The sequence below is a fragment of the Excalfactoria chinensis genome, chromosome 14 (assembly GCF_039878825.1).
Source record: "Excalfactoria chinensis isolate bCotChi1 chromosome 14, bCotChi1.hap2, whole genome shotgun sequence".
NCBI lineage: Eukaryota > Metazoa > Chordata > Aves > Galliformes > Phasianidae > Excalfactoria > Excalfactoria chinensis.
Window position 1 is genome coordinate 4,807,988 of NC_092838.1, and position 109,327 is coordinate 4,917,314.

The 109,327-nt window shown below is 40.3% G+C and overlaps 3 protein-coding genes across 7 annotated transcripts; 1 reads left to right on the top strand and 2 right to left on the bottom strand.

Moving 5' to 3' along the window:
- Positions 1 to 823: 823 nt before the first annotated feature.
- MYH11 (myosin heavy chain 11) lies at positions 824 to 54,031 on the bottom strand. Of its 3 annotated transcripts, XM_072349100.1 has the most exons (43): positions 53,953 to 54,020; positions 47,514 to 47,872; positions 42,980 to 43,136; positions 35,653 to 35,680; positions 31,166 to 31,268; positions 29,426 to 29,446; positions 27,289 to 27,381; positions 26,487 to 26,550; positions 24,480 to 24,578; positions 23,722 to 23,865; positions 22,588 to 22,683; positions 22,107 to 22,225; positions 21,787 to 21,939; positions 21,188 to 21,361; positions 20,927 to 21,100; positions 20,324 to 20,438; positions 19,330 to 19,523; positions 19,045 to 19,166; positions 18,860 to 18,929; positions 18,567 to 18,727; positions 17,610 to 17,718; positions 16,729 to 16,860; positions 16,239 to 16,445; positions 15,727 to 15,864; positions 15,006 to 15,129; positions 14,380 to 14,551; positions 13,619 to 13,831; positions 13,047 to 13,191; positions 12,756 to 12,962; positions 11,551 to 11,655; positions 11,297 to 11,449; positions 10,674 to 10,922; positions 10,210 to 10,422; positions 9,317 to 9,529; positions 8,587 to 8,748; positions 8,304 to 8,432; positions 7,804 to 7,892; positions 7,437 to 7,560; positions 7,068 to 7,276; positions 6,267 to 6,375; positions 5,519 to 5,691; positions 4,411 to 4,442; positions 824 to 1,508 (listed from the first exon to the last, which is right to left on the bottom strand). In XM_072349100.1, the coding sequence occupies exons 2-42, from the start codon at positions 47,853 to 47,855 to the stop codon at positions 4,415 to 4,417; spliced, it is 5,832 nt and encodes a 1,943-aa protein (XP_072205201.1). In that variant the 5' UTR covers positions 47,856 to 47,872; positions 53,953 to 54,020; the 3' UTR covers positions 824 to 1,508; positions 4,411 to 4,414. The 3 variants fall into 3 exon arrangements, with proteins under 3 accessions (XP_072205201.1, XP_072205199.1, XP_072205200.1); XM_072349098.1 differs by lacking the exon at positions 4,411 to 4,442 and having other exon boundaries at positions 53,953 to 54,025; XM_072349099.1 differs by lacking the exons at positions 4,411 to 4,442; positions 29,426 to 29,446 and having other exon boundaries at positions 53,953 to 54,031.
- A 3,518-nt stretch (positions 54,032 to 57,549) lies between these two features.
- On the bottom strand, positions 57,550 to 63,399 carry CEP20 (centrosomal protein 20). Of its 2 annotated transcripts, XM_072349283.1 has the most exons (5): positions 63,289 to 63,399; positions 62,728 to 62,925; positions 62,225 to 62,309; positions 61,246 to 61,385; positions 57,550 to 59,443 (listed from the first exon to the last, which is right to left on the bottom strand). In XM_072349283.1, the coding sequence occupies exons 1-5, from the start codon at positions 63,314 to 63,316 to the stop codon at positions 59,367 to 59,369; spliced, it is 528 nt and encodes a 175-aa protein (XP_072205384.1). In that variant the 5' UTR covers positions 63,317 to 63,399; the 3' UTR covers positions 57,550 to 59,366. The 2 variants fall into 2 exon arrangements, with proteins under 2 accessions (XP_072205384.1, XP_072205385.1); XM_072349284.1 differs by lacking the exons at positions 57,550 to 59,443; positions 61,246 to 61,385 and having other exon boundaries at positions 62,221 to 62,309.
- Positions 63,400 to 65,675: 2,276 nt separating this feature from the next.
- On the top strand, positions 65,676 to 108,034 carry ABCC1 (ATP binding cassette subfamily C member 1 (ABCC1 blood group)). 2 transcript variants are annotated; one of them, XM_072349158.1, is made up of 32 exons: positions 65,676 to 66,002; positions 76,554 to 76,730; positions 77,271 to 77,390; positions 78,031 to 78,168; positions 79,100 to 79,225; positions 79,700 to 79,761; positions 81,608 to 81,739; positions 83,143 to 83,370; positions 84,042 to 84,219; positions 84,591 to 84,752; positions 84,893 to 84,985; positions 85,679 to 85,882; positions 88,268 to 88,414; positions 88,785 to 88,872; positions 89,622 to 89,691; positions 90,458 to 90,584; positions 91,644 to 91,820; positions 92,866 to 93,033; positions 93,407 to 93,584; positions 95,522 to 95,566; positions 97,332 to 97,416; positions 97,939 to 98,077; positions 98,932 to 99,139; positions 99,691 to 100,001; positions 100,863 to 101,062; positions 101,553 to 101,679; positions 101,821 to 101,922; positions 102,509 to 102,655; positions 103,587 to 103,745; positions 104,557 to 104,723; positions 105,331 to 105,525; positions 106,475 to 108,034. In XM_072349158.1, exons 1-32 carry the CDS (start codon positions 65,955 to 65,957, stop codon positions 106,581 to 106,583), a joined length of 4,617 nt encoding a protein of 1,538 aa, XP_072205259.1. In that variant the 5' UTR covers positions 65,676 to 65,954; the 3' UTR covers positions 106,584 to 108,034. The 2 variants fall into 2 exon arrangements, with proteins under 2 accessions (XP_072205259.1, XP_072205258.1); XM_072349157.1 differs by lacking the exon at positions 95,522 to 95,566 and having other exon boundaries at positions 65,835 to 66,002.
- The last annotated feature ends 1,293 nt before the right edge of the window (positions 108,035 to 109,327 follow it).

Here is a 109,327-nt window from a genome sequence, read left to right on the forward strand (position 1 = left end):
TCTTTGTGCCTTGCGGAATAATTATTGGTTTTAGAAGGTGATCATCATGGGTCAGAATAGACGCTTTTGCATGATTTACTTTTCTTGTAGTCACACTGCTTTAAGGTTAATCTGCAGTACAATGTAAGATATCAGGGAAGCTCTCTGTACTCAGTTCAGAGTAAATCTTCCTGACTTTACAGTGTGTGGTTCTCTACTGCCCCAGTGTGACCATAAAGCTGGCTGCTGTCTGTGAGTATTAGAGCTGCATGGATTGGTGGTAGGTCCTGGCATTTACCAGGAGTGGACTGCAGACCTGTTGGAGTGATCTAAAAATAAAATTAACTGCATGCTGATCCCTTAATACCAAACAGCTTGGCTTACATCAGTGCATCTAGTGTGGCCTGCTGTTTCTATTTGTTTCCAGGCCTGCTTTCAGAGGCTTTAGTTAGAACTACCCTATGCATGCAGACTAAACATGTGAGTTCAGGTACCTAAACACAGGCATTTAGAGTCCTATCTGCTTCCTGGATGCTGTATTAGGAGACTACAAGTCTGTTGTAGGTGTTGCCCATCCTTGGGTACATCCTAGAGTTTCTCAGCACCATGTCTTCATGTCATAGCTAAACCTGCCTCACACACTTTGTGGGTTTGTTTTTTTTTCAGCTGAATGTACATCTCTTCTTTTAAAAGCAATCACTTAGAAGATACCAATTTTTCATTCTAGCAGTTACAGTAGATGTTCTCAGAAAGGTATTTGAGTTGTAAAGAAGTTGTATTGCATCTCCCATTCCCTTGTGGTATGCTGTATTGCATCCAAGTGACACCTTCACACAAGAATATTGGAGTGGTTTTTATAGACTTTTATTAGTGTGTAAGCACATCCATGGTGCATATAAAACTGTAACAGTTGGTTTAATTTGAACAAATGATATTTTATTTTTCAGTATGTGATTAAAAAGGCACTTCCACCTTGTGAATGGTGCATCAGGGGTGTAGTAACCAGGAAAAAAAAAAATACTATATTGAATACTTAAGACAAAATGAAAGTTTAAGAAAAGATTAACTGACCAATGCCTTTTTTTTCCCTTGCAACAGTCTTACAAATCCTTTGTAAACTTCAGTTCACTGAGATTTAAATTGTCTGAACTACTGGAACTCGCTCTCTGGAAATTCTTTATGAATTACTCTGAATTTATAACAAAACTTTTCAAGAACGTTTCAAGCTAAGAGTTCTGGAGTATTTTTAACATGAATCTATACATTGGAGACAAGGCAGTTGTGCTTTCATCATCAGAGGAGTGGGTGTGTGTGACCTTGACACTAAGAGTAGACTTAAACAGTGCTAAATATCATCCTCCCTTTCCTTGCTGCAGTGCAATTTTAAGCGTGTTTATTCACTGGCTTTTCCATTGAAATCTCCATCTCTTCCATCAATTTCTTCTTCACCTCCATCTGTTGCATTCTCAATTACTCTTCTGCCTCCAGATCTACGTGGTGGGGCAAAAGATACTGGTTCATTTCCCCTCCTGCAGTAAGAGAATAAAAAATAAAATCAGATGTTCGGTCATTTACAGCCCTTGCAAATAAGCATAGAGTTTTGTAATAGTACCTGTGGGCCTGAGGTTTATAAAACTGAAACAGCCAAGAGCTCTGGGCACCTAACACAGTTGACTTCTCTGTAGCATCTGAAGCTGACATGTGGACAGGCAGAGATTTTCACTTGCTTGGAACTGTGATGGGATTCCTGTTCCTGTCCTCGAAGTCTATTCTAAATTGTTTCATATGCTCCAAATGCCCTATTCTTCCTTCCATTTTTTTAATTTTTTTTTTCTTATGGGGCTACAACTGAGTGTGCTTAGAAGGGACTGGGAAAAGGGAATTGCTTATCCCCATATCATCAGTGGGGTACTGATCCTGCCTTTCTCAATGATCAAGAAATGAGCAAGACACAGAAAGCTCATGCTGAATCTTTGACCTACATTCTGAATAAGTTCACCAGTTACTGAAGACTAGCAAGGCTCCAGAGATTGGAGCGGTGCTGTGGGTGCTTCCTGATCCCACAGTCAGGCTGTGTTGCTCAGAGTACCACAGGTGCTGTGATTTGTGGCATTCTTGGCTGTGAGTAGCTCCAGCCTTTTCCATGATGGGGAGAGGAAGCCATCACTGTGTTTTGGAACTGTTGTAATTCGTATGCTGACACTCAGCAATGTCTTATATCTCAGACAATGTCTTATAGAAAAACTTGCAGAAAATGTGTTGTGTTTTTTTTTTTTTCCCATGTTACCCCCTTTTCCCTCCCATCCCCATAGATTTCATAGCTACAGCCCAAGCCAGGGACACTTTGGTCCTCAAGGTTAATATTTTTGGGAGGTGTGAGCAAGTGAGGCAGAAGATGAGTATATCTCATCTTGGCCTTCATTGCTTGCGTGCTACAAAACATTGGAGTTTTGTAACATGGCCTCTCACTTGCTCCTAATTAAGCAAACCTTTGTAAAGGCTTGAGACCACAGACATAAGCAAGAAAATAAATTCATGATCACTGAATGTTATGCCAAAATTACTAATTTGGTATTAAAATATATCCAACTCTGCACTTTTGGGTACAGCAATCATGTGTAAATATTTAAAGGCTTGTCTTGTCCTTGCAAAAGACTAAGCCAGGTTTGTCCTTTCTGCAGCAGCTATTCAAGTTCAAAGTTCAATCTTCCATAGTAGGAATTAGATAAGAATGTTGTCTGGACTAATTTATTTTAGAGTACAAACCTGTGTTTCCAAGGTAGAACACACTGTGCACATGTGTAGCTTATGTTTTGTTTTTCCAACCCTTTATGGTAACTTAATTTTGGTGTGAGCAAGCAACTAGCTGGATAATAACACTTAAGATCTACTTCTTCTGTGATTTGTATTAGAAGACTCTAAGATAAGGGTATGTTTCTACTCTGTTGCATTTGACAGAGTAAACCAGCAGCATCTGCTAGTTTATGATGGCAGATATTTGTTACTAAGTTCTAGTTAGATCAATAAATTTGATAGATCTTGTCAATGAAGGTCTCAGTCTTCACCAGGAAGAGCTCTTTAGCTCCATCCCCTCCTTGGGCTCTGCTATCTAAACTTATATACAAGGCATTTATCAGATGACTTTTTACACTCTTGTAGTTTGCAGAAGAACTATAAAAGGACATGTTACTGGTGGAGAGTAACAGAAAGAGTGTAACCAAGTCTTGCTGTACAGTTTTGGCTATAAAAAAGTGAACTTTCATCAAATTGATATTGGTATTCATAAATATCAATTGATATTCATAAAGAGTTTTTAAGTCTGTTAGTCTAAAACAGGTTTATGGCTTCGATAATTTTCTTGTGATCATCTGCATCAGTACCTTTAGAGTAATGCGTACAGCTGAGGCAAGCCCTAAGCATTAGTGTTTTGCTTAGCATCTATTTAGTCTACCTTTGAACAAGTGCTACTGGAGTGATGCTTGAATCACGCTCTGGGAAAATTAGGCTGACTAAAAGGCACATGCAAGGACAAGACAGCTTCTTTAAATATTTGTGTATTCACAGTGAAATTCAGCATATGTAAAATAGAAGATATACAAATATTACAAGGCAGTAGCTCTTTAATTTTTGCAACAGCAGGTGTTACTTCTACTTCTAGAGGATGTGATGAAGTGTAATGTAATGCTGTGCTGTATTACAGTGTTCATGTTAATTTCTGTGTCTGTGCTTTATGTTTCAGTAGCAGTAGACAAGCAATGCGCTGTAAACAAGCAAGGTAATGTCTGCAAAATAGTTTAAAAAGCCTTAGTAATAGCTGTTTGTAAGCAACCACAGGCACAGAGTGCTATGTAACAAAAGGCACAGTTTCCTTTTATTCACGATTGGATGGCTTAAATGTGTAATAAACCACATGCAAACAAGGTATTGTAAAATCTCGTGAATTAGGTAGGGTCTTACCTTAGAGTCAACATTACAATATGCTTAAGAAATAACGTGAAACACTTAACATGCTGTGACACTTCATGTTCATTAGTGCTTTTAATCAATTTTACTAATTAATGGTGTATTTGATTTGCAAATTTTTCATCTTTGGCTGTAAACAGGTGCAAAAAAAAAAAAAAAAAGACAATTGACATGCAGAAAACGTCAGAGTACTTTACTGGGTACTCTGTTGGTAGAGCTCATAAAAAGTGAGAACACAACACTGGTAAGTCTACGTCAGTACATAGCCTACTTTGTAAGAAAGTTGTATCACTGATGAACAGCTGATGGTAGCTAGATTATTGTAATATTTGTCTCTCTTTAAAAAAAATTTAATGCCAAGATATCCAAGCCTTCACAGTTTGCAGAAACCTCACATAATTTTTACTTGGGCCAAAGAAAATGGAATTTGTACAACACAAGCTAGCTGCAAAGTTGAAGGCATGGTACCTGCTTAGTCATGCGAAGGTTCCTGTGTCCCTCTGAAACAGAGATAAAGAATCCCGGGCAGTTATACTAAGCACATTGTCATGATCAGAGGTAGGTATATTACTTTTAAATAATTAAACAAAGTACATTACTGCCAATTACAGTACATTCAGGTCAAACAAAAGTAATCTGCTATTCTATGTAAATAGGGCTGGATGCAGCAGCTATTTTGTAACGCAGCCAGCAGTGAGTACCAGCCAAGGTGGTGCTAATAGAAAAGGCTATCACATCCCTAACTCTTTGCTTTGAAGTAAGTACCCACATCTGAAGGTGCATGCATGTCAATGGCAAAACTCAACTACAGCAGCAAGAACACAACTAGGCAGGTGCTTTAGTTTCATTTGAATTGCTTTTTGTTTTTAGGTAGAAAGTAGAATTCTACAGTTTGATGAAGCAGATACAGAAATTTCCTATAAATCGTCAGCCTGTGTTTCAGTGGCTTAGTGTTTTCAGACCCAACAAGTGCAGGAAAACTCGGGTATGTATCTGACTGATCACGGCTTTATCTTTTTCCCAGTCAGTTTTAATAAGGAAATGCAAAAGAATATTTTGGTCTTTCCTTGGTCTGATGACCCTATATAAGGAAAGGTGAGGTCCAGAACCTTTTGAATGAGAGTTGTATAATGTTCTTTGCCCTTTGCTGCCTGTGAAGATGTGCAAGACTGATCACAGTCATTACATATGAGTTGTGCATGTGTGTTAAGTATGAAAAGCATGACCATTTCTACCCATTTGTAACTGTAGAAATAAATAAATACAGCCATAGAAGTATTTTCAAAAGCAACCAAGCCTAATTTTGTTCCTATTTATGCCAATAGGAGTTTCAGATAGAAAAATAGTAAGGCCTATGCAATGTTGTCACAGTTGTTGATCTCACAGCTAAAATCTCAAGACTATTGCAGTCCACGATATGCACTTCACCTTCTAACTTTGGCCTATTGTTGCATTTGCCAAGCTAATACTGCAAAGTTACACCTTATCTACGTCTGTTACTTGACTAGATTATTTTATTTTTCACTTCTTTAGTTTAATACTAAATTTCAATTTTTCTCAAACAGAGGCACTCTACCTTAGCTTGCTCTTCAGTGCTGCAACCTCCCGGCCCAGGGCCTCGTTGCTCTCAGTAGCTTCATCCAGCTCTCTCTGCAGCTTCCTGCGGTTTGCGTTGATACGCTGAGACTCTTCCTCAGCCTCCTCCAGCTGCCTTTTCAGTTGCTTGAGTCGTAGGTTGCCCTTTTCGGCCTGCAAGAAAAAATTAAAGTAATTCTTCAAGTTGAAATACATTTGATAGCTTTAGATTTTCATTTGAATTTCATATTTCTATTGAGGGTTTTCTCCTCTATCAAAGGCAAAACCTAAAATCTAAAAAGATAAATATAACTACTTTGTGGGAGTTCAGTTTCCTGATGCAAACTTGTTTATTTTGCTACACAGTCCTGACTCTGCATTTCTGTTTTGCAGGTTGATAAATGTTATGTAAAATTAAATCCCTCAATAGGGTACAAAATGTGATCATGGTCTCCATTTGTGTACCAAAAGGGATGTTGTGCAGAGTCCTATATATCACGTGTACAGTCATACTGTTGCAGCAGGTTTATTGACAAGGACTAGTACTTTGGCACTTGTCTCAGCATGAAAGAAAAATCAAATTGTCACATCTTTTAGCAAAAGGCTTTATGGCTGTCCTAGCATGGACCCTTCTTTGAGGCATAACATGAAATCTTGCTTTCCTAGGAAAGGTAGAAACCTGAAAATTTTCAGTAAAACTCGAAAATGTCTGTGCCCCTGACTAAGACCCTTATGATGCAGACTCATACCTGATCTTTGTATTGCTCTGCTTGTTTTCTCTCGTCCTCCACCTGCAGCAATGCATCCTTCAGTTTCTTGTCCTTCTGGCGTAATGTCTTGGCTGCAGCCTGCTTGTCTCTGCAAACAACAATGCAACATTTGGTAATGTGGCACCAAGGAATCACATGGTAAAGACCTATCTGAAAGTAATAGATGAATTCTAAACAAAATGTAAAGGACTTCTGTATAAAAAAACAAACAAAAAGCAATGAGAAAAAACAATATGCTTTTGCTGCATGATAAGGTCCTGAGCAGATAAGGAGATCTACTAATGGATGTGGTACTCAGGGATATGATTTAGAAGAGGTTTGTTGTTGTGGTATTGTTTTGTGGTTGTTTTTTTTTTTTTTTAAGAGATAGGCTACTGGTTAGGCTGCGGTTGGACTTGATGATCTTCAAGGTCTTTTCCAACCTGAGTAATTCTATGATTCTATGATTCTATGATTAAATCACAAATTGACTTCTTTTGGGAATAGTCCTACAAACAGCACAGTGTATAACAGAGGATCTGCAAGGGTCATGTGGCAAAGCAGGGGGGTGGATTTTTGCTGTACTAGTAGAACTTTTCAACAATAAAATGGTTTTTACTCAGAATCTGTAACAACTCCAATTAGTGGCTGTGTCTCTAAGGAAAGTTTTGTGGGGAGAGCATTTACCAAATATTAATGGTACTGAGAACTTGATGACACAAATCATATATGCATTTGTTTACTTAGTCTTATTAACTAGAACAGTAAATGGGTGTCTATGCCCTCTGCAAACCTAAGTACCTGGCCTCCTGTTCCAATTGCTCCTCAAGAGAAGCAATTTTGGCCTCCAGAGCAGCAATTGTGCTTTTGAATTTAGACTTCACAGCTCCCTCCATCTCTTGCAGTTTACTCCTCAGCTCTTTGTTCTGCCTCTCCAGTTGCTGCCTGGCATTTTCATTCTTCTGTGCAGTTGCTCGTTCTGTCGCCAGCTCATTGTTGAGTTGCTCTGCCTGCAAGGGCAAGAATGGATGCTGTCAAAAACGCTGTGTACTTTCAGGGTAATGACAGGTGGTGGTTCATGGTGGCAGTTCTCCAAATATATTTTCAAAGCCATAAATAACTTTCACTGGAATGCAAACAAAGAGACACATGTGCTGAAATGAACTCTACCTGCTGCACTGCTTTCCTCATGCGATCACCCATTGCCTCTATGTTGCCATGCTCCTCATCTAGCTCTTCCTCCAGCTGGGCAATTCTTGCCTCTAGGCGCCGTTTCTCGTCCTGTAGGCTCGTTCTGTAAGTTTAAATTTGAGAAGTGTATAGTTATGGCTCCAACCAATTGAACATGTCTAAAGCTATTAGGAACTACCTATTACTCATAAAGAAAAGAAAATCAGATAATGAAACCAGTCAGATGTGTACATGTTGTATTGTCAAGACTGGATATCTGTTGGGACAGGAATATACCTTCTCTTGGCATACATGCAATTTTCAGCAGTATGCTTACAGCTCTGTGAATAATCCAGTTTATTCTTACCTTCCAGAAGTAGCACTTGCAAGTTCTTCTGCCATCTCTTCTTTCTCCAGATCTGCTTGTTTGCGAGCTCTCTCTGCAGCAGCCAGATCCTACGAGTGAAGGAAAAGGCAGCATAGTAAAGGAAGGAGCAAGTGTTCTGACAAAGTTACACAACTGTGAACTCTAAAACTGGTTTAAGCTGGGTTGTCTGGTTAATGGAATAAACTCTTAAATCATAAATGCCAGGGAATAATTTATAGCTACTTAAAACAACTTGTATTGGATGGTAGAGTTCATTTCCCTTTAAACCTGAATTATGCTTTCCTCCAAGGTGTTTTTTTTCCCAGCTATACCTGGCTGTGCTCAGATGTATATCCAGCAACTGCACTGCAGTGCATGAATCTTATTACAAATTTTAATTTTCCATCTCTGGCTATTATATCATGTTAATGCAGTTTTGTCTAGCTACTGAGGATCATGTATATTCTGTGTAATGCTGCCTTAGAAGTTTTCTGTTTTACCTCTTGAAGCTGGATGAGGTCAGCTTCCAGGTTCTTGGCTTTCTTCTCATTTTCTCTGGCTGTAGCAAATATTTCTTCTCTGGCGGCCCGTGCATCATCCAGGTCTCGTTGGTAGTCCTTCATCTGAGCCTTGTTGAAAAGAATAACAGAAGTTTATTTTTGTCTAGTTTTACTACAGTTTCAGTGTAAAGTTCAGTGTAAAGTATGCACGTCACCAAACTTTCATGGTATGTCTGTACGAAAGGCAGCAATAGAAAAATCTGAATCTGTGGGTCTTACATACCTGTAGTTTGCGAAGTTGTTTGATGGCTTCTTCCCGAGCTTTGTTAGCAGAATCAACTTGGCTTTCTAGGTCTTTGACATCAACCTCCAGCTTCTTTTTGGCTGCAGCTGCCAGGGCACGTTGCTTCCGCTCATCTTCCAGTTCCGTTTCATGTTCATGGAGCTGATCATTAGAGAAGATATGTTTAGAAAGCATCCTTGAATACTCTTATACACTCTGTGTATCTATTTTGGTATTACTAGCAGTTAAAATGCATTCCCGTTTTGTTCAAAAATTGAAGATTCTCCAAAGGAGCCAGCAATGTGGGTCTGTACTTGTGGAAAGAAGATGACTATGGGATTCCTCCTTGCTGTAACAACACTACTGTGCAAATAAGCTCTGTCCTGTCTGTTTCCCTTTCCAATGCTTTGGTATCTGTTTCATGTGCTTTAGGAAGGCAGATGTATCAGAAGCTGTCTTATTTCACTTGCTCTGAGAACACAGGAAAAGTAGTATTTACTGTGCTAGGGAAAATAATTCACATGTGTTACACTGTATTAACAGTAGCGTTGACTTGCTACATCTCTTAGCAACTGTGCTACTGAAATGCTAAATATAACACTGTTATGCTATCTTTACTATAATAAGAAGAAAACATTATCTATATAAAATTCTTTAGTAATAGCATGAGGCTGGGGACATCCAGGTTTTTCTTTCTTTTGTTACTGTGTCTGTAATAGTTAAATGATACCTGTTTAAGGAGTTGTCTCTTCTTCTCCTCATTCTGTTCATCTCTGGCTTGTAAATCTCTTTCAAACTGGCTTTTCATGGCTTGCATATTAACTTCCAACCTGAGTTTGGCATCTTCAGCAGCCTGTAACTCATCCTCTAACTCTTCTAATTGTGTCTTCATCTCTTCCACTTGCTGTTCAAGTGTCCGTTTAGACTTCTCCAATTCATGGACCTTTTGAGCAGTGAGAAATTTATAGATTTGTTATACAAAAATAAATCTGGTTAAACCCAGCTTATTTTCTATGTAGGCACATTTGAAAATATCAGCTGTGGACAGCAAGTGAGCTAATTTGAGCTAATTGCATTTTTGTATAATTAGTCTCTCTTGAAACAACCTGAGATTCCTTACATTTTATTACATACTGATTTTAATCAGTCAAGTATCATCACTGATTTTAGTTAGTATTAGAAGTGATATTATCACTGTAATAAAAGAAGTGATTGGAAATGTAACAGTGGGAATTTGCTGCAGCTATATTAATGTTAATATAATTAACATGTTAAGCTAGTAGTGAAGTCAAATATAATCATTAAGATGAAATTTGCAGAATTTACCATTTGAAAGTTATTTATTAAATTACTAAATGAATTAGAAAGTCATTAATAATTTTCATTCTTAGAAATCAATCTTCAGCTTGAAGCCATGTTAAGAATAAAAATAATGTACAGTTACTTTGCCAAATCTCTTGAAGGTTTGGACGCAAATGGAATAAACCTGGAGTTCTGCAGAAAAACCTGATCTTGCTGAAAGGACTTGTGTGCTACAGAAAACTTCCCACACTGAAAACAATTATCTGTTTGTGAGCTGCTGTTTTAAGTTATTGTGGAAATCATTCTGAGCCCCAAACTTACATTCTTGCCAACATCATCTTTGGAGCTAACAAGATCTTCCATTTCAGCCTTCAACATTTTGTTTGTTCTCTCCAGTTCTTCTTTGGCTTCCAATGCCTCTTCAAGTGCACGGGCCAAGGACAGAGCCTTTGTTTCCTTTTCTCTAGCTTCAGCTTCTGCTCTGTCCCTTTCATCTGCGTATTTCGAAGAGATGTTTTTCTCTTCAGCCAGCATCTATAAAAAGGTAGTATGCATATAGTAATATTAGTATAAGGTTTTTTTCCCTGTTAGTTGATAATGACAGAGAAATCTGCATTTTGATTAACGCATATAAATAGAAATTAACTGCTATATTGTATTTTTCATTCAAGTTTAGCTTTTTTTTTGATCCTGCTTTATCTTTTACTATCATCTTTCAGGTGATTCCCTGTGAGTCACAGAGAAATCAGGTGATAACACAGCAAAGGCAAATCTTAAATCCACACCTGATCAAACTTCTTCTGCTTCTTCTCCAGGTTGGAGACCAGTTGACGCTGGTTATCCAAGTCCACCACCAGGTCATCCAGCTCCTGCTGGAGTCTGTTCTTGGTTTTTTCCAGTTTGTCATAAGAAGCAGCTTTTTCCTCAAACTGTTGTGTGAGACTTTCAATTTCCCTCTGTAGTTTCTTTTTACCTTCTTCCATAGTTTCTACTGTAGCAGTAAATTCTTGTAGCTTCTTCTTAGAGTCGGAGAGCTGAAATTTGAATTCAGAGAAGAAATCTTTATGTCAGTGACTACAAAGCTTGGCATAAAAGGGGACTAGGAGAAAACTGAGACCACAGAACCTCTAATTTGACTCAGGCAAACTACCTCTAATTTGACTTGGCAGACTACCTACCTAGTATGCACATACAGGCCTAGTGTGAAAAACTGCCTTGGGACGTCTTTAATTTATACTTATGCTAAAGATACTAGAAGTCCTCTGTCTCCATTGATGCCATCTGGGCTAACAACATGAGTTCCTGAATATCTGTATATTGTGCTAGGATAGTTCTACCTGTCTGAAGCCTCTGGAATTACTGACAAAACTTGATGATAGAGTTAATGATTTAGGTATGGCACTGATACCTGTATTGTCAGCGTAGAAATATGTCTCTCCAGATTTTGTTTTGCTTCTACTTCTTCATCCAACTGCTCCTGCAAGCTGTTCTTATCATCCTCTAACTGACGAAGCTTTGTAGACACATTCAACTTCTGCCGTGTTTCTTCCTGAAGCAGCTCCTACAGCAATCACATCAACCAGCAAGACAGTCATTAGCTGAAGTCTTCTTATAGCATATTTCTTAAAATAGTAAGTGAGCTGTTACTAGATACAAGTTTACCTGTGTGTCTTGTAGCTGAGATCCTAAGGTTGCCACATCTTTAGTTAATTTGATGTTCTTGCTTTCTGCTTCATTGAGCAAACTGGTAACATTTTCAACCTCAATCTGTGAGAGATCAAAGTGAAAACACTCAGTTATTTTGTACAACTTTAACAACTTCCCCCACTTATAGTTTGCTCTGGATTGAAGTCTTAATGTTTGAACAGGTTCTGAATATGCTGCTATGCTTTTTGAGACATCTTGAGCACTGAAAGTGTTTCTTGCTCATCTATAGTTTATAGGAGAATCATAAACATTGCAGCAATTCTTCTGGACAATATGTGGGTTTTAAGTTCTGCAGAATTAAATCCTACACAGAAAATCCCCCTACACAGGGACTGTTTCTGTCTGGAGTTTACCTTGGCATTTTATTACCATATATCATAGCCTGTTTCTGTTCATAAGACAGTACTAACATGTTCTATATACCACAGCTACAGACAGTATTTCTAGAAATTCAGTTGTTGGGGTGAATAACAGAAAATTCCAATGAATTACAAAAGGGCACAAGGATTTCCCTGTATTTTCCTTTTGCTTCTCAGGTTTGAGAGAAGCTGATATGTTTTGGTTATATTTTCTTATTTATCCATTAACTTAAAATTAGTGAGAGAAGCATACTGCTGCTATGAACAAACTTGTTACTGTGGTTGAGCAGTATTGCTGGGCACTGCAAATCTACCAAAGAGCTACTTAAAAATATTTTTAGTTATTCCCTGTTTGGGAACTAATTCACAAATAAGTGAGCATTCCAATCCTGCTTTCATTTTTCTGGATGCATCCTATGACTTTAATACTGTTTAATCAATTTCCATAATCCTTATTTCTATTGACATTCACCACCACACAGCAATAAACTAACAGGATCTTTGTAAAATATGCAGCACTGTTATTGAAACAGTGGTGGCATTACACAACATAGGGAATCCTAAGACTAATAGCTCTCAATTCCATGAGTGGTTATAATTGTTTAACAGTGTGGGAACTGAAATAGGATCCTTAAAATCGAACCCTTCCCCACTCCCCCCAAAAGAAAAGAAAGAAAAAGGAGCATTACAACTGAAGTCAATAGGGCAAGGATTCCTCCAGATGTACTTCCTGATGAACTTAGTCTAACTGGTCTACTCAAGTCCAAGGTGTCATAGTAAAAGCTCAGACCCCACTCTTACCTGTAGTTTGTGAACTTTTTCATTGAGTTCTGTCCGAACACGCTCTCCATCACTGTATTTAGACTGTAAATCTTGCAGCTGTACTTCCAGCTTCTTCTTTTTGTGCTCTATGTCTTGTTTGACATTATTCAGGCTCCTGACTTCATTAGCCAGATCAGCATTCTCTTTTTCCAGTGTCTGTTTGGTCTTATCTAAGTTTGCTTTAGCCTACAAACATGAAGAAAGAGTTTCCTGTAAAAGGAATTCATATTACTTAGTGGGTGGTTATCAATAGGGTGAGTTGCTATTTACCCGCTTAAATTGCTCAAGCTGCTCTGTTAGTTCTTCCACAGCTTGAGTGTGCTTTTGTCTCATCTCCTGGACTTGGGCTTCATGAGTTCGAGTCTCCTCCTCCAAAGCTCTCTTCAGCACAGTGACCTCTTGTTCACGCTTTGCTCTGCAAGAAGACGCACATAAATGGAGAGGAGCACATGAGAATGTTCCAGTCACTGGGAAAATGGCACTCCAACATAGCTGTAAAGTTAGTCTAGTTATAATTCATGTTGAGAGACAAAGCAAAAATGAATTTACAGGAATTCTGTGAGGTAGTTCTCACAGGACATATGACAGACAAGATCAGAAGAAGTTGTACTGAGATCAGTTAACAAAACTGTGGTCCCTGAAGTGTGAAACATCGGGGGAAAAGAATTTAGACTATTAAGTATAAGACTGAATTATTAAGGTGCCTAAGATAGAAAGCTAGATACCTAACTCCAGGAAAAAAAAAATAAAAATCTAGGTAACCTGAATTAGATTGTCTATATGTTGGAGACCATCACTATGAGTGTTTAGAATTGTTCCAACTGTGGGCGAAGTCTTCATACCTGAGCTCTTGCTGGGTGGCTGTTGTATCCAAAGTATCTTCAAGCTCTGTCTTAAGAGCCTCCAGCTCTTCACCTAGGTCTCTCTTCTGTTTTTCTGCTTTGTTTCTTGCAGCTTTCTCAGATTCCAAGTCTTCCTGGAGATCAGAGATGTGAGCTTCCAATTCTCGGATCTTCTTGAGGGCGTTGTTCTTCTGACTAGTTTCATCTTCAAGCCTAAAAAGAAAGTATTAATTTTCTATATTAAAAAGTATCATTTCACTTCCAGGATGTCGCCATACAGAGATTAAAGGTTTACGTTCAAGGTGCAATTTTAATCTTAATAAACTGGAAATGTTTAGTTTTACATGATCACTTCAGTAGGAACTGCGATTTATCTATGTATTGTGATATCTCTCTCTATCTATTAAGACAGTATGTGAAACACTGTACATTATTTGTGAATACTATATGTTTATACTGTGTTATATCTAATGTTACACAATGACTGGAATGCATTAAAGTCAGACACATAAGTAATTTCTGCTATTTGCCTATCAACAATGTTGCTACTTTTTATTCTTTACTTGGTAGTGCTACCCAGGCTACTGGGAAGAAGTGTTTTCATTGCTGTCTGGGCATAAGGTTAAGTTGTTTATGAAAAAACAATAGTATAAATATCTTCAGCAGAAAGGCAGGCAGGATGTACTCGGTGTCTGGAAAGGAATGAGATATATGTTTCAGCCTGGGATTTTTAACTTATGCATAGATGCAGGAGCAAATACCTGGCTAGAGCAGCCTGCAGCTCTTCCTCCTTTTTGGCTAGCTGCGCCTTCAGCTCAGCAATTTGTGCCTGGAGCTCAGCAATCTGCTCATGCAGATCACTTGATTCTCCTTCCAACTTCCTCTTTGTTTTCTCCAGTTCTTGTCTGCTCTTCTCTTCCTTTTTCAGTCTCACTGAAAAAGTAAAGATTTGGGTCATGAGAGTGGGTTAATGCAAGCACCTCTCATCTGATCTTGAACTTGGATGCAAAAATGTTCTGGTCTCCAGTGAGGCTGTACATTTAAGTGCAAGTTACTGTCTTTCTGAAGCAACGTGCAATACCTTGCTGTCATCTCTTATTTCCAGCCACTAAAAAAACCCCATATATTTCTCTTTCTCCAGAAATGTTTTTTTTTTTCCACCCCAGCTTCCACTTCTCTACTCTTTATATATATAAAGAAAAGCTATCTATGGCTTATCCATCTTGGGGTTTCTGTGATTGTTGTTCACAAAATGGTTTCAGCATATGAAAGTGGATAACACAGATTTTAGAAGTTCGCTCCACATGCCCTTTAGGGGTTTATTGTTTTTTATTTTTTACATGTACCAAAGCAAATATCTGACATAAAACATTTTTATTCATATTACCTTCCAGTTCTGAAATCATAGATTCATGTTTGTTTTTCAGCTTTGTAAGATTTTTGGCTTTTTCTTCCTCTTCTGCAAGATTTGTTGTTAGGTCACTTACTCTTTCCTCAAGGAGTTTTCTTTCCTGAAGAAGAATAAAATAGTTTTGTTAACAGAATTGTCTGTCACTGGTCATCATGAAGCACCTCTATACCAAATAGAAAATGTCCAGTATGCTGCCTTTGGATGCACTGAGATTGTAGCAGTGTGTTTCAATCTGTTGAGTACAGAGGGGCTGGAAAGCGGTATTGAAATTTCCCATATTCTCTAATCTGCTGTTATTAGAACCGTATGCTCATTTTGGCTGGTAAGTGAAGAGTGTAGTTCAGAGGAGTATCTCCTTCAAGAAGTACTTGAATACAATACGCGCTTACTCCCAATTTTAATCATGAAGTTTGGTTGAAAAGCTGAGACATGTTCCACTGATTGTGCTTGACTACTGTGGGGATTTTCTTTAAGATACAGTTACCACAAGGGACCTCAATAATAGTATTTTCACAATTCTGAACTGTTCAAGAAAGCATGAAACTTGTTCAATACAGGCTGGCCTGATCGTTTGGTGAATACTTACACATGAAACGCAATAATCAGCCAAGTATACCTTTTTCTCTTCTGGCTAAAGAGATTTTCTCTCATCCTGCGCTATTTTCACAACGCAAGAAAATGGACCCACAGTGCTTACCTTTGTTAGCTTGTTATTCTGATCTTCCATTATAAGAATATCATCTTCCATTTTCTTTATCTTGCCATCTGCTGTAACTTTTTCAAGTTGCAGTTTCTGTCTTGCGGCTTCTTCTTCTTCCAGCTGTTCCTCCAGGTCCTTTGAAAGGAAAAAGAGATCGTGAATTCTGGAAATAAAACACAATTTAAATCACAGGAAATGCATAATGTTTGTCAGTCTATGTGGGGTATGTTATAGACTTGGTTATTTTTACTAAGAAGTAGACCATCTGTAATACTTTTTGACTTAGATTTACTGAAACAGGTTTTTTTTACAGAAAATAATTTAAAATTGGGGTAGGGGAAGATGATGTATAAAGAATTCTGAGGTGTAAATCTGTTTGTTACTACTTCAGTGGTATGAATACATTCTAGTAAGAGCTGCATAGCAAGGTCTTTCACTGGCAAACCTCAGGTCCTATTTCCTGCTGTTTCTGAGATGCAAGTGACTGTTTGTTGCTTATGCTTCCTTACCAGCATTTGTTGTTGCATCTTTTTCTTTTCTGCCTGCAACTGTTGGCTGCGTTCCTCCTCTTCCTCAATTCTGGCCTCCATCTCATGAAGAATCTCTTCCAGCTCTTGTTTTTTTGCAGCTAAACGGACTCTCATCTCTTCAGCTTCAGCATACAGTTCAGTTTCTGCCTGCAGTTTCTCCTGAAGGAGGTTCTTCTCTTCACAAAGCTATGGAGATAAAATATATAGGCTGTTAAAATTTATACTTAAAGTTGTCCCCACAGTGTCTTTCTACTAGTCATAATATACACGTAGGTAGCTGTACCACAGGTCTTTCTGCAGATACTAGGCTTCTGCTGAAGTTATGGGAGTTTGCCCTGAACTTTCATTCTGGACCATTGCTATGAATGCAATCGTAAGTACAAGGAAAACAGATCTCTTTGTCCTAATAGTTTCTGGAAATGGTGAGAGATCAGCTAATAATGTGGAGAGGCTTAGATCTGTCAGTCACCTGGGTGTGTTTCTGTTCCAGTTCCTTCAGTTCAGCCTCGGCTTTCTGTTGTCTTTCCTTAGTTCTTTGCAATTCTTCATCCTTGGCCTGCATTTCTTCCTCTTGGCGGGTGACCTGTAGCAGTGGTTTCACCTGAAAACAAAAAGAAAATTAAGAATCATACCAGTGCTTATTCTACTGAATACAGCACTTAATGGTGTCAGAATGACTACTGCTGTTGGTAGTGCTACCTGCTGCTGCTCAGGTGGTGGGCAAATAATGTTTAACCATACTTGGTGTAAACATCTTTAAGCGAGCAACTCCTGGCAGTATTCATAACCATTTCTGCATTAATTCTTGCAGTCTTGTGAGCACCTCTACCTCCAATAGTATCACTTGCTGAAGGACTAGAAGACTGGTTTTGTGCATTGAGAATGTACAGAGGCTATAACTGCTGCATAGAAAGCCATTCTTGAAGAAGGAAATCAAACAAACAAAAAAAACCAACCAAGCCTGTCCACTGGGAAAACAATTTGTCTGAGCAGCCAGTGGGAAGTCAGGGAACACCTGAGCCCACATAGGTACATTACTGCACATTTCTCAAAATTCTGGCTTTTGTTCTCACTATCAACCTGAGTGAAATTATTTCATTTTGGGCAACTAAAATAGTCATGGTAAATCTTACATAGGCCTCTGCTTAATTAGTTTTTCATCCCAAGATAAAACTAACTGTAATAGTGTTATAAGAATATCCAGTGTATCTTTTAATCCAAACTTCTGTGAAGCTAATGAATGCTGTCATCTGTGATGCACTGGAGCAGGGAGGGTGCCTGACATGAATTGTTATCTTGTGCAGTCCATTACTTTTCCAAAGCTGAGATTCACAGACAACAGTTACTCACTTTGGTGAACAGTCTCCACCATTGCCAGTTCCTCAGCTTCAGGTAAGCAGCACAGTTTCTTTGGATAACCTTCATTGCAGTCAGCTGTTGCTGTCTCTTGGCAAAGGCCCTGTGATAAGAAACACAAAGAGAATTTGTTTAGTCTGAGAATACAAACTGTAAGACAAACATATTAAGCAAAGTAGCTATGGCATGAGACTGCTGATTTGAGGGGTTTGCACAAGTTCTTTTGTCACTTAAACAGTGCCTTTGCTTTCTTGAGAAAAAATGGCAGCTCTGTTTAGATTTCCAGTATTTTATTTAGTCTTTGGCTTTTTTGTTTTTGTTTGTTTCTGTCTGTGCTCAGTAGATAGGCACAAACCAGAAAGTATACATATAGTTCTGAATATGAAGTATATGGGCAATAAGAGCACACATTGGTTATCATTGTTGAAATGTGCTATGTTTAAATTTCTTTGATCATCAATTTTGAAAGCCTTGGTAGCGTGCAGAAAAAGGCTATTGCTGTTAATAGTTCTGTGATGTGTATTAACTAAGATTATGCCAAGTGACTCCAGTGCTTTGTGCTCTGTGTCAGAAATTATGTTTTGTTTTACAAATGCCAGTGGTGCTGCTATTTGTACCACAATGGTGCAAAAGATACACGCTATAATGCACCTTGTCCCACTAGTACAAATGTGTTTAAAAGACAGGTTGCTGCCTTGAATGCATAATGTATGAAGAGTTTAAGTAGTCTCACAATGTAATTGTGTCTCTATAACTGTACTAGTAAGCTACTTCTGGGCAAGAAGCAAGTTCTTTTAGGTAAACATTGAACACAAGTTGAATTCTAAAACAATACTAGTAAAAAAAAGCTAATAATAAAATGACTGAATATCTCCAGTTTGTTATACAGAGAACTAAAGGCTACTTTACCCCACTGCCAAAGAGATTTTTTTTGTTAGTACATATTCTTACTTTCTGGCTAGGTAGCCTCGGCACTGAGCCTGGAAAGCAATAATGACGTCTGTGATCTTCAGGTCTCTCTCTTCTTCCAGGTGCGCCAGAACACCAGTTCTGAAGAAGATTTTACTCTGTCCAATTCTGTACAAGTTGGGATCAAGTTCCAGTGCTTTGATCTGGAGGAAAACAGGGGTATTTGTTAATTCCAGTGCTGAAGTTTAGAGTATTAAAAATTATTATTTTTTCATTCCCAACAGTTTTATATAAAAGTTGTAGATAATCCATAGGATCAAAGGTGCTTTCCTTACCATCAGTATGCAAGCCTGCTTCCCATCCATGAATCCTTTAGGAATAGCATTTGCAGCAAGAATTTCATATCTGCCAGAAGACACAGGTGTTAGAGAGGTAAAAAAATGTCAGATTATTCTGTACAGGCAAACACGTATACAAGCCCTTCTAAACCCTAAGTTAAGACTGAGCAAGGGATTCCTACCGCTGACGGAATTCCTGGAAGACAATCCTGTTGGGGAACCCTTGTCGGCAGATACGAATACCTTCCAAGACACCATTGCAGCGCAACTGCTCCAGCACTAAATGGGCATCAAGCTTGCCAGCCTGAAAAGGAAACAAAAAGTATTTTTAGCACAGTAGAAATTTGCAAAGATGTTACCAGCACATATCTATGTTTGAAGACATCTTTTAGTTCTGCAGTGTGCTGACAGAGTAAAGAGCATGAATAGTGTGCCAGGAGTCTGAAAATTGATCATTTGATATTTACCCTTTTTTCATGATTTGGAATGATGCAGCGGACAAAGTTGGGATTGGTGTTCCTTAAGGTGGTCATCAGTTTGGTCAGCTGCTCCTTGTAGAGTTGGCCCACAGTACGGAACATGCCTTTTTTGGTTTTTGAAGCACTAGGCAGTGAACTTTCAGTCATCTTGGCCATCTGATCTAGACCAACAATCCGATCCACTGCAATATAAAAGAACATGTGAACAGGACTGCTTATATAAATTGTATTCACTTCACATTACACTTTTCACTGCCAGTGCTGAAGTGCAGCTTCCAAAGGAGGACCAAAATATTTTTGATGCAGTTGAAGCATGCTAATGAAAGAATTAGAAGATATTTCTCTGTCTAACTCGAAAATAAGGATTTTTGTTAAGTGGTGAAAGAATGGAACAATTGAATACACAGAACATGTTTTATGGCTGCTCTACAAAGGACAGTCCTGCAAAGTATCCCTACTGGTAGGTTGTGTCACAATGTGAGACAACCATTAAATACGTATAGTGTAGCATATATCTACAGATCCATGGAAAATCTTTAAACAAATGCAGTGTTTCCTATACATACAGATATTCTTCTGGTGGAGTTTATTTGAGATGAAGCTTTGATGAAGAGAATTGTAGTAAAATTTTTGGGAGAGGAGCATGTAAGTTAAGGATTGCACACAGTCTTTCATAACAGCAGTGACAGTGTATTAAATGAGCTGTCTGGTATTCATTATGCTACTATAATGTTATGGGATATATTTTTTACTATGTTGCTGAGTAATAATAATGTAAGGAAATTATTTTGGTAGTGCTTAACTACCTAATATGCTTTCCATAACTTATTTAGAAAAGAGCATTCTTGTTTCTTATGTCAATCTCTTCCACTCTTATCATTTTCACATTTGTTTCCCACTCATAAGGGAGAGTTGATAGAACGGTTCTGGTACAAGTTTCTCCCTTTAAACCACATTAATGGTTTAGAGTTGTGATTCATACCATCTTTCCAAAGGTCTGCCACAAATTTGTCTGATGACTGGTTTAGCAGAGAAGTCACATTGTCGTTTAGTGGATCCATGTTCTTTGTCAGCCAGGCACCTGCATTGTAGGTAACCTACAGAAAACAATACTGGGTCAATAATCTGTTTTGCCAGAAATATGGCACAGCCAAGAACACAGGGCACTGTACTAACAGAAAATAACTAAAAACATAGTAAGATTTGAAAAGCTTTCTATAGTTGAGAGCTGAGTCTAACACTTGTTCTTACATGTACTTCCATCTAAAGTGATTTTTTTTGCAGACATACCCATGGCAGCGGAACCACTATGCCTTTAAAAATCTGTTTGCTAGAGAAGAACCCAGATTACTTGGATAATTCAAAACCACAGTGCTGATTATTTTTGTTTTCATGTGAGCTTAGCACAACCATGAATGTTGTGCGAATCTTATTTCCCATCTTTTGTAGTCAAAGCTCTTAATATATAAGTTATATAACTAAAGCCATTCCTATCAATGGGAGAATTAGATTGATTCATTGTTGGCCAAACAGTAAAAAAAGAAACAAAGTTTTGTACATCAAAGTAGCTCAGTCTCTCTTGTACCTTTCCTGCGTAGTGCACTATGCAGAACTCAGTTTTATCCTTGAGTTGTTTGGACTTCTGGAATTTGGGATGGTTGCCTTGTTCTTGGATTAGTTTCTCCACAAAGGAAGTGTCAGTAGCTTTGGGGAACCAGCACTCTTCATCCAGCAGAGCTAGGACACCTGGAGGGTTGGTCTGCAATGTGAACAATACCAGATCAGTATCATCAAATGATCCTGATGAAACCTGCATAGTATCCCATCTATACAGATATAGACTTACGGGTCTTTCAATTAACTCAATGCAAGGTTGCAGATCAAGACCGAAGTCAATGAAATTCCATTCAATGCCCTCACGCTGATATTCCTCTTGCTCCAATATAAACATTGTGTGGTTGAAAAGCTGCTGAAGTTTCTCATTTGTGTAATTGATGCACAGCTGCTCAAAGGAATTGATCTGTGAAAAGGACAAAAGAATTCCTGATGTTAGAAAGACACCTAATAGAGGCAACAAGATAAAGATTTGTATATGTATATATACACACATTTAAAATTACTGCAATTCAGAGGATCTATATTTTCCTAATTTAAAGCCTTGAAAATTTCCAGTTAGATCACACATGGTAAATCTCAATACTGGGACCTGTCCATAAACCATAAAGACCAGACCTTGGTTCTAAACACAAGCCCAGCAATGATGCTGCCAGTTTCCAGCCCTTCCAAGCAGAACAGTCTTGTGGGTTTTCTTGGCCATGTGCTTCTATCCAACTTGAGAGAATCAAATTGTTTATGTGACTCTGAATCTAGATATTCATTATCTTGCATTCCAAACTACAGCATGACAACAAGGAGTTTAGCCAGTTTGTGTCCCATCGTACGTACCTCAAAGATCTCAAATCCAGCAATATCAAGGATCCCCAAGAATGAAGCGCCTTGTCGTTTAGTTTTATCAAGAGCTTTGTTTACACGAGTTAGAATCCAACGGAAGAGACGTTCAAATTTTGCTTTGGCCAAAGCCTCTATGGCAAAGTCAGCCTGAAAGAAAGGAAATTGTAAGTGAAAGAAGAAACCCAATTAACTGCTAATTTAAGTAAGGATAACTCAAAGAGAGAAAGAAAACATTCCCTTTAGATGTGATGTAAGAAAGAAAAGAAGAAAGAAAAAATAACACCAGGAGAACAGAGCAGACTGCAAGTAGGTACCTGTTCTTTGGTCTGAGCTTTCTGAACAACATCTCGTCCTACTTTGATCCTTGGGGTTAGAATAGATCTTGTGAAATCAGTCACATTAATCCCCATCAGGTGACAGACTTTTTGAGCAGCTAGAATAAAAAAGTCATGTTATATTTCACATTGAATGTTCTCTTAGTGTGAATACGCAAATCAACAATTATGTAATGTAGTTTATCTTTTTAAAAGCTCCTCTGTTGTACACACAAGAGATGCCACTTGCTGTAAAAGTGTTATCCATGATACAACCAAGGAATTCGCTCATCATCAATTTATGGATTCAAGATTACAAAAAAAGGTAATGAATATTGTACTGATTCTAATTATGGCATATCTTTTAAGACCTGTGAAGCATGTACACATTAACAGTTTAAAATCCTGATAAAGAGTGCTTTCGGCTGCTATTTTATTACCTTCTTAGTGTTAACTAATCTTTTAAAGTGACAAATCATACCAGTATTGTCAGGCATAGAAGCTTGATCAGTGTTTCTCTCCTTCTTGAAGACAATATTGCCCAGCTGTAGGACAGATGAAACAACCTTCAGTATAGCTGTAAGAAAAGCAGATAGTATAAATGAGGAATGGAATAGGCATGTTTTGAAAATATCATTCTCTGTATCAATGAAAGTTCATTGCATGTCCTTTGGTAGTCTTCCATGGAAAGATGTAGATTTGCTATGAACTGTAGTAGTTTGAGAGCTTGTAAAAGAGCAGCTCAAATAATCTATACAATGGAGTAAATGGGCTACTAAGGAAACATCAGCATCTGCAAAATGTGCTGCATCCCCAGGCAGACCTCCAAATCTTGGGAATTCATCTCCTACTCAGAGTGGCCTATGCTTGGTTATTTGAGAATCTGTATCTCTGTCTTTAAAATCAAACATATCTATGAATTACCAACAGCTTCAAGAACAAGTGGCACTTCCAGAGCTCTGGCTGTGCAGGAATATGTGGCTGTTCACTCATGCAAATAAGTAGTGTACAAGTATTCACAGGAGTGAACACAGAACAGCAATTCATCAACACTACTATTAAAATGTAGATAAATTTCGTGCTTTTTTACCTCAGGTAGTAAAATCTGCTGCTGTGTTACAGATGAGATCACATGAATCTAAGGGGGTCATTTTGTTCGTTCGGTAGACTCATACAGGAGAATAATGATGTCCTAATGGGCTTGTATTTTGAATCGTGAAATGAAAGGGGTTCAGACAGCAATACAACGCCTTTTGATGTCATAGATAGTGCTGATATCAACACTAATGCATGTGTCCTGGCTGTAGAACTAAGCAGTCTTTGTCAGTACCATCATGTAACTTCACCAAGGCACAGACTTGTACTACTGTCCTGCAAGGCAAAGCATTTTATTTTTTCTCAGCACTCTCAGGCACTGAGGCAGACAGGAAAGGCAACGGAAATCAGCTCTGGCTGACAAAGCTGCTCGAAGGCTCGAGTGATGTTGTGACACTGTTTCTGCCACCAGGTGTCACTTTATTTTGCAAAGTTGTCATTCTGGACAGAATTAACTGCAGTGCATTTGGATCTGTATATATTTTTACTTGCATAATACAATCTTGCTAACAGTTCTCACCTGTCTGTTCCTCCTCAGTAAAGCCCATAATTTTCATGGCTTCCAAGGTCTCCAGGAACATCTCATCATCTTGTTGAGAAGGAATAGGAACGTGACCATTTGATAGAAAGGTGTAGTTGTTGAAGCCTTCCAGCAGCAAATCATCTAAAAGACAAAGAAGAAAAGTGTAAGTTGGCCAGCAACAGATTCTTAGCATAAATATCAGGGAAAATGTAGAGTTATCCTTTGCTTTATAAATTCTTGGGCAATCAGTAATGTAGGGAAAGATGTTGTATTTAAGCCATGATGTTCCAATTGATGTTATATTGAATTCCCATTTTTTTCATCCACTTACACTTTTCACCATGACATTCTGAAACTATGAGTTTCCCGCAGTAAACATAAGCTGTGAGAAAGATATTCTCTTGACTGTGAATATTCTAGCCAATAATTATATTCAGAACCCCCATTTTTTGCATGGGTGTAAAAAAAACTAATAGTACACAACTCCTCCTTGTTCATCTTAATATCATTCAAGATGAATGAGTTTATATTGCCTGTCAATTGAAAAATCCTATAAATGGTAAACCACCTGACTTAAAGAGACACACAAGTTGACACACAGTTCAATTAAGGTAATTATTTTCTATGGCTAAAGAGCTGTTTATTTATCAAAAGTTTTGTATAACATTCTCTGTAGGATATTAAGATAAACCACATAGGTAAACTATTCTTCACACTGTTAAATGAGATGTAAGAATCGTTAGCATGTAACTTACTTCTCATTTGTTCAGAAGCTCCAGCAATCAAATAGTAAAAGATATGAAATGTTCGCTCATCTTTAGCCTGACGAATAGCACGGGATTTTTCAAGCAAATCTGTTTGTCAAGTATGTTAAAAAAACAAACAAACAAACATGTTCCAGTCCTTCCGTAATTGTGTCTACAGACTCAGAACCATCACCAGCATTGCTTAAATTTTTGCCATGACCTTATCTAACATGAATTTGGTTCTAATTTTGTGTTGGGATCACTAGTGCTGATTTAACTGAGGAGTAGATCAATTTCCTACCTCTTACTGTATGATAAAAGCTGGTAATGATGATAGTAAGCACTGCAATAGTCATAAATGCTTCTAAAGTTAAACATATAACAATGGTATTCATAACAACATTCACTTCACTTTTAAAATTAGGTACAAATATGATTCTTTCATCATAGAGTGGGGCTGCTAAAAGAATTTTTTCGAAGCCAGTATTGTAGCTATATATAGAAGCAGTAAAAGCAAAATTTATTTATTGTCTATTTTTATGACTAAAATACTAAAAATGTAGTTGATAGGAGTGTTAAGTGTTTTGCAATCAGTTGCCAATTTATACTTTAAATGATATAATGCCATAGATAAAAATTCAGATAAGACCTGAAAAAATAAAGCCCATTTTTTCTCTATGGGTCATTTCTCAAAATAAGTGCAGAAAGCTAAACTGTTTGTTGTTTGATGTTACCTTCAACAGATAAGGTCCTTCTTTTAACTGTATGTTTATTTCTCCTCATTTATTGGAGCAAGCAGCTCCTCTTTGTGAAGACAAGCAATGCAGCACTGAGGAATTTAGCTACATGTCCATTTGTACAGTATCTCATAAACATAACCCAGGGAAGAGGCATCAGTACTTGCCAAGTAAAGTCAGTCTTAAGTTGAATTCCTCTGAAATACTTGTACTTTATTCCTGGAAAAAACTCACATCAGAGCTAACGATACATGGCTCTACATATGTCACTTGAATGACCAGGCTGGTATTTAGTTCCCAGAGCAGACAAGTTCTCTGAAAATATCTACTGCTTGATGCCATCTGTGACATCAGCACCAGCAAAATATTTGTTTCACTTCAGTTACGCAAGTTCCCAGATAAGTAATTTCTGACCACAGTGATTTAACAAAACATGCGAAGATGAAAGCAAGTTCACGGTAAACTGTTCTTCAGCTTCACAGAAGGAGAGGAACTACAGAGCATCCAAAGACAGCTCTTCTGGCTGCACCACATTGTTTAGCTCTTCCTGTCTCTTTTATTTTTACTACTATCAAGTTCTTAGAGGGGTAGGGAAAAGTATATTACTTTTATTAAAATGGCCTTTTATGCTGCAGACATAAACTATTAAGCTGTATTCTCATATGAAATTCTCACTCAGCAGGTTATTCTCCATGCTATTTATTGAAACTCATCTATCCCAGTGCAGCATAAATAATTTTTGCAGGAATGCCAAACCTGGTCTTGAGAAAAAGGAAACATTCCCTGAGCTCCTGGATAAACTGTAGTGATAATGCCCCATTCTCAGACCTTTTTCTTTTTTCTTTTTTTCCCCTCAAAGATTCTGTAACAGCACTGATGAGAAACAGGAGAGTTTCAAATCTTTTTATATTTGGAAACCTAGATGACAGGGAACTGGATTGACCCATGCATGGTTCACACCAATGTGAACCAAAACAACTGCATAGCTCTCAAGATCACATGCAACCTCAACCACAAATCCATCTTCTCCACATTCTGAAGCTGTATGTGGAGAACAGCAGACTTTCCTATAGATGAGAAAAGAGATCTGAAAACGTAAGCATAAGAGTAAGACAAACTGAGAATCTGGTACCGGCATAAATGGAACCACTTCCCTCCATCTTTGTTTATACCAGCCTCAGTGTTATTTGCCTTTCTTAGACATGCAGTGGAGCTTGTTTATCTTTCTTCCTTCTGCTAACCCTAGTTAGCTTCCAGTGCTGTTCACAGAAAAGGATACAAGTCTCTATGTTTGCTCCGACAATGTAGCCTGTCACATCAAAGTTGATGCGGATAAATTTGCCCTGCGAAGGAAAAGAAGACCTAGGTTGTGCTATTCTTTTAGGTTATGTTGGGTTTTACAACATTAGTGTGTAGGCTGTTCAGTGGGACAGGCACATCATCCTCTTAAGAGTAACATGCTCAATTCCCTCCTGCCAGGACAACCAGGCTGAAATTAACTCAGACAGTTGTCAGTGTGGGAGTAGCATTAGATCTGAGGGATCCCCCTGCACAGAGTTAGCAGAGGTAGGAGTGAAGGGCCTGCAGGGAAAAAGAACATTTGCCAGCACTCCCAACAAAAAGTAGCATCAAATAGTTACAGCTCCCATTTACTGTTGCTCTAACGTGAATCCATGTGAGATGCTTTTTCTCTTCTTTCATTTAAGTCATTAACAACTCTTACTAAATAACAGGAATGCCTTCCAACAAGATGCATGCTCAACAATGGTGCAAGAAAAAGGAAGTGCAGATTTTCTTTTCAAATTTCTAGAGGATGATATGTCCTGGAGCAGTAGTTGACTTTGCAAGGCCACACATAGTGTGAGAGTACAATGGTACTGTCCAGTCTGAGATTGATTTTTAGTCCTGTAAAAGGCCAAGTTCCTGTTTCAGAGAGAAATTATAAACAATATTTTAAAGGGATTGGTTTAGAGAAGCTTTTTAGGCAGAAGTACTGAAGGTAAAAGGGCCACTCTGTACACTGATTTAAAGAATGGTGTACCTCCCCACAACGTAGACCCAAAGGGATTTCTCCTACTTACGAATCTGGAGGAGTTGTCATTCTTCACAGTTTTGGCATTTCCAAAAGCTTCAAGAATAGGATTTGCCTGTAGAAGCTGTTTTTCCAGCTCACCCTAAAATTCATTCAGACTCAGTTAACCCTGAACTTCATAATCAGTTATTTAAAAACAGCACATGTACAATGGAGAAAAATGTGGAGAAAGATAATTTAAGCCTCTAACTTTTTTTTTTTTTTTTTTTTTTTTTTTTTTTTTTTTTTGACTGCACTGCTTGTGGATTTGTTTTCATTCCCTATTAATGTTTCTGTTTATATATTTGTGCAGTCAACTGCTGTCCTGTATACATGACCCTTTTCCAGCTCTGTTGCCTGTGGCAGAGCAAAGTCTATTAATCTGTTTAGCATCATGACTGGTCTGGTCTTTCTTAATAAGAGGGTCATTCGTTGGCAAATTATACATATGTGTATTCAGTTTAATGTAGTTTTAAAGAGATTTTCTTAAAGGAACCTCTAGCATATCTTTTTCAAGTTAGTTCATCGAGATCCTTTGCTAGCAAATGACAATGTAATTAGAATAACTTGCCGAGAATCATTTTAATGTAATGCAGCACAAAGCTACAAAGCAGATTTCACCAAGTCTATTAATAATGATCCATGCAAGGCTATTTAGGTTAAAAATGGAAGTGCATTGATTTATTTCAAACTAAGATAATGAATTCTCATGCAAACACACAAACCTTTTATTATGTTGTTAATTGTGCTTGGTAATTGACAGTGGAAACACATCATGCAATGAAATGAGCATGCATTTAATACTCCTATTTCTAAACAAACCAATGAAGCTGAAAAAAAGTCTTTGCTTATTAAGATAGTTTGACAGGTTTTTTTACTTTTCATTTAGCTCTGTGCTATGAAATTACTTTCACATTTGCTTCATCTCATCCTATTTGCAGACTACTTTACAGTAGCATGCCCCATTTAAAGTAATTCATGCTGAATAACAGCAGGAAAAAGCCCTTGACAGATAATATGATACCATTTAAATCATTCTAATATGAAAATGAGTCAATATTTAAGTTGACTCCAATAATTTGGAAAATGACAGTTCTTCCCAATTAGGGTGCAAAACTGGTAATCTTCTAAATGGCATTTCTGAATTTCTTGTAATTTATATGAGAATGATGGGTGTTACCTCAAAAATATAATAAAAAACCCAAGAGTTTCTTAATAAATGGCTAAACTTATCTACATGGCCAAATGACAGAAGAATGAGGACCTTCCCAAGAGTACAGATGTTTGGAGAGCTAAAGCATGGAGAAAGTCCACTGAACTCCATGGCATTGTTCGGGTCAGCAGAGAGCATGTCAAATGAAGTAATAAATTTAAAGGGCAACACTTCGTTGTTGCTGAAGTCTGAGAACCAGCAATCAGAATAGGGGAAAAAGGGTAATGCAAAAAAGTGCCTGGCATACGAGTGAACGGTATATGCCAGCAAATGTGCCTGCATTCCCAAAGCACTGATATGCTGGATGGCACACCACAGTGCAGGAGGGTCCACGGGGGCCTGATACAAACTGCCATAACATACCTGCAGACACACGCTGCAGTGGGAACTGCTCTGTTACACATTACAGCAGCAAGCTAGGAGCATGCTAACCTTTGCGGATGTGAACAGTCCTCAACAGTTACATGAAAACATAAAATTGTAAGCAATATCAAATGGAAAGCATGCAGCCAAACAAATCAATCAACATCGTGAGTTTTAGGAATTATTTCACAACAGTCCTAGAAAGTTCAACCTGAAGTATGGAAAACATTTAGGTATTTTCATTCAGAAATCACGTTGCTCAATTTCAGGCTGAGTGACTCTTTCAGGATCGTGGGAAATTTCATTCAAACTATGGCAATTTAAACGCACACATATAGAAGAGAGTGATATTTGAGAGATGACCCTGCCTGTGTCAGACCTCATTCATCACCGTGGAGCCTGACACAGTTAGGGTTGATTTGTGAGAGCATTTTGGCGCTATTGTTGCTTTTCATCATATCATACAACATATTTCAACAAAATCTCTCTTAAATTTTTTTGAGGTGCAACAATAGCATGCAGATCTACACTCAGTGCCTTAAACACACATCAAACAGTCTAAGTTACTCACGTAAGAAAAAGATGGACCTTGCTGTATTGAATAATGTGGTATAAAACAAGTGTCAGTATCATTTCCATTACACAGACATTTTTATCGTTTTTCCTGTATCAAAATAACCAATACAGTTTCCATGCAAATAAACCAGAAAAACAAAAGAAAACAATCTATTGCAGACATACCAAGAGTACAAATGCAAGTCATGTACGTATTGGAGTGTTTTAACTGAATTTACAAAAAAAAAAAAAGACCCGAAGCAAAGGGATGGGATTTGGATATTTGGATCCAGTCCCAGCTCAGACTCCCAGCACCAGGCAGGGACAGATATTTCTATGTTAAATCCCCAGCTCTTCCCTGGTGCGGTGGAAGCATTTTGCTATTGATTGTTTTTTTAATGACTGAAATTGCAGTGTCAGTAGCCCCAGGAACTGAATTACTACTTGTCAACATAGTATAGAACAAGTTAGACTTTCTCTCAACCTTTATCTGGTGGATATTTGCCTTTGCGCCTGCCTTGGAGCCAGTTTAATCCTGAGACTCATGTAATTCCCTAGAGGAATGAGCTGCAACTACAGTTACATACTCAGTAGGAATGGCTCTGAAACCACAAGCTCATTTCCCCCAGCTATTGAGAAGGACTCAGTTGGATGAAATAAGTTTTGTTTTGTTTTGTTTTTTTTTAAACATTCAACAAAGCAAAACTATGCCTTGATAACGGAATGTTTCCAACAACTTGAATGATGGATTTCTAGAAAGTACTGTCCATAGGGAACATCTACTTCTTCCCTGAAGCACAATTATTCACGTTTGAAGAGGCCAGACAGTGCTTTGGAGCTAACTGTAGACATATAGCACAGACAAGACCCAGCACAGATGTGGTTGTGAGGTTTTTACTTGTTTTGCACTACGTTGCTAATTCCTTATTATTCACTCAGACTTGCACTTGGGACACACTGGCATCTCTCCCTTAATTAAGCTCTTCTTGTCATAAAAGTAAATTACTACTTCTTCTCCCCCCGCCCCCCCAGGAGTATTTGAGTAGCATAAAAAGGGTTGGAAATGACTCAGAACCTGGAGTTGCATCAATGAAAGCAGCAAAGACAGGTGAGAGCTTCAGCCACACCAATGTCTCAGGGAACTGCGTTGGCATAAGCTAATATTACAGTTCAGAGCAAAATGATGAATTTTAATCACTTTGAGAAAGTTATTACAAATTTTGAAGAAATGAAGTACTTTATTTAAAATCTGCCTTCCAAAATTTTTCTGTGTCAAAGGAGCAAAGAGAAATAACAGGTTATATTTTGGAACTCTGCTGCTTTGCAAGAAAATATGCCTGCTAACAAAGGCATTCAATACTTTAGGAGTTTAAAAGTTGTTATGCATTTTTCATGATACAGTAGGATGATGTTTCAGTTAAAAGCTTTTTCCAAACTTTTTGTTTTCAAGGGGCCGAGGGTAGAATAAGGACCCAAGCCCTTGCAGAATTTAAATCCTTCATGTTACGATATAAATAGGCGCTATGCATATAGAAAGCTATGAATATTTCTCTTCTAACAAAATAGATTCTGATTTGATGCCTAAGACGATGTCAAACAAAAGATTTTCTTTTCCATAAACACTAAGCTGTGACCTAATTGTGTACTCTTAATATGTCGACTATTTGGCAAGCCGCAGACGTTGAATTGCTGTTAGGAATAAGTTCAGTACAGTCCCAATAGTCAAGAAGAGCTGAATATAGAAAAGCTCACTCACAGTGATGCTGGTGTCCTTTTTGCCCTTATGTGATGAAGCAACAACGGCCAGGTACTGAATGACCTTTTTGGTGTTCTCAGTCTTGCCAGCACCAGATTCACCTCTGAGGGGAAAGAAAATAACAGAAAGAAAGGTAGGTAACTGGTGAACTCCTTCTGCCATATGATGTATGTCATGTATAAAAACAAGACTGGAATCTGCCAGGCTCTGTATATATCCCAGAACACAGTCTCTCTAAATCCACCTGACTTTAGCATGCAGAGAACGCAGTATCAGTGATGTATCTCTGTCCCATTCGTGTTTTGACTGGACACTGGGCCATTTAAGGCAATTGTAAAGCATTTTTTATGGCAGCTCATCTTGCTTTGGCAGTGCCTGAACATTTATGAGAATTGAGGCTGGCAGGGATTCTGCTCATAGTTTAAGAACAACAACAAAAATAAACAACATTAACTATGGTGTGGTACAAGAATAAGAAAAGCTATAAACTATAAAAATATAGTAGTTTTCTCTACCAAAATTCTAGCGTTAAAGCAAGTTATATCAGTGCTGGTGAATAAGGGAACTATACTGCATTGTATTATTATCTGACCTCCATGTTCAAACTTTCCATGAATTCAATGGGACCAGAGCTGGCACTGCTGGAGGCATCCCTGCTAACAGGACAGCAGGGACATCTCATATGGGGACATTTCTGACCAGCAGAACTGTCATCCTGGCTGTGCTCAGTCTCTTGGGAAGCAAGAATGCAGTGGTAACTTTCCATCTCCCAGAGGACTTCCACATTTAAGTTTGTTTACATCTTCCAAGTCTTCTTATAAAGCAAAATGCTAGTTTTCAAAGTACAGGAACAAGGATCGTATTTACAGTCTTTACTCAGAAATAAGAACATTTCCAGCCTACTCTTCCCTCTTTGTCACATTTTACCATCTCAGTTCTGCTAGATACCTTTGACTCTGATGATGACATGAACTAGAATGTTTTTATATAGTCCCGCATCAACAGTCAGAAACGGCATGAAAGTGGGTGTGGATGTAGTAATTTAGCTCTTTTGACTCTATCAAACTAGTGCTGTGAGGACAAGAGTCTACATGGAAGTCAGACCTCTTTGTCTTTGGATTTAAATTAAAATGGATTTTAAAATAAAAAGAACAATACATGTAAAAGTCCCACAGATATTTGTCAGCTCTTCTGAAACTGAATTTGTTTAGCTGGATCCACTGCAGTTGTGTTTCATTTCCTAATTAGGAAATAGGGGAGTTAATTTTTCCTACCAAGGGACGAGTAAAAAATGGACATTAAAAAAATGAGAGTAAATGCTGGGAAGAACTTTTAAATTGAGATGTCACTGATGTAAACCTTAGGAAGCCAGAAACAATTTCTGCCTGATGCACATCACAATGAGGAACGTTCAGAGTTTTAACCAGAAATAATTGAGATGGTTTCCTTTCACAAGATCTGGGTTAATTTGCACAGTTTAGAGGTTGGACCCATCCCTGCCCTGGACTTCAGTGCTAAAACATTTCCATGTTTTATTGATAAAAATTAAGTGTTCCGGGAACAATTCCAAACCAAGCACACCAATCTGAAGACATATGCGTACAAAGTTTTCAAATAAATCTACCTTGCATCTCTGATACTTTGGAAAAAAATAAAAGCATTCTTCAAACAAACTCTAGGCTTTGAACTATTCTGTTTTATTAAAGGTTATTTGTAGTTCATCACTACATGAATTGCATTTCCTTTCTCCCAGGGCAATGGTGCCCATCATTTGGCTTTTCCCTGAATGCCTGTGAGTATTACCATATAAGGCATCATTTTACTTGTAATTATCCTACCATACTGTAATGCTTTAGTTACTTAACATTTTGTTCTGTGCTTGCTTTCCTTAACTCTTTGCTCCTGCACAGTTTGAGGGTTTTTCTATTTTCTGCAGCTATTCTTTTTGAGCTTTTAAATTCCTTTTGAAGTGGACAATAACAAATTGTTCAACATGAAGTGGAAATGTTTCAACATGAAATGGAAAACAGACAGGATCTCAGAGCTATAAGGATGAAAAAAAGAATAATCATGTAATGAAGTATCACGTTCATTGCTGGTGAATACGTGTCATTTTTCAACACATCAAATCACTTTTAAATGTCCCTGACAATACACAAGTCTAACAAACAAGCACTCATTAAACAACATTACTCTGAAGGATGCAGCAGAGCTGTTGTCATGGGTGCAAGTAGATTTTAGGTCAACCCATGACAAGGTCTAGACTTCATCTCAGTGACAAAATGCCATGAGTTTGAAGAGTAATTAATGAAGAGGAATAGCTGAATCAGGTTCAGTACCTTTAAACATCAAGAAGCTTATAAGGGGAAAAACCTAGGAGGAGGAGAGCATGTGACTCAGTTAAGATCATCGGTGAATTAAATTCTTCCCAGAACTATTGAGCTGCAGCAGAACCGGTCATGCTGCTTTTTTTCCTCAGCATCTTTCTTGAAGAACCATCATTTCTAGGATGGCAGAAGCAAGTTTTATTGTGAGGTGGTATGAAGAATCCCATCTGTTTTGAATCTACATGCTCTCTTTGGTCTCAGTGACTCATCCGTTAAGGTTCTTGCAAGGATCATGATTGTGGCATGGACCATACACACAACGGGGTTCCTCCCAGGAGGCATCTTCTGGTTGTCTGAGTTCCTCAGCCTGTACCCTGAATCATGTTCCAAGTGAGGAGTGCACTATGCAAAGTCTATTGCTTCATCATTCTGGGGAGCAGACAGATCATTTTACTGAAGTATCTCAAATCATTGCTGCCATACTTAGAAGCAGCACAATCGTTGCCAGTGCACTTTTTTTCACCCAGCTCAGGTGGACAATGCAAAAACAAAGAGAGGAAAAGCAGTAATTGTTGCACAGCTGTGATCATTCCAATGGTACTTAATTCTTTTCATCCTAAGAAACTGCTTTGTTTTCCCAGAGTAAAAAGATAGACTAGGCTTATAGGCTTGCTATGCTAAAAAAAACATGAAACAATGCTCTCTCATTGTGTGATATGTTTTAAATGTATTCCTCCTTCATTTCTTGCCCAAGCATTTTTATTTTTATTTTTTATTTTTAGTAACTCAGCGATGGATTTAAAGCATACAAGTACACTTATGTAGTGCTGCTCAGTCCTCCACAACTCCGTTGTCTTCACCTTAAATGAAAATTTTCTCAGTTCGAATAGGTTTCCAAATTAGCACAAAGTGAGAGTGGGAAGCTGACCGCACTGCTGAGGGGTGAACCTGGGGTGTAGGTAGGACTGCTGCGTTTGGGGAAAGGATAGTTAAAAAACTGGATTTTGTTGAAAACTTGAAAGCTTTCTGTATTAATATTACGATACGAGACTTAGCTTAATTCCAATTTTGGACACATCTAAAAAGTAACAGGAGGATTTATTTCCAGCATTTGTTTCAGCAAGCAATGAACCACAAAAATTGCCCATTCACACATCCCTTAATCTGGCTATTCTGGCACTGTGGGAAGCCTCTGTGAACATAGCAGTCAATGAGGTGCTCCAAATCACATTAGGGCTTGGCAGGCTTCATCCTGCAGTATGAGATGTACAAAGATAATGAAAATCTTTGTCCTAGACCAGCTGAATCCCCAAACAGACCTCGCTCAGAAGCCAGCCCACTGATCCTAATAAGTTTATTTACAAAGAAATCCCGAGAGACTGAACTGGTTTGGCACCAAGCTCCACCCCAGGTCTAAAGCTACACAAGATAACCACGCGGGAGAAGGGCCAGACAGCGTTGTTTGCCAGCTCCAGCCTTTGAGATTTAGTGTGCTGGGAAAGAAAAGAGTTTAGCTTTCTTGCAGAGGAGGTTTTGCCTAACAAGACTTTGCAATTTGGAAGATGTCTTGGGTGACTTCTTCTTGACATGTATCAGGAGGGAAAGTGCGTGGAGGTAATGGAGCCAAGTGAGGCTCTGGAGAGTTTGCCTCAAAAGCAAGAGGAGAGGATGGTCACTGCCTAACCCCGAATTTTGTCTGTTGCTGTAGCAAATCAAGTGCAAACAGTATCCTGCTCTATACATTCTGATAGAAGCTAATCAATCTAAATGCACACATTAAAAAAAGTAGATATGACAGTAGGCTACTGACAGGCTGGAATGAAAAGCAGTCCAGTTAATATCCAGAATTCTCCATGCTCCTCATTTTTCTCAGTTTCCTTAAGGGACCTCTTCACTTCTAGTTCTCCCTTTATGGTTACAGTACCCGACTGCTTGTCGTAAATTCTGAATTCAAAGTCAGTTTAAACTGAGAACTTTGTGCACTGAAGTCATATTATGGCACTAATAATTGCTTCTTGTTTTGTCAACAGGCAAATCTACTAGGACTGCAGGTCAAGCTCTTTGAAGGTGAGAATATATCATTTCTATCATAATTTGAATTGATTCTAGATAACATTGTAATTGTAATGTTGAAATATAACAAAACAACCGTTTACTTACGTGCACAGGATAGACTGGTCTTCTCGGTCTGTGAATAAAGGGAAAAAAATCCATTAATTAGGGAGAATAGCTAAGTCCTGACAGAAGTACTTACATTTACAATGACTTACATTGAACAATCTAGACCTTTCAAAACCTGACAGTTCACAATTAGTCAAAAGTACAGGGTTCACATCTTATTTCATTTGCCAGCATATTTAAATAAGCATCTCTAATGGAAATATTTTGTACCAAAAAATGAACAAAAGGTTAGGAGTTCAAAAATATTTTTTTGTAAATTCCATGAGAGATGAAGTATAATGAGGACAGCAAGAAGATCAGACTCCCTATAAGAAGATTATAATTGATAATTTCAAGTCTGAAACTCGAGTTGTTATTGTGCTTATGAAATATGGCTGGCAGCCCACTTCAAAGTCTGGATAGATAAGGCATCAAAAATGAAGGCATTTTACAGTGGTCATTAGATTTTGAAAGCAAGGCCATCCAAATAGAATCCTCCAGGGATGGGGCATCCACAGCCTCCTTGGGCAACCTGTTCCAGTGCATCATCACCCTCTGTGTCAAAAACTGAGTGCACTTTTTTCTTCATTGAGGAAAAACCAGATACATTTTTTACAACAGCACATCAACAAGAACGTAAGTATTCATCATGTTGTACCATGAACAGGATTGTCAAACATATATTGGAAGAAAATTTATAAAAAGGTGGGCCGAAATCTCTATTTCTACTGTGCAAGGCATGTAAGAGGTTTCTGTGCTGCAGCCCAATGCACCATAGTGTTGCAGCATGGTTTAGAAGCACATCTTGTCATGTATCTCCCTTTTTATACACTTGGAGTTTCTCTTTACCTTCAGAAGTTTTGCAAAGAATTTTCTACCTGATCTCAGGACTTTAGGCTGTGACAGTGAACACACACACTGAGGTTCCATAATGTGCTCCATAACACCAATGTATTTCCTAAAGCTCCACTGAAAGAAGACTTCCAGAAAAGTCTGTGATACTGACAGGCTTTGCAATTTGGCCTCTGTGGCAAGATGTGTGTTTAGCATGTTCGTTGTGATCAGTTCTGAAGTAGAACCCTATTTTAAAACTGTGGAAATGTTCAGCACCAGAAGAAGCTATACAGAAAGGTGTTGGTGTCCACAGCCTTGGCCATATTTGCAAGTAGACTTGATTAAGGCTATGAACAACTTCCACCACATTGGAACTGGCCCTTCTTTGCAAGAAGCTGCCTCAAACTGCCTGCTACGGACTGTAGAAAAATCTTCTGAATAAGAAAACAAATTCCCAAGTTGGTCAAATGCATATTTGAAATGTGCACTTGGCTTATAAACCCGAGACCTGGAGCAGACAGTTAAATAAGGCAGAAGCAAACGTGTGTGTATATTTATGTATTACCCACCAGATGCAGAGTGAGCATTAGACCAGTGAAGCTTCTGGGCAGAGGCTAAGACACAAACCCTTTCCTCATTTTATTTTGTGAGCTGCATGACTTGCAGGGCTACCTCTCTGGTTGCTCACCCTTATCACTGACCTTGCATGTAATAAATGGCATGAGATAAACAAGCTTTCTGTACTGCACAAGGATAATGGAGATAAATTCAGCCTATTAAGCTTACAAGTTGTAATTGCTGCCTGGACCACAGCCAGCCCAGGAAAAGCAGTACTGGATTCTGCTCTGGCCTGGATTGATATTAAATAGCCGTATTTACTAACTGTATTTTATTAACGTTCAAACCAACATTATAACATCAACTGCTTCATTGATCCCTTGCTCAGAAAATGGCACCACTTAACGGCTTTAGTTGGTAAATTGGTACAAAATGAATCATTACGTTGCTGTTGGAGGTATTTGTCAGCACCACAGGATTCTTCCATGTACACATTCTGGAGGAGGGGCATTGTGTGCTGTGTTTATTTTTCACTGTAGGATGCTGAACTTGGCTTTCTTTAAAATTTAAAAAAAATAAGAACGCAGTAGAATTTTTGCTAAAAATACACTGTTTTGTAAATAGAAACCATTGGCATATATTGATATTACATCACGAACCCATAAATATCATAAAGAAAATAAAAGTGACTCCTTGATACAGAGTTGCCAGTGGAAATTCTGAGCTCAGGGGACATTTGAAAAAGTAATATTCCTGCAAGCCAACTATTTTTTTTTATTTCTTAGCCTGTTGCTGCACCTCTTTCCCTCCCCAGTAAGTGATAGACCCTCCTGATATTGTCTTATACAGAGGAGCACCATAGGCATTTGTGCATGTGCACTTTGTGTCTCTGATAGCAATTTGCCTGAAGGCTGCTGGGAGTTCTTGGAGGGAAAAGCAAAACTATCTGTTTGGTTTTTTTTCATCTTTTCCTTGTAATCCTGAATGGCTTCTAATATCACATCTCTGCGATCCAATTGTTCCCTGTAAGTGGGCAGCCCTATGGCTTTCCTGTAGAAGTCTGTGAGAAAGCAGAAGGAAAAGACAGCATGTTTGGTCACTGGACTTATCCCCTTCTAATGCCCCAAGCACTTGGCAGCCTTATGAAGTCCTGAAGCAATAATCCCTCTGTTGCTGAGTTGCACACTCTGACCTGCAAAACCTCCCACTGAAATACTGGCCTATGCACGTTCATGGAGGGAGAATATGCAACACTGCTCCATTTCCTTCAAAAGCTTCAACATATTGAAAAGGTAAGGATGAAATGAGGAAACCAAATCCTATTCTGTTTTGTCTTGAGCTGTAATGCCTGCCTCATTTGTTTTCCTGGACTCTCCATATTGATTGTTTCTATTTCTGTTCTGAAATATTTTATTTTCTATAGGAAAGATGGTTCCCTGTTTATTTATTTATTATTATTATGATTTAACATTTAATAGTAAACAGACCTCATTCACAGTCTAAAATCCACCACCTTTCCTAACCCTGAAATAGACTTTATTTTTCTGGAATATGCTTCACTTTTTCACCAGCCACCTCCAGGTGTAGAAATATGCTGGTGGGCATATGCCTGTAGGAATCATATGCCCCTCTGTTCTTAATAGACATGCTAGTTCTGCTTAATCACAAACAAAATCAGATGGTTTATCACAATGAAGCAGCAAGCTGGCAGCTTTACCATAAAAGGGAAGAACAGACTGAAGCCATGCTCCAACACTCACTGCTTCTTTACATTTGTTAATAACTGTACTGCCTAAAGGGGACATTTCTGTATGGTCCTGCTAAGGACACAGTAAACAGCTGGGTTTTCATGCAGCTTCCTTTTCTAGGACCTTGGGAACTGTGCTTCCTTCCCAAACCTCCCAGTAGCTACAAGGTTGTTTGTTTTTCCATCTTTAACTCAAGCTTGCTTACAAAGTGCTTACATAAAAATGGCTTTGCAGAAAATAGATAAGTTTCTTGGTGTTGCAGAAAGCCTCAGTATGTCTTCTCAGTATCATTCAGAGCATTTAATAAAGGCATAATCTTCCACATGAAAAAAATATTTCTGTTATTACTACTACACAACTTGACTTTCTGTATTTGTGCTGTTTATCACTCATTTGCTCTTTGCCACCTGCAGAGACAATGGCAGAACACAGCAGAATTACCCATCCTCAGTGGCATCTGGCAGTGCTGCAGAAGCCATCCATCCACCCAACTCTGGCTTCTCTACCCTGGACCATGGTGCCCTCTCTTGTGCTGCATCATGCCTTTGTGCAGCCACACTGCACACCAGGCTGCAGTAACCCACCCTAAAGTGGACCTCGCAAAAAGCAAGGAATGATTTTAACTGGACCATTTCTGTGTGAAGTCTGAATGAAGACTGGTGCTGGGAGTGTTGGAATGAGGAAGCTGAGCCCTTTGCATAGCAACTGTGCAGTGCTATTGCAACTGCAATGAGAAGCTACTGCATCTATAACACAGGGTATAGAGGTCAGTAAAGAAACATGGGGGGACTTTTTTACGATCGTTGTCTCTGGCATCCAATTATTTGATTTCTGTTAACAGTGGCTGTGTTGTCACCAGAACAACTTTGATGGGACTTGATCATCTTCCCTAATGAATACGTTAACCAAGTAAGTCTCGAAGGCAGAGGAGGAGCACGTGCTTTTTGCTGGATGTTTGTGCCAGCAGAGGGTTGGAATGTGAAGAGTCGTGATCCCCAGACGATGAATCCGCAATAGGACCAGCTTCTGGCATATACCATGGCTTGACTTGCTGAGAGATAGAGGTAGCCATGACATTTGAACAAGCTGAGTGCTTTTGGCCAAGCAGTCCTGATCACTGAGTACTAGAATGTAATTCTTCAGTCTCATGAGCCTAAGATATATTTTAGTTTGGTGAGAAGAGACTACACAAGTTTCTCAGACAAGGAGTAGTATTGACATTTCTCAAGGAAAAAATCCAGTGCCCTGATCCGTGTTTATGAGCACGAGTATCTCTTTATACTCCCTTTACAAACGTGCTTACAAAAACCCACGAAGCACTCTGTCTATATGTAATGCATACACACACACTGAATTATGTCCATGCCCACGCTCGCCACCTAAGCACGAATACAACTTGGATACACAACTAGTTATATCAAGCTTTGGTTTAATTTTATGCACAAAACATGAGTCTGTTTTTCCAAGGAAAAGCTCAACTTTGAAGGCAGATTGGGCCCTCTTCAGAGATGGAGGGACTCCAAAATTGCATGTACAAGTAAATAAGCAAGTAAAGCGTGGGTGTCCTGGGCTCATGATGCAAGATCTTGTGGGAAGGGTTTGGCTGCTGTGCCAGCTGTTTGTGATTAGGAGGAGGTAGTGGAAGTGCCCCTCTTAAATGTTCAACTTACAGTCTGTTCCCTCCTCCTTCCTTTCCCCTTCCTTCCTATTTGTTCTCCTCTCTCTTTCATGTCAGGAAGGTTTCCTTCCAGAAAAGACATGTGAATCATAAGGTATGAAGTTTCATCAAGAATCAGTGGAGTCAGGACGTTATTCCAAGCACCCAAAAAGTGAACAGAAAGAAGGGAAAGCATCCACTTGTGCTGCCTCCTCCTCCCAGTCTGCGAGGCACAGCTAAATCCTGCCTGTTCTAGAAGTAGTTAATGACTGCAGTGAAGGGTGATCAAGCTCAGATGGCTTCACAAGACCACCTTAGGAACAACAGGTGAGAGGAAGAGTGAAAGAGGTCTTTATCAGGCAGAGAACTGATACTAGTTTCATCTTAAGAAGGAAAATCATATGTACTGCTATACTGAAACAATTCTTATTTTTCAGTAGTAGATGCAGTACGACATTCCTCCTTTTCCCCTGTGGGTACCTTGCAGCATTTTCCCAGTTGACTTTTCCCTCATCCCATTTATAGGGACAAATGGCTGAGTTCTGTGCTGAATGACAAGGGTACTGCTGAACTTCTTGCATAGCTCCCCAGTGAGGCTTACTGCTGAAAGGCTTTGGGGAAAGAAGGCTGCTTTGACTGCAGGGCCTGCTCAGAACCCTGAGAAGTGCTGCATGCAGAGCACAGAGATCAACGCCTGATCTGCAAGGCAGATACGTGGCTGAAGCTTACAGGGATCTGCTTCTACCAAGTAAGTTTCCTTAAGCTTTGGCTCCATTAAATATGAGATTCAATGCATGATGTTATCCTAAAAGCTTAAACCTCTCAACCCTAAATATTTTTTATATACCTGTCTTTGTTGTTACAATAGGGAGGAATGTCTGATTTCAGTATGTCTGTTATTGATGCCTTATTGATCCTCCTTTGCTGCACTGTAATTCTGCCTCCTGTGGGTGATAAAATTCATACAGCTCCAGTAAAGAAATGCCCCATAAGTGACAGGAAGAAAAAATGTTGATGTTTTAAGGAAAAATTTAGAGTTGAATTCATTATATTTTAAGTACTTGTGTCTGAAAATGTAAGATCCTAAGGTTAGAAGTTGAAGGTAAAATTAGCTGATCAACTTACAAAAGTAAATGACCTTCAGGTGATTTTCATTATCTGGGTTATTTTGTTAACACTGCAGTTAGTATATTAAATACTCAAGACATTTTTGGGGAGAAATGACCTGTTTTGATGCTTTTGATATCTGTCACCACTGGTGTGTGTACCTGTATGTACTGCTTGTTCCAAATTAATAGATGATATTAAGTTGATATTTAAAGACAGCGGAAGTCTGAAAGGTGTTGTTCAAATTGGACAGCACAGAGGCCTATCATAGACATTGTCTACTCTGAGCCTTGAATGATAACAACATGAGCCATCTGCATTGCTCTGAACAGACTGATCTTAAGATCTAGTCCACTTATTTCTTTCAGATTCCAACTACAGGAGTGCTGCAATCATTGTGATCACAATGTGTGCCAGGGTCATGGTTAGATAAAGTGCAAAATGGTTTTGAATGGATTAGTATCTCCATAGCAATTGCCATTCTCTGTTTGTATATAAATGTTGCTAAGAAGTCAATGCTGGGTATTTATCTAGCAGCTAAACTGACATTTCTAAATGCTGTTAATCATTTTTCCTCTGTCAGACCAAAAACCCGTAAGCCTTAAATCCTTAAACTTGAAACAAGGCAGCCCTAAGCTTCAGGGACGAGTTTGCAAATCTTGCTGAACCGCAGTTGTAGGGCAGAACTTCTGCAGGAACAGACCTCAAACGGAGATTTACATTTCAAAGTGTTCTGCAGCCTCCTGGTTCCCCAGAGCACCAGAGGCTCCTGTGAGATGGCAGCCAGTCACGTCCCTGCATTCTGTCGATGTTGCAGCCTTCTGTGGTCATTGCTGTAGCTTTTTTATCTCTAAATGAATGATCTTTCCTTAGGACAAAATCCCCCTATCCTGTCAGTATTCAATGCAGAAATTCCTTACTTACTTCTAAGGTTTCATTTGTATGCTTTGGGGTCTGATTGACTTCCTGCTGCTGCTCTATTAGAAAGCAGAGCACATCTCAACTCAAGACTCCAAAGCATCAGACTGTGCTAACAGTAGCCCCAAAGTGTTATTTGAATCTGCTTACTAGGAGAGAGCGAGGAGCAATGCCTACCGATGCAATAGCCTTAGCAGCTAACTTTGGAATAGTCTCCACTGGTGCAAAGGGAGCGTTTTCCATGCCCGTATTTGCCAAAACTATTTGCTCAACATTGAAACCTTCCCACATGCCTCGACACAGATGGGTAAAAGGATTGTTTTTCCTTTTTGAGTCAGTGTTTGTGGAGTGCCGTTCCTGCCAAAGAATTCCTCCGAAACTTCTTGAAAGCCCATTTCTCCCTCTGTATCAGAGCTTTTGACCGTGCTTCTTGCTGGAGCACACGTGCAGCAGCAAGTTGTTTTCTCCCATGTTAAGGTGCAGTGATTTCTAAGAACTCGCCTACCTTGCAGCATGCTCCTGTAGGCTGTGTCCGCAATAGCATAGATGTGGGGCGGCATCTCGTGCCTCTTCTTTCCCTTGTACATGTCAATAATCTTCTCTGAGTAGATGGGCAGCTGTTTGTATGGGTTTATCACAACGCAGAAGAGACCTGAATAAGTCTGCAAGGAAATTCAAGTAAAAAGGGGAATTAATATCACATACTGTGTCTAGGCTGGAAAACACAGTCATAGGCTGCACTGAACTAACAGGATTTTAGCAAATAGCAATTATTTTTCTCGATTTAGTATGACAAATGAAGTGGCAATATCTGGATGTACGTGTGTGAGTGCAGCTTCCGAGTGCATAAATAATTACATATTTTCTGGCAGTTTCCTTATTAGAAATCAATCTTTTCTGCTTGTAGAATCACTGCTTTGATACGATGCTGCATGTTTTGCTTTTACTTCATTTGTTTTTGGTACATAGTGAATCACCTTTATGTGTGATGACCTAGGGACTATAATGCTTCAGAATGTTCCTTTACACATGTATTGGTGTGCTGGGATATTATTTGCTCAGGCAGGTATCAAATTCTTAAATCTTAGATCAGAAGTTTGGGTTTATGTTGACCATATAATCACCGCATAGCAGTAATGATTAATGGGAGTCTTTGGAAAAGAGATTATTCCAGTTCCAAACAGATCTCTTATCAGAACAACCATAGACCTTCACTGAGATGCTGTTCCTATAAGAGACTCAAGGAAAAATCTGTTTTCTGTGTTCAGTTTACTGAAGGTATTCATCTAAAAATGTATGCATAAACAAGCAAGAACACTGGCCACCAGCTGATGGCTGTTATCCAGGTTCTGATAGGTTTAAAAAACATCCTTTGCTTCAGGAAGCTCCAGCTTATTGAACTGAGAATGGAAATATTAGTGAGTGCTAATAGATGAAGAGCCATATGTTACAACAGTTACTAAAAGGAAGTGAAGTAAACACACAATAAATAAGTAAAGATAAATGATAGTTTCAGCCCTTAAACCAGCCTATGGCAACTATTTTTTGAAATGACACCAGCCTGAAACAAATGGAATAATGAACTTTTGTCCTTTATGACTTGGACGTAAGTTGTTTGGATTTCCCCAGTTCTTGACTGAGCACTGTATTGCACAGCGCTGCCTTGCCCTAACCTCAGTGCTGTGTCTAAGGACAGCTGAAGCTGCCTCAGTTCCCCCACAGGAACCAGGATAGCACAGGACTGTAAAATGCCATCTCAAAGGCTTGGATCTGGGCACGGGGGTTTCCCTTTCCTGACCATATTAGGAAATGGCACAACGTGGTCTCAGCACTGCCTGAGAGCTTTATATGGTACTGAGCAAACAGGGCGAGAGCGTCCATCAGCTCCTGGCAGTGAGGAAAGGTTGGGTGCCCCGCATTGGGCAGAACATCTGGGCTGCTTCAAGATACCATGGGGGCATTTCCTACCTTTACAGCATTGCAACTGCATCTTCACTAGCTCTTGATGTTCCTGAGTTAAAACCTTTGGGGAGAGTAAATCACTGCTGTGCTGGCTTTTAACTGATGACAGTTTAGGACAAAACGCTGTGCTAATTGTGTTAAAATGAACTTCAGTGCTGCATGCTCAATACACTTAAAACAAACAAAAAAAATCCTACATAAGCCAGGATGACCACTAGGCCCTTAAGGGAAGAATAGTAAGATGTTTTTTCAGTTGATGTGCTATATGTACTCAGCTACTAATATCCAAGTAAGTAAAAGAATAGATTTTCAATTCTGGAAGTTTCTTAGGTCTCACTTCCCTGAAATTTTTAGATATTTTCCTGACTTGCATCATGCAAAGTCTAGATGTCACTGTGTGGTTTTTTTATGTGCACACCAAAGTGCCACACATCCAAAAAAAAGCCTGAGTTGATGAAGTTCAGGCTGGATTGCAGCTGATACCTCCTCTCACCTGAGGGAGGTTAACCAGTACTTGTGGCTTCACCACTCATAGCTCCAAATGTTCTACAAGGATCTGGGGAGAACAGATTAACATAGACAATGTTCTGAAGTCAAGGAAGCAAGTTAGCCAAGAATGGAGTTGGAAGTGGAATTTAAAATTTCCATGCCTTGGATTGTTCTCCTGAGGTATGGTCTGTCCAGGGATGGGGATCTGCAGTCATGTCCATCCCTGGAGAACCCAGGGGCAAGATTTGATATCTTAGGGATAGTGTCCACACAGGAGTGCTGACCCTTAGACAGCACCACTGATGGTTAAGAGAGACTTATGCAAATACATACGTCTGAGTTGTTAGTGCCTACATCTGGGCAAAGGTATCCCTACACTTGTTCTAACATGCATGTATAGTTTCCTATAGACAAGCAATTTTACACCGTTGAGCAAAGACTGAATGAATAGTGCCTATAAGTGCAGGTACAAGAAACTTGTTTATGCTTTCAGATTGACTTGAATTCCTATTTTATTGATGCTTATACTGTCATTTTTGGTCTCATTTGTGTCTGGACCAATCAGATTCTGTTTGTTCTCAGCAGCGTGAAACAAGTGTTAGTGGCAAACCACTTCTTATTCTTTTTTTCTTAACTCCATCAACGAAAAAGGTCAGGGTGTTCTTTCAGTGTATGGTTACTTTGAATTATTGCACACTTTATTCCTCTGATTAAATAATATTTACTTTAAGGACAGATGATTTGCTCTGAGACTTTTTTTTTGCTTCAGCTAGTTGAATTTTTTTTTCTCTATAGCATAATTGGGAATCCCCGCTTGCATCAGTGATGCTCTAAAGAGAAGAACAGTAAGGTCAAGTTGTTTTTGTATGTGTGTGATTCCAAGGCAGGCAATGTAGGCAGCCAAGGCAAAGAGAGGAGATGGTGGTTTAAAGTTGGAAGTAGATGAGAACAAAGCCAAAAAATCTGTTTATAACCTTCCCACAGCTTTTTCTTTCCCCAAAAGGCGTGACAGTGCCTAATAGGACAGCTTTGTGTAAGGCCGGGCAATTGAAAACAGTTTTAGGTTTCCTGAAAATACTATCTCTATTACAACTCATATATTTTTTTTATAACTGTTAATTAATCACTATCTTAAAATCTTGTCTCTTGAGAAAGCGCTTCATTTCAGATATGCTTCCGTGTTTGACTCCATGAAAACAAATCTTAACTTTTCAGAAGTGGATGATGCATGTAAATAAACTTCCTGTAGGATGTGAGAGTTCCATTAAACTCCACAAAGTAAATGGACACTTCTAGTAATTCCTTTAAATCTTGCTATGGTGCAAAACATTTTCAGACTAATTCAATTGTAGTAATAAGCACTTTGTGTTCTAATATTATAATGACACACAGCTCCTTCTGTTCACCTGTAGGCAAAGAATATAATAAATCTAAATGCTGAGAGCATGGAAGGTCCAGTTTCTTTCAGGCACCTTGATGACATGTGTTTAATACATGCCTGAAGGAAAGATCTTCAGCTTTAGCTCTATTAAGTTATGCATAACAATTAAATGTTGGGGGGGGGGTTGTTTAACTATATATAACTATCTTATTTTCTGCTTCATTTCCTGCCTTCCAATTTAGCATTCTTCAAATTAAAGAGGGCTCTATTCCTGCCTCTAAAGCCACGTTACGTAAGCTCTGTGCTTTCTTTCACTCAATAGTGGTCTGTCATGCAAGTAAAATTTCCATGGACTGAATTATTTGACTTCTTCTCTACAACATAACGTAGGGATCCTCCATATAAAATCAAAGATAACAGCTAAATCCCATGGAAATTCCTGGCTTCTTTTATAGTTCGATGACTATTGATGCAGATTATTTTAATGGCAAAACATGGTTATGTTAACACACTTGTGTGAAATGGGAAGCAGAAAAATCTTGGCCCTGTATCACATGAACATGGAGATATTAGAATTTACCCAGGCTTCTCTGATCTGCAAGTTGACCAACAGGGGGGCGGGGGGGTGGGGGTGGGGGAAAGCCCTAGTAGATGCATATCTTTGAAGGATATGAGCATTCTCAATTGAATTCCAGTGGGATTTTTCATTTAGTCAAACATAAGGTTTTACTCAAGCAGCCACCAAACCAGAACTTGTCCATGGCATTGCATTTCATTAGTAATTTGCCTCAGAAAAGACTATGTAACCTGGCTTTTCCATGTGTTCTTTTTTGAAGTTACTGTTGGGGCATATGGACTGAAAACTTGCTCAGGTTTCCATTTAAGTCATGATTTTCAAAGCAGCAGGAATGCTCTTTAACTATCAGAGGATGCTCTCCAAGTCAATAACATCATAATTAGCAAACTTTGGGGAATAAATCCTTTATGTGTTTTAATTTAGTTGAATAAAGAGTAATAAGGCAGAAGAATCATGGAGAAAAAAGTCACTTAAATACATTTTTTGCTGAGGAATATGTACTTGCATGGCAATGTTATACACAAATATTGTATCCCAGAGAGCAGGTGGGATCCACCTTGTTTGTGATAGGGCATGTGTTAACAGTAGCATGCAAGATAAAATCTCTTGTGCGTGTTTGTCTCTACTTACATAAATTAAGCCTGAGAAGTATCTCTCCCTTAGATTGTGCAGCACTGAGGCTTCGTTGAGGCAAGTCAGCTCGGCCATGTCCTCCACTTTGGAGAACTTCGGAGGGTTCATCTTCTGGATATCATCCTTGCTCAGTGTCACTTTCTTTCCATTTTCTTGCAGTTCTACTGTCACCTCATCCCCCTTCTCTTCCTTGATACTTGCTGCTTCAAATCCATGTTTCTCTGATGGAACCCAAACCAGTTTCTTTGCTGACCAGTCAGCCTGGGCAAGTGGGTTGTTAACGAAGTTTTTGTCCACAAAGAGGAATTTCTCATCATCGCTGAGAGCTTTTTGAGACATTTTGACTCAGTAATTACCTGTGGAAGAGGCAAAATATTCTGCTTTAAAAGAGAAGCAAATGTGAAGGTGTTCCAAGCAAAACATCTTTGCTAAATCCTTGCCATGTGGTAGCTCCTAAGTACTGCAAATCCTGGGTCATATCTTGCTTTTCCACACAGATACTGTTGTGTTTCAACCTTAGAGAATCTCATTTGAGTACCCGAGTCTCACTCCTTTGTTACTGTGTCTGAAATCATGTAACTCAAAATCTTTAGGACACTAAACAAGTGAGGACTGAGCTAATTACCCTCATTTTGTTTGTTTTGTACAGAAGATTGGAGAGAAAAGTAAGACACAATTAGCACTTGTGCAATTAGACTGTCAGGACTGCAGCAAGAGCACCATCTGAGCAGTTTCTTCCAGCCTCATCTCTTATTCATTACAAATTTGATTTAACTCGGATATACTCAAAAGTTACCAGTGCTGAAATAGTGTTGGGTGTGTGCTGAAATACGAGTGGAATAATGAAGTAATTAGTAAAAGAACAATTCCCAGGTTGTGTTTCAGAAAGAACAGAAACAGCCTTTTTCTTGCTAAGGACCGTTCCCAATTGCTCTGTTACCCATTTCATTTGGAGAAGAAAAAAGATTAAGAGAAGATCAAAAGAAATAACTTGAAAGCAAACTCAAGAAAAAAAACACCACTGCAATCAGTAGTGCTGGTGAAGGGGAAGTACTTTAGAGTTACTCTCTTTCTGTGTCTCAGACAGTGAGAGCTGATTGTTTATGAAGGGTTGATATTCACAACTTAAGAAAGAAGTAGAGAAAATAAAACAAGTTCTGAAGTTACATCAGTTATTAGATACCCTGAACTGTGATGCTCGGATTGGAAGGATGATGCATCTGTGTCATGCAGTTGCACATAACGTTGTGCAATTGCGCATGGATAAGTTGCTGGATGTATCTGCTCTGTAGGTGGGAGCAATGGGAGGGTTTTGGCTGTTTTGCACCGTGTTTAGGAGGGAGGAAGCAGCTTTTTTTTTTCCCTGGCCATTGGAAATCAAGACGTAGCTGCAGCAGCTGGGCTGATTAATGCTGGAGCATTCTTAAGTATGGGATGTACAGTACTCAATGAGAAAAGGAGTAAACAGAGGTCTTGTAGTTTGCTACAGAGTAGGAAACAAGTGGCGCTAGTCAGGAAAGCTGCTGTGCAGCAAAGCAGGGAAGGCAGCTCTGGGGAGTAGGGAAGAACATGGCTGAGAAAAACAACAGGAGACAGAGGCTGTTTCATTTCCTTATTGAGAGTGAATTTAATGTTTGCAGTATTCAAACAAACACAAGTCTTGAGGGATTTTGGAGAACTGACTGCTAAAGATGTCAGCAATGAACCCATAAGCAGAATGATACTTGCAAAGCCCCAGCTCTGTGGTACGAGGCCAAATGGACACCCTGTACTCTGGGAGTATCAGAGAGTGGTTTCCAAGTATTTGTCCCCAAAACCTTCCCACAGATTAACATTTTTTTGCAAGGCCGAAGTATGTGAGAGGTCTGAGAGAGAAGGATGGATCATGCAGAAGGTGATCGAAAGCTTAAAAACAAATCTAGGATTCTAGAAGTGCTGAAATGAGTTAGGTGAGATCCTAGTGAAATGCAGTGGAAATAGGGTGCCCTGACTCTTTAAACTCCCTTGAAAAGGCCCACATCTGAAGAAAAACAGCTTTCCTCTAAACGTGCATATTCTAGTGACACTTAACCTGGAAAAACCTCAGCAGGAAAGTTTACCCAGATCACTCATGAACACTCGATGTGTGTGGTGAGGTGGGTAAGTGGGAGGGAGAACCGAACAGCTTGGTTCTGTGCACCACCGCTCGCCCATGTGTGGTGTTCCTTGCCCTGAGCCCCTGCGAGGAAGCTCTGTAGGATGCAGCCCTTTGCTGGCTCCCAGGGGATTCTTGGAAGAGAGCTGCAAGAGGAAACTATTTGACCTCTGTGCGGATTAAAGCAGAAAATGTTCCCTTGCTGCCAAGAGGGCTGGTAGAGCTGCACAGTTCCAATAATGGAGATGGTATTCTCTCCAGCAGAGCTTTCCAGCTGGCGTCCGCAGGGTGAAGGCAGCTGGATGGAGGAACCATCCCCAGGGCTGCAGAAGCAGGGCTAGGGGAGCAGCAGGAGATCCCATGGTCTCTGTTCCTGCTGCAGAAGCAGAGGCACCCTCTTGCCCTGGTAGAATGGAAGGAGATGCTGAGGAGAGGTGAGAGGCTTTTGGTTTGCCATAGACCCAGAGAAGAGAGCTAGGGAATTGCCCCAAAGGGCTGGGTTGTGATGTCCTTGAGTAAGTGCCAAGTGGCAGCACATCCATATTGAATTTGATATTGACATCAGAAACATCCGAAAATTACACTGTACTGCAGAGCTGAGTTTCATGGAGTCAAATCCTGCTACTTGGAGGCTGCCCGAAAGTGATGATGGTGGAAATTGTCCTGACCATTCACCTCAAAAGCTCAGCCAAAGACGAAACAGCTGGCCTGCTGCAAAGCATGCAACCAGTGGGATGACTCAACTGTTCTTTGCTTGTCTTGTTGCTCAGGGACCAAGGGAAGCTCTTTCCTCATTACACAGAGCTTCCTGGGAGTAAAATGTTTGGTACCTTGTGTTTAAATTTCATCTTCCTGAAAATTAGCTGAGGTTGTAAGGTCTAAGAGATGGAATGAACTGCAAATCTTGTGAACACAAGTTTTTATTCAGATCTAAGTCCTGTATTAGACTGTTCATAGTCATGTATGATCCTGTGAATATTAGTTTAAACGTGGTAAGAATAAACTCTCTGCAAGAAATAGGGACTATTTAGTCTGAACCATGTAATTCCTATGAGAAATGAGGAAGAAACACAGATTTGACTAAAAAGATTTCAAGAATGATGACCTGGAATCTGAGGATGAAGCTTGAATAGTTGCTGAGTACAGTTGTAGTAACAAAGGAAATTCTGTTACAGAGTGTAGATTAAGAAGCACAGTAATGAAGTAAAGTTTTCTTAATAGAAGGTGTGTGAGATGAGCACCACAGACTTGAGCAGATTTGTCCTAATGAGGTGCTGACGCTTTCTGAATCATAACAGGCAGTGCCTGCAGGTCCATCTTTGATCTGTACTGTATTGTACTGGTCCAGCATGACTGATGTTGGGAGATTGGGTCAAGGAGACAGACTGATGATTGGCTGTTGAGAACGCTCCCTGAGAAGACAAGGCTGAGCTCTTGGCCAGCCCCTGGGTTTCATCCATAGAGCTGGCTAACAAAAAAAGGAGATGAAATATTTCATCAGTGCAAACTTGGCACGAGGTTATTATCTGTTCTTTCAGGAGGATGATAGCACAGATCTTTAGGGCAAGAGCAAAGTCTGTTCTGTACCCAGAAGTGAGCTATCCTGAAGAAAGGAGGAGGAAAAACAATGATAAAAAATATTACTTGCATGAGGTTTTTTTGCCTCAGAAATATGCCAGATTACACCAAGAGCTGGATGAATCTGCTATGCTTGTTCAAACTCCTAACATGCACATACACAGGGGCACACACACTTCCATAACCTATTTTCTATTCCTCCTTCTTCTGCCCTTGTGCTGATTTTCCTTTCCCTTATAATGTCAGTGTTGGAATCTGATTGCTGTTTTTACAATTAGTTTATCCTGAGTGTATTATTCCAAGGACAAAGTATAAATATTTCCAGGAAGTGCTCTTTCATTAAAAGGTTACTGCCTCCTGGGTCAGAGCTTATAGGGACTGCTCTCATCCTAATGAGATGATAAAGGGCACTTCTCTCTTCCTTTGCAGGATGTCAGTATAAAAGCTTATCATGGCTGCACAGGGAAGAATTATCCAAACAGTGGATTCGCACACGTGAATTATTCAGAAAACAAGTCATGCTCTCATAGTGGTTTCTGATGGAAGGATGTAGCCATAACCTGCTTCTTGTCTCAAAGTGTGCCTCCAGAGGTACAGTCACTTTGTGGAGGTCTTTTCAGGTTGCTTATCTTTCATTTTTCCAGTACTTGACAGAATCACCCAACTGAGCATAGCTAAGGGGGAAAATAATGAGAAAATAGTAATAATCCAAGGGTGAATCCTGATCAATTGATGTTCATTTTGGACTGGCTTTATCACAGGCACTGCGAGGCATCCCTCCCGGCCTTCTGCATCTCCTTGGTCATGGGGGTCATCGCTCAGATGCTCACTTGCATCACAATTTGATCCGAACACAGAGTTACCATCAGTACAAGTTTTAAGGTTATTCAACAGCAGAAGTCTGTGTTTTTAAGAGAGCATTTTCAGTAATTACACTGGGCTGGTTTTAATGCACTGTCCATGCACTTTAATCAAATAGTCTGAAAGTGACTTGGTCTCCTATCAGGTGTGCTCACCTCCCTTAATGCAAGTTAATACGTAACTCTGATGGGACACTTGACAGCTCTTCTGCTTCTTCAGAGAAGCTGGGACCAGAAAAGGTTATTTGTGTTATAAACTGGAGGGGGGGGGGGAAGGAAAAAGACTCGAATTGCATTATGTGGAGATGGATTCCTTTTCATAGGGAAAATACCAGCTATTTCCAATAGCCCCAGATATCGCTCTATGAAGATTCTGTATCAGAGTTCCTAAATAATCCCTCTGTGAACCAGGCTGCGCACAAGTTGGAAAGCCACCTCTCATTCTTTGCTTCTTCTAAAATTAACATACTAAAAGAAAAGCCAGCAGATTTGCAACTATTAATTCTCAGTGAGTTATAAAGAGTTTGGATCCCTGCATACATCCATGCACGCTACCATATAAGGCGATGTTCTCCTCAATACTCGCTGTTCCACAAAAATGTAATGATAACAAATTCAAAACAAATACCTTTTAGGGACTAGCATGTCAATTGCAAACGAGATAATAAAAATCATTGTTTACATCTAAGTGAATACAGCCAGAGGAGCACCATGCAGTAATGAAGTGATTACTTAGGCAACTGCTTTGCCCTCTGAGGTTTTATCCTTTTGGCCTCTGTGTTAGTGGGAAATGAGAGCTTTGGGGGCTTGGGAAGCTGGACCAGGAGCTGCATCCTCCTGCAAGGTGCCTGCCAGGGCCAAACCTTGAGGGAAAGAGGTGGGCTTGCCTTCACACAATTGTATTTTAGGAAGGGTTTCAGTGAAAGCTACATATTGGATAATAATGGAAAACTTCTGATTTTCCTCATATTTAAAGTATCTCAAATTGCTTCTTATAAACACACACACACCTCTCCCATATCTACACATTTATACGTGTTTATATATATGCATATGCACACACATATGTATGTGAAAGGAGCCAGAGAACTTATCGGATGACATTGAAGCCACTTTCTCTACTGCCATCTACTGTCTTCCTAACTTACTGGCAGTATTTATTGAAGTTAAAAGTTTGTTTCTTTATTACCCCTTTAAAAAAAAAAATAAAATAATAATAATAATAAAAAAGCTTGGAAAGGTACATTTGAAATTACTTAAATTAGTCTATCAGAGAAGCTTCACTTCCAGTTGATTTCCAGCACATTAAAAATGCACATATGCAATAGCAAGGTTCTTCTGTAAAAATGTTTTGATTTCCTTTCCTAATCTTTACGTGTTTTTCTTGTTCAAAGGACCAGCTGACAGGTGAATGATACTGTCTGCTTACATGTTAGTTGAGCAGCTTAGGAATTGCACTGCAAAATCTGGTGGGTGTCTTCCATACCCAGTGCCCCGCTGCAGCATGCCAAGGTGCAAGCTTGCACCTTACTGTGGGCTCAGTGCAGTCAGTGCTCAGTTTGGCAATGGCAGTGTTATAAGTAACCAAGGACCAGGCTTGGTCTGTGCATGCTTACAAATGGTCATTGCTCTATCATATTTTAAGCAGAACCCAATTTAGCAGCACTCAGCTCAGGAGAAGCCATTTGAGCATAGGTAGGTCTCCTGTTTCTGCTTTGTGTGCTACCTGCAGGGTCATTCACTGCAAGCTGTTGTAAAGTAGCACAGTGTTCAGCTCACCACCCCGCTCCATCCCAGCGTGGCGGCACCCAGCCCCGACCCAGCAGGGTGTTCTGCCCCCTCCTCCCCCTATCCCCATACTCACAGTTGTCCAAGTAGGGCAGCAGGGAGGGAACTGGAGAGTCAGGAACCTGTACAGCCACCAGCCGGGACAGTCCGAGTCCTCGCAGGCTTCACTGCCTCCCTATATAGAGGAGGAGAATCTTGTCAGTGGGGAGGGGCCCTGCAAACCACGTCCTGCTGGAAAACCCTCCCAGTACCTGGGTTAAAACACCCCATCTCAGAAAAGGAGCTCATTGCCAACAGGGCCCAGCCCTGGACCACTACCCTTGCCCCCAGCTGCCCTTCAGCAGAGCAAACTGGGTCTGAAACCCCTTGTTTTTGGGAAGGCCTCAAGGGGTGCCCTCAGGTTCAGAGCTTTTACTTGTTCCTGGAGGTGCAACTCTTTGGCCAAGCAAATGGACCTTTTAACTCCTTCCTGCCTTGGCAGCATCCTCACCTCTCTGGCCTGAAGAGGGTAAAGGACAGACCCTGGTCCTGTGGGGCACAGGGAGCTTCCACCCACCTCAGTGCCTTTTCTTGGAGCTGGGATAAGTTCTGAGTGGAGGGGCTGCTGGGTGTGTGTGTGGGGGGGGCGTTCCTGATGTGGCAAGGGGCGGCAGGGTGTTGGTGGCTCTGGGGTCTCCACGTGTTTACATGACACTGAGCTCCAGGGGCTGGTGTCAGCCTCCCTTGCCCCTGGGCTATACGAGCGATGTTTCCCAGTTTCCCAGCAGATTTGCCAAAGTTTCTGTTGCCAGCAAGCATGCAGCAAAAGTTTCCAAGAAAGCACCGTAAATACATTTTCATATATAAGAAATACCTCCCTCTGTCCATAAATGGAAGAAGAGAAGTGATAAATAGCTGAGGGGGAACAGCCGTGGGGATGTGGTGGAAAGAGTGGGCAGCAGCACTGCGTGCGGGGGGAGAGGAGGACAGGGAGTGTGAAACCAGCCCTGGGGCTGGGGAGGGATCTGCTCCTCGTCAAACCTCCCTCACGGCCCTGAAACTTTCAGTCCCTGGCTGTCCCCCCTCCTCCTGCCATGAGTAGCCAAGAGCCTTGTGCAGAGAGACCTGGGGATGGAGACATCCCAAAAAGGGAAAGCTAGGATCCTCTAGGAATTCCCATCAACATGCCAAACACAAAATACCGAAACATCCCCCTCTCAGCAACAGACTAAATATGGTGTATACCCAAAGGATCAGAGCATGGTCCTGGCTGAAATAATTTCTCTTGACATCAACAATCGTGTCTAAAAAAATATGCTCTGCAGGGGAAAATGGATGAGACTTATATTGGTCTTGGCATCCTAGGAAAATACCTATGTGGGGAGGCTGGGCTGAAAACCTACAGTGTAAGCAGCAGTGCCTGCAGGTGTGATGGACCGTTTGGACCATCAGACCCTCTTTCCAGCACTGGACAGTGATGAGCAAATCTGGGCAAATGGGAGAGAGTGGAAGAGTATCAGGGCTTCTTCCCTACCATGCTGCAGAAATTCCAGCTATATACCACCAGAAGGTGGTGAAGGCTCCATCTGCTCATCCAGTTACATGGCTTCAGCCTTTGCATAAAAGCAGAGGGTCTGTCTCAGGGGTGGGGGCTGCACTGCACTGCGGTCCAGCAAAGCCCTGTCCAGATGAGACTTGTGTGTGCATGGCTGGGTTGGAATGAAGCCGGGGGAAATGATACCCTGATGTCAGTCGAAGAAGCTCACCCTTGTTAGCAGAAAGCTCCTCACTATGAATTTACCCTATTCATTTTGCAGTTTCTCTGTTGCAAGCACAGCTTTTAATCAGGAACGTAATGAACAGAAAATACTGAAATGCAAGGGGATCCTCTGAAAAGCATGATCTTTCTGGCATTCATCACAGTTATCCTAAGAAGCTTCTTGTAAACCTACCCAGCTGTTTCACAAAACCAGATGCATTTTAATAGTAGCTTAAAAAGGAGTGGAAATTATTCCTGCTGGTTTGCAAACCACTGCATGTGCACATGCAGGCTTGGTGCCCAAGTAGTGTGTTTAAAGAGGCAGCAGTGGAGAGTGATATATGATGTGACATTAAACCGAGCTGGAAAGTTTAAAACAATATTCCTGCTGTGCCTGAAACAGTTGCACTTTTGAGCTGTGTGGGGTAGGAAGTGATAAGTGTAAGCCTGGTTCCAACCCTCTTTTACAAGTCTGTGTAGAATACACACTCTAATAAAACAGCCTGGTTGGAGTTTCCCTGGTGCTGTGGTACTTAAACTGAAGGTGCATCAGGCTGGATGCTGTGGAGTCCCAGCAGACAGTGTTTTTGTTACAACAAAACAAGCTTTCTTTATCTGCCTTTTTAAAATTTACTTTTCTAGAAATAATAAAGCCCATCCTCACCATGAATCCCAGAGAGGAGAAAAACACCATGGTGATAGGTTAGGTTCTTAAATAACGTGTGTCAGGCAAGCAGATTGTTGAGTAATGATTTTACTTAAAAATCAACTGTATTTCTCTAAGCTGGAGTGGGAGCCAGAGAGTAGTGCTTTTGCAACAGGAGAGGCAGTCTGCATCCAAACCAGAACAGTTAATGACACGAGGAGTCTGACAGCAAAGGAGCCAGGAACTGCTCAGGGGTAAATGTGCTGAACGCTGGACTCAGGTCAAGTGAAGTGTGTGAGGCTGAGAGGTCAGTTCTTCATCGGCTGCTGCTGACAGGGCATCTTTTCAAGAGTGAGCAAATGTTTTTTGTTTTTTGGTTTTTTTCCTAAATGTAATCACCAACTGCTAATCACTCCTCCGGAAAAACGATCTACTAACACCAACATTCAGCTGGATACAGAGCGTGCTCAGGAAGGAAAGTGCAACTGAATCCTTGGGGCTTGTTGATAAAACTTACAAAAAAAGTTCCACCGTGCACGACAGAAACTAATCCCCCCGAGCAGCCCTGCGGAGCACACACGGAGCTCCTCTGCACTTATGGCAGAGCAAAAAATGGGTTTTAAAGAATCTTTTTGAAACTCGTGGGTCAAGTTCTTCCAAAGCGCTTTCCAGATCTGATATCCACACCAAACCACGGCGGCTCCTTGTCACCTCCACTTCTGATATCACACTCAGACGAAGAACAGCCTCTTTTGATGTAACCCCCGTGCGTAACAGTCTCACTTACATTGTTCTAACTGATAAAATTCAGGAGTGCATTCTGCTCACAAAACATGTGGAACTTCTAAATCCTTGTATCTTTTTCTCATTTTCTGGTATCGGTAGAAAGAATAAGGGCAGTTAGTGCAGGATGTTTCAGTCTGTAATTCAGCAAGACAGAACCTCTTAAGTTGTTTGAGAAAATATTTGCTTGCTCACCTAGAAGGAAATTTCATCTAAGATCTGAGGCTGCAACTCAAGGACTGTGAATTACTTTCATACTGGTCTGGTTGAAACTTCTAAGGGATGTTTTTTTGCAATTGCATCCGTTTTGTACAGAATTTGCACCTCCCCTTCTTAAGCAAGTAAAGGCAGCCTGGCAGTCATAGAACTCAATGCATGCTCATATTGAAAGATGCCCACATATTCCAGGTTCTCTCAGGACAACTGATAGACATTAATAATTAGGCCAGCATGTTTTCATAGACGTATTTCAAAGCTTCGTTATACAAATAAATGCCACGGAAAATACACTTTAATTTGGTTTTAATTTGCTGGTACAATGACTGTGCTTTAAAATAAGATTATTCCAAAACTCCAAATCTGTAATGTGAAGATATAAAGACAATTAGGTGAAATGCATGTTGCACAACAGAGCAGACACACCAACTCCAGCTCCTGTACCAGCACAGCATCTTGACAGTAGACAGAAGCTGCAATTCCCAAAGAAAATGGTTTTCTGTTTTAAACAAAATTCTACTCTGATTTCTGAAATATACCTTTACCTCAAAGCTTACTGAAGCACACTCTTGTAGCAACCTCTGCTTTCGTGGCTGTGGAGACAAAGAGCACGCTGAGCTGTGTTACTGGGGAAGGCCAAGTACCAAACTTCCCCTTATCTTCTTTCACGAGAACAAAAATTGTATTTAATTTCAGCAGCTAAAATTCCAGGCAGCTCCATGGCACCTGAGCAGCTTCTGTATGATCTATGACGGGAAGATAGAAAGCAGACACGGTGGCTTTGGTTACCCTGGAAGATTTGCATAGCATAGAAGGTTGTGGCTTCTGTTTTCCAGCAGAGCCTTTTCCTTGCCCTTGAAAAGACAATTCAGATTCCAAATACACATAATAGTTCAACCCACTGGGTTATGAGAAACATAAATATAGGTTCTGGACAAACACTTAACCTCTGGAAAACCAAAGTTCAAAATTCAGGACTTTCAGTGGTTTGAGCAACCATGTCCATGCTCTTTAAAAGTTCATTTCTGCAAATTTTCAGAGGCACTTCCAGAAAGTCATCTGTAAATAACTCAAGGACTATTTCTCTGCAGTACTATTAGGCAAAGAAAGAACAGTGATTTGCACTAGCATGGCAGGAAAGAACCCCAGCAACAAGGCAGCTTCCCATGACAGGTAGGTTTTATATGGATGGCTCTTCATCTAAGCGGTTGAATGTGCTAGTGGTGGCAACACCAAACATTTACTGTAACGTTTATTGAGCAGTTACACAGAACAACTCTCAGTACCACTGGAAACATTAACATGCATGAATTTGTTAAAAAGAAAAAAACAGATTATGTGATATTTTTTATGTACCACTACACGGTCTGCTTCTATCAGTAAAAACATCCAAATATCTTTGCTAAAAAAAAGCCCTGGGGATCGGTAATTTACTGATCAACCTCATTCTTAACTCTTCTTGCCTTCACTTTCGTGTCATTTGGGAAAAAAACAGAAGTTCCTCCCCCGTCCCATATACTCAGCGTTGCACTGTACAATTTATAGCAACTCCAGATGGAAAAGACTTGGCCTTGTTTGTTTGCTGGCATAAAGATAAATATAGTCCTTGTTTCCAGAGAACTAAAAACAACTGCAATTTTCTTCTATTTTTCCATACTTATCTAGGAGCAGCAGGTGCTTGTTCTTAAAGGGAAATCATTCCAAAATTATTTCTAATACTCAATACAATAAAACTGACAAAAAAAATTCAGACACCAGAAAAGGCACATGAAGACATAAAAATACAAGAGCAGAGACTATAAATATCTAGTAAATTTTTATTTTAAAATATAAAAGGCATATTTTGGGGAACTAATTCTAGACACGGGCCTGACTAATCTGATTTTATGTACAGTTTTCCTTCTATCTTCTGGAGGAAGAACGCCTTTGTGCTAATAGTTTGTCACTGGCAGGAACAATGACTCAGTCTTCCTGTCTCATGGGGAGCTCCAACAAACAGAAATGATCCCACTGGACACAATGGAGAAATTTACATAATGAAGAACTACATAAATTAACTCTCCAAGAGCTTTACAGGATAAGTGAACGTATAAAAGACATCATCATATCATCTCTTTATACTTTGTAGAACAAGAGGCTCTTCAATGCTTGTGCCAGCCATCCTTCCTGGTTCTGGAATTCTATCTAAAAATGAAACATAGACATAAATGTTTTCATACACTTGGAAAGCCAAAGTTGCATCTGTTATTAAGAGCTTTTTGATATGGAATACCATCATAGCAAGCTCAGACAATTTTACAAACATGTTTTTTCAGCCAACCACATTACCAAAGGTTGGATCTCAGATTGCTTCAACCCAGCCCTACAAAGTCAGTTAAGAGAAACATCTGACCGCAACTTCTACTGAGATCCCTGTTCCCTGTACCAGCTTATTTGAATATTCATTCATCAACATAAGCAAGAAAGACAATTTCTAATAGTGAAAGCAAGATAGATGTTAAATATGGGACTGTGAATGTTGAGCATTTGAATGGACTTGATTTGATAGTGCAAACCCTAATCAAAATAGCCAGGTTGTATTTTAAAACCACTGCCTGTAGGTCTCCACAGGTATATTCCATAAACTCATACAGAAAGCAACAACTTCCAACTCTGCTTTCATATTTTTGTTTAGTTCAAAGAGTAACGTGCTGTCATGTCTTACAATTAATCCCGAGCCTTGTAACTAACTCTAAGCAATTAAATCCCTATGTGATATATTACATTGGGGTCAGCAGGGCAAGGTGACTGTGCAGACCCAGTTTCAGAACTGGGACAATTATTCACATATTTAAAAGAACAAAAACCAAAAACAAGCACTTGTTTAATACTGACATTAAAAAAAAAAAAAAGAATTTCTGATAAGAACCTTCTAACAAAAAAGAGCAGTTATAGCAGCTTTGGTACCACATTTTATGTCTTCAGCCCCCTCTACTGGCAGAAGAGCAACTACATCATCTTCATCAAATACTAAGAAAAGGTGCTTACTCAGCACTTCCTTATACTTCTTACAAACTGTAATAATATCTTAGACCTCAGATTTTTTGGATACAAAAGGAACAGGTGGCAGTACTGTGATGATAATATTAAACAGTCCAAAGTCCCACAGAGCAGAAGGTGAAGCAATATCCAAACAGACTCCTTGACGGGGAAAATAAAAAGACCAACAATCCCTTTCATTTTGTAGCCTAGGCGGTATTAATAGAAACCAGGCAGAGAACAGGAAGGGAAATGAGGTTTACCAGTGTTCTATAGATCAATGAAGTTGGAGCTTAAGTTTCTGCAGTCAGTGCAATGTGAATTAGATCCTCAGATAATATTTATGCCCGTACACAGAACTGTCAGCTCAAACATTATTAATGTTCTATAGAAATTATTAGGACAGATGAGAATATTCCACTGTTTAATATATCTCACTAAGAATTCGTGCTAAAATTTCTGTTTTAAATTGCCAGTGTACTGAGATTGCCTGTAGCTGACCCATTCCAGATCTGTAATTGTGTAAGGAAGTATGGTTTGGCTGGTTTAACTTGAATGAAAATGGGAAAACAATTTGTTAGATCCGCATTTAAATGAGTTTTCAGCTTTTCACAGCATTAACATACCAGCAGAAGAGAAGCAGACCTAAGGAGTTGTCTCAGTTGGACACTTATTTAAGTAAAGGAACACAAAGAGGTAGTTTTAGAAATCAGAAGTTAGATTTAGTAGGGCTATTCTTAAATGAATATATGAGCAAGAGGGATGGTCAGGTCACATGGTTTAATGGTATTCTGACGTATAAACAATGTCCTACTGCAGGATTTTTTCTATAGAAAAGGTTTCCTTGCACAGAGAAGGAAGTACCCTGTGTGCACTCACGTGTTTAAGCAGTTATCAGCAAACCCAGCTCATAGGAAATGAAGTCACAAATAAAGCTCCTGTGATGATGACCCTATACTCAGACCCACCTTTCTGATTCCTCTCAGCAGATGGTTTGGCAAAGTTCTGCCTTGGATAACTCAGCAAAGACACCTTTGGATGAGTACTCTGGGTACTTTCTTCTTTACCATGATGTAAGAAATGCGATATGATTCCATATAAGAGGGGTCTGCTCAAGGCAAAAATCACAAAAGCCATCTATGAAACATATTAACTACTGAGCATTTGAAAAACATCACCAGACAGCTTCTCCTCAGAAGTTCTGGCATCCTAATGTTCACTTCTAAAGAACGTTCAGGTATCTTCAGAGTAGTTATTTAAAATTCATTATGCTAAATGCAATTATATAAATAAGCACAGGCAAAAGCCACCCCTCAAGACCACCCCCCTCCCCATAGCTTGCACTAAGGGATGTTCTCAACTGAACTCCAGATCACTTGCAAGCAAAGAATCAGGGCATACCAAGCATGGGTACAGAGCCATGTTGTCATGCAAATTAAACATGTGACCAGTGGGCTATTGGCTTGAGCACCACCATGTATCCCAAAATACATTTTTACTAAGCATGAGACAGATTGTGTGGACCCATCACCAAGCATGTTTAAACCTGCTTCTGTACCCTAGCTAACAAACCCATTTGCATCAGAACACTGAATTTATATCTTATCTCACAGCGCAATAATCTTTTTACAGCTTTGCATATCAAATCAGTAACGTGTAAAGAATAGGTTTTCTTCTTCTGACTGAAAAGACTGAAGTGGTAAGAGACTCAGCCATGCAATTACAACAGCTAGTGAGCATATTCTATAGCGGTCACAGAATTTAATGCTAGCTTTGAGGATATTTGAAAACGGCCCCATGCTTGACACTGTGCTTGAATGCAGCATGCTTAGAGCAGTTGTGTGATCCAGTCATACCGAGCTGGTGACTGAACACTTCTATGTGATTTATACACACTGTGGAGACACACGTGCAGGGTACATCGCGTGTTCCAAAATCAACCCTTACACTGATTTCCCATTTGCATCTTCAATGATGTTCAGTTCCTTGACCAGAAACTGTCTATCCAAGGGCACTTCAGGCTGGCCAGCTTCTGGAAAACAGATCATACAGCAAATGTAACTACCACATCTAAGGGCAATTACAGAACTGAACAACTTTAGATATAAATTAGAGCCACCAGCTAAATGCTGGAGCTCTCATGTCAGGCAAAGTGTTTTGTTTTTGCAGGCTGCTGGCAAACTTTTTTTGCTCTTCCATCATCCGATCTGTCAATGTAAACACTGTTTACTTCAAAGATAAGCAACTAAGAACACATTTTCTTAAAAACCAATGGTATAATTTGGTGTTATGCTGCAAATAACGCAGCAGAGGTTGTTTGTATCCTGTTTGTTTCCAGGGTTAGCCAAGACGGCACGGTTTGTTCCCACCTGACTGCATGGCTTCAGTAGTTACTCAGCCAGGCAGCGGATAGCAATGACAGCAGCGATGGCAGCACACACAGCCAGTACCTGCAGTGAGCACAGAGGCTGCGTATTTATACTTGTTGAATTCCAGGTATTCCCGGATCAGCTCGTTGATCAGGAGGTTCTCATGAGACAGCGGCGGCCGCGGTTCGCTTTGGTCATCCAACGCGTTGAACACCTCAGCTCTGATCCTCGCTCTTATTTGCCCCAGGGCTCCTCTTTTTTCCAGCGTGTCCTTTAAAACTGTTACCATAAAAACTCGGTTAATATAAACCCAAACGTGCCGGAGCAGCATTCACCACCCGCAATACAAACACCATTCCCGGATACTCGTGGTGAAATTAAGACGTCCACACCCGTGTGACAACAGCGGCACAGTGTGTGACAACAGCGGCACAGTTAGCTACTGATGGTACTGCTACAGACGCGGGCGTTAAAGTAACGCGGGGGATGCTCCCAAATGCTTTTCAATGAGCAACAAGCGGCTCCGTCACTCCCTAACGCGCTGCGCGAGGCGAGCAGCCAGCAGCCCCGTTAGCGCTCGGAGCGATCCGAGGCTGCCCGCAGCCCCGTAGCCCCGCAGCGCTCCCGCCCGCCGGCCGCCACCTGCTTTCAGCTCCGCGATCGTCGCCATCACACAACCGTCGCGCCGCTGACCCGGATGCGGCCAACAGCCCCCACCGGTTACACACTGCGCAGGCGCAGAGGACAGAGGCGGGTGCCTGCTATCCCCGCCTCTCAGCGCCCACCGACCAATCGCGATGCGCTGTGGGCGGTGAGTGACGTGAGAGGAGAGAGCGCTGGGGCCGCGCGCTGCCTGAGGCGCTGTCTGGGCGGGAACGCCTCGCTGAGGGCGGGCTGAGGGCGGTGCGCGGCTCCCAGCGCCGGGTGGTCTGGCGTTGCTGTAGTGTTTTCCCCTCTAATTTCAAAAGGCATTAGTGTGCTAAGAGAGTCCCTCCTTGGAGAGTTTTGCTCGAGGTCTCTCAAAGATGAACCTCCCGTGCACCAAAAACGAGATTCTGTTTAGAAGGACTCGCCCGTAACGCTCTGCCGGCGCTGTGTGGGGCTGTGGAGGGCTCCGGTGCGGGTTTGGTGCCGGCATGCCGTGCCTCCCTTGCTCTGAGGAGCTGACAGTGTTTGCTTTGCGGATGATGAAGCGTTTCCCAAAGGAAATGCAGTCAGTGTGGATGTGTCACGGCCTGGAAGGAGCACAGCAGGCCTGGAGGAACGTGGGTGTCCTCTCCAGCACCGAGCCAGGAACTGGAACAGAATTTCATGTGCTTTTTTTGTTGGTCTGTTTTTGAGATTACAAAGAAAACAGTTTTAAAACAAGACTTAATATTCATTTAAGTATTAATCTCTGTTTCAGAAGATGCAGTTACAACAGTGGTTTATGAAATCCACGTTCAGAGGCTGTATGGCAATGCGGGATCTTGCCCCTATAGTACTGCGTCAGTTCAGTTTTTTCTTCACAACAGATATTTTGTGTCTTAGCTTTTGCTTCTGAGCTCTTCTGGAGGTGTTTGGAGCCTGTGGAGATGTGGCACTGAGGGACACGGTCAGTGGGCGCAGTGGGGATGAGCTGGTGTTTGGATTAGATGTTTATAAATGATTTCCTCCGCTTTTTGGCTGTACTTCGGTTACAATCTTTGCCGTTGATTTTTGTTGGAGTTTCTAATAGAGGCGGAACTAATTGGAAGAGAATTAACTTGAGGTGAAGATTTTAGATACAAGAACCGTCATTAACCTGGTACATGACCCGTGCAGGGTGTGCCCGCGGCTGAAACACATCTTGAAGCCCTTGGAAAGCTGAAAACATTTTAAGTTACACTTTCAGGATATTGCTCTGTCAGCATACGGTTGTATCTAGAGAAAAGCAGGTGGGCAGGAATGTGTTCTTCTTGACCCTCCTTTCACTTCATGCTTAGTTTTCTACATATATTCTCCATATCCTAAACGTTTTCCTGCCATATCATTTCAAGTATAGGCTTATATTCTGTTGTCACACCAGAGGACGAGTAGAAATGTAAGCAGTTGTGTTATCTGTTTAGCAGGTTTTTTTCCTGGCTTGTCTTATCAAATGCTATAAACATTTTTCCATCTTATCTACTGGAACTGGTGACTTTTATTGATTGTGAGAGCTATTAGCTTTATATGCACTGCAGATTAAACCGGAGGAGAAAGCAGTGCTGACAGCCACGGGCAGCAGGGTGACATGGCTGGAGGTATGTCAGCTTTTTCAACAGCTGTTGTAGTGAGCATCAAGGCACCAAAACCCATCCCGTGTACCTAGCAGGGCTTTAAGGTGAATCTAGTGTACAAAACAGGGCAGGAACTCTTAATAAAAACAGATCCGAGGAATCAACAGGAAGGCAGCGCTGTGAAGATTGTAACGAGGTATAGCTTAGGCTGCAAAAGAACATCTTAAAGCGGCGTTCTGTCTCTTAACTTCGACGTTGGAGCTTTTAAATGCTCCCGCAGCGCTGTGTAAGGCAGCACGTGAGCAACCGCTGCTTCCTGCAGCCGTTCCCAGCGCCGTGCCGCCCGCGGGGCTGTTCGGTGTTTGCAGTCAGCTCGGCGCGCAGCTGCCCTGCAGGTTGAACCGATGCACTGAAATTCGGAGCGAGACACAACGGAGCACCACCGCGGGGCGGCGAGTTATTTCACTAGCGTGTATTTTAGTGCAAACTGCGGGTGAAGTTGTTTTGGTTCAGTTTCAGTTCCCGCTAGCAACAATTATAGGTAGCTCAGGGTTTTGAAACCAGTTTAACTGGTTCACGTTGGGAAGTTAAACGCTTGAAAACGAGACGAGGCTCCGCTGCTCTCCGGGCTCGGTGCGGCCTCCCGACGGGCAGCGCGGATCGCGGGGCGGTTGGATCCCCGCGGGCGGCGCGTGTTCGGCGCCGCGGGAGCCGGGCGGGAGCTGCGACCCGCAGGTGCGCGGGCAGGAGCCGCAGCGGGTGTGGCGGTTTCGCCGAGCGGGAGCTGCAGCCGTTCCTACTCTGACCCCCCCGCCCCGGAGCGGCCCCCGCGTACCGAGGCGCCGGGCGGGCCGAAGCCGGCTCTGGGCGGCCCCGCGTGGCACACCGCCTGCCTCCGCCTACGCCGAGGCGTGGCCGGGCGGCGGCGCCGTCGGGGCCCGCATCCCCGTGACCGCGGAGCCAATCAGGGCGCTGCGCCGGCGCCGTCGGCCGCCGCCGCCCGGGCACGGAGAGGTGCGGAGTGGGAAGCGCAGCGCTGCCGCGGCGGTCCGCGGGTCTCCTCGACGCCATATGGGGATCGAAAGCCTGTGCGGCGCGGACGCCTCCGAGCCCTTTTGGGTAAGTGCGGGATGGAGCCGCGGAGGGCTCGCCGAGGGGTGCGGGCGGGCCGCGGAGCCTGAGCGGTGCGCGGTGGTCTCCGGTGGGCAGTCCGTGCGGGGGGAGCGAGGAGCGAGCTGCGGCCTGAGGGCGGGAAGCGAGAAGCGAGCGGCTCCTTGTGCGGGTAGCAACAATAACAGCGGCTGGCTGCCGCCGTGCTGCCGTCACGGAACGGCGGCGTGCTGCCTGTGGAGGAGGCCGAAGACGCGCTTGCTGCGGGGCAGCAGTTGTGTCACGTTTGCGTAGCACTGTTTTTGGTCGTCTTTAATGATCGGCGGTGAGTGCGGCCCGTGCCGGGCTGAGGGATGTGGCAGCCTTGCAGTGCGATGCCGTGGGTTCCGGGGAGGCTCCCAAGTGCCGGGACAGCGGGGGGGGAGGTGGAGGATGGTGGAGTTCTTGGATTGTGGAGTGGTCGTTGGTTGAGGTGATGCGGGGATGTGAGAACACAAAAACACGTGGCTGTTCTCGGGATGTTCAAAGAGCTCGTCGCTGTTGGTCGGATGTTTGCTGATTAGTTCTGAGCTAATGAGCTGCATTCACCAGCTCAGGAAAGATGAGATAATGTCACCAGATACTGTTGTGCCACTTATCTCAAGAACCGTTAAAATATTACTTAGCAAATACTATAAAGCAATTAGCACTTGGAGGTGTTTGCCTTTTCCAGCTGATCGAAAGCAGCCCACTCTTATATTGCTGATGTTAATATCTTTTTCCAGTTGATTTTCAGGTTTCTCAAAACTGGCTGAACTGTGAGCGCCCATCAGCTGTTCTGGTTTCTCTGCTTTCCCGAGAGCCAGGCCTTTGTACGCAAAGGGTTTGAGATGCCACATGTTTCAGACTTCGATTTATGGAAGAACTTATTTGAGAGCAATAGATTTGTGAATGACTGGGGAGCTGAAACATCAGGTGGCTGCAGGAACTGGGCTGCCGTGCTTGCAACGGCTCATTTGCATGGCTTTCTGATGACAGCATCTCTTATGTAAACAGGCTTTTTGGTGTGTAATGTGGTTATTTATGAAGTTCTTGGCACGCTGTAAATATGTTTTTTTCACTCACTGCCCTGGTTCCCAAAAATGTAGGCAGTTTTGTCATTTGTCATCCCTCTCCAAGCCACGTGGCGATGGCCTTTCATTTCATGAGTAAAAGTTCCTCTGGGTGTGGCTGTTTGGCCTCTGGATTCTTCTAATCTTTCAGAAGAACAATTATGAGTTATCACTTATGCAAGATGTGTCTGGAGAAGTATTCTCTTTCACTGAACTTGTCCTGTCTATCCGCCTTGTTATGTTGTTCCTGTGGTGGGAAAGGTAGAAATGCTGCTACTGGTGGCTTTGGATACTCAGGGTACATTTTATGGTATTTCTATAGTGGCTACAGTTATTTGTAGCTGAAGTTGTAATGGCTTTCCAGAAAATGCCTACGTGTAAGCTGTGCTTTACTGGCCTTCCAGATACCACTTGTGTGCGTGCTATGGACTGGCCTGTCTCGTGGAGTGTGTGCTTCCTCTTCCCAGGGCTGGTTTGCACTTAGAATAGGGGTGACTCGTGTATTTGCATTCTTGTGGTCAGCTGTGGTCACATCAGATGTTCTGGTTGGTGCTGGCGGAGCAGCGGCATGTCCTGGTGCTGGCAAACCCCGCTGCTAGCAGTGAGGTAATGTGCTTTCTTTTATGCCTCGTGTTGAATTTGGGACAACTCAGTTTTAAATTGTAGGGGAAGCTTTATAGGTTGGAAGGACCCAATGCACCTTTAGAAACTGTGCGCTAATCTTCTTAAACCTTGCCGGCCAGGATTTGTCTTGTTTGTACACTCAAGGAATGTTACTGTTGAAAATCCTTGTTTGAGAATTAAACAGATTGATTTTATTTAATACCCGCTGTGAAAACAAAGCAGCCCCATTTGCTATCAGTGCTTTTCTTCCTCTCCCTGTTGAACCTCTCTGGTCACCGTGAGAACTTTCAGCGCAATCAGCGCGACTTGTATGTGGAACTTCACTGTTTCTTGTCATTCTTTGAATCACAGTTCCTTTTTGGAAGGGTGCTTTGTCATCCTTGTTCTCTGCGTGTCGTCACAGAGTATCTCACTGATTGTTTCATCCATAATATCAGGTTGTAGCTGTATAAGATATTGATAACACTAAATGACTTTGCTTTTATTTTTAAGTGAAAACTTGTGGGTTGGGGGAAACATTCTGCAGAACCTGCATTTCAATTTATTGTCTGTTTAAATTGGAAAAGTAGTCTGTGGCCTGAAGTGCTGCGATAGCTTTGCCTCGAGTGTCACAAGAATGGGAATGCAGTGTGTGCTGTGAAAAAGAAGTATGAGATATGGAAAAGCAAACTCAAGCAGTTCCATATAGTCCCTTTCCAGCTGCTCTGCCAGGCTTTATGTGCAGTCTCAGTTATTCCTTAGAAGATGTTTGTCAGTCAAGTAGAATCTGAAATGTTGGGGTTTTTGCAGGTAACCTTGGAAGCGAGTTTTGAAGGAAGAACAGCTTTTTATGGAAGGGATGTTTAGATGATCTGAGTTCTGGGGCTCATGCTGTCACGTATTAGCTAAGTGGTAAATCAGTACATCTCTTGAGTCCCAAAGCTTTTTGCACTGTGGATATCTTCAGTGCATTTCCTAAAGCATAACATAACCTAGGAAGTAACTCTGGGCAGATAAGATCATTATTTTGTAACGTATCAGTAACGCATTTTTATAAGCAGAGATAGCTCACATAACAGCAGGGGTGTGCCATAGGAGGGTGCTGGTGTGGCTATCCAATGTGAGCTAGCTGCATTCAAGCTGTCACATAAAGTTGGGCAGGTAGGCAGAGATAGCTTAGTGAGCCTGGATGCAGGTGTGTGTCTGTGGTTCATACTTAACAGGCTTCATTTGCTTTTAATTTTTGAGTTTGTTCTCTTCTTCCAGGCTTATCTGAGTGGGAGGTCAGTGATATCTTAGTGGTAAACAAAAGGCACAGAAGAATAAGGAAGTTAAATACAAATAATAGCTGGCATAAAGCAGTACGATAGATGCATATCACACACACAAGTCTAAGTTATTCACAAAGACAATCGATGTGTGATTTGGAAAAACAGGGAGAATAAAAAGCGATGTTCTTGCAGGGATATGTAGTCTTAAGTTACAGAAAACAAGAGATTGGTGCTCAAGTGGAGGCAGAGTTTTTACTTAGTTTAGGTTAGTAATAAGACTTCTTGGTTTTCAAACCCTTCTTCACACTGGCTATTTCTGCATGGGTTTCCTTAGTGCCGTTTGAAGGCACAGGTTGTATCTTGTAGTAATTACTGTCTGGAGTTGGTTGTAGTTGGATTGTACTTCAGGGTGTTTGTGGCAGAGCAGGAAGGCAGCTGGGGGTGGTGCTGGTGTGCGCTTGGTTCAAAGCTGTGAGTTTAAGTTTTCCCTTTAAATGATAAAGGAATCAACTTGATCAACTGAAAACCTCCATGTGAAGAATTTAAATGAGTACGCAGGTCATAAAGTACCTGCATTTCCTGACCTAAAAAGGTCACGTGTGGGCAGGATTTGCGACAGAGGAGGAGCAGAAGGTTAAAGCCTTTACACAAGATGGTGCCTTTATTATAATTAGCAGCTAATTGGCAGGCTCTGGTTGCTCGGTTGTGGCTTCATCCAGTGACGAAAGCCAGATGTAACTTGACGGCTCTCTCACGTTTAAGCCTGAAAAATGAGTCTTGGTGGTGGTTGCTTTCATAGGAATTAAAATTACCTTTGTTGATTCAGGGTTGATTGGCTTAGGGGAGGTACAGGAAAATGAAGCCTGATGCTGTATTTTAGCTAGCAATTTCCATAACAGATTGTCTGTCATTTTATGGCTGTCATTTTAGTGTGACTGTCTCAAGGTTGCTTAAAAGATTTAAACCCCAGGGTAAGTCGTGCTGTTCCCAGCAGTCACGGTGCAGTTTGCAGAGAGTTTGTGCTATACTCAGACTGAAGGGAGGTTAACCCGGGTTGCACTGGAGTCATTCTGGGTCACATCTCGAAAAAGCTGTCCTCAGGAGACTGACCTTTCCCTTACTTTTAATAGAATTAGAAATCCTTGCATTACTTTTCTTTCCCTCTCACTGTTTGCACCTGTGGGAGCTTCAGATACAGTTTATTAAACAACAACAACAGAAAGGAGGTGCTAACAGGATTGTTTTTCTTTTCCTGCATCCTATTAGATAGATTTCATTTTGAAAATGTACAGATAGATAAATGCTGCCCTTTTGATTCCGAAATTGTCATTGGTAGGCAATAATTTATTGTCACATAGTTGAACAGTGTTTCACGGTACACTAGAAGCATTGCATCTAGAGAAATATTTTAAATTTCCAGCTGCTGCTGATGAAATCTGTGATAAGTTTATCCAACCCACAAAAATAATGCCATGTTCCAGAGGCTTTTTGGCTTGGAAATTCCACAAGTGCAAATGCTCCCTTTTCTGTCAAGCTATTGGCACCAACTGCTTCTTTTAGCCTAAAGGGAAACAAAGGCAAACTGTGCTGTTTTCCTGCCATTGCACACGTAGTTTCAGCTGATGATGTGCTATATATTACAAGGGATTTCAACTCATTGTTAACAACAGGAAATGCTATTCCTTGAGATTTGAAGAAGGAGCCGCAGGCACCAGGACTGGGAGGCAGGAGCTTTATTGGTGAACTACGTTGGTAAATCAGATCTGTGTGATGCAAGCAATTGCTGCTGAGAAATTATTGTTAAAATCTTTTCTAGTAGATAATGTTACAAGAAACTGAAGGAATGGACGAGTGAAGGTGGAGAGGTGGAATTGATTCTAGAAGCACAGGATCCACTGGTGCAAGCAGTACTCGGTCCACATAATTTGGATGTGGTGTGCATAGTGTTTTTAAAGGATTTATAAACTTGTAAATAGAAGGACGTTTGTGATGGTTGCTTGTAGCGCCGTGTTAGTATTTGGTTTTGTTGCTGTTAGGATCATTCCTGTGAATTTTGCTGGGCATACATGAGAGCTGCAGTTGCAATGTCACAAATGGCTGTGGCTGTATCTGCTGCATTTTGGAGAATTCTGGAGTAAATATTTTTTGTCTCAATATCTGTTGATTGTTTTTTTTTTATCAACCCGTCACCTTGTTCACCTCCTGTGAGTTGATCTGAGCCCTGGACAGTGAATGTTATGCTGGTGAAGGTCACGTGTATTTATTTGTGCTTGTAGGCTTTAGTCTAAATGTGCTGCCTTAAAGAAATGTTGAGCCTCGGTCCACGCTCTGACAGTGGAATGTAAATGTCAGCATAAAGATAATAATAAAAGATCTAATAAAGATAATTTGAGTGTGTTTAGAGAACATTATTTCAGTTGTTCTTTATAATTTCTAAGGCTGAATTTAATGAAAGTTACTTGACAAACTGGATAACTTTGAAGAGCTTTTTGAAGTTTGTGACTATAGAATAGGCCTCCTTCTAATCTATTGCAAAATCGGGACACTTCAGTTGTTGGTTTTCCTTATCTGTTTTTAGCACAGCCAAGTGTTACCATGTTTGCTGTTTGTTTTGATGAAGAATGGTGATATCAAGTACCTGCAGAACAAGTTCAGGGTTCCTTCTAAGACAGCTTTAACGGGAGAGGTCCTTTTTTCATCACTGGTCTGCTAATGGTGGCTCTTCTGATGCTGCATGCTTAGTCAGATCAAGAAACAGTGTGGGGATAGGCAGGCAGGGAATCTGCTGTTTGATATTAAGGTTCCAGTGTAGTTCTGAAATCTTGTTTTTTACGTATGTGCATAGAAAAGTTTAGTTTTAGTTGCTTCTGGTTCGTACAGGTGATATTAACTCTGGCTGGCGGCCTGCACCTCTTGCACATCTGTGCACAGCAGGCGCGAAACTGAGCAATGTTGGTCTCTGTATTTCTGCTAATGAGAATTGTAAAATGTGCTGTTGGTCAAATAGGATTATTGATGTGAGAACAGGTGGGTGGCTGCTCAGTTAGCAGCCTTTCCTGGCTGCCAGGAGGGAGAATGCCAGGCACAGGGTCCTGACAAGTGTCAAACTCTCACTCTTGAGCCCGGGCATGCTTTGGGCACACAGCTTGCCTGTACTCCTCCTCCCCCCAGCAGCAGCTGAATAACTGATCCTTTGTGTCTCAACTTGATCTCGCAGCCCTACTGCCAGTGCTTCTAACTGGCCTGTTCCTGACATTCTAGATGGGAATTAATGAAGCTTGTACTTTGTTTTCCTTGGGATTAAGCACCGTTAAATAAGTGTTTTAATTCTGAATAGATCCATGCGATTGCAGGGGATGTTAAGCATTTTTTGTATTCTTCTTGGAGATGGAGGATTTCACTTGAAATGTAATATGGAACCATTCTGTGCTATAGGAGAAAATGCGTTATTTGGCACAAAACTTTTGTGGCCTGATATTGGTTTTTTTTCAGCCGCGGTGCTCATGATGGAAACGAAAACTTTCTAAAATGAAAACTGAGAAATAGGTCAGAGGATTTTAAAAAATACCCATTTGCTTCTCTGGTAAACTTTAAATTTGCCAAGGGATTTTAAAAAGAAAACAGCCAATGAAACCACAGGACCTGGGATGAGGGTTTCGTGGAGTAGACTGAAAGTGAGCCTACAGCTGATGTTCTCTCCCAGCATCCACCAAGAAACTAGCAGGAATCTCTGTGACTTCTGCTGTGAGAGCCTGAGGTCATGGTTCAGTGTAAAGTAGCTTCCAAATTATACAACACGGTAACTGTAGAACTAAACAGCTTTTTTTTTATTCCTCCTACTGCATTGCAGGAGGCTGCTGGTTTGTGTAGAGCTTTTAATGCGTACTTGGACCCCTGTCACTTGATGCTCTCTTTAAAATAGAAGCATTAGATGATCGATCAGAGTGAAAAATAGTAAGAAATGAAAACTTAGTGCTTCAATAGGGCTTGCTAAAATCACTTCTAATAGTTGAGTCGCAGAAAAGCATCAGTTTTGCTAATTAAGTTCTATTGAATGCTACATACAAAGGTTTTACTGCTTTGATTTTTTACAGAATTTTGTCTTGTGCTGGAAGAAAAACAATTTGTGAACTTGGCTTATGTAAAACAAGAGAGAAGCAGCAGTGTGAAGTGGCAGGACTAGTCTAGGCTCGTGTACCTGTAGTACTGCAGTAATTTGTGTACATGTTGGTCTCACGATGTGAGTGACGTGCCTTCCAGCTTGCATTGAATGTCATAACGCTGGTGTATCCTCCATGCAGAATTTAGAGTATGCCTTTCCTTTGAAAAGGAAAAGAAGCTTGTGGGTATATATGAGGGCAGGGAGATTGCTTACTAATCACTGTCAGGAGCAAAACATTTCTCAGTGTAAAGGAGATTAATGTAATGTACCACCTATTGCTAACGGGCTAAAGTGAATTAAAACTGCCTCCCTGCCCATCCCACCTCCTCCCCCTGAGCAGTACAGGGGAATGGAGGTCAGTCTGTAACACTTTGTGCTGCTCTTCCATGGTCACTCAGGCCTTGCTCTGCATGGGGTCCTTCTCCCCTTCCAATGGATGCTGTCCTTCCCAGACTGATCCCATATGGACTTCTAGAACTGCCCCAATGTGTGTCTGTACCGGGGGGGGCCCATCCTTCAGGAACTGCTCCAGCACAGTTTCCCATGAGTGGCAGTTCCTCCAGCCCTCCTGTGCCATCCTGAGCTCCTCCTTCACTGCACATGGATATCTGCACAGTGCAGTGCCCGTGGGCTGTATGGGGACAGCATGCTCCACTGTGGGCTTCTGGTTCATGGTTGGAGTATCTCCTGTCCTCCTGCTCTGACCCTGGGGGCTGCAAAGCTACTTATTTCACGGCTCTCACCCAGCTGCTGGTCGACAGCAGATTTCCCTTTCTTAAATCTGCTCTTTCAGAGGCACAACCAGCCTCACATGTGGCTCAGCTCTGGCTAGTGGTGTGTCTCCAGACAAGAGTCGACTGCGGCTGGCTCTTATCTGCCTTGCAGCAGCTTCTTGGCTTTTCTCACAGAGGCCACACCTTCCGCTTCCCAGCTGTGCCAGAGCCTTGCTGTGTAAACCTGAACAAGTGGACCCTCAAGTACAAGTCAAGAAATCCTTCTTGACTCTACCCACTGAACACCTCAGTTCAGACTTGGGGAGTCTGTTTCAGATATGTCTCCTGACAGTCCCCAGTCTGGAGATGGGCAGAGCAGTGTGCCCTCAAAGAAGCCCTCAGCTTGTGTGGGTCAATCTGCATGATATTTGATGTGCATATTAGACCTTAGCAGAACGTATTTGATGCATAGGTCTTTTCTTGTTTGTGCTACTACACAAGAGAGAGTCTCTCATCCCGCATGATTTCTTCACCTTTTGTCACCTGAAATGTATGTTGAATTGAAGGAGTTCTGCACCTCAGCTGTGTATAGGCATCTCTTTTCCATGGTATATAGCATATTTGAGTATGGTGTATTTAAGCTAAGCAAGTTCCCATTGGATACCAACAGCCTCTGGATCAAATCTTGGAAGAGTGTAAAGAATTCACGTTGAAGTTGCTGTAGCTGTTAAGCTCTTGCAGTACTCAGCCCAGTCTGCTTCGTCATCCCAGCTTTTTGTTCTCAGTCCTGAAATACCACTGCTTCTCACCTTTGTCTGTCAGGCAGAAGCACTTCAATTGCAAATGTAAATGTCCAGTGAACTGAAGAGTGACTGGGGGACATTAAAAAATATATGTATCCAATGTGCACAGTCGTTATGTGTACACCATGTCTTTCTTTCACTTAGCCAAATGGTAGTGACATCTGCGCTCACTGCTGTCCTTTCCAGCCTGATTCATTCTACAGCAGGCATTTTAAAACGCAAGAAAAGGAAGAAGTTGCTTTCTTAAAGACTGTAGGTCTTAAAAATAACAACAATATTACAACGTAAATAATATGTCACATTTCTTTTTTATTTTATTTATTTATTTATTTATTTTAAAGCCGATCAGTGTTCTTGTATAATCTTATTAACTGTGTCAATTTGTGAATTGCAAACTGTTCTTGTAGAGTCATGAGACTTTTTTTTCCTGGCTATTATGCTGAGCAGACAGGATTTAGGAAGCTGAAAAATGGTTCATGTGGTGGTGAAAAGTAAGGATGACTCAGCTGAAATTTCTAATGATGGTTTGCAACTGGGGAACTTAATAAGCCTGTGACTCAGCCACAACCTTTACAGCTGCAGCCCTTGTACGAATGGCTTACGTGCCTGCAAACTAAAACATAGTTGGGCGGTTTTGTGTTTTACCACTGTTAATTTCTGGGAACTGGCTGTATTTAGGTTGAAGATCAGTTGTTTTTTTTTTTTGTTCTTTTTTCTTTTTTTAACCGAAAGGAATGATACGAAATGAAAAGATTGCAGGGGAAAAATAACAGCTGTGTATGTTGTCTGCTGTATCCAGCCAAGAAAGATTCTGACAGAAAACAGGAGGAAAATACTTTTGTTTCAATGTTTTCAAAATATGTTTATGAAGGGAGGAAAAAAGGGTAGAAATTATCACCTTCATAGAAAACGGCTGCAGTTAAAGGGAAACCTACTTGAAAACGTTGCATTTGATATCTTCTTTTTCGTTCTGTTTTCCTCTATTTTAATAGTGTTTATCCAGTTGAGATGAGTGAGGTGATTCTGAGTGCTGGGATGTTTCCATCTTTGATGTTGGAACAAAGCGAGCAGGCGCCACAGTTCCTTTTGGCTCTGTTTCCTCATCTGTAAAATGTTGATAGTAGCATTTGTTTTTGTGACGTGCTCAGGCTCTTACTGATAAGGGAGATTACTGCAGTTAAGCCCCAGCAGTGGTGCTGGTGCTTGGTGCAGTTGCAAGCTTTGCAGCTGCCTGAAAAAATGCTGTAAAGGACACTGTAGTTAAAGAGGTCTTGGGCAGGTGTCTTCTTGTCTTGGATGTGTTTCTTCTAAAAAGGGTGTGCTTTGCCTGGTGAGTACTGCACTACTGGAAGATGCCAATAATAAATACAGCATCAAAGATAGATTTACTGCTTAGTCTGCCATCATGCCCTTGTACCAGTAATGGGAACAGTGGTCACATTGTCATTACTGTAAGCCAGTTTTGCTTTGATCATATGGAAGATTTTCTTTGTTGAGAGAAGTAGGGAAGTGATTAATTGTACTGATGTACATCTTATTGTTGCTGGGTGGTAAATATGCTCCAAAGGTGAGCCTGCTGCTTCTTTCTGCGTGCTGTTCTTATGAATTACCAGAAGCTCACAAGTGGATTTGCTGCATACAACTTTGGATTTGTGAGGCTGTTCTGCAAGCAGTGACGTTATCTCATTCTATTCGCTCCTACTGTGTGCCAGATAATACTTCCACAACTAAATTTGGTTATTTGTACGTGTATAGTTGTCTCAGTGCAGAGCTAGTACAAGTACAAATAAGCACACAATAGATTACAGAGTAAGACGGCCATATTTTTTCTTTATTTCTTCTTTTTTCTTTTTAAAACTGAGTTCAGTGATTGCTTTTGCTTAACTGCTGTTGTTTTTGTTTTTTTTTCCTCCCCAGGATTGGAATCTAACATGGCACACAGAAAATCCAGACTTCACCCAGTGCTTTCAGAACACAGTCTTGGTCTGGGTCCCTTGTATTTACTTGTGGGTCTGCTTCCCAGTGTACTTTCTATATCTTCGTTATCATGACAGGGGTTACATTCAAATGTCAGTCCTCAACAAAGCCAAAACGGTATGTGACTCCTTCAAATCATTATTTGTTAGGCCAGGTGGGTGGAACCCAATGACATCCAGAGGTCTCTTCCAACCTTAACCATTATGTGATTCTGGTTCTCTTGATTCAATTTTGATTTTTTATTTTTAGACGTAGCACAACTATTTTTTTGTTGAACATCAGTTTCTACCTGTGTGCCCAGTTCAACTGTAATTTACTTCTACTTGTGCTTGATTTCTGAGTGTTGTGTTTTATCTCTTGCTTTCTTAAACTGATGTATCAAGAAAGCTGTTAAAGTCATTTCTAAGGCCAGCTAGAGCAGACTGTTTTGAGGCAACTCAGATGTATGATACAGAAAGTTAACGAACTTCTTTCATGTTAGTGGGATTCAGTAGGTAAAACCAAATTATTCTTTCATGTGTGTTGCTGTTTAGAAGGGTTGTCCAAAAGAGGTGATCTCAATGTGGCTTCTCTTTCATTAGCCTATTGTATGTAGTGTTCATGTTGTGCTGCCTGATCTGTGTGAACTCATGTATAAAACACGCTTTTGTATTGCAGGCTTTGGGCTTAATACTGTGGATAGTCTGCTGGGCAGACCTTTTCTACTCTTTCTGGGAAAGAAATATTTTTCGAGCTCCATTTTTTCTCATTAGCCCTACTGTGCTGGGTATAACAATGGTAAGTTCTTCTGTTACATCCTTTGGTGACCCAAAGGCTTAAGCAGTAACGTGCAAAACAAAAACTGTCCTAGCTTTGTTCGGTGTGTTGCCTGTCAACACACAAGCCAGTGCTAATTATCCTGCTTTATTTTAGTAGGCTTGACCTATTCTTCACTTAGTAACTTGATTCAGGCTTAGGGTGGAAGAATCAAGTTGGGAGGACTAATAGAATCCAGATAACACAAGTTTCAATGAACTTCAAAGAAGTTTTTTGAAGCTGTTATGAACTTGCTACAAACTTTCCTGTGTGGGGCATTTAGTGCCTTTTAGGTTTGATGGTGTGGTCCTAAAACGTCACACAAGGCACGCAGGTGTCACCTTCAACCTCTTTGTACCCTTGCTAAGCACTGTCTTCCTTCTCTACAGTATCTCTGCAATGTCAGTTTCAAGGGAAATACCCTGCTGTTTATTAGCAGTTATCTTACATTTATCAGGGCACAAAATGGTGGTGATTATACCTGGTATGTTTTGGGGGAGAACAATAAAAACCTGGAGGAAATTGGACATGAAATGCTGAATGAATGCATTCTACTTTCCATATGTGTAATGTGTTGTTTTAAAACTTCTATTACAAATACGTTTATCTTTTTTGCCAACAGTTGCTTGCCACGTTTTTGATACAACATGAAAGAATGAAAGGAGTACAGTCTTCAGGCGTGATGATGATTTTCTGGCTCATCTCAGTGCTATGTGCCACAGTAATTTTTAGATCCAAAATTATGCTTGCCTTAAATACAGTAAGTGGTTGCTAGCCTCATTCAATTGAAAATAACCTTGAAAACTGCAGTAATAAAGTAGTTGTTTGCTAATTACGCCAGTCAAGTCAGTTAATGATCCATTCAATGTGCTTTCATTCCTTGGGTTATGAAAATAAAACAAGCAAAGACTTAATGGCCTTGTTTTTCAGGTTTTGAAATGTTAAAGAAATTCACAGTGATCTTACTACAGTGACAGTTGCCAAGAAAATTCTGCTAGCCGCTCCATAGAGGGGTTCTCTCTGCTTGAGTACACTTCAAATGGCAGATTAATTATAGAGCTGCCTGCAAACAACATATCATTTTTCCTTCTTGAAACCCTTAAACCATATTTTGAGAATTTTGAGAACCTGAAGCTAGTTTTTGTCTAGTTGCTGTGAGTGGGTTTTCTCTTTTATCTGTGTTCCTCCCTCCTTTGATTTCTCAGGAGTGTGCTCTATGTATCAGTCCCATCACAAACTGTGATGTAAATATTACTGCTCTGATTATTATTGTTGTTATTAACCATTATTATTTGATTTATGCTTACCATTTTTCTTTGGAAACTCCATTCCATCCAACGCATAAGTGCCTTGCTCTTCTGCAGAATACTTTGATGTCAAATTGAGGCATGTTGTGTTGATACAACATAAGTGTTAAGGAGCACTTAATGACAGAAGTTTATGCTTGCATGTTTGTGGCACTGACTGAGTGAAAACAGAAAGCTGTGAGGCTCCATATATGATAAACTTCACCTTCTCCTCTGTTTTTGCCTTCCCTTTTCCAAAACAGATGTTGACTTTAATTTGCAGGGGTGGGGTGCTAGTATAATATTTATGTGGTTTGCGGAGTTTACTGTCACGATCTCTTTTATGTTGAAATGCTTTAAGGAATTCCCTCAGCCCTTTAATTGCAAAATTACCTTCCTTTGCAGGACACTGAGGTGGATGCATTTCGTTACGTCACTTTCTGCACCTACTTCATCCTGTTACTTGTACAGCTCATACTATGTTGTTTTCCAGAAAAACCGCCTTTGTTTTCTGAGGCAGTAAATGATCCTGTAAGTGTGAAGTCTTATTTGAAATAATAAATTGATATTTGGTTTCTCTTTGTTTTGCTTTTCAGTCATTACTTGTGTGTTTGTTTTGATGGAATCTTAACCCTTATGTACCAGAACAGTGCAGTTGAGCCTTTCTTTAATAATGCTAACTGTAACCAAGTAACACATTTGTGCTTTCAGGATAACATTCCTTGTATTAATATAGATAAGCCTATGCTGTTTTATAGCATTCCATAGACTATTTATGCCTTACTGATAGGGTACACTTCTATTTCTGTGACAACGTTGAAGCTAGACTTCCCTGTTTTGTTTTTATTATTTGTTTTAAACAAGTTCTTAACAGCATAAATGACAAATATAATATTTTGGGAAGGAAAGCAATAATTCAGAAGCATCTTTTCTGGTTGATTTGTTTCTGATGTCCCTGTTGCTGTTATGTTTATATGTGGGTTGATTTCTTTTTCTCTCCTTTAGAAACCGTGTCCAGAGTTTAGTGCGTCTTTCCTGTCAAGAATCACCTTCTGGTGGATCACTGGGTAAGTCCAACATGATACACAAAGTATCAGTTAGAATTACATGGTATCTTAGAATCTTGCTTTCTTGGTTAATTTAGCATTAATCATGTAGTGCTTATTTTGGCTATTTTGTCTAGCTGTTCTTTAAACAGATTAAATTGATATATTTTTCAACTTTTTTTTTTTTTTTTCTTTTTTTTTTCCCCCTTCATAATCATGCTGTAGAATCCCTTATTACTTTTCACTTCTCTTGCCAGGTTCAGTTCCATCTGTGCCTTGGCTTTCCTGATCTCAGTTTTATGTGTCTGAGCGGCATCCCTTTACTCTTCCCAGGCCTCACTTTCTTGATTCCACTGCCTGTGCATTTCCTTCTTTACCCTCTGTTTGATCATCCTTGCTTAGCCATGCTGGCCTCCTGCCTCCCTTGCTTGATTTCATGTACTGGGGGATAGAGAGCTCTTGTGCTCTCAGAAAGACATCCTTAAGGAGATGCCGGCTCTTCTCCATTTCTTTGTTCCTGAACACAACTTTCCAGGGGATCTTATCCAGTAATTCCTTAAACATCAGGAATTTTGATCTCCTCAAGTTCAGAGTTCTGCCAGGCTCATATTTCACTAGGTCACAAACTCAGCCAGGGTGTGGACACTACAGCGCAGGCTGGCTCCAGTCTTAACCTCTTTCATGATGTTCACTGACAAGCACCAGGGCCAGTCATGCTTCGCCTCTGGCTGATCAGTCTTATATCTGGACTAGTTATCCTTAACACTCTCCTGGATTGTTGTATTGTATTCCCAGAGCCATCCAGGTGGTTTAAGTTCTCCCATCAGTATGAAAACCTGCAAGCATAATGCTTCTTGTAGCTGAAACAAGAAGGCATCGTCAACAGGCTTCTCCTTGATTAGGAGTTCTCTAGTAGACCCTTACCTGTATTGATCTGGTCCTTAACCTGATCATGGCTGTTTCTTAGAGGTAGCTCTTTGCAATCTGTCTACTTAATAACATAGAGGACAACTCTCCTGTCCCTCTTTCTCTGCCTATCTCTTTTAAAAAGCTTGTAACCCTCAATTGCATTGTTCCTGTTGTGTGATTTGTCCCACAGTGTTTTCATAATAGCAATTAGGTCATAGTTCTCAAATTGCATTTTGGTTTCCGGCTCCTCCTGCTTATTTCCCCTTCTGTGTGTAGAGGCACTTCAGCTGGGCTATCAGCTGTATTACTTTCCTAGAGGTGCCATCCTTAATTCCTTTGGAACAATTCCGAGGGCTTTTCAGTTTGTAAAACCATGCATCAGTCTCTCAGATTTCCAGGTATTGTGCTGTGTGCTGCCTGGCGATTTCTTGCAGCCTGTATACTTGGTCAGAAATTTAATTGAGCTGTGTGCAATTAAACCCAAAACATCCACCTCTGCCCTCATGTTATTGTGCGTTTAAACACAGAAAGATGGTAAATATTGTTCATATATATATTTGTGGTTGGTTCTTGGCCAGAGCTGAAATTAATTTGTCCAGATGAAAATAATTGCTTCATAAAATTAAAGGCTAATATAGATTTTGCAACTTAGTAGACATGAGAATATTAATTACCTGGCTGATTTTCAAGATACCACTTAATCCTTTTATTTTCTTCTCCTTGAAATTTGAGTTTGACGTATCCTGAATCCTTAGCTCTTTTGGTGCCTGTTTCTCATAGTAAAGGTCAGGAGATTGTATGCAACTAAATACCTTCTTAACATCTGGACCTGTGTTGCTACAGGTAACAATTCTTACCTGCATTTTTGTGAAGAGCTGGCTCTGTATTGGGGCTGAATGTAAGCACCACTGACTTATGGTATGCATAATACTAATATTCTCAAATATATGGAATGCAGGTTGATGATTCAGGGCCATCGAAGACCTCTGGAAGCTAAGGATTTATGGTCATTAAACAAAGAGGACACATCTGAGCAGATAGTGCCAGGTTTGTCAAGAAACTGGGCAAAAGAATGGGCAAAGACCAAGAGGTAAGTTAGTTATCTTATTACTGATAAAGCTTTCATTAAGAAATGACAACTAGTTGGTCAAGGACCACTTTGTTAAAGTATTTGTGGATTCTCTGTGTATTACTGAAATGCTGAGAAGGACGAAATTACTGTGTGGATGCACCTGCTGGAGAATACTAGGGAAGGTAAAGCATACTGGTGCTTGGATACTACCAGCATGGTTTCTCTGTATTGCCGCAGTAGGGAGACTATCCAGAGTCAAGGATAGGTGAGTGTGGTAAAAGATATGATGGTTCCTTGGAGATATAAAGATTCAAAAATTCAAGTTACTTGGCATTTGCTTGGAAGTATTTGTCATGTATTACTAAGTCTGTTTCTGCAAAGCTCAATTTTGTCTTTAAATGCATACAAGGTAGGGAACAAGTTGGATTGTGCTGCTTTTTCAAGAGGAATTGCACTGAGTTTTGCATTAGTTGTTCATGATCTAAGGCTGATCATTGTAATTTTTAATGTATAGGAGTATTTAATCCCCCTGGAAAAGGGAATGTTTTCTCACAACTTTCAGCCATGTAATTTAGGAGCTTGAGCTCCCTCTATAGTTAGTAAAGTCTGAGGAGGGCAGTTCAGGGTGTAAAGTGAGAAGCTTCTTTCTTTCCTTTGACCATATAGGGAGCTTGAACACCTAAGGAAGATGTCTAAAATTAGAAAGACTGCATGCCTACAGTTTCCATTCTACTTTCATCTTTTCTTACTTCATCAAATAGAAGTACCTTTTCATTGAAGGAAGAGTACTTGCTTGTTTCCATAGTGTATTTTTACATATAGCTTGTCCTCAGAAGTTCGGAAGTACGTAGTTTGACATAACCCAGATGTGCGGAATAGATGTATTCAGCTCATTGGGGATGACTTAGCATAAATCTGACTGCAGACTTTTAACTCTTGTGGTACAATGAGGCCTTGATTTTGATGAAAGTTCAATGTACTGAATCCTAGAATAATAACTTTTTTTTTTTGTTTTTTTGTTTTTTTATTTTTTGAGTTTAATGCAGATTACAGCCCTATTCCTCATTCCCCCAGGCTGCTGTAGGAAAGATTCACCTCAAATATTAGCTAACCATATGAGGAAGACTATTTCTGAATGTCTGTTCATCTAACTATGGCTCTGTAATTAAGAAAGGTGGTTGACAGGCAATAAAAGCTAGTTATACTATTAAGAATTGCAGTGAACGACTGCTGGCATGCTTGCTGTTGCTAAAATGAAGAATGATGCAAGAGGCACAGGCCAGTGAGTTGGCTAGGATCAGAAGCTAAATGGCACAGTTAAAATAAATGTCTCATTTGTATACTGTGCATTTTTCACTTGGCTTTATACTTATATAAAAGTTACATTGTGTACCTTCAGTATGTTTTAACTCTTATTTCAGGCAGCCACTGAACATGTTATACTCTTCCAAGAAGCAACAAAAATCAAGTGACTCCAATGGTGAAGTGACAGAGGAGGCTGAAGCTTTGATTATAAAACCATCTCAGAGGAGCTCTGAGGCATCTTTATCCAAGGTGTTATATAAAACTTTTGGACCATATTTTCTCATGAGCTTCCTGTTTAAAGCAGCACATGATCTCTTGATGTTTGCAGGCCCAGAAATTTTGAAGTAAGACCTGTTTACTTTATTATTGAATTAAAAGTAAGCAGACAGTATGCTGATGTTTCAGTCAGTTACCAAACTGCTTTGCCTGTAGCTGGATCAGTTGGGTACAGCTGTCATCCAAATTATCATGCACACAGATTACTTTGGTCCATTGGTTTTCAAATTATAATGTCAAACATTTGATACATGATGTTATTTAGTTCCCTTCCACCATGAAGAAAGCATGGCAAAAGCATAATCAGTAGGAGAGTCTGATTCTAACCTGTGATGACCGTGGGACTGCTCAGAAGTCTAAAGGTTTTTATAACCACAAGTCACAGAATGTATTGCAACACTGGGCTAAAGCAGTAGGAGAGATTGTATTACTTTAAGGTGAGAAGTAGTAAAACAACTCTAAGTAGCTGCATGTTAGCTGGAGGAAATATAAGACTTTTTGCTCAGGGAATGCTGTGCATATAAGATGTTAAGTTTTTGTTTCAAAGGAGTACATTGTTAGCAGTGAGTGCTAGTATAAGATTGTGTCCTGTTTCTGAGAAGTTAGCTTAAGTGTTTTATGTAAGTCTTGCACTTTGGGTACTTGTGTGGCCCACATAATGTTTGGAATAATCACACTGTAACCTTGAAACTTCCTTTTGAGTTGCATAAGTCAAGAGCGCTAATTCTTCTCTCCACAGATTGCTAATCAACTTCGTAAATAACAAAAGTGCCCCAAACTGGCAAGGCTACTTTTATACAGGGCTGCTGTTTGTTTGTGCGTGTCTTCAGACATTGATTCTTCATCAGTATTTTCATATTTGCTTTGTAACTGGAATGAGGGTCAAAACAGCAATTGTTGGTGTAATCTATCGAAAGGTAAGTGCTTCCTTTCAATATGCAAGAATACCTCCAGTGACTTTGTGAGTGTGCTGTTCAAGCCTGAGTAACTCAAGTAGTTTGGAAATGGCCCAGTGGAGTCTCCTAACTTTTAATAGAAGTAAAAGAGTATCTAAGTTATAAATACAAAGTTTGGAAATTAAATAATTTTGAAATTAATTAGTTGAAACTCTGGTGCCTTTCCCTTCCAACCCCTATGATTCTGTAATTGTGTGAATTGCTTGTAATTGTAAAGTTAATTGCTCTGTAAGGCAGTTTTGATTTAGGAGACAAAAAGCAAATAAAAATCATGAAAAAAAAGTCTACTTTAAATTTTTAAAAAATTCTTTATTTTAAAAATCTGCACGCAGGCACTTGTTATCACAAATTCTGCCAGAAAGACTTCTACTGTGGGTGAAATTGTGAATCTGATGTCTGTGGATGCTCAGAGATTCATGGACTTGGCTACATATATAAACATGATCTGGTCAGCGCCTCTCCAGGTGATACTAGCACTGTACTTACTGTGGCAGGTGAGAGTTGTATCTATTGTTTCCTGTTTAATCTTACAGGTGTGACTGCAGAGAGCTGCTGTCAATAAGTGTTTGACTCAAGACTTCAAGTACTTAGTGAAAACTTTTTTTTTTTAATAACCAGATGTTTTTCTCTTCAGAATTTAGGTCCTTCTGTACTGGCAGGTGTTGCTGTCATGATTCTTCTGGTTCCCATAAATGCTGTGATGGCAATGAAAACAAAAACCTATCAGGTAAGAGACTTCTGGGTATGTGACAATGATTTTAAGAAACATGTACTACTGTGACTTGTTTCTACAAGTCTACTACATGCTTTCTGGTAAAAACTTCACTTCTGAGTGAAATATGTTTCCCTCAACTGTTGGTAATTTATTTGAATGAAATCTTTTAGCTGTTTTCTCCAACAAAATTTCCTGCAGCATTTGGTTCCTGCATGGGACAAGTAGGAGTATACAGCCATGCTGCCACAGGTAACAGCTGTCTAGGATAGCAGTCTTGATAAAAGCCCTGCAAACTGTGCTGGGTGCTGAGTCAGAACATTGTTTTAGGTTTTACTCAGCCCTCATTAAAATATTTTCTTCAAAGGTTTTCTTCTTTCTGATGTTCTGTCTTCTTACTGCTGAATAGAAAGCTTTTTGACTTAGTGCACCATCAGAAGGCTGTTGATAGTGCTGAAAACAAAGCAAAAACAAGCTTGGGCTGAGGTTAGATGCAAAGTACATTTTCAGTTGTGTGATTTTGATTGGTGTAAAACATTGTGGTGATTCTGAATACTTACTTGTTAAGATTGTGTCTCAGATTTCTTGCTTGGAAGTTTGTAAGCTTTTGATGATAATGAGGCAAATTTCACCATTGCAGAATAAAAGTTAATAACTTTGTGGTCCTGCCAAGTGCTGTGCTCTAATTATTTATTGCCATGTTTTCAGGTGGCACAGATGAAGAGCAAAGACAACAGAATTAAGCTGATGAATGAAATTCTTAATGGGATTAAAGTTCTAAAACTTTATGCTTGGGAATTGGCCTTTAGAGAAAAGGTATTGGAGATCAGACAGAAAGAGCTCAAAGTCCTAAAAAAATCTGCTTACCTTGCTGCAGTGGGTACCTTCACTTGGGTTTGTGCTCCTTTTTTGGTAAGTAAAAGAAATTTGTAGGTCTGTTCTCTTTTCTGTTTTCTAAAACAGTGTTTGAGAACTTTTTTTTTTAAATGAATGGAAAAGTAGGAATTACCTTTGCAGTAGTAGGAAACCGAACTCTTATCTTCAGTTCCCTGTGAAAAGGCATTTCTGTTTTATTTGTATCTTAATAGCATCCAAGCTGAATGAATCACAGGAGTTAATGACTGAATTATTTAAAAATAAAAACCTCTTGTCTTCCCTTACTATTTTTTACTGTTATACTAAGGGACCTAAGAGTAAAACTACTGTCAGATTAAGAAGATTACTATGTGCACAGCGCCCTCCAGGTGGTAGTTGAGGATGACAGCGAAGTAAGACTTCCTTATTTCAGTATGTTTCTGGAAGCAGCAGGTCCTCACATAAGAGTCCTTGATCAAATGGAACACTGCACAAAAAGTGTGCCTGTGGCCTGGGTTCTCCCCACATCTATTTAAGAACAATGTGGAGAGGTAAAGCTGTTGCGTAGCCTGGGACTGCGCTAAATTCTTCTTATTAAAAAGTATTCTTGGTATGTGAAACCTCTCTGCTGTGTTTGAATGTAAGCTAACCACAAACTAATGAAAGGGAGAGAGGAGTGAGATCACATCAAAATTGCTTCAGACCCTATTAGAACAATGGGGCATTGCTCTTCTGCATAGAGGCAAATAGAAGCCATTACTACATTAGGATAAAATATGTACTGTTCCAATTGAAGATGTTTAAATGTACTTTCCAGTCTCAAATTCCTTCCCTTCAAGCATTTTGTGTTTACATTATTTTCTGGGCATGATGAAAGGCAGAAGAAGCAGTGCCCTGGATAGGAAACATAAGCTGCATTCTTAAGCAAATGCTTTCCTATAACAAGTCTGAGATGGTTTTAATATATTTATATTATTAAATGAAGTTTCTAAATAAAACTATACAGGTGGACTCCATAATGCTGTTCTGCAGAGTCTGGGAAAACAAATTCCCCTAATGAGCAGCTTTGTTTCAGTACGTGTTGTTGCAGCAAGAGGCCTGAACCTCAAGGGTTTACTGCTGTTGCAAGGCTGCTGTTTAATGTGCAGTTTCCCAGATTTTTATTCTTAATAGACGTTCTTCTAAAAACTTCTGATTAAAGAATTATGCACATGCCTACTTTAAAAGCACTTTTGAAATGCAAAATACTTTCTCTTCTACTTCTCCTGTTTCAATGGCCGGGGTTCTTCACTACATTGTTTAATAATGCTGTCAGGAAGCTATTCGTTTTGCAGTACCTCCCATAGTGCTGTCTGTGCTGATAAAGTTCTATTTCGGACTAGTTGCTGACAGCACAGGAGTGCAGACATGCTGCTTCTGAAGTTATTCTTTGGCTCCTATAGTGTTTTTGATCTCCGTGGGAGGGCTTTCTCGCTGGGATATGATTGTCCAAACTTAGGACTGTACAAACAAACTACTGTACCAGGCACAGCTGAGTCAGCCACCGTAGGATGGACAAGGCTTGTCTTCACAGCAGTCAGTTTTTAAACATAAATACTGATGATATTTTGTAGGCGTTTGAGCTAATTAGTTCATGCCTTGTAGGAGGGAGGTCACCAGTGGTTAAACAACCTTGTTTTCCTGTGTCAGCTTGAGAAAGGAGTGCTAGTTCTTGTTATATACAGGGGTATGAGTATTGTTATCATGAAAGAAAACAATGTAAAAGGAATTAGGCATATTGAGATTGGGAAGGATTGTGCGGTTTTTCTTTGGCTTAACTTAGTTTACTTCATTTTTATTATAATTTAATCAACATAATTTTGAAGAATGTAGATAATTATGGCTTTTATTTTTATTTGTATATCTTGCTGATAATGGTTTATTGTCATTTTCTTGTTCAGAATGAATCTTAAGCTTTTCTGCTGTGAACTGTTTAGGTAAAACAAGTTTTCATAATTGCAGTGCAGTAACATTTAAAATTTCTTAGGAAATCTGTGTTAAAGAGAGCTGTACTTTGCTGTCTTGGGTTGTGGTGGTCCCTAAGAAATATAAAATGGGCTATTGCTGGGATATTTCCAGCTTTTCAGTCCATGTATGTTACTCATCTAATGTCTGCGATTGACTTAGAAGTGAAGAAGAGCAGAGACAAAGGCTGGCTGTCGTTCCTTTCCTTCCCTTCTCAGGCAGTGCAACCACAGGGAGCCTGGGATGTTTGTAGCTTCACCCTCACTGTGTGCAGAAAGTGAACACTGGAATCCTCAAGAATATATTTAAATCAAATGTTTGTTTTGGGAGGCGTTAGTGGGAGTACAGAGTTTATCAGAATGATAAACTCTTTGATTTTAGACCTCTGGCTTAAAAAAGGCATTGCTCTGATCGTAACCATTACTCTTTGTGTTTCAGGTTGCCTTGTCCACATTTGCTGTGTATGTCAAAATAGACGAGAACAATATCTTGGATGCTCAGAAGGCATTTGTATCCCTAGCTTTATTCAACATTCTCAGGTTTCCGTTGAACATACTTCCTATGGTTATCAGCAGCATAGTAGAAGTAAGATTTTGTTCATTAACAGGCTTTTCTGTGTAGAAGTAGTCACTGGTTGGAAGGACTATAGTTGTGTGCTCAGATAACATTTGTTGGTGAGGTTCAGTCACCTCAAAATAAACTTTGCATTTCCTCTATATTGAATGCTGTTCAGGCAAAACTGTCAGTCTTGGTTATGGTGGGTGAGCGTACCCAAAATCACCCATATTTCTTATAACTGGGAAATGCAAGCTTGACTACCCAGGAAGCTACATAATGGTTTAAAAAAAAAAAGGGATTAGGAGTGTGTTGTAATGATATAATGCATACATGGTGTAAAATACTGTTCTTAAATATTATTAGCAGCATAAGAGTTTTGTGTCTCTTTCTAATGTAGGCTAGTGTCTCCTTGAAGCGCCTTCGGGTCTTCCTGTCTCATGAAGAATTAGATCCAGACAGCGTAATCAGGGGTCCCATCACAAATGGTGAGTTTCTTTTGCAAAAGAACTTGTGCAAATTTTTGGTGGCTTTGCAGTGTCTCTTGTTTTCTGTAACAAATATTCTGCGCGTTGGTGGATTTCACTGATTAATTTCAGCCAGTAAGCAGAGAAGGGATGTTGTAAAAATGAAAGTTGTATACAGTTTCTACTGTGTTCTCAGGTGCAGTTTCTGTCCCCAGCTTCTGTGTCCGAGATACAGAATGATTGCATCCAGACATGGTTGATCACTTTAAAAGTGACTTGTTAGACAGTTTTAGGTGTACTCACTTGAAAGTTAAGAGGTTGATAATTAACTGTCCCAGAGCTGAGTGTTTTGGAGAAAACGAATTGTAAACCATTTCAGCGCCTTCAAAAGAGAATGGGGTGAGTCCCATTTCTGGCACATGCCTCCAGTTCATCGTGTGCAAGGAGCATCACTGTGAGCTTTGCTGTATCTAGCACATGTATTTAGCTGCTCTGATTATATACAGCTGTTCAGGACATAAATGAGCTTGAAGGGGGATCTACTTCAGAACTTCTGATGAGGTTATGCTTAATATTCTAATGCTTATTATTCTGCTTTAAACAGAATACAAGATTTGGGTAAGCAGTGGTTTTTTGTTCTGCTACAGAAGTAGCTGTATACATCTACTTCGGTGTGCTTAAATCAACTTCTGTGGCATAATCCAAAGCAAAGCATACAGTTTAGCTGCTTGCATTCACATTTGTGTAAAACTATATTTTCTGTTTATCAGCTGAAGGAAGCATCGTTGTAAAGAATGCAACATTTAGCTGGTCCAAAACAGATCCTCCCACACTGAATAGGTAAGCATTGGTACCCTTGTTGTTTTACTGCATCATAAATTGTCTGTATTTAGATTAGAAAGTCTAAATGCATAAGACTTTGTTTCCTTAAAGGAATTTTTTTCCCTTAAAGGAAATTTTTTCTTAATTTATTATGTTTATTTTACCATATTTATTTTACATATATATGCATATACATATATGTGTGTGTGCATATATATAAATATATATATATTAAAAAAAAAAAAAGAGTAGCAACAGGTTTAATGGAAGGAGGGAAAGCTTCAGAGTTGTTAAGCTCTTGCTACAGGCTGCAGATGGGATGAGCTCCATCTAGAGGATGCAGTGATGCAGTTAGGTTGTTTCCTCATCTTCTATCCCTTACATTTGCACTGTGTACCATGTCTTCCCTATGCTCTCTACTTTTCTTTGATCTTGGCTGCTCTTTCTTGGGTCTTAAATTGCATGTCTTTCAGGACAAGGATGCTGTTTGAGCAGCAACCGTTAGTATTACATTTCTGCTTATAGAACATTTAAGAGAAAAATTGGAAGTGACTTTTTTCTTTTTGACTCATTACATGTGAAGGTGCTGTTTCCTGTCTATGAGAAAAGCTGTGTGCTTTTTGAAAGAAAGACTGTATTTTCGAGTAGTTTAAGTTCATGTGGTGTGTCAGCATTTGCAGTGCGAGTTCACGTTGCATCTGACTTTATGTGGGCTGTTCAGTTGATTGTTTAACTACTGGGATATGCCAGCAAGTGAGGCTGAATTGCATGCATTTCATTTCAGCATTAACTTCATCGTTCCCGAAGGCTCCCTGATAGCTGTTGTTGGTCAAGTTGGCTGTGGGAAGTCTTCGTTGCTGTCTGCGTTACTGGGGGAGATGGTCAAAAAGGAAGGCTACGTGGTTGTCAAGGTGTGTGATGTGTCTGAAAAACTGCTTAGCTATTTGTGGATCTTATCTGAGTGTTTCCAAGTTTGCAAGTGATGTGAAGGCAGCTTTTCAGATGAATGCATGTGTGGCTCAGTTTCCTGGCCAACCATATTTATGCCATAGCCCACACTGTTAAGGATTAACTCCTAAATCTATCAATTTCAGGTTTAGCCAAATAGACAGAATAGTGGAAGGCTCAAGGATAAGTTCTGTTGAGTCTTGCTGGCAGCCAGGTATGGGGGAAAGAGACCCTATTACATGTACTCCAGGATGAGGAGGAGCATCATTAAGTCATACCTTCTTCAACATCAGAAAGTTGCAAGGGGAAAGGGTATACCTGTCCCCCTCTACAGACATATCCAAACGTGGGAGAAGCTGCTGTTAAATTTAAAAACAAATCAAATCTGTTGCATTTGGTTAAAAAATAAAATAAAAATATTGCATGTTTGGTCACCTCCAAAATTGTTCTGGAAAAACCAAAGTAAGAGCTGAGCAACTGATTATTGGTATCAAGAGAAAATAGAACTTTGCTTCAAAGCAAATTATTTTGCAACAGCCAAGTTCCTTTCGAGTTACATTCTTACATAAGAGCAACTTCCCCTACTTTTAGCAGAGATCTCTTGGCAGGGATGCATTTGTTAAACACTCTTACATTCTATATTAAATTGTTTTATGGTGAACATAATTTACAGATAGATGAAAGAGCAAAGCTGTAATGACTTTGAACATCCAGTAATTGTGTAAATATTCTCTAACTAAATGTTTCTTCTAAGTTTATATTAGGGAATCGTGTTTCGTTTGAAGTCTTTTATTTTTCACCAACACGCTTTGTTACATTCACTTGCAGAGAGGATTAAAAAATAATATATTTTAGGAGGTGCTACCCCAAGTGCTCACATTTGTCTTATGTCTTTCCAAAGTGACCATAGGCAGTTTGTAGAGTATATAGCACTGCCAGCCTCACAAGTCACAAGGTGAAATCACAGCAGGGCCCAGTCTTTTTGTCTTAACTACTGAATAAGGAACTAATTTTGTTTGCAGGGCTCGATTGCGTATGTTCCTCAGCAAGCCTGGATCCAAAATGCAACTTTAGAAGATAATATTATCTTTGGAAGAGAGATGAATGAGAGCCGGTACAAGCGTGTTATCGAGGCTTGTGCACTTTTGCCTGATTTAGAGATTCTTCCTATGGGAGACAGAACAGAAATAGGAGAAAAGGTATTTAAAACACCCGCTCTAACACTGCTTTTACTTGTAGATAAGACCATATGGCTTCTATTCTACTTTAATACAAAGTTATATTGAGTTGAAAACATTCAGAGTAGGAATCCTCTAGAATAAGAGGCAAATCTGAACAGTATATATTTTCTTTAATACTCAGAGGGGAGAAATGCTTTCTCAATTACAAGTGCAAAAGCATCTTAATGAGGCCTGTTTTTAAACAGCCCTGAGTTGCCTCGATCGTAGAGCATAAACATTAGTGGAAACAGAAGAACCTTCTAAACACTTCAGGGGGGAGTGTGTGTAGGAGAATTTGTTGGAGTTTTCTTTTTGGCTTTTGGTTGCAAAAATACATGCAGTGTGATATTTAGAAACTTGCCTAAATGATAGAGTGCTCTGGTTTCTGAACAGGACCAGGTGTCCCTTAAACACATGGCCAGCCGGGTGTAGGTAAGCTGGTTGGTGTACTGCTAAGCTGATGCCCTCCAGAGGACAGGAAGGGACATGCAGAGATGTATGCTTTGCCTGCTGGCTAGTTTTAGATGGGGTATAGCTGCCAACTGTCAGCCTCAGGTCCAGATTCAGGTGAGTGTGCAGCTTTATTTTCCTCACAAGAAATTTGGCTGGTCAGAAGGCCAACCAAATTGAAGGGTGCGCTCAGAGTTTGTTCATGAGATCGGGGAAGCACTGTAGAAATAAAGCTGAGAGGAAAATTAGCCTCTGAATGCACGGAATGCGGTATGACTGCTCTGTGTTAATTTCTTGCAAGATTAGTAAACAATACTTTTTTTTGTTTACTGGCTCTATAGCACTAGTGATATAAGTTAACAGACTTCCTTCTAAGGGGATTTTGGCTGTAGTTGTTTGTGCTGTAGTAGTGAATAACTTGTGATAAGTATCTGTTTATTCAGTGCTGAAATTTCTCTGGTTTGCATAAATCTGCCATGACTTTTCTATTTCTCAAACACAATGCTTCTTTCACTACAGCAAGGCATCAGCTTTTAGATGTAAATAAAGGATCGCATTTTCTTATTTTCCCCAGGGTGTGAATTTATCTGGAGGACAGAAGCAGCGAGTTAGTCTTGCTCGAGCAGTCTACTGTAATGCAGATACCTATTTATTTGATGATCCCTTATCAGCTGTTGACGCTCACGTTGGGAAACATATTTTTGAAAAAGTTATTGGACCAAAAGGAATCTTGAAAAATAAAGTATGTAACGGTGTAGTAACTTGTCTTTGGGGAATGATTTGTTTTTCTTTGCTGAGTTCAAATGATTCCAAGTTGCACAAATTTCACCTCCAGGCTTTTGCTTTAAACACGGAAAGAATAGAAGGATCCTTCTGAGATTTATTTTTTTAGAAATCCTAAACCACTTAGTTCTTGTGATAAGAAATACTCTAGTTTCTCTAATTCAGAATTCTGGGGAGGAAAAGTCAAAAGATGAGGACAGTTGTTTTCTTTGAAGTGTTACATGCCTGTCCATAATTTTTACTGTATTATACACAGAATTAAAGCTGTGAATCATTGTATTTACTAGTTTGAGATATTCAGATGATTTTTTTTTTTTTTTTTGTCTCTTTAGACACGGGTTTTAGTAACCCATGCAGTGAATTATCTGCCTCAAATGGATACAATTCTGGTAATGACTGATGGAGAAATCTCTGAGATGGGATCCTACCAGGAGCTGCTGAAGCAAGATGGAGCTTTTGCGGAGTTCCTTCGTACATACGCTAATGCTGAACAAAGCATGGAGAGCAGTGGTAAGCTTCCAAGTAAATCCTCTTTTGGATAAACTGATATATGACGTGTTAAGGGATTCCTGTTGAATGAAAACTATTAGTTGTGTTGGTTATAACTGCTGTTTCTCTCACTATAGCTGTAGGTAGAAGTGGTTTTTGAGGGCACTGGAGATTGTGAGGTTAAACACACATTCCTTTTCTTAAAACTTAGCAAAATATGAAGCAATCCTGTAGTGGAATAGCTCCCGCTGAGATCAAAATTAAAATGGTTATGAGATCCAGTAGGAGTCAGCTGGGGTTTTTACACCTTCCCCTCTGCTTCTTTCTGCAGGTAACTTCTTTGAAGATGTACACCTAAAATTAACCTACCTCTTTCCTTAAAAAAGCACCTACATTTGTCTTGGTTTTAGTAGTTGTTCCATTCTCTGGCTTTTAGTGTGGATGATTTGCTGATGATGCTACTAGTCCAGCCAGTTGGGTTTGTGTGGATTCATAGCTGTGCCATGGACTGCTCTGGTCACACTTCCAGACTGGGAACTGTTGCTGCAAAACATCTTGTTGATAAAGCTTGATAAAGCACGGTGTACCTTCACAGTCACTGCTGTCTCTGAGTACAGAGCACACCTCTGTTTTATTGCCGTGCTTCTTTCTAACAGTACGAAGCTGGGTTGGGCTAGAGCACTGTTTGATAGATAGGATGGTTGTACAGTGCCTGTAGGTATGGATGGGTGCTTCCCTTCTTTGGCTTCTGGAAAGGCAAGAGTTAAATAATCAGAGGTGTTGGCTCCGATCTAAATGTTGTTGTTGAATCCCGATGTGAGTGTTAGTTCAGGAAGCACCTGCCTGGGTCAGGAAATAATCTGACTTCCTCTTAAATTAATTTCAGTTAACCTTCTTCAGCTTTGCTGTTCTCTTTGGTAAGGTAAAATCTGGCTGTATTCTCTGCCTCAAATGGCCTAAGCAAATAACTGATTCAATATGAGTGCTGTTAAGGTACCAAGGTGCTTGGAAGAGTGAAGTATCCCACAGTTCCTTACTAATCTAACCATGCTGTGTGATCATTGAATCATTAAGGTTGGAAAAGACCACTAAGAGCATCTAGTCCAACTGTCAGCCCATCACCTGTGCCCTCTAAACCACGTCCCTCAGTAACACATCTAAGCTTTTCTTGAATACCTCCAGGGACAGCGACTATATCGCTTCCCTGTGCAGCCTGTGCCAGTGCATCACCTCTCTTTCTGAAAACAAATCTTTCGTGATATCCAACCTGAACCTCCCCCGGTGCAATTTAAGGCCATTCCCTCTTGTCCTGTCACTGTTACCTGGGAGAAGAGCCTGACCCCCACCTCACCACAACCTCCTTTGAGGGAATTATGGAGAGCCATAAGCTCTTCCCTGAGCATCTTCTCCAGACTGAACGATCCCAGGTCCTTCAGCTGCTCCCAACAGGGCTGTGCTCCAGACCCTTCACAGCTTCATTGTACTTCTTGCAGATTCACTTACATGGACAGAAGTTGTCACTCTTAAAATATGATGATATACATCCTCATTGTTGAGAATAGCGAGTCTCTAAGCTTCTTATACGAAATCTTTTCCAGGCCATTGAGGAAAACTCATATGGTCATTGCTTGTATATTCTGGGATTTTTCTCTTAATTTGAGGTTGCCTTGGAGCTACTTTTGATTTCTGCTCCCCAGCCCTCATTAGTGCGTATGTAGAAGGAAGTTTAGTGATCTGTCACTTGCAGCCATATGGTTTAGATTTTTTTTTTCCTTTAAGGCTGCCTTTTTTGTTTTAATCCAAAGAGCGGGATTAAAAAGATCAGCTTCAGTGAAATTTGATCCTGCCTTGAGCATCTGTTTGTCTTTATGGTTTAGGTTGTGCTGCTTTAATGCATTTATGCTTGTGAAGGTTGAAAATGGTGTGTTCTGGAAAAAGTTAATTATATATGCTTTTAGACTCAGATTCTTCATTAGAAAGAACAATTCAACCTCTGGAAACAGGTAACTGCTTTTTTGCCTTGTGGCTTTTACTAGTGCTTGTACTGGAGCTACACTAGTCACCGTACTTTGTTGACAAAAGAGATTGAATCATTATTAGAAGAATTTCATCTATATAACAAGACATTTGCTTGGTTTGCACGTAACCTCTGTGTGTACAGTAATTCACATGCTGACTTGTAGGTAACTAATTCACCTGCTGTGATTCTGTATCTCAAATTTTTTCATAGGGAAGCTTTAAATTAAATTGAAAGGCGCATCTCCCACTCTGGATTTAGGAGTATAATGAGCATAATCTGAGAGGGAAAGCTCAGTATTGAGACATGAAGGTCCCTTTGGTACTTGTATATTTAGTATTTTATGTTCTGGACTTACTATGGCAATCTTCAGTACATTTCTCTCTCAAAAGGTGAATGCAGTTTATGTATGAAATCTTTGCATCCTATAACAAGACATCAAATGAAAGAGCTGCCAAGGAAGGGGTGTTTACTTGTGGTTTTCTTATGTTCATGTGGGTTTAGAGCTTCAGTGATGCTCTAAAGTGATATAGTGTTTTTCATATGGGACCCCTGTAGAAGAGAACATATCAAGTGCTTAAAATAACCAACAGTCTCAGATTTCTTTTAAAAACAAGAACTAAAAAATTGAAGCTTTCACTTTTGTCGTTGTTTCTGCTCTTTTTTCTTCCTGCTTTTGGACCACACTGAACAGTTTAGCGTAGGGTTTTTAGAGTTTTGCAGAGCAGTTTTAGTTCAGGCAGCCCATCATTTGTGTACCAATGAGCTGATTTATGCACACGTGTTTTGCTTTCTTATAAAAACATGAAGATTTCAGATTCTAAATCTACACTAATTATTCTGCATTTCTCTTTGATGGGTGCAGGTGAGCTTTTTTTCTGTTTGTGTAGACTCTTTAAAATACAAAATTATTTTGTTACAAATTAAATGTTATACATGAAAATAGGGCTTCACCTAATTATCAATAATTTTTTAGAGGTCAAAATCATTTGCATTAGGGAAAAGATGACATAATCTGAACCCAGAAGTTTTATTCATGTGTTACACTGGATTAAGTTGTTAGGAGAAATCTTAGTTCAAGCTGATAGGTTCTGTAGGTGTTTTAGGTAATACTCCTGAGTGTTCTGCATTTTGTTACCGGTGGGATGTTGTGAAATAACAAAACTTCACTGACATGAAGACATCTCCTTGCTTGAATGAATGATTCCTATGGTTGCTTAAAAACATGAGGCTTTTGTACGTTGCTTTCTGTGACATCTTGCAGGAAGATATAAAGTTAATGGCACCTGTGGCTTGTTTTTACAGCTTTCTTCCATTTACTAGAATGTCTGCTGATTGTGCTCTAAAATAAAACTAATTTATGTCTTAACTATATTAAAGACGCTGTTTGAGTAGCAGAAGATGGTTATAGTGTTGGCTTTTTTTCCCCAGAGTGAGACATAGTGCAACTTGGTATGTTGTGTTTTAACATCAAGTATTTTCTCATAATTATATTAAATTATTATTACTGGCCTATAATTGTAGGAAAACAGAAAAATAAATGTTCCCTGTGATGTCAGCTAATCCTTTTGGGTTGGGACTAAGCTGATGTGCTCATCTGATCAATTATCTGTTAGTGTGTGCAAATATTCCTGTGTTTTACTGTTTATTTGCACACTAGGACTGCACCTAGCATTTATTACAGCAATTCAACCACTGTATCTCATCACTATCACTTTCATATTTTTTTACTTTATTTTTTTCTCCCTCAGATGCGAGTAGTCCATCTGGAAAAGAAGGAAAGCCTGTAGAAAATGGAGTCCTTGTGAATGAAGCCCCAGGAAAGCTGATGCATCGGTTTGTGGTCTTCTTCTTCCTCTCTTTTTGCCTTTTGTTTTTGTTTCCCTCCTACCCCCCAGTTTCCTGTCCTTGCAGTCAGCTCTGAACAAGCATTAACTTAGTGTTTATGGCATCTGTTGGAAGAAAATGTATCATGCCAGGTCCAGACTCCTGGAGGAGGCAAGTCTGTTGCTGCTCAATGGCTTCAGGAACTCTAGAGGTGCTGTATTTTTAGAAGTTAAGTCTGATCGCTCAACCAGGATTTGGTTGACTACCGAGCCAGTTAGCTTGTATCTGAAGATGGGTACTAGAGAACTGAATGCTATCAGGGAGTGCTGGAACTGCACAGTGCAGAAGAGAGAGGACCAATGATAGTCAGTTGCTTGGTGATGGCTAATTAGGAGGCTGATTATCACGAGAGTATTGCAAACTAGTCACTTGTAGCCTTAGGCCCTTTAAATCTGTCTATGAAGTAAACACTTGACCTGTATTTTCCAAGTAAAAAAAAAAAAAATTAAAAAAAAATGTATTTTTAAACAGGCAGCTCAGTAACTCCTCCACGTACAGCAGAGAAACTGGGAAGTCACAGCACCAGAGCAGCACAGCAGAGCTACAGAAGCCTCTTGCAGAGAAGAACTCCTGGAAACTGACAGAGGCTGACACAGCAAAGACTGGGAGGGTAAGATCTCCTACTTCCACTTCCTGTGCTCTATTTCAGTTTCAGAAAAATCAACATGATTGGGAAAAAATGGCTTCTAAAGACCACACAGCTGGAGTGAGAAAGGGCTGAGTGGATTGCCTCTTGTTCTGTAGAACTTCATTGAAGTAGTTCTATGTGTGCAAGCGTCCTTTGTTCCCAGAGCTGAACCCCACTCAACTAAACGGGTGATGAGGCTGACCTCATCCAAACTTAAAGAAAAAACTTGCAGCTTTTTTTTCTTTTTCTTTTTTTTGCAAGAGGTTGCAAAGTTGTGACAAATTAAGCCACCTTATGAAATCTGTCCTTCAGCATTGAATTTTAAGCCAGGTTTCCACTGTAGACACAAGTACTTAATACCAGGATACTCAGGTCTTTCTTAGAAACATTCTCTCTTGGGAGAGTGGTAGTTACACCTCCTAGTGATATTGCTCCTGTCCTCTGTTTTATAATGGATCATAGAATACAAAACTTGAGGGACAAGGGTTTAATTAAAGGCTGTCTAATCTTGTGGTAAAAAGAAAGAGATGAAAACTGGAACTCCACAGTGAAGTTTTTGGTTCTGCCACTGAAGGTATTTTATTTCAGCCAGTGCTCTCCCTTTCCTTCTTATGTTAGATGAGGGAAAGATGATGTATGCCTGCCTTCAAGGGATGTTTGATTTGGCACAACTCTCTAGAGTATCTTGCAGCTTGTGCTTCTGGGCAGTGGCTTTTTTCAGTGGAACTGTCATGTTTTTATGGCTTGATGCAGGAATATTAACTCTAAATAGATGTTCGAGGAACTGTTGTCTTTGAAGCAAAATGAAAACATTTTCGTTTCTTTTCCCTCTTCAGGTAAAGGCAACAGTATACTGGGAATACATGCGAGCTATTGGACTCTATATCTCTTTTCTGAGCATTTTCCTCTTTATATGTAACCATATAGCCTCCCTGGCTTCCAACTATTGGCTGAGTATGTGGACAGATGATCCTGTTGTCAATGGCACACAGCAAAACACAAATGTCAGACTGGGCGTATATGGAGCGCTGGGAATTTCTCAAGGTTTGCCTGATTTTACCTTTTTAAGAGTAGCTCACTTAGAATCTTTCTAATGATCTTGTTGATCTTGTATTCCCAGAACTGCAGCAGTAATTTGCTAAGGTTGTGGGTTTTGTTTTGTTTTGGTTTTTTTTCCAGTCGTATAAAGATGGAGACACCATGAAGAGGCCAGGCCAGCTCAGTGGGTTTTTCTTGTGTATTTTGTGGTCAATTTTTTTGTTAACATGAAATATAACACCCGAAGTGGGGTGTGCAACAGCCCTCTTTAGAGTTGTCATAAAAATCTTAATAAAAATTATATGCCACCTTAAAATGAAGTGCTGTTTACTCGGGGAAAGTGCTCAAATATTATGATTTCGGTAATGGAGAAACAAATTCTTCCACAAGGGTAAAGTGCTGTTTCCACTGAAAAAGCTTTTGAATAACCACCAAATCTAACTCCAAATCTCAGGATTATTGTACTAGAGCTGTCCCAATTTTAAGTGATGACAAAATGGAGGAAAGTTTTTTGTGTGAGTGTTGAGAGCAGTAAAAAACCAAGTCTTTTTTTCCAGGTATTGCTGTGTTTGGCTACTCGATGGCTGTGTCAATAGGAGGAATATTTGCTTCACGACACCTGCACCTTGACCTGCTGCACAATGTCCTCAGGTCTCCAATGAGTTTCTTTGAACGTACACCCAGTGGAAATTTAGTGAATCGATTCTCTAAGGAGATAGATACCATTGACTCTGCGATTCCACCAATCATCAAGATGTTCATGGGCTCAACGTTTAATGTGATTGGGGCTTGTATCATCATTTTGCTGGCCACCCCTATAAGTGCTGTCATTATTCCACCTCTGGGACTTGTCTACTTTCTTGTGCAGGTAGGAGATGTTGGCCAGCATCAGCTGGACCAGAAATTATTTATCCTCTGTGTAAGACAGTGGGCTAGGATGGATTTTAATGTTTATGCTGTGTCATTCTTAGCTGATGGTGCTTTGCATGACTTCAGCAGATTAGCTGACTTCAGCAGATCATCTTATGTTTTCAAGTATAAAATGACTTGTGTCCAAACGTTAATCCTCTTAATTACCTAAGCAGCCTTTACAAAAATGCCATTAAATTTTGTGGCAAACTGTGTAGCTTGTTGCTTAGAGCCCATGTACGTAAAATATGTGGGCTTTTCTAAACTGTATTTCAAATGGAAGTGTAGCATTTATGTTTGCATTTCTGCTGATGTGCCCATTTTGTTAGAACATTTTTTATGGATCAAGAGAAACTGTGACAGCCTTTCACTCCTGTCTTGGGTAGGCAAGATATGCTTGCTTTAGTTTGCTTTACTGTCAGGTGTTTAGTAGAGCCTAGTACACATCTGTGAAAAGGAGGTGATTCTAGCTTTGACTACTGAGTTAGTGTATCTATAAAGCTTTGCTACTAAGTCTGAAAGGCAACGGTGCATGACTTAGAGGCTCAGAATTTTGTAATGTTGGAGTAAGCTTGCAGAGAAGAGTGAATGGTGGTGGTTATTAGGTGGTTATTAGGTGAGGAAGTTTGATTGGCATTTGTTTAAAGATGTTTGTAGTGATTGTTCTAGGCTCAGAAGTTATGGAGGAGGCATGTATTTCTCTGTGTAAGTTGAATATCTGTGACTGACATTCCAGAGGGCTGCGAGCTCTCTTGTGATTCCCTCTGTCTTGTCAAATACAATCTGTCTGTAACCACAGTTTTCATATTCTGATTTGCAGAGATTTTATGTGGCCACTTCTCGCCAGCTCAAACGCCTCGAATCTGTTAGTCGTTCTCCTGTGTATTCTCACTTCAATGAGACCCTTCTGGGAGTCAGTGTAATTCGAGCCTTTGAGGAGCAGAAACGCTTTATAAAGCAGAATGACGTGAAAGTGGATGAAAACCAGAAAGCTTATTATCCAAGCATTGTTGCAAACAGGTAATGGTGGGATTGTAATATTGAACGATGTTTATAAAGGGAGAGGGTATGGTTTTGTTATCTCTGCCTTGTCAATCACCTGTCAGTGTATTTGTCCCAGGTAGGGCAACCTTTGTGAATATAGCAGTTTTCTTAAACTTGCGTGATGGAATTAAGGTTAATCTGAGTTTCCCTTGTTTATAGTTCCTGTCTTACATCTGGGTAGTATTTTTAAAAGTTGTGGTTCATCTGTTTCAATATAACTACATCTGCTTTCTGAACTAAAACAGGAATTAATGTTTCTGAAAGGTTTATTTAATTCTCTATGCCTTTTGCATGCTACTGGAGCAGAACATCAGGTGCCTTACAGTTCCTGTGTCGCTGGCAGTACTCTGATGCCACGTTACTAATCATTTGAAATTAAAAACAAGATATATGGCAGTAGCTCACTGCATTCATGATTGTCTGGGGATGTTACTGGAAAGATGTGTTATGTCTTTCTGTATTGCAGATGGTTGGCAGTACGTCTGGAGTTTGTGGGGAACTGTATTGTTCTCTTTGCAGCATTGTTTGCAGTGATGGCACGCAACAAGCTCAGTGCGGGACTGGTTGGTCTTTCAGTCTCCTACTCACTGCAGGTAATTATACCTTAATTAAAATAAACAACCATGACTGCATCAGAAAGCTAGAATCTTGCTCAGTCTTCGGAGAGAATATAAGGTACACAAAAATTTAAAATTTGTTTAGTGTAAAATGTTGTTAAACTTCTTCTCTTGCAGATTACAGCATACTTAAACTGGCTGGTTCGTATGACATCTGATCTGGAAACCAACATTGTTGCTGTAGAAAGAGTCAAAGAATATGCTGAAATGGAGAAGGAGGTACAGTGAGTTGTTCACCACAGTTAACATTTGGTGTTTCCCAGGACTTGCAGTTGTATTGTTTGACATGGTTACGTGCAGCCTAACTTCCATAGGGAACATTTAGTGTACCACAGCATGGTTCCTGTGGGTGTTTTTGGAGCGTACACACCAATATTTATAGCTTGCTGTTTAGGAAACTTGCTGTTGTGCCTTGAGTTAGCCAGAGAATCTGTGCAAATGTGGTTCAGTTTTTAAGTGCTTCACAATTTTGATTTTATTTGCATGTTTCCATTTTTGCTCACGGTGAGGCAGAGTGAAGAGGAACTGCCTTTTTGTTTTGATTCATATTGCCCATGAAGTCAATCATATCTGTAGTTGTGCCCTTTTTGGCTACAGTACACAGTTCCCTTGGCTCCTCTTTGGCTGTGTACATCAGTTCATCTGCCTTCAAGCATCTTTTCCTTTTTTTTTTCCACCATCATCATCACAGTTCCTTTAGCAAGTTACACAATAATGAAGATTTTTCTTAATTGCTTTTAAGTTTTCAGAGCCTGTGCCCAGGTAAGGGAAGAAGTGATTGGGTATGTTTGTGTGGTTGTTTCAGGCTGAGTGGAGTATTGAAGAAACTGCCCCAGCAAGCACCTGGCCTGAGGAGGGGAAAGTCGAGTTTCGAGGCTTTGGTTTACGTTACCGGGATGACTTGGATTTGGTTCTGAAAAATATAAACATCACCATCAATGGGGGTGAGAAGGTAATGACTTTGAATTAATAGCAGACCATTACTGTATTATAAATATGCATACGTAAGCCAAAGAGGGGCCTCACTTCATTCTGTGGTAATAGTCTTAGGTCCCTTAGGACAAGAAGAGCTTCTTTAGAATCAGTCTTAATGTAACTGGCAGCTGCAGTGAACTCTTGCTGGGTTATCTGGACTTGTCAAAACTAATGGAGATAGATTTGTGTATGTGTCTGCTGAATATGCCTCACATATGCCCGCATACACCTCAGTCCTGAGTGGATTCTCTGGTGTCTTAACAATTGTGTGGCATACAGCATGCCTGAGAGACATGCCTCTTTAGTTGCAGTTTTCAATTAGGTATTTTTATTTTTTTCATGAGTTCGTGCTGTCTACATACAAATACAGGCAGAATACTATGTCAGGGCTAGATAGAAAATGCAGATGGCAAGAGATGCTTCGATCAACTCAAGTAGCAATTTGAAAGAAAAAACACTTAAAAAGAGAAAAGAATCACTGAAGACTTGAGCCTAAGTGGGAAGCAGAACATATAGTATGAAACTGAGTGCTTTTGCTGTAAATTTGCTTTAAATTCAAAGAAGAGAAGGTAAAGGCCAAACCAGAAATGTAACTACAAAGCATGAAGAAAGAAACAGAATAGTTAGGACATCTTTTACCTTCTCTTCCTGATGCCATCTGCCTTTCTGTAAAATTGAATAATTATGTGAGTGGGTTGCAATCTTGAGATTACCTTTTATTTCCATAGCCTTTGATATTTTATCTTTTTTCCCTTCCTGTTAGATTAGCTTCTGCTAGTTGCACTATTATAGGTGTTGATAGCCCAAGAAATATAACAACCTTTCAACAAAGTCTACTTTGGATAGAGTCTTGGAAATGCTTTAACTCTGTCCTAGTATAAGATCTTCCTGTATTTCTTCTTCACCAGGTAGGAATAGTTGGAAGAACAGGAGCTGGAAAATCCTCCCTTACTTTAGGCTTATTTCGGATCAATGAAGCAGCTGAAGGAGAAATTATTGTTGATGGAATTAATATTGCAAAGATAGGGCTCCATGACTTGCGGTTCAAGATAACCATAATTCCTCAGGTAGGTATAAATTACCCGAGCTCATAGTGTTCCTGTGTGCTTTCTGCAATGTACTAGAGGTACAATGTACTATTTATTCCTTTTCTGATCTGTAGCTTTGAAACTGAGTCATTTTACTTTGCTCTTTCATGCACTTGAAAGCATTTTTTTTACCCAGACTGTCTTTGGTTGCTTGTGCTGGTTGCTTGAGCTTGGCTATGACTGAGTTGTGGTGTGGAAGCAAAACCGTAGTCTTTGGGCTCATGGGCATTGTCAGCACCCCGTGCTGATGTAATGCTATAGAAAGCTTAGCCTGAGTAGTAAGCCTGATCCCAGCTGAACAGCTGCTCAGGGGTCCTGTGGTAACCTACAAACTGTTGTTCTTTTGGCCAGTAGGGGAGAAGTAATGTTTTGAGCATTGCCACTTGTGGAGGGCCTTCTGGAGTTTATCCAGACATCAGTATTGACTGGTTCTAGTTCTTTACTTTTTGGAAATAGCACTAAGTTATTGTGTAGTCCAGTTATGAAGGCCTGGTATTTTGTGTTTCTATTTCAGGCTTTATGTGCACTTAATTGGGCTTTTGTACAAGGAAAGCATTCTGACCTTGAAGCATTGTTAGGTATGCAGTACTCTTCACTCACAGAGATCTGCATATAACCATCCCCAGTCTAGCTCAGTGCCTGAAAAAGTGAAGCCTAACTCCTTAATTCAGTAGATTGGTTTGCTTCAACTGCAGCTGCACGTGTTGTTTTCCTTTCTCTATTTAAGAAAAAATTTTGGAGCACTTGCTGTGTTCTGCATGGATTGTCAATTATGTTTTTCTGTGAGTAGGATCCAATATTATTTTCTGGTTCTCTGCGTATGAATCTTGATCCTTTTGACCAACACTCTGATGAAGACATTTGGAGATCTTTGGAATTGGCTCACTTGAAAAATTTTGTGTCATCCCTTCCTGATAAACTCAATCACGAATGCTCTGAAGGTGGAGAAAACCTCAGGTAAACTTAAAAATAAATGGTGCTTGCCTTAAGAGTTATGTATGAACTGAGAAGTGTGTGTGTGGTCTCCAGTCTGCAGCTAGACTTCCTACGTACGGAACACTTAGAGCTCACTTTGAACAAAAGGTACTTGGAATCATGCAGTAAAAGCGTTGTTTGTTTGTGGGTGGTGGTTGTTGTTGGTAGTTGTTTATTTTAATATGCTTTGACATTTGGCATCCTAGCTTGTGCAGTCTTGGAAAGGATTTTGGTAGCAGCAGCCTGCTATTTATATTAGTTGCTCTGAACTAATGATGGCTTGTGCTCAAGTGATGTAGCTTTCCTATGGGGAGTAGTTAGCTTGCTTTTAGCACTGTAACAGAGTTACAGCTACATAACTCTTTTATTAAATTGCCTGTATTTTGTTATGGGAAGGATGCTGTAGTTTAGATGCTTTAAGATGCTTTTACATACTTTATAGTGAAGTAGTAAGACTGACATTGCCTATTTTGCTGTATTTGAGGCACTTACACTTGAGAAGAGTTCTAATGGGAATTGCTGGGCTTTGGAAAAGAGTTCTGAACTTACTATGACTTCTTTATTTTTCATCCTTCTCCCATTTGTGCAGTGTGGGACAGCGCCAGCTGGTGTGCCTGGCACGAGCTCTGCTCAGGAAATCCAAAATCCTGGTTCTAGATGAAGCCACGGCTGCTGTTGATCTTGAGACAGATAACCTCATACAGTCAACAATAAAATCTCAATTTGAAGAATGTACGGTTTTAACTATAGCACATCGTCTGAACACAATCATGGACTATACAAGGTAAAATTTTTACTGTTTCTGTCTTGATATGTGTGACTTGTAGTGTGCTCTACTTCTGTTTGGCACAATGACGCTCATCTGTGTTGGACAGTGTCTTTTTATCTCTCTTCACATTGCTGCTGAAATTGTGGTATAGGTGGGTTGTCTGTATTCTGGCTTACAGTGGCTGTGTTTGGCCTGTGAAGTTCCTCAGTTTCCTCTGTCGTGTTGCTGTTGTGCCATTTGTGTAGGGGAAAGGATGCAGGAAGGATGACAGGAATCTATTTTAATCTAATCTAATTTAAGCACAGATGGAAGGAATCGGAATTTTAGGTAGCACATAACCTAAACTCGGCACAGACAACATAAGGACGCAGAGGGGAAGTTGCTGCCTTTGTCTGAAGTTGACTTGATGTTTCTCCATCACTCAATTCAATGACCTCTGTCATCTTCGGCAGCCTTGTGAAGATGTGGTTGAGTGTAGATTTTTCTCTCACATTCCAACTGTAAGCTCTCTTGTCCTTTTTATCACAGTATGTCAGAGAGCAAAGTGACCGCTGATACAGCTGTTTGCTCTTGTACACCTCTGCTGCACTGTTGATACTGAAAGATAAGAGACAAGCATTGCATGTGCCACTGTTACCAGGTTAAAACCCAGTTAGGTTGTGGCAGCCAGTAATGCCATGCAGCAGCGGCACTTACCTAAGGGCCTGGCCAGCATCTGCAGTGCCTGGCCCATTGGCAGAGGCAGGTGAAGGACGCCTTGAACTCTGCACTGACTTTGAGTGTAGTGACTTGCTTTGTGAATTTCCTTGCTACAATCTCTCTTCTCTCATTCAGTCTGGACTGTTTTCCCGTGCATAGAGTAGCCATGTTACTGTTAATTTCTCTGTCTAGATATACCACGTATTCACTGTTGTTCTGAATTGACCCTCTTGTGACTTTTTTTCTTTAATTTCTTGTTTTACAGAGTTTTAGTCCTGGAAAGAGGCGAAGTGGTGGAGTGTGATAGTCCAGACAACCTACTTCAGGCAAAAGGCCTTTTCTATAGCATGGCCAAAGACTCAGGATTGGCATAGGATTTGAATGTGAATGGGGAAGGGGGAAGTGGTGCACTCAAACAAATGAAATTTCCCCTGAGCTGGTGTGAGTTCGGTTACAGACCTAATGAAGTCAGCCACAGCACAGCAATGGAAGTAACACAAAAATGCACATTTTTTTTTTTCTTCTCCTGTGTATTGATTTTTAGCCAGCTTTAGGAGAAGAGTATAAACTCTGCAAAGCACTTCACAGTCTTTTAGTTCTTGCCTGACATCTGTCATTATATGCTCAAACATAAGGTGGAGTGATTCATCGGAGAAATTCTTACATTATTTTTTCTTTTCATTTGCTCTTATTTCCTCAAACCCGTTTTTATTTTAAGTATTTTTGCAAATGCTAGTTATTTGCTTGCTGATTCCTCATCTGATGAGCCATCTATTGTGATATGCACTTGGAACATTTTGTGGCATATAGTTCTAAAGTCCAAAGATTTTTATCTTGTGAAATAATGCTTGTGCCAGATTTTCTCATTACGGCATTTACTGTACATGGTTAATGCTTCTATGCATTCTCCTAAGGATTTTACATGTGTTTACGTTGTATAGCAGCAAGTTCACTATGTCAGTACTGCTGATGTGCAAAAAAAGCACAGCCAACTTCAGAGCGGTATTTAAGCATTTTTGGAATGATGATCACTCCAAAACCCATCTCTAGCATCCATTGGTCTGTTGCAGAATACAGTACAAGATTTTACACCCGGTTCACTCAGGAATTCTGACTCGGGTGGAGAATTCTGGTTATGCCTGTGGGGGCTGGGCTGAGCGGTGAGGACTGACCCGAGCAGAGGTTGCAGGCTCAATGTAATGCTGACTGTGATACCCCTAGCTTCGGCAGTTCTGTGCTTCAGTAGAAGTTCTGCTATATCAAGGACCTGTTAGCCTTACATTGAAGAAACGCCCTTCATGCTGCTCCTGTCGACTCTTAAATCTTCTAGGAGACTATTCTGTGACGGTAGTTAAAATCAACAACAACCAGCCAAAAAACAAACAACACAAATCCAACACCAAAAAAAACCCCAAAGCAAAGAACTGTTTCTCTGTTTTTCGAGTTGTGTGTCAGAGCTCTAACAATTCAGTTAGCAGTGGAGTCTGGTTTTTGAAGTCTTCGTTGAATGTTCATTTTTTTTGTGGGAAGAAAAAAAGTTTTAATTTGTGTTATTTTTTAATTTGTCTTATTTTAGAGGAAAATGCTGGAAAAAAAAAGGCAAACTAAGCCAGATGGATCCAAATATTGAGTACTCTGAGAATGTGGACTTCTGTGAATGGTGTTGACCTTAATACTAGGCTGTTGTCTTCTTTAGAGTAAAGCTATTTATTTTTTTGTAAATTATTATGACTCTGAAATTGAATAGACTGAAATTTTGTTGGTTTTTTTTGTAATTACTATATGAATATTTACAAAGAACTTGCAGTAAAAAAAAAAATGTTCGAAAGATAATGATGTGTCCTGAATGTGTCCTTCCTTGCCTTGTTTTTGACAAAGGTTTCACTTTGGTTGTTTGTGGGTGGTTTTTTGTTTGCTTGTTTGTTTTTTGCCTTGAAAACAGGAATTATTGGTACTGCAGACTAATCAGGTTTGTTAGAAATGATGCTTGGAGGTTGTTAGGGTGGCTAAGAACATTTGAGTAGCGCAGTTTGCTGTGCAGATGGGTGGTAATGACAGATCAGTACAGGAGGTGCTGTGGAGAAGATCAGAATGCTGGTCTTTGTATGCCTCGTACTTTTTCAGTTAAGTGGTTGTTAATAAGTGTCACTGTTTTCCCAATTTCATATATTTTATACACTTGCAAGCACGAGTTACTTGGTCAGAGCACCCATCAGTGCTTTGTGCTGTTGTTTTGTTGATTCATGATCCCAATTCCACGTCTGTCCTCATAAAAAATTATTGATATCTTTTCTGAATGCAACGTGAATGACATTGCATTATGCATGATGGGAATCTGTCTAAATTAATCTTTGCTGCATGCAAAGATAACAAATGTAGCTTTCTTTCCACAGAATGAGCAGTGCTGTCTAGTCTTCAGGGTGCCTTAAGGTAGGAGCAATGCAGCTGATTGAGATCTGCTTTCAGGTAGGAAGGAGAGGTCCATGGGTTGATCTCTGCAGGCATTGCTGTTGGGAGCAATTGCAGAAAATGGTAGAAGTTGCTGCAAGGTAAGATACGGTGTGTTTTCCTTAGTTAATCTGTTTTCATTGTTGTGCTTGTGTTTGCCCCTGATGTTCTACTAGTACCTGGACTATTTCAAGAACTGAGTAAGTGAAATCTAGCATGGAAACTTGTGACTGATCCAGTATGAAGCCTTTCTGTGACCCAGTACAGAAGACTTTGGTGCCATCCAGCAGTGGTCAGTAGTATTACAGCCCAGGGCAATGAGCTCTAGAGATTAGTGTAGAGAGAATGGGGAGAAAAAAGGTCACTATGAAATTCATGGATGAATTCCAGCAGCTGGATGCATTCATGTAGCAAACGCCTGTTTTATCTGCTTACTTTTGAGTGCCTTGATGTTGATGCACGTATTTCCATATTTTGTGCTGTGAAGACTTACGGGGGAGGAGTTACAAACTGCACTGTGTGTGTGTGTTGCAATGAACAGTTTGTGTGAAATATGAGGTGGGCACCCTCAGCCAGCTGCTGTAGAACAGGAATTCCCTGCAGCGTATTGCTGGGGAATGGACCGAGTTCATCCTGTCCTCAGCCTCCAGGCCTCTTCTGGATGAAGAGG

Excerpts from the sequence above, each read along its gene's own strand:
- ABCC1 (XM_072349158.1), top strand. The coding sequence starts at position 65,955 with ATGGGGATCGAAAGCCTGTGCGGCGCGGACGCCTCCGAGCCCTTTTGG. Across the intron at positions 78,169-79,099 it reads TTATGCTTGCCTTAAATACA|GACACTGAGGTGGATGCATT; the intron begins GTAAGTGGTTGC and ends CTTCCTTTGCAG. Across the intron at positions 91,821-92,865 it reads GAACAGAAATAGGAGAAAAG|GGTGTGAATTTATCTGGAGG; the intron begins GTATTTAAAACA and ends TATTTTCCCCAG.
- MYH11 (XM_072349098.1), bottom strand. The coding sequence starts at position 47,855 with ATGTCTCAAAAAGCTCTCAGCGATGATGAGAAATTCCTCTTTGTGGAC. Across the intron at positions 19,524-20,323 it reads GGCAGACCTTTGGAAAGATG|TGGATCGGATTGTTGGTCTA; the intron begins GTATGAATCACA and ends TTTATATTGCAG. Across the intron at positions 10,923-11,296 it reads TTTCTACGCTGACAATACAG|CTCTCCGACTCTAAGAAGAA; the intron begins GTATCAGTGCCA and ends TTCAAATTTCAG.
- CEP20 (XM_072349283.1), bottom strand. The coding sequence starts at position 63,316 with ATGGCGACGATCGCGGAGCTGAAAGCAG. Across the intron at positions 62,310-62,727 it reads AGCCTCTGTGCTCACTGCAG|AAGCTGGCCAGCCTGAAGTG; the intron begins GTACTGGCTGTG and ends TCTGTTTTCCAG. Across the intron at positions 59,444-61,245 it reads TGCTGAGAGGAATCAGAAAG|ATAGAATTCCAGAACCAGGA; the intron begins GTGGGTCTGAGT and ends TTTCATTTTTAG.